This window comes from Pomacea canaliculata, linkage group LG11 (assembly GCF_003073045.1).
Source record: "Pomacea canaliculata isolate SZHN2017 linkage group LG11, ASM307304v1, whole genome shotgun sequence".
Lineage (NCBI taxonomy): Eukaryota > Metazoa > Mollusca > Gastropoda > Architaenioglossa > Ampullariidae > Pomacea > Pomacea canaliculata.
This window is the reverse complement of record NC_037600.1, coordinates 18417203-18539098: the sequence shown is the minus strand read 5'-3', so window position 1 is coordinate 18539098 and position 121896 is coordinate 18417203. Positions and strand designations below refer to the sequence as shown.

Genomic DNA, 121896 nt, shown 5'->3' with positions numbered 1-121896 from the left:
ATTTCTTTAGGGGATACTAGCTTTTCAGCTTATCAAGCTATGTATGTTACCTCTGCCACTCAGCTGACATGACAGTAAATGTTAAATATTAGCGGCAAGAACACCGAAAACAAACGATACTAGAACCTAAAGTCCAAGGGAAATAACCTGATATCTGTTAGCAAATGCCAGAACATTTCTTTCTGGAGTAGCTTCCCTTGATATGTCTCCAGTACTTGTTTGCATATGTGTGTTTTGTTGTTCTTTAGATTATTTTATTTTCATCACAAAAGCAGAAATTTTGTTCCGAGATCTGTAAGCGAATAAGTGATTGAAACTAAATTTAAAGATGATATGCTAAAGTATATTTCTCCTTTAGTAAGTTACAGAACTATACACGTACACTTGTCTATGAATGCCACTGTGTTCAATGTTTTCCCGAGAGACTCTGGGGTCAATAGACTAATTACTGTTTGCTGGGTAACGACCAGGCAGGACAACAGCCGCTGCCTTATATCAATGTCTCATACATAGTGAAATGTGTTTACATGACCATGCGATCAACCACAGGCTCGAACGAGCTTCTCCGAGCAAACAAACATTTTGACACGACCCCCTAACTGTGGCGGTGTGACGTCACTGGTAGCCCCGTAGTCCGGCGCTAACGCTAACAGCGCCGTGACGAAATGGTCGATATGGCAAATCCCTGTTGTTGCTAGGGTATACAGTGAGGACACAATGGTTGGCTCACAGGATAAAACGAGAAATGCAGGTAAGCGATCCAATGTTGACACGATAGCACCAGACCTACCCGGGGTATTCATCCAATGTTGAGTCTGTTAGTCATTTCTCGCTGCTAGTTTCTGCCAGCCGACAGGGTTGTCGGACATGTCTGGAAGCAACAGGGTCTCGCCTGAACCGCGCGACTTCGAGGCTGAGGCTGTGGATAATAATGACACATCGCCGACACAGCGAGCTGACACATCCCCGAGACACGTAACGGGGGGTCTGCACGAGGCGCCTGCAGCAGCACACTCCCCACAACATTCTGCCCATCACAAGATGGAGCCGCAGTACTCTGCCGTGGGACAAGATTCCGGAGACCAGCAACAGCGTCGAGCATCTGGGCAGTCGAGGATGAAGGAGCACGAGGTGGTGTTCGGAGGTAGGTCAAGCTTTCTTCCTCCCGAGCTCTGACGTGTGGCTGCAGCGCTAGGTGTGTCAGTCGGGTAGCTCTATACAGTTCATGCTTCATGTGTCAGTCGGGTAGCGCTATGCAGTCTATGCTAGATGTATCAGGGATGTAGTACTTCATATAAGATAATTGTGTGGTAGATGTGGTAGAGAGGTAGTAGTGTGCTTACAGCACCACGAATCGGTCAAATCCAGTTGCCTGTTATGGGTATTTGGCGCCCGCAACAATTCTGCTGTTGCAGAAGCTGTTGCTGTAGAAGTTGTTTCTGTAGGAGATAAACCCAATGATAAACCAAAATTTAACACTAGAGCATGCATGCTTTGCCTCTAAACTGGGGTGGCCAGCATACACCCGCTCAATTTCCTTCTCGCATGTTGTGTAACGGTTTCTTGTCTTCACGCTCGCTTGCTTTTCTTTTCTTCAGCGCTGCTCATAGTCGGAGCCAAATTTTTGTCATAACTTTGCCTAGGACATGATGTCCGGGGTACAGTTAACATTGTAACAGTATTAACCCTAACATTAACACATGCAACTCCATGTACAGACTTTCCCATGTGCACGCGAGCTCCATGCGCTGTGACTAACAGACTACAAATGGCTGACAGGCAGACAGGAAGAAAGACAAGAAAATAGAGGAAAGAGTACAAACAAAAATTTTTGCTATATTCACTAGTCATGGTTCATGTTATAACCTGGTTTACATCACTTGCCATGGACACCAGTGGCCAGCTATTATCTCGACCAGTAGTCACCAGCTGACCAATCATGTTGCATGTCACAAGCTGGTTTAAACCACTTCCTGTAATCCCCAGTTGTCCAATCATATTACATGTTACAAGCTTGCTGTAGTCAGGGCCGCCGAGGGCCACGGGGGCAGACGACCTCTCCACCCCTTGTAATTGTAATCGTAAATTATTTTCCCAGTCTATAATAACATTACAACAATTCAATCGTCAGTATTTAGTTCAGTTATTAGAGTAATACAGTCTGCAAACATCAGGACAAGTGCACCAGGGTGGAAGGATATGATGTAATTAGTCTATGCACGCAGGTCACCCCGCACACAGGTAGAGTACAGGACGATGTTAAGTCCAGTAAATCTGTGGATGCGACCTGTTGTCACGGGAGGGGTGGACGAGCACCTAGTCTCATCTTAGAGTCCAAGCGTGGCGACAGTGACAGCACGTGCTGGATTCCACCATTGTTCCCAGTCACGTCACCATCACGTCACAGACACGCTCCTCGGTCGCCCTGCTGTACGTCACTAATCCTCTTGCTCTCACCTGGGACATCAAATACGTCACTGGACACAAAGCGATCGCGTGATCAAATAGCCAGGTATGCTCCCCGCCAGGCTGCCGACGATAAAACAATTTTCTGTTTGTCTTGGTTGGCACAGAGAGAAGCCAAACAGTGAGCTGTTATCATCGTCACATCGACATCGCACGTGAGGAACTTTTTGTTCGGACAACGGGACTGCTGATGGCTTCATTACCTGGTTGTTTGCACAGCTCCCGGTCACTGATTGGTGACGGTCAGGTGAAGCTGAGCTGGTCTTAACTCAGAGTTTCGCAACTGCACCAGTGTCATGTGTCAAGTGTAGCAGTTGTAATAACGGTTGCGAAATAACGGTTATTCTTAGTGCCACACAGTCCCAAGCAACCTGGACTTTCCGTTTTATTAAACATGGTTGAACGGTCGACATCACTGACACAGGTGACAGGTCGGACACTCCAGACTCTTACAGAAACCGCTCTGACCAACACATCACTAACATGTCTAAGTCCATCTTCATTTAATTTTTTCCTCACTCTTTTCCCACTTCGCAGTTTTTCTCTCTCACACTCTGTGAGCACTTGCAAGTAGTGCGTGCGTATTTTTTGTAGTTACACAGACGTGCAGGGGGAATGTATATATATATATGTGTGTCTGTGCGTGTGTATGGGTAGGGGGCACTGTCTGCACAAGCTTGTGTGTGTGTGTAATTTCGGATATTTATGTTAATGTGATTTCCGGGGTTTGGCATCTTCCACTTCGACATCTTCCTCTGGTCAGCACCAACGTCTGCTCATTCTACAAAATAATGTCGAAACATTGTTCGACTAATGTTCGCTTCGATGTAGGGGTTTTATTTCCTTAGTCTTTATCCTTTATCCAAGATGACCTACATAAGTGAAAACGAGGCTGTGCTTAGGTGCACCTGGATGTCACCAGTTGACATCCTCTGTGCCTGTGTTTATCGTTGACTGAGCTTTAGTTCCAATTGTGTCTTGTGTCTGTGTCTGTCTATATCAAGACGGAGAAGGTCTCTGTAAATAATAACAATAATAATAATATTACATATTTGTTTATTTACTAGTTTAGATAAACGAGCATTATTTAAGTAAATTATAGATCAGATCGAATGGCGTAAAAATTCTCGGTTTTAGAACAAGTCAAAAGGTCATCTGTCTCTTGTTGCACCACAACCGTCAGACTGCATCACGTGACCTTCTCCACCAGACTCTGTCTCTCAAGACAGCCAGCCGATAGAATGCATTATCTATCATCGATCCACCACCACCATCGACACAAACCTCCACCCGTACCCTGGTCCCACGATGGCGATTGGCGCCACACGATGTAGTTTGGTGCTCGGTGTCATCAGTCACCAAGTGCAGTCTCGGGCTGTGTTGTTGATTGTTTGTTCCATGGCACTGGACAGGTAGCGCCAACCCCCTGCAGAATGAAACCTCCATCTACATAATCTTTTGTGACGAGGGGTAGATTTTTAGTAAAGTAGTAAGAGAACAAAAGCACGTGAAAAACACGTTGAGTCTGCACTGACCGTGTAATGATTGCTGTCAAAGGGTTAAATATGTAGACTTGTCCCTCCGTTTCCCCTTACCTGTACCTCCTTTCTGCTTCACGTGCACTTCTATTTCCCTTGTTGTGGGAGGGAATAGGGTAGCCGAGCGCGCCGCATCGCTGCCCCTGTGCACCGGGACCTTCCCAAACCGACACAGGTGTGGAGGTACCTGTCTGAAATGGCAGGTAACGCAGTGAGGGAAGAGATGGAGTCTGTCTCTCACATCTCACTCCCAACTAATCTCTTCACCCACACTCCACCCTGTTTACACAGTGTTGTCCATAGGAATGGGAATCCCATGGGAAACGTCCCATGGGACGGGATGGGATGGGACAGCACACATTTGTATTTCCCATGGTAGTCGATACTTGATATTGCAAAATAAATTTACTTTTATTTCATTCATCAAGGATTTAAATCTTTCCTCTGAATCATCTATTGTATGTGAAGTAGCAGGAATTATAGAACAAAAGCCAAAAAGTGGTTTTCAGTGTTGTCCATAGGATTGTTAATACCATGGGAATCCCATGGGAAACATCCCGTGGGATGGGACGGGATGGGACAGGCATAAATTGCCATGGGATGGGATGGGACGGGATAGAAAAATATGTCCCATGGACAACCCTGTGTTTACATCTGTCTACGTCAGCTTTGTATTTGATTCAAAATTTAAGTTGCTGGCCATTACTCGGAGACTGTTCACACTCCACCTCTCATGGACGACATCCATGTCATTGTTGTCAAGACTGGAGGCAAATCCTCTCAATCTTGTACACAATTCATGTAATCGTGCACACCAAACAAAAGTAATGAGCAGATGTTTCTACTAGTTTTTATGATTTCAACAATCTGCAAGAGGTATCACCAAAGAAACCTCTGATAATCTGACAGATTGTGTTGGTGTCCGATAGCAAATCGTTAGCACGTGGAAAGTGTTGAGGGGAGGGTGTCAAATGGAGAGATTCAAATGACTTCCAATTCCGATTTTCGGAAGTATAAAACCATGGAGGGTAGAGGCTACGTGCAGGGAAGTAATGATGTCGCACGAATGTTGAGCCAAGCCCGGCATCCTCCAGAGCGGCGTTCACTCCAATAATCGATCATGTGAACACTCACCGTTGGCGTGCGCCCCTAGTGGCTGCAGCGCATCTCCAGGTTTCCACAGGAAATGCCAGAGCCACGGACCGCTCTCAAAGATGCCCGATATAAGAACATCAGCCATTGGTCCGGCAGCCACCGCTAACACGTGACGTCACCGACGAAGAAGCCCTCGTATGCGAGGCTCGAATCATTTGGTGAAAGAAGAGAGCAGGCGTGACGACTAAAAGCAGGTTGTAGCCGGCAGACCTCAGCCTCAGAGAGGAGCAGCGATGCAGACAAGCTCCAAACTGAACAGCGGCCTTGACCAGCAGTTTACCCGACACCCCGAAACGAGGCAGTCGGTGTCTCAAGGTGGGTACTCCTCTAATTAAGCTTTGGTCGGGACTAATGACTGTGGTTCTGCTAATTGTGTTAGTCCTTCAGGACACGCAGACCAGTCAACACTTTCATCACAATAATAAACAGACTGTTGTTTGGTCGGGGTGTGTAAATGCCAGACGGGGTAGTACCCTCGAGAGGTATCCTCCCCAGACTTGTCCTATGGCATTCATCGGGGATCACGGCGCATGCGTGTTGCCGAGTTCATCGTCCCGAGCCTCATCTGACTGAGATGGAACATTAGTTCATGCCTGTGGTCCGGCAATAACATGGTCATAAATCTTCAGAATATAGCCATTATCCTAAAGAGCACAGTGAATAATGTACTCATTTTAATGAATATTTAATTCGTGTGGAAATCATCAGCACTTTCTGACTTTGACAGCACGTGCTTAAAGCCCTCGAGGGCTGCATTATTTGTACTAAGTGGTTCACGCTGGGTGCTACATAATATTTTCCCCCCAAATGTAGGTGAATAACCCCACCCACGAACCTCCTCTTTCGTTCTTCAGATACCCGCGTACAATAACACAGAAAGAGATAACAGCACAGGCATTGTACTTGGACTCAACAAATGAGAGAGCTGTGACCAATTTTTAAAAAGGAATATGTGTACAAGCGTGTCTGTTTGAACTTTTTGTGTACATGGTAATGTTTCCAGGGGTATATCTCGATAACAAAAGGAGGGCATTCACCCTGATTTTTGGAAAGTATTTTGTACCGAGCCTTACCCAATCCTTACAAAATAAATTGCCTCACTAGGCCTTTAATATTTGTTCTCGTCCTCAGTATCTGTATTTTGTGCAGGAATCATTCAATTCGATACCAATAAAAACAACAATAATAATAGATTTTGATACCAGAGAAAAAAATGACAAATCTCAAAGGTTTGAACGGGCCGTTGTTTATGATTCTAGTCTTGCACCAGTCCGTGCGTGTGCGTGCTCACAGAGTGTCTGCAGTTGGCTGCACGTGTAAGTGAGAGCGAAGGACATGAAAGTGGAATTAATGTCACAGACGAGTGTACACAGATAGCAACTTCAATTATCAGACAATCTGACAATATATATTCTTATTTTTTATAAAGCCCGGACACGTGTTAACGTTAAATTGCAGCAACAGGTGCAACAGGTAGACAGGTGAGCACCGCTCAGCCTCATGCTTAGAGCAACTTGTAACGACAATATGATGTCCAGCAGCTGACAGGCGTGACAAGCTTGGTTACAGATATGATAATAGTATACAGGGTATCTTTATACTTAGTATACAGAGTATCTTTATAATAGTATACAAAGTATCTTTATTAATCTTTCTCAGGAAATTTTGTTTCCAAAGGTAACATGAAAACATCACTTTACATAAATCACAGGCTACCAACAAAGTCATAAATGACTATACTCTGTTCATTTACTCTGGAACTTTCTCGTAACTATTAATTAAAAAATCTGTACACATCCATATTACCGATCAGAGTAGGAGATGTGCGAGATGAGTGTGACATCAGTTGGAACATAGACACACAGCTGGACACTCGGCAAAGGAGGCAAGCAGCCTGAGCATTTGAATTCATGTGTCTGTGTCCTATTCATGTCAATGCATTGTGTGGATTGCAGTCTGAGTAATTGAGTGAGATAATGTGTAGCTGCTCTAGGAACTGTAACCCTACTATACCTGTCTATGCGTTGGAGGTCAAAGTTCACTCGGGGCGCGTGCGAGTCGTTCGCTGGTCAGAAGCTTGTCATACATCGTCTTTGTCACTGCACCTCCTCCCAAGCTCCCTTTATACCTGTCTTGCCTTGTCGTGGGTAGTGTGCCATATCAAGTGACAGGCTGTCGTGGGTAGTGTGACTGTGAGGAGCAGAGGTTGCTGGGGACCGATCAGGGCGATGTGGATGACCAACATCAATGAGAGGACAGGCTACCAGATGCAAAGGCGCAGGACACACCTCACACCTGACATGCCGGCGTTGCTGTGTCACATCATGTCCACTCAACAACTGGTCACAGTTAAGAGAGAATGATTGATCAATTGAGAGAAAGAGACAGACACATTAACGAATATTAACGGACTGCACTACAGGTAGGTGAGAACGACACACACCCAGTGTTGTCAGGACAGCCGACAAGTGCACTGATCTCCATGCCACCCACTAGTCGCTTTCATACAAATAATAAATAGGTGTGAGTGTTAACACTAGGACTCATCTTCCACCATACCTAGTGATTTGCTCACATTATTGCAATCATTTTATAAATAATTATGTGCACCAAGCAAATAAAGCCGATTTAGTGAACAAACGAAGTTAGTCCTTCCGACTGAACATCAGTTTATTATTTTCTGTTTACGACAAACGTTTCATCAAATATTCATTTGATTGCTAGATTACATATAAACAAAATATCATATTATATTATATTACCAATATAACTTTGTTCTGTGTCAAATCCCTCAGCATCCTCCTCTGTGTATTTATCTTATCCGTACCTCCAGCTGTTACATTTACATTTGTTTCTCTACAGTTAGATGAGCCTGGTTCCAGTCTCCCAGCTGTTACAATAATCTCGCTCTTACATCGTGTATCTTCGTGTGTGTGTGTGTGTGTGTGTGTTCGATGCCCAGACGGGGTAGAAGCAGGCGAAGTTAGTTTACATTCAGGCGCGGGGTGAGATGGGGGTAGTGGGGTAGGATAGGGCGGGTGCCAGACGGAGTGATGTCTTGTCCTGGTCTCTAGTTTCTACATCATCGATCTGCTGCTCTCTGACCCCGGCAGAAAATCCTCATGGGTAGGGTCGGCACCAGGGGTAGCTGCTGTCTTCTCAAATTGTTCAGTCAGAATTGATTGGTAGGGAGTGATTGGCAATGCCAGTGCAGGCTTGTCCACCATTCCCATAATGCTCCCCGCTTTTCTGCTCCGATAGATTCAGGGCTTGGACAAGATGGTAAACACAGACATCTCCTGGAATAGTGGATGGCAAACACGGAGCTGTCATCTCTGGGTACAGTGGTCGTGTCAATAAAGATCCGAACGTTCGAGGTTCTTAAAAGAAGAACTGAAGCCACCCGGACTATGGTACCCACTCTTAGTTGCACACTTTGTGTTACACACTTTGTTACACACTGTGTTACACACTGTCATCAATGATCGTGCTTTTCCGTGTTTTGATTCACGATTTGCGGTGTGTACTAAAGGATGTCAACGCACGGATTGAAATCTTCTGCAGAAATTTGTCTGTTTTTTCCACAAACTGTGAAGCTGGTAACATTCGGCGTGTGACAAATCTTGACAGGTGAGACATCAGGTATGTTTGATGTCTAAGGTCACAGCTAATGAGACCAGGTGTTAATGAGGTGTGTCCGTCTACAAATGTGACCACGAGTTTGTTGTCACCAGCTCATTGTCATGTTTATAGTGTTTTATGATGAAGATAATGGGGTCTTCACACCCCGTTTGCTCCAGTGATGGAGTGGCTAACATCAGCCACTGTCAGTCAATCATAAATTCAGCCAGTCAGCCTATACCTAGCATAGTTCACTGTAACTCCACTCCAGTCATTAGAATTCCACTCAACAGCAGACTTGGCTTTACTCCAAACATGGCATCGGTTTCTGTCTGGTTTTTCTGCCATTTTGCCCTGCCCCCGAGATGCCCTCCCTACTTGTTACCGGCCTCGCCATCAGCTCTCCTCCCTTCTAGCAGAGAGCGACACCCAGTGGTGAGTGGAGAAGTTTGTTCCTGAGAGCGGCGATCTGAATACATCCCATAATACGCTATGTCTGACTATTAGCGTGTAGCCGACAATAGGCTAAGTCTGACTATACTACACTTTCAACAAATAACAGACAAAGCATAATGAGTGGACATTTATTCCCACAAGAAGTGTTGTCGGCGGAGATGTTCCAGGTCTCGATCTGCCCTGTCGCGGGTTAAGTGAACATGAAATACATCAAAGCAACAGCTTTTTAATTTTATCTTTAAAAGCTTTTTAATTGATTACATGCCAGTGTGTGGGCTACTGTTTCATTTTCTCATGCTCACATGCACGTGCAATCACTTAGGGGCACATTGTAAGCACGCGCACGCACGTGTTTCTTTTGCAGTGACAATCGCACGACTATCAGACTCCCTGAAGTCGTTAGTGTGTCACGTGATGTTCAGTGTATGTTGTACACGATGTTGTGTATGACCATCAAATGTGACCATCAAATGTGCTTAGTGTGATGTTCATTGTACAGTATTTGTTCACATGTCTGATCACAGTGTGATGTTCATTGTGCAGCCAGTGACAGTGAGGAGGGGGCGGGTATCTGCTCCTCGCTGCTGACGGCGGGCTCCTATCTTATGGTCATCCTCTTCTTTCCCTTCTCTCTCTTCATCTGCATCAAGGTCAGTTTCCTCTACACATTCTTTAGTTAATTCAGTGACGAAAGACTAGAGTCAGTATTTATATCTGGTTTACGGTGTTTTTTTTTATTTGTTTCCCAGTGTGTGTCTGTGTTCCTCCTCTAATGCTCCATCTCCTAATCATATGACAGCCAAGTGACACTGTTCACATGGAGCTGTATATATTAGGAGCTGTTCACATGGAGCTGTTCAATACTATGCGCCATCAGAGGACGTTTGGCAGTGAATGGAGACCATGTTTAAACTGTAGCGGTTTACAAACTGGACAAAGTTAATCCACTAGCATTTGTAGCCATTATATTTAGGAACCAACTCCATCTGAGTGTCGAAGAGAACATTCAACTCCATTCAATCATGGTCTGTGTACTTTAACCGAGGATTGCATTTTTCCTCTTCCAATTCAGCTCATGCAGACGACGCTATTTTTAGAAATACTTCCTGTTTTCTCGACAAATCCAGGTGTGCTTAAAAAAATTAATTGAACATTCTTCGTGCCTCTTCATCATAAGATGCCACCGGAATATGTTTTAAGCTCTGTTTCCAGTGATTTTCGCTGAGCACTCGTGGTCACCTTTACGAAGCAAGCAGCACTATGAAATGCCGCGAAAAATATTTTTTGCAAATTTAATTATACTTTGATTTGGTTTCATTTCATTTGTTTTTCTTCTATGTGAATTTAGTTCACGCCTTGCTGATTTTATAGTTCAATAATTAATCTTACAGCAGAACAAAATTCAATTTTGTTTATGTTGTAGGTTGTTCAGGAATATGAAAGAGCAGTCATCTTCCGGTTGGGGCGATTACTCTCAGGTGGCGCTAAAGGACCAGGTGAGTAATCGGTCTTGTTTACCTTTGTCACAGGTATGTTGCAACGTGTACGTGAGTGAAATAGACACACCAAAGATATTTACAACTGTATATGACTCTGAACAAGAACGAAGTTGTTGACACAGAAAACTGTAAAGACCGTCTTTAAGCAATCATATTTTATTTGTGACAGGAATTTTCTTCGTCCTGCCCTGTATCGAAGACTATACCAAAGTAGACCTGCGCACCGTGACCTTTGACATCCCACCTCAAGAGGTGAGTTCACTATTTGACTTTTACTGGTGCATCGTGCACATATTATTAGTGGTTGGGTACACAAACAATAAAGACTCAGTTGAAATTTGCGACCTTCTCTTATTTATTTATTGCTGTTGGTCGAATTTAAACAGACGCTACTACGTGAAGCTAAAGGTTAAGCTAGAAATCGAGGAATGAGAGGATTTCTGTAGAAGTGAGATTGCATGACTTTTCTCTTCTATTTAAAAGCCAGTATAGTGATTAACCCAGAAGCATCAAGTAGAGATGTCCAGGCCGATGTATTTGTTTAGTTCATATTAAGATCTTTAAAAATATTGTCGATTTTTGCCGAATGCTGGTTACCCTTTGATGGAGTCGTGGGTGAACCTAGAAGTGTGTCCCGCAGGTTCTGACCAGGGACAGTGTCACGGTGTCCGTGGATGCTGTGGTCTACTACCGCATCAACAATCCTTGCGTGTCTGTAGCCAACGTCGCCAACGCCGCCCACTCTACACAGCTGCTGGCACAGACGACACTGAGAAACACCCTGGGTACCAAGCACCTGCACGAGATCCTGTCCGACAGGGACCAGATCAGCGAGTCCATGCAGGTACCCGCTCACAAGTATCTTACTTGAGCAACTGAAAACATTTGGTCAATCCATGCCGGCTTGAATAAGCCGTGACATAGTGTGCATTATGTTCACCCTCGGCTGGCTTTGACGTCAAGCCTATAAATAGTCATTATACCCGGCTGGCTTTGACGTCAAGCCTATAAATAGTCATTATACCTGGCTGGCGTTGACGTCAAGCCTATAAATAGTCATTATACCTGGCTGGCTTTGACGTCAAGCCTATAAATAGTCATTATACCTGGCTGGCGTTGACGTCAAGCCTATAAATAGTCATTATACCCGGCTGGCTTTGACGTCAAGCCTATAAATAGTCATTATGCCCGGCTGGCATTGACGTCAACACCAGCCCAGGGTGAACACTGTTGGTATGTGAAGCTGGATCTTAATCAGAAAGACTACAGTATAGTATAACAGAGCTAGAGCATACTGAAATAGGACCACAGTATAGTATAATAGTAAAATAGGACCACACTATACAATAATAGGACTACAGTATAGTATAATAGTAAAATAGGACCACACTATACAATAATAGGACTACAGTATAGTATAATAGTAAAATGGGACCACACTATACAATAATAGGACTACAGTATAGTATAATAGTAAAATAGGACCACACTATACAATAATAGGACTACAGTATAGTATAATAGTAAAATAGGACCACACTATACAATAATAGGACTACAGCGAACTAGAGAACCAGAGAATATTATAATATGACTACAGTATACTAAAATAGGATCACAGTGTAGAATAATAGGACTACAGTATAATATAATAGACCTATAGTATACTAAACTAGGACTACAGTATAGTATAATAGGACCCCAGTATAATATAATAGACCTATAGTATACTGAAATAGGACTATATTATAGTATAATAGAACTGTAGTATAATAGGACCACCGTATGGTAAAGTAGCACTATAGCATAGTTTAATATAACCACAGTATAGTATACTAAGACTATACAACATACCTCTTGCTCCCTTACACAAAGGCGCTGGTGTCTTGCTATACAAGTCTTTTCATTGTTCCGAAGTTTGGAGGTCAGGTGTCATTTTCATCAGAGATGATGTTAAAGCTCATATGACAAACAGTCACGCCCCGGTGCGGACGATCGACGATTTCTGTTGCTTGTAAAACTCGGTTGACTGCGCATGCCCAGTAGTCGCGGGCATAGGTTATGGCTGAAATACATGCAGGTGTCTTTGTGTGGCACGACTAGCAGACATCACATGAAATGAAGATACCTGAGGTGCACAACACTTGCACGACCTTGTGCGAGACCTCATCAGGGTCTACATAGAGGAAAAAGATCCAGTTTCTTTTTTTTAGATGACTGATACTGATAATTTATACTCCATACCAATACCTTAATGGCGGCTTCTGGATGGACAATTCATGACGATTTTTCTTCTTCTTAGATAAAGTTATATTCGAATGTATCACAGTATTTTTTTTGTAAGAAGGTTGCTTTGTCTCCATCATAAAAGGTTTTCTACCAAATTCTTTGTGGTCAGTCGTCCGTGCGTTGTCATGCGTAGGTGTCACCAATAAATATTAAATTTTGAGTTGACTGCATACAAAGTATGGTCGCTTTGAAACCTGTGTACCTGTGTGTTGATTCCTGTCTCTTGCTCTCCAACAAGTCCCGACATTGTTGCACAATTTTATTTGCCAAGTGGGTGATGTGCTCAACTTCCATTATATCCTATGTCAAACCGTAGATATTTTCGTCCAACACTAATTTTTGTTGATAAAAGAAATGTATATCTGTTTCTAAACCTCTAGCAGTGTTTGACAAATGTATGCGTAGAAAAAAGTAAAGCGTTAAAACGAATTATTTTGAAGAAAGGTTTGGCTCAACAAAGAAAATATGATGGTTAGTGCAGAATTCCAAGTATCGTCGATCAGTTTCTCGATGTGTTCGAGAGTTCGTTTCACGGATTGAGTTACTAAGCATGTCAGACAACATGCTCTACAATTCTCATTATCCCATTATAATTATCAGCCACAAAGGACCAGAACTCTGTTCTGATTATTGTTGATGGTGATCGTTGCTGGCTGTGTTTTATTTACAGTCCATACTTGACGATGCCACGGAAAGATGGGGAATCAAGGTTGAGCGGGTTGAAATGTAAGTATTTAAAGCTTACTTTTCTTTGTCTTAACATTCACACGACAAACGGTAGTCTTGATTATTTCCTTGCAATAAGTTTAAATATCTATCAGTGAAAACATTTCCTTTAAAGAACAATTGTAAATGTCGCACTTAGAAGTATAAGTATACATGGAAAATAAGAGTGTAAAGGGTTGTGTGTCGCATCTGCCGATATAGAAAAGAGATCCGTTGTAAAAAACAATGTTGTCTACTGTCAGTCTCTTTCTTTCTCTCCCTCTCTCTCTCACACGCAAACGTAAAAAAACACAATGTTGTCCATTTTGATTATGAAATCAGTAATAGTACTCTACACAAATGACCATCATTATGTCCTGATTGTAGCAGACCAATCTCTGGGGTTTGCTTGTTTACTTGTTTCTTTGTGCCTTCTTTGCCTGTGCATAGCATTCTGCTTTGTTGTCTTATGTATATTTTATGTGCAAGCATCTGAGTGTTTGTGTTTGTGTCTATGGTGTGTGTGTGCGCGCGCGCGCGTGCCATGATATCATTATTTATGAAATCGTCATGAACTTTCCAGAAAGGACGTACGGCTGCCCATCCAGCTGCAGAGAGCCATGGCTGCTGAGGCAGAGGCTGCCAGAGAGGCCCGTGCCAAGGTAATGTTCCTCCTGACATCTTAGTCTCTAGAACATTCTTCTGACATCTTAGTCTCTGGAACCTTCTCTGACATCTTAGTCTCTGGAACCTTCTCTGACATCCTACAGTCTCTGGAACCTTCTCCTCAAATCTTACAGTCTCTAGAACCTTCTCCTGACATCTTAGTCTCTAGAACCTTCTCCTAATCCTTACCAAGGACTTCAGGTTGTTTGACAGGCGGCTGATGTCAAGACACGAGAACTGATTGTTGCCAGCCTCTCTGTCACTAGGTGATAGCAGCAGAAGGTGAGCAGAAGGCCTCCCTGGCGCTGAAGGAGGCTTCGTTGATCATCAGCGAGTCGCCCGCTGCCCTGCAGCTCCGCTACCTGCAGACACTCAGCACCATCTCCGCCGAGAAGAACTCCACCATCATCTTCCCACTGCCCATTGAAATGCTACAGACCTTCGTCAGGAAATGAGGTCTGGAAAATTCACCGAGAACAGGACAGCAGATGTTGTCAGTAGAACAGTCCATTCATTAGTATCTCATCTTTCGTGTGCTTGTGGTGTGTGAGTGTGTGTGTGCGTGTGTGTGCACCTGCATGCATCTCAAATGCTTTCGTTCTGATCTTGTTTTCTATCCATTATAGTGAATCTTTCTATTTTATTACTTTTTCAATGCCTCTTTTGTTCGGGGATAATTTGTGTGTGCGAGTGTGTGTGAGAATTTCTTTTTGTTACACTCGTGTACAGTACTTCAAATTATAGAACTTCAAAATATTGGCATACTGTATATTTTCACGTGACTGGTAGATGTAGTGCATGTAGATATATGTTTTATCTATATATATATCAGTAGGAGATCAATGACTTTTGTTATGCCGCCAAAGTCATTTTCTTATTAAGTTATTTTCGACAGTTTGAAACTGAGTCTTTCTTAATAATTGTGTAAGATATTTAAGTTAAAATAACATTTGTTAAAAAGTAAATGTAAATAATTGGACTTTTAAAGAAATAAATAACATTTTGTGTGATCAATATGTTCTTTTATAATTATGTTGGGCTCTAAATAATAATAATGCCGTGAATGCATAATATGATCTCAAGTTCTCCTTTGTCTGACTATATGATACCTTGGTGGCTTGCCAGGTGGAACTGCTTTAGTCAGAACATTTGTCTTTAGTATTTTTTGTCCTAGTGAAGCACCTGTTGTAACAACTCTGTAAATAACTCTTACAAACTGTGCACTTAAAAAAGACATTTTTAAACGGTGGTGGCCGGGGGTGCTTTTAAGTACACACCAAAACTCATTTACAAAATAAAGGGAGTTAAAGTGTTTTTTGTTGCTCATCACATCATACTGTAGGTGTTATATATATATATATGTGTGTGTTGTTACTAAGCATAATACTATAGGTATATATTGTGTTGGTCGTCAGTACATAATACTGTAGGTATTATGTTGATGTATTGCAACTCAGGTTTTCTGTGGTAGAGCAGAGTTATGGAACCTCATGTACAAAAAGTGTTTACTTACTTTTCAGAATGGACTACAAAATCAAACTGTTTTTCAATTAAAGAGTTAATTATGTGCGTTGCCTCTTTGTAAGCAGTTGTTTTCCCATTTCGGGGGTGCTGTTGATTTGTTATATTTCGTATATCCCATTACTTTTGATTTTTTTATGAACATATCAGTTTATACTCTCTGGCTAGTTGCAGAAGTAACTGAACATCTCTGTAGTTAAAGTTCTTAAAATTTCTTCAAACGATTGCAGCACACTAATTGGCAGCTTGAACTGCTAACAACTTGTTAGCAACTCGTGTTTGTTGCCAAGTCCTGTTTGTTTGTCCATTTCTTCTCCCTGTAGTTAGTATGATTCTCTTTCTTTGATGTTGCGGTTAATGTTTTTATTCTAGAAATAGAACTGTTTTGATCGTTGTGACACATTTATTGCCAAGATTTTTCTCATAAATTTTTTAACTTAAATATTTTTTCTGTTTGGTATCTCTGCAAAACGTTTCCCCTATAAGCAAACATCAGTCAGCAGGAGAAATTTCCCGACTGAGCTGCTTTTGAGGGTTTAAAAGACTAATGGTATATATCAACTCACACTGCCTGTCGTTTGTTGTGTTTAGTTTTAATACTTGGTCTAATAAAAGATAATAAACAACCGCCTGTGTCGAGGTCATAGATATTTGTCTAAACTAAAAGTAACAAATATTACATTTTCGTCTGATGATTTTTTTTATTGGAAGTAAAATTATTTTGAAGGCTGAGAAATTTTTTTTGAGCACCACCTCAGTGCAGCGACATGCTGGAGTAGTTCTTTCTGTCAATGACAAGACGATGCTGCACAATGTTGATGTAAGGGTGAGTTGCAATCAGGATTTTCTACTCCGGTCACTTGAAGCAACAAAGATGAATGTCTGATATGACATGTAACACAGTGCAAACTCCTTGGCACACGTGAACACCGGACTGTCATGTGGTGCTTGACAGGTTCAGGATGTCTACCTACTGCTTGGGAGGAGTTGACAAGAGATGACTGTTCGTCTGTTGTGACCTTACCTGCTACCCGGAGTTCATTGCCACCCCCTGGGTATCTGCGGGCCAGACGAGAGGCAAGGCTCGCTCAGTAGACAGCGGTTGCACCTCCTGTACCTGTCTCCACAGTAACCATCTGACTATAGCTACCTCCAGTGTAACCAGTCCATAGCTACCTGTAGTGTACCAGTCTAGAATTTCTGGCTACACCCTAGGGTTAGGACTATACGAGCGCTTTTTTCTTGCACTAACACAGCAGAGCCAATGCAATGCTCATAAGTTTGACCTACATGAACCTTAATGTACGTAAAAAAATACGAACTCTTGCTAGAAAAACATGCTAACCCAACTGAGGATTGTACAACTATCTATTAACCACTCTTTATAACTGTTGAAAATGATTATTTTTTTATTATTATGTGTTATATGGATCAGAGACTAACGTTCATCTCTCCTTTTAACGACCTAAAACTCAAACAGCCAACCAACCGTCATCCCTCTTTTTCGAACGAGTTCAACAAATGTTAGTTCAATAACTGAACAGCTTGGTCAGAAAGGTGACAGACGCTCCAAAGGGAATCAAGTTGTCATCAAACCATGATTATAAATCACATTTGTTGCCTGTCTAGTCATTTCTATGAGCAGGACTGTCAGACCGTGACTCACTGACGATCACACTGCTCAATCGATGAATGAGGAGGGTGAATAGGTGCATTGACGACAACAAGCCCAACCACAACAAAGGGGGAATAAGCAGGGAGATAATTCTTTGTGAAGACACGAAATGATTTACCGATGTTTGCAATCCTGCCCCTGTTGCACTCCTGCAATAGAGTGGGAGTGGTACACAAGTGACTCTTAAAATCCCCCTTTAACCAGCGACAAGAGCATGTGTAAAAATACCCACTGGAATGACAAATGAAAGTGTACACAGCTCTCTCATCGCCATGTAGGTCTTTGATGAATAACAGAGGGTTGAAATCAGGCAGAAATATGAAAGCGTTCATTCCTCTGCTGTTCCTTATTTTAATGTCCGGTTGTCCAAGCTAAGTTGTTTTTGTTTTAATGTCCATTCGTAGGTTAGATGGCATTTTTTAGTGTGTGAGCGAGAGAGGCTGTTGACACTACTGTCACTAATGTTATGCACTGTGGTGTCACTACTGCCGACTACCTTAATGTCTCGCCGCCGGGTGCACAAACCTGTAGAGCATGCCCACCCTACCCAGGGTGCTCACTGCTGTATGTGATGCGTAGCCAGTGACCGATATTTCTCAATCACTTGCCTGCTAGCCTGCAAGACGGAAGTTACATATTCAAGTATTTATAAGGCCCGCCATGTCTTGGGGGTGTGCTGCATAGCAAAGGTGAGACCCGGACACACCAGCCTATATAGTTGGAGCTGTTAGTCGACTTGTGACAGTCAAGGCGCACGTTTGCACACCTGCTACACATACCTCTGTAGGTGCCACAGGTGACAAACACATTCGGAAAGCAAGTCAAGCGTGTCCGCTGCCTCCATCTGCAGTCCTGATGTCGAGGGAAATGAACAACGCGCCGAACAGAAAATCCAGCAGGGACGGTAAGTGGTGCTACACTCTTTCCACAACTCGCCATTCACCTGGCTTTGAGCAGGTCAACTACCTGTATAGACATCTGTAGAGCTGTAGAGAGATATTATATCCGTCAAGAGATTTGTTTATATCGAGCTGTAAAGAGATTTTGCCAGAGCTGTGTTGAGGTAAGGAAGGTAGGTGTGGAAGCAGACGAGGAAAGCCCAAAGTAATCTCAACACAGGTTTGTGTTATGGTGGAATGTAAAAGTATTATAATTAATGATTAATGCAAGGGACTCGGAAAGATCGTTTGTCCCGGGGGCCCAAACTGGCTTTCGGCGGCCCTGTCCCACCCACACATATTTTGCTCCCTCCTTCACTTACTTCAACCTTCTTGTTGCTGCATGTCCCGACCTCAGTACATGTATGGGGCATGATTAAAAACTTCAGTGACGAAGAAAGAAATGTAACATAATAAGGAATCTGTGGGTGGGAAATGGAGAGGTAGAGAAACGACATATCTAGTGCTGGGACACAAGACATTCTATTTATATAGTTGCTATGTACGCCAGTTGGATTTCTCTCTCTCTCACACACAAACCATTGTCGCCGCCTTGTTGCGCAAGTTAATCCGGAAAGAAAGCGTTAGCTCGGCTTTATATATATATCTCCCCCTCTCCTCACTCCTTTCCTGCACTCTTGACCTCTCCCGTCTGTCAAATCACTTTCGTCTCTCGCCCTTACTCTCATACAACAGTCCTTCACCTCGTTATATTGAGAAATTCTCTCCAAAACAGTGTAGTAATCTTCCCTTAAAGCACTATTGTTCTTAATTATGCTACTAATTCCAGATTATACTGCTTAGACCTGTAATTACAGAAAATCATTATCCCGTGAAAGGAATGTTGCCAGCGACTCTCGCTCCCTCATTCTCTCTCTCTCTTGCTTTTGCTGTCATTGGATTTTCTCTTAATTTACTACATTGTCAAACTTTGCTCTTCAAAGCATGGATGAAATACTCATTTGAAGTAAACATGATCGGAAGCAACATACACAAACCAAACACTAGGCAACCTTTCCTTAGAGATGAATACGAAAAGAATATTCCTGCTACATTTTGTGAGGATTGATTAAACGATGGAATTTCGCATAATTCTTAACTAGAAATATATATTCCACACACCCACCCCACACATACATCGTCGCACACTGCTGTATTTATATTTTACCCTGCCGAAACAACACGCACGCAACTCTGTATACCTAAAACCTTAATCTTAAAATCAGCATAAACTTATGTCTGGTCATCTGTATTTAATTAGGTCTTTTCTTCAATATACTTGACAAATCAAATTTCACGAATTTGGGGAAATTGAATCTGATACAACAGTACTGACCCTTTTGAAAGACTGATTAATTACCCATATAGCATTCAAACATTTTATAAACGTTTGGTAGAGAAACCTTTGTAACCGTTTATAAGATGTTTAAATGCTATCAGGGTACAAACTGTAAATTTCTTAAATACCTTAAATGCCGTGCACCTTTATGAGAATGCCCACATCATCATGTAACACTGCATTCTACACATTCCAGTGTAGTCTATTTGTGTCCTGTAGGTGTCTTGGCTTTGTAATGTTTCATGAAATACAGTGGCTGCACCTACGACCTAATTCGAATTACCTGCTGATTATGGATTTTTCACCAATGAATGGTTGTGATCAGATTTGTCTGTATACACGTCTGTAAGTCTATAATACTAAACTGGATTATAAGTCTATAAGTAGACACTTTTACAGGAGGCCTGGGGGTTGTGTACCCTTGTGTGTCGATCCTTGTTAACCTTACCTGTGGCCCGGGTATGTTTCAACACCCTACAGATGTCTACCTGTGTGTGTGTGTCGATCCTTGTTAACCCTACCTGTGGGTAGATTTCAACACCCTGCAGATGTCTACCTGTGTGTGTGTGTCGATCCTTGTTAACCCTACCTACCTGTGGGTAGATTTCAACACCCTGCAGACGTCTTTCTCCTTCTACCACAAAGAACGTGCGCGTGAAGACAAATATAGTGCATGACCGAGAGAAAGAGAGCCATCGACGTGGCCGCCTCTCCCTTCTCGCAACAACACCGACAATCTTTTGAAATGGTCCCCGGCAGCATTGCTCAACTGGCACAGAAACAGCGAGCGATCAGGCCCGGCATGTAAACACAGCCAGCAGTCAGCCATATCCCTGCGCGCGACCTATCGCCTGGCAACCGCAGACGACAGTCAATCGTTTGCGAGCATCGTCAGTTTTCAGTTAATTTTTCATCTCCCAAGTTGCATATCGAGATATATAGATAAGATATGAGTGCTAAAGATACGTCTGGGGATCAAGGTAAGGAAAATATTTGATGTTTCGACAAATTTCGCGAGATGCGTAGCCTTGACCTTTGGCGCGCAAGGCCGAGCAGTGTGTGATGTGTGTGTGGATGCTGTGAACTGTAACAGCTAATTCTTTCTCCAGCAAAGTTTTGTACTTTAATTTCACTGAAAATTGCTAGGCTTGGAATTGGGATTTGGTGTAGACATTGGAGTATGCTCACTGTTGGAGTATTGCTAGGATGACGCTTGTTGACTGGCATGTGTGTGTTACACGTTGCATTACACTGTAATTATTGTATTACAACAGTTGATGTTTGGTGCTCGTGTCGTGTTATTGAAGCTTAAGGCGCTTAAGGCTTGCATGCTCCCTAATAAATAGTGTCAGACTTTTATAGTTTGCGCATGAAAACATTCACAGAAACTGTGATATGGATTGGAACATCTGTAGCCTGCATTACAGTTTTTCAAGTGAAGTGAGCGTGCTGGGAGCAACTGCTGGCTTCATACATATCTTTCATCATATCTTACATATCTCATTTGGCACTCTATTGACAACGCCTTAAGCTTGCTGTATGTGTGTTGGAAAGTGCCATGAGGTTACCCATATGGCTGTGATATGGCACTGTGTAAGTTAACTTTATTTATATCTGTTCTAATTCATGGATTGTTTCCTCAGTACTGCTTACAGTTCATTCAGGAACCCAACCCTTTAGATATTACTGACACTTTGTACTGTCTGGGTACCTCCTTGTATTACTGACACTTGAGACAGTAAGAATCCTTCTGATATTTGAGGTATTACCAGGGCTTCTGCTTAGGCTAAATTCTTTGGGGTCCCAGGGACCCCTTCATCAGATTTTTAAGGGGTCCCTGTTCTTCACCCAAATTTGAAGGGGAACCCATTGACGAAAATTGAAGGGGTCCTCCGAACTTTTAATGCGTACTGTACGCAATTTTTTGCGTAAGCAGAAGCCCTGGTATTACTATACGTGGGTATACCTGGCTTGAAGTATTACTGACAGGTGCGTACATCTGGTTTGAAGGTGGGGATTGATTGGTGTAGAGCAGAGATCCCATGTTCAAGGGTCAGCTTCAAGCAGAAGCCACCACCATGCCTCCTGTTCCCCTGTCAGCATACAAGATGCTTCAGCAAGTTATTCTCACATCCTTCCAAATGAGGGCGATGTGGTAGCACAGTTCTAAAGTCATGGTAGTGTGCACTGTAAGGTCTGGTAGCTAAAGTCATTTTGGTGTGCATTGTAAAGTCTGGTAGCTGAAGTCACTGTAGTGTGGACTGTAAGGTCCCTAGTTCAGATTAGGCACATTCAACATTAGGCACCCATCTTGACATGTGATATATGGCATATGACACCTGTTCCGAAAGGTTAATTTTACCCCCATTTCACCAATCCCTCTTCATTCCAGTAATATAAATTACTACAAAGAGGAAACATTTTCCAATCTACTAAAACCAGTTAACCAACCAGCCCTTCTACTGAATGGCTCAGCCATTATATTAACTGTTGTGAGTGTTGTCTGACATTTCCGCTTTTTTTGGTTTTGGTTTTTTTTGCATGGACCTATGCATCAACAACATGCGCAGAGATTCAATAAAAAGTTTCTAACCTTAGAACAGTTGAATGAATGAATGAATGAATGAAGGAGTTTTGTAACGCGCAAAATGCGAATCCTTGAGAAACGCTCAATGCGCCGAAAATTTTTCACACAGTGAAGTTGCACACAGTATCAAACGATCCGACGGCTAAGAAAAAAACAGTTTCCCCTTTCCTTAACTTTAACATTGTGTGAGGTTTGAAGAGAGGATGGCGGGGACATTTACTATCTTGAAACAGCGCCACCATCTGGTAAAATCCACACATGCACGCATACCTGACACTTGGACTGGCACAGGATCTGAACACTGTGCAATTCGAGCTAAGTGTTGGGGGACTGGCGAGAGATTTTTCATGATCTCTCTCATGTTCCAGTGCAAAACTGTTAAATACAACCACACAGTCAGCACTCCAGAATAACTCTCTCTCTGAGACTCCCAGTGAGTATACACGGGAATCATGTTAAATATTCCCTTTCAACACTGAATTAAAGTTGTTCTAGGGTGGGTTGCGAAAAAAGAATGAGAAATTACACAATTTTAGTCCATGATGGTTGTGTAATGCTGAATGACACCTCAAAACTAGCTTTAAAAAGAGCCTTTATTTGTGTCACAAAATCATATAAGGTAGCATATTCAGAAATTTATCTGTCCCAATGGGCACTTATTAGAAATGATCCTTGTGTATCGAGGTTCCATGAAACAAACATTGCGTAAGAGTGGTCTCTAGGGGTGGGCTCGTGGGGTAGCCTTAACTACCACACATGTGATAGGAGGGGATATTGTGGGCAGCCTATGAAATGAATATCTTATGGTGTCAGTGTGTGGGCGCAAATCCCTTTCAGTGGCGTAGGAAGATGTTCGGCGTTGGGGGGGGCAAACTCCCTGCTGACAGTGAACGGCGTTCGCACTCGCACATTACGTAAAAAAGGATGGGGGGGGGGTACTGCACGCACGCACGTACACAGTGGTAGCATCACAACACGCTGCTTTATTGTTAAAAGGCAAAGCAGCATTAAATAAGAAAAAACAAATTAAAGAATGACTCCCCGGCCAACGCATTCACAAAAAATGTGATAAACGTTATAATCATATAAATCATATTAATCAAGGTTGGCAAGTCAGTGTGCCAAAAAAACTGCGTCTTCTGTGATTTCTATTAATGAACTCCATTGCAGATCAACCCTCTCTTTAAATACATGCATAATGAGACAGTTATTCAAGCGCGTTTGTGTCATGGAACTTCTCAGGTATGTTTTTGTTTGTTTTAAGGCAGAAAAACTGCGTGGAAAAACAAAGGTAAAGATTAATTAAGCCTACTCACCCAACGGCTCGTGACACGCTTTGTTCTATCTCACAACAAACGCGGGGAAAATACGCTGGTTGCTGGAACCCTCTTCTAGACACCACGCCAGTTCCAGCGACAGTACACACAGCACGTGGCAAACCCCCGACTACTCCCAGAGACGGGCACAGGTCTCTCCACCACCGCAAAAACTCCGCCGTCCTCCCAGTCCTGTGTGGCAGGTTTCTATAGGCTTCGAGAAACCTCCAGAACCTTTCCCTACCCACAGGGACCAGCGTCCGCGAGATAATCCACGTTACAAAGAGACACAGCCCTATACCTGAACTTGGTGTCCGCACACCCTGGGAAAATAGCCTCATCCACCCCAAAGAGAATCAAAGAGACCAGAGAGGAAGGGACGCAAGGCTACCCTATAATTAAGGGCCATAAACTGGCCAGACCACCGTGGCCAGGGGACGAAACTAGGGTGGGAATGGCCGCAGGACCAGCCCCTTCCTCGCTCCGCTACCCGACGGTGCTGAGCCAGCGATGCGACACGTTCTATGGCCATCTACCAAAACACGGACACATATATACAAACCAAACAGTATAACACAGATAACTTATGTTGAGTACCAGCCACAGTCGTTGATGATAAAAGAGTGCCCTTGTGTAGTTTTAGAAATGTTACTTATGCACTTCCCCCTGAGTCGTAGATAGCAATAATACCAGTCTCTCTGTCTCTAAAGAAAACTACCAATATAGGGACTCAGAGTCTTTGCCTTACTTAGGTGAAGTCAAAGCCGTCAATTCGCACTAAACCGTTGGTGTCTAGTAAGATGGCAGTCCTCGTGTTTCGCTAGCTTTTCACAAAGTGTGAGGGTTCCTGTCTGATTGGCAAGACTGGGGTATTGGTATGCAACAATTCGTTACTGGCTTTCTGTGTTCCCCATGGCCAGTGCGGCCCCTTTTGGTTGTAAGCGATAGCAGATAATTCTAGGGCGACAGCGAGTCGGTGGGGGATGTTTGATGTTGGTCAAAGGAAAACCGCCAAAGAAAAGGCGTCGCATTATGGGGGAGGGGGGAGGGAGACCACACTCGATGTACCGATGTACTGTCCGCCTGCTTTCTTCGCTCAGGCTTCAACACAGCCTGCAATTAGCATGGCAAACAATACCAACGGACTGTCCCCGATCTGATCGTCAGAGGTGTTAGAGCCTCCACTTGCCTCAGGGCCCGCTTTTGTGACGGTGATGACCGTCTCCTCTCTACGTTCCCCTACCTTTCTTCAGTTCTTTGCTCTTTGTGAGAATTACGTCTCAAATATTGGGGGGGGCAAAAGGATATTCCTGCCCCCCCTGTATTTTCCTTGGGGGGGCGGCTGCCCCCGCTGCCCCCCTGGTTCCTACGCCACTGCCTTTACTGGGCTGTAGACTTGCACAATGCTGTAAGTTAATACGATGCTCACCCGTTGAACTGTCCAAACCTGCTCAGACACCCATTCAACTACCCACCATGTTGCTCAAGCACTATCACAGCACTTTATTGTAAATTGCGCATGAAAGAAATGCATGTAGTGGTTGAATGGGAGTGTATGTGTGGGGTGGTGGTGGTGAACATAGCATGTGGCATTGTTTTAGAAACAGAACTTCATAGAAGGGGGAAACAAACTATTACTGAAAGATACCTGCAAGCAAACAGTAAGAATCCGATATAAAACCGTAAGCTGTACAAAACACTAATGAACAGCATTAAATCGTGTTTCATATAGGACACCAGTGAACAGCATCATGGTTCAACGCAGTAACTGAACCAAGTTTAAGATGTTTATAACGGAATAAAATGACAGATAGATAATATATATGTGTATGTGTGTGTTACAGTGCATACACAATCCATGACTAGTGTGATAACCAGGTAGTTCACTTCCATCCTTTCAAAATTAATCTCCCACACACCTGGTTCAACTGATTAAGGGAAGTGGCTGACGCTAATTATCGTGGACCAACCAAGTGAAAATAAAATAGATAAGATATGGTTGGGCATTGCTAGACGACGGTGTATTTTGAAATTGCCTGTCTTATTAAGACACATCAAGTGTGATCCTGTGACCTACTAGGTGTGCAGCTACACTAGTTTCCACACACCAGTGTCATGTGGAGACGATTGAGGCCAGCAACAGGCTATTTATACACTGTAAGGAATTCCTGTGACTAGTTGTTTACTACAACCACAACTTTTAGAGGCAAGACATCTCAGATAAGACAGTATTGCAACACTGTGGTCCCGTGAGACACTTGTCATCGGTGGGCGGGGCAGTCCTGTGACTATTTATTAACATATAGTCTTTGTGGTGTGGTAATGAGTGACAGCTGTATATCCTTGTAGTATTGGGATATTTAAAGCCTAAAGTGTGCGCCATATGGCATCAAACTACGTGAAAATGGAGACACAACCAGTCAGGCGTGAAGATCAGGCGGCTAAGGCTACATCGTCAGGATATTACTCCGGGCAAGGTAGGGAAATGACAGTTGGGCACACAACTCTGTTGTTGCATGCAGTCTAATGTTATAGTACTCCGGTCAAGGTAGGACAAACAACACTGTTGCTGTGTACAGTCTGATGCTATACTACTCCAGTCAATATGCATTCTGATGTTGTGTACTCCAGTCAGGTTATGACAAATGGCTGTTTTTATAAACATTTTCACTGTTCACTGGCCACCTGTAGTTTCGCTAAAGGTTGATGTCAAGATGTCCAACTTCTCAGTTTGTTTTAATGACTTGATTGACTTGGAGCCTGTGTGTCCACGTGATGGGTTGAGTATTTTGCAAACGCAGTCTTCAGAGAGAGAGAAAGAAAGATTCTGTCTGCGCGCGCATGCGGTTGGACAGGTGTCTCTTTTTCTCAGCATACTCAAGTCATGGTCGGCTTGGAATTTTTCAAAGCATACTGCGTTTTAAATATGCCATTCATTATCACTGATTGACTCCTGAAACTCAAAGTCGCAAAATGTTAAACGGTTTTCGAGAAATTTAATAAATAACCCCCTTCAGAAGCTACTGCGGCTACAGTATAGGGACTGAGGTCAGCTTGGTGAGCAGCCAATTGTCAACACTTTATGATATATAAGTCCACACACTCAGTGTTTATGTACAAATCCATATCGTTTGTTCAACGATCGGTCCGTTGGTGCACCGGTTAGCGCCTGTCACCAACACAGTGAGGATTGACTGTCCTGGATTCAACTCTCGTCTGTACTTTCTTGTAGCATCTGTTTACAGGGCTGACTGCCTTACCATGATATAATCTTAGTTGCTGGTTCGGCATAAAATACACCCCACTGCCCCACCCCGTTTAATCCGACACAAATGTTTGCAGCTCACTTTTGTTTACAGTAAGTTCACAGATATGTTCGGATGTTGGTTTTACAAAGCTGTTATAGAGATTAATCCACACAAAAATAGTTCTTAATTCATTATTCAGTGTTGTCACATACACTGTAGTGTTTCGAGCCCAAAAGACATCTTCAGTTGGTAAATTATTCATGAGAAATCAGATCCGCAATGCCGGCGAATTAAAGCACCACATTCATCACTAATACTGCTTTTTTCGAGGATGAGATCGCGACTAACAGGAATAAATCGTCACTGTTTGCTAGCTTATGTGCTTGGTAATATAAATTATGGTATATTATTCTGTGCCAACAATTCCAGTTAGGAGAATTTATTCTTTGTTGGATTCCCATGTGTCTATCCGTGCGTGCGCGCGAGCGTGTGTATAGAATTACTGTCAATGGCTGATGTTGACATATTGACATTTTCCGTGAGGGTGCTTTGTAATGGTTCAAGGTTTTCCTACAGCCATACATCACTGACTAGACGTATCTTGAGTTTGAAGGAAGCCAATATTCACCTGATCTGGTCTCAGGTTTCTTTTGGCTATTTTCAGCTATCATGACAGGTGTATACTGTTCCCACAGGCTTACTGTCCTGTGCACAGACTCCATGGAGATCATAGAAGTCGATGGCCGTGTGGCTTTTGCAAAGAAAGCGGAAGTTGCTTCAGTCTTCTCTGTGCCGTGTGGCACGTGAGGCGACAACAAGAGACCTCCTTCTGGTTCTGTCTGTTGTTGCTCTGGGGGCTGTCTGGAGTGATAGGTCTCTGCTCTTGAGGTCCTTCTCGACGGTCCTCCTCCCTCTGTTCCTCCTTCTCTGTGGTGTCCATCGCAGGGCTGCTCTGGAGTTGAGTTTGGAGGCATGCGGCACACATCGCCAGCGCACCTGTTGGATTGTTTCTGTTAAGGTGCAGGTCCCTGCCCTGTCTCCCTGCTCTTCATTCGAGATGGTGTTAGGCCAGATGGTGTTAGGCCAGAAGATCTTTATCATGCGCCGTAAACACTTCACTTGGAACACTTCTAGCTCTCTCTTGATGGAGGCTTTTAACAAAGTCCTGTAAAAAAGAAATAGAATGAAAGGCTATTCTCTTCATAACCTGTTCGGATGTTACAAACAAGGCCCATGAAAAATCGTTTCTAGATAATAATTATCAACTAAGGGACGCCATTGATGCAGGTTCTTTGTTACTACCGATTATCTTATAACTTTTTTAATCAATCGCTATTAATTCTGTTAAAGCATCATTTCCAAACCTTGGCTTTATATCACATTATTTCAAAGAATTCTCGATGCGCTATGACCTAGGATCCAAATATATTGCACTTGTGTGAACTGGCATAAATGACACTTTATGACTTTTTTAATTAAAGCTGTATTAAATTTTTTAAAGCTGGCTATGATGTTGCTGCTGGGTATGTAGGTTCTCCCCATCATCTGACCAGTGTAGGTGTTTAGAAACTTTAGGACTTTTTAGTTAAAATAAATTACTTTTGTTGGTGGCCACACGAGCAGACAATAGTCAAACAGGAAGCAAGGGAAGTTTGTGCAATGACTTACCAAATGGTTGTTTTCTGAATACTCAGCTTACTTTCTTGCTCACAGTTGAACCGGCGAGCAGAAGCCATTCGTCGGACGCCATGCATTTCGATGTGGTGGTGAAGTCTAAGGATGGTAACAGTGTTTTTTTTTTTTTTAATACAAATATTGTAGCCAGAAATTCATATTTATAACATATTAATCCAACTTGCTGGTGTGCCATTTCATCTTCTTTGATTTGCTTTTTCCTCCTGACAATAACTTATTCTAATTTTCTTTGATGCTATGCATTTGATTATTTCTTATTAGGGTTTGGGTTAGTCCTGTAGTTCGTTAGTCACACTCATAGCACAGTTTACATATGATCTACAAGAACAAACAGTAAATTTAACGATTCTTGAAAGAATTCGATTATTTGAGATCATGTGACAACATGTGAATTACTGTCTTCATCTCATTAAAATAATTACTGTAAGGTTTATACATACAATTCCATAAAATAATACCAGTTTTAATATTCCAACAATAAACGAGTAAATACTTGTTGAGAATAGAAACCCAATTTCCAGCAGATTGCAGTTGTAAAACTCTCATACAAGCGTTAGAAGAGCTGTGTCCACAGACTGGTCCGTTGCCATGGTTACTCAGGACATCATATGGTCGGGCAATATCTTGTAGCCGCCACGCGCTCTTCTCGCAGACAGAGATGTCAGTGATATGGAGAATGGTGTCAAACAAAGAACAGCAAACACAAAATATTGAATGAAATATTTTTTTCAAATATAGAAGCGAAACATTTATTCCTACTGTTTTCAGTCGTTTTGTTGGCTTGTAGCTGAGGAAGTCTTTAGAGAAAAAGTTTATTTTATTTTCCTTGCTCAGATGGCAAGTCTGCGGAATGTTAACAAATTCCCTGACACTCGCTTCTGTTGACTTTCTTATTGATCTTATAAACATCTTAATAAATACTTCAATGAATATCTTGCTATCTTAATTTTATAGAAATACTTGATCCTGTCAGTCCTTAGTGATTGTGGTTTGAAGCTCAGAAACCTCGCGGACTAACACAGCTGACAGACATGTAACTCGCGATTCTCAAGAATACTGATATACACTAACACACAATCTTTTTGGCAGTTTGTTTGTTCGTGCTGTTTATGGAGAAAATGTAAACTACTAAACACAGTGTACACAGTGACTGATCTGTAAGAGGTTTTGAGCTGATACTTCAGTTGGGTGGTGTATGTTCTCGCCTGCCCCTTCTCTGGTTCCGTTTGTTACCAGAAGCCATTAAAAACTGGCTTGGTTCAAATCTTTCGGCATCAGGCGGAAAGTTGTTCTTCGGAAGTTTATCTTGGGCTGGCCACTCGATCCAGCAGGGTAGATAGGCGGATGCAATATCCACAGACGACAAGAAAAGTTTTACATACAAGGCCAGTGATTAATATCGCAAAAGCTTCCTGTCAATTTTTTTCTTTTTAGTAAGAGAATGATTTCAGACTCAAGCGACATTTCAAGTCAGGTACGATGATTCCTACGGGTCATCTGCGCAGCACTTGCATGTCTTGCAAACTGAGCACAGCAGTCAATGGGGAGTGGAATCACGTGACCACAGCCCGCCCTCCGCAGCATGGCGGCTGCTGGTCGCTGAGCACGCTGATACCCTGGTTACTGCCGCACTATCTCCGCAGCCTCGTCAGCGGCTGGCTTGCTGTCTGGCGCCCAACCAGGCCGGAGAGAGAGAGAAGGGCGCGCCCAGAGATAGAGAGAGGCAGTGTGGAGATATCTGGACCATTGGTGTGTCCCTCACTTGATGTACCGCCACTACCTCTCACTTCAGTGGCTCGTCCATGTTGCATCAAGTCGGTCCGTGTTCTCTCCTCGTCCAGCTGTGAGGGCGACGTGCAGTGGTTGCTGTAGCTAACGGGTGTTGGCAGCGCGCTGCATCTTGTGCACGAGACTGGCCGTCGCTGCCTCGGCATTGATACGAGTGTGAGGAAGGATGGAGGCTTCCAACCACCACAAGGGCGAGAGTAGTCAGGGACCTGGTAGAGACGGTAAGTGGGGTCAGTGCATAACAGTACGTGGGGTCAGTGTATAGATGGGTAGATAACAGTAGGTGGGGTCAGTGTATAGATAGGTAGATAAAAGTATGTCGGGGTCAGTATATAAATAGGTAGACAACAGTACGTGGGGTCAATGTATAAATAGGTAGATAACAGTCCGTTGGGGTCAGTATATAAATGGGTAGATAACAGTACGTGGTGTCAGTATATAAATAGGTAGATAACAGTATATGGGGGTCAGTGTATAAATAGGTAGATAACAGACCGTGGGGTCGGTATATAAATAGGTAGATAACAGTACGCGGGGTCAGTGTTACGAACTGCCGATTTCTAACGACGTTGAACTTGATAAATTTCATTCAAATTAAACTAGGCTAAATTTTTAAAAAATGAAAACAAGTGCTTTTCACATTCTGGCAGATGGGCCGTCCTTGGCCCTCCCCTGGTCTAAGCGGATCTCGAACGAAAAACTTTCGGTAAACAAAGTGTCAAGGATGTCGACAACATGACCAGTCTTGCCTGCTGCGCGCAACTGCTATTGTTGTATTGTGAGAGAGAAAAAAAAATCGAACGAATGAATGAAAATGATTCATTGAGACCCACTTGTTTACAGCTTGTCGTGAGAGTCGGACAGAGGTCGAGAGGTCACTCCATAACGGTCTTCTACTTCCTTCCTGTGTGCAGCTGCAGTGTGAGGAATTCAGAGTCAGAATCTCTCAGTGACCTCTGACCTTCTTTCTCACCCTCTCGGTTTGTGGAAAACGGAAGCTTTGTAGCAACAATTTAAGTTGAATGCTAAACCTTGTAAAGTTTGCGTCCTAAAAAAGATTCACAATATCTGTCGAAAGTGTCCTGCAAACAGTTATGAAAGGGATTTGAACGCGCAGCTGATGTAGTCAAGTGTATATCTGTGTGTGTGTGCTTTCACGATCGCTCTTAAGACTTCTTTCTTTTGGGGGACATCTTAAATCGCTGGTCTCGAGTTCCTGTCATTTCTGTCTCTCTTTCTGTGGTTGAAACCTGCAGCCGTGTTGCTGTTTCTTTCCCACGCTGCTCATTTTGTCAAGCATTGCCCTCCGTCCACCTCTGTATAAGTGCCTTATTATTCTTACAAAGCAAGTTTAACTGAAGAGTGACTAGAGGATTACCAGGAATACTGGGACACCAAGACTAAGCAGAAACGGAGTCATGAGGTGAGGGGAAGGTGTTTTACACCCTCAGCAACTAAAAATGTATCATGGCAAAGCAGCCAGGCCCATAAAAAGATGCCACATGCAGACAAACAACAGCTTGCCCGAGACGAGATTTGAACCCAGGACAGCCAATCTTCTGACAGTCGATAACCATTGCACCACTGGACCGCCCGCCTCACCGACATGTGTTGTCTGTAGTGCGGGAATGTGTAAAATACATTTACTGTATCACTTTCTGATTAATTCATTTCTGTTTGAGAGGACTCTGAAAATATCCGTGTCTGTGTTTTTATTTTATCTCCAGGAATAGATTATATTAGCTGGAACAGGAAAAGCCAGGAAGGAGAGCGTTCTCACATGCTTTTGCCTGTTAATTAGTTCTTACCGAGAGTAGCACCTTGCCAGAAAGTGTCAGGTCTGACTGTCTAAGCTAGTGCTTTGATTGCCACTTGTGTTGACTGTAATAGTAAGTTCTGACAGCTGGTAATGGTGAGAGGCGAGAAATGTTTTCAATGGCTGACAGTTCTTAGTGATGACCTGAAACGCACTGCAGTGCAAATAAATATTCTTTCGAATTCCTTTTTCTTTTTTGAAGAAGTATCAGCTGTACCAGTTGCCACGAGTTTTATTTGAATTTATAATGTTAGAAATGTACCACAAATCGCAGATCAGTAAAAGAATCAACAATTATTGTCGAAACAGTTTACAATATGGAATGACCCATCCTCAGTCAAATGTTAGCCGTGTGTAGTTGTGTTGGTAGTTGTGTTAGTTGTTGTGTTAGTTGTTGTGTTAGTTGTTGTGTTAGTTGTTGTGTTAGTTGTTGTGTTAGTTGTTGTGTTAGTTGTGTTACAAGGGTTCCGCGATAAGCCTGCTGTAGTTGAGGTTTGATGAGAGGCGGACCTGAGTGCTTTAGACTATTGCAGCGCTTAACTCGAGATAAATATTTTATTTCACTCTGTCTCGGGTGACAGATGATATTGATCAGTGTCAGCTTTACAAGTGCATGAGCAGTCAATCGATCATGTAATAATAATATCAAAAGAGGGTCTCATAGTCGCATTTTACCATGGAGGATGCATCTCTCTCCTCCTTTCGTCCCATTTTTCTTTTTGTTTTATCTGTATGTATCTCTCTCAGTTCAGATATCCACCATCATGTTTGTACATATCATTATTTCTCTCATTGTTTTTATTGCCTTCTTTTGAATGAATGTAGTATTTCTGTCCGAGGGCTGTAAAAAGCATAACTTTTGCTTATTCGGTTACCCTCTTAAACAAAGATTTTTCATTTATCTCTGTATGTCTGTTTTGATGACAAACGATCGAGTTATCTTCCCTGCTTTATGTGGCTGGCAACTGGGAAAATATGGATTTCTGTTGGATCATTATCACGGTCAAGACGAACACACCCCAGATGTGGCCTTTAAGCTATAAAGCACATAACATTTAGTTGAATATATATATATTTGACTTTTAATATGACATTATTCGGTAAGCGTCAAGTAACAAAGTTTGTTATGAAAGTAAAAAAGTATTTCAGAAAAGTAACAAGGTAGCCTGTTAACAAAGAAAACAAGACAAGATAGTCTCTTGCAACTAAAAGGATGTCTGAGTATTCGTGAGGCTCATCCTGTGCAGCTGGTGACATAATCTCTGTCCAGTAAGAACCTGAGTCCAATGCTCCCCTGATGCCCTTAGTCCTTAGGGTTAATCCTGTAAGTTGGTAAGTACATGCTTTTCATGTGAAGCTGTGAGTAGAGCTCAATAAAAACTGCTTTCCGTAACCAAGATTGAAAAGGAGGAAAACTAAACACATCTTTCTAATTTCGTGATATGTGTGTGTGGGGCTGGGGTGGGGGATGAGTTCAGCTGTTGCTGCTTGTTACACCTGTAATCTCTGACCCAGTGAGTGGTTTTCATGCGGCTTCAGCACTTACCAGGGGCATCTGCACTCAGTCGTGGCCAAAGTGCCGGCGTGGGGCAGATAACCGTGTCTGTAAATAATCGCACTTGGCCGGGAGTCAAAGCTGGTGTCATAAATCACTCCTCTGCCATCGCATTTAATGGACAAACGTGTCCCGAGTAAACAAGAGCCTACCGAGGTGGCGATAATAATGACAAAGCATGACTTTTGTAAACATCGCCCCGCTTTCATGGCGATGGGGGATAATTTGGCTGAGGAGGGGGAGAGAACTATTACAGTACGATTGTGATTGTGATGTGTTTTAGCTGGGGAAGGGGAGAAAACTATTGCCACGTTTTACACTTAGGAATATATATGTCCGTGTGTGTGAATGAGAGAACTGATGAGGGTAACTTGAAGCGTTCCAGTCGACTGACTTTCAGGGCCTGTAGTTAGGGAGCAGGTGTCTGAGGATGGCGATGTAGGCTCATCACTGGGTGGTCAGTTAACCTGTTGAGAGATGAGTGCACAATAAGAGTTTAGAACTTGCGAGTCCGCTTTATTTGTGAGACATGGTCGATTAATCCCACTTGAAACCAGTGAGGCAATTAATTGTCTTTTAAAATGTTGGTGAAGACTCAGGGGAGACAGCAGCGGTAGACTATTTCTTGCTAACCACCAGGCACGTGACCACTAAAACAGTTTATGAACTGTCACACCATGTCGCCATAGTCGACAATGCTGGCAATAACATCATATCAGGGTTGTAGAATTTTAATTTCGCCTTCTGTTGACATATTTTGTGGCGAGGCCAGCGTTGATTGGACGCTTCACGCAATACCTCCGGGTGTTCAGACTTAATGATACCCGAAGGACTGGTGATCATGTTGACAGACGAGTCACTAAATTTTTAATTCTATCTAAATGTTATGTTGGGCAGCGAGGTAGCAAATTCTACAGGGGTGCCTCCCCCGGCTCCTGACATTTTCGAATAAAGCGATTTTCATTTGGGGTGGAAACATTTTTATTTGCAGCGGCACCTGTTTGATGTCATGCTTTCAGAGAAAAGGCTATTGCGATTGTCACATATAAATATTTGTCTGTTGTCAATTTTAATTGATTTTTAATGGACTTTGAAATCGGTTATTATTTTATATTCATATAAGATTTGAAGTACAACAAACTAAATGTATTTCATTATCCTCTGATGCACGCTGTGTAGTTTGTCGCAATGAACAGCCGCACGGACACGTCAACCTCAGGTCCACGGGGATTGTGTGTCATGTGGTCATGCTGCAGGATGTCGTGAAGCTGCTTCCACCCAATGCTTATGGTGGTCGGCAGAGGTGGCTGAGTCACAGTAAGAGTCGAACACTGCAAGTAGTGAAGGAGGCTTCGTGACTGGACGACCCGTGCAATGACGTAGACAGGACACAACGACCGTTTGTCAGCAGTTCTTTGGCTGCATGCTGACTACATTGACTGCATGCTGACTACACTGACTGACTACACTGGCTGCATGCTGACTAAATTGGCTGCATTGGCTGCATACTGGATACATTGGCTGCATACTGACTACACTTGCTGCATACTGACTACACTGGCTGCATACTGGATACATTGGCTGCATACTGACTACATTGGCTGCATGCTGGCTTACTCACGAAGATCCCGTTGGCTGGGTAGAAGAGATCAGGCGTGAGATATGTCGCTCATTAAGGACTCGCGCTGATAGGTGTCGCTAGTGGAAGATCGAGCATGTTTTATGTTTGCTAAAGGCAGACAACTTTACCACTACATCATCTCCCTAAATGACTTCCGGTTTGATTGTAAGTGCGGCAGCGGTTCGGGAGAGAAAAGCACTTGTTGCGGGACATTTGGGCAACCGCCGCAGTCTTCTTCCAGTGGGTCTTATGTTTGAGTGGCCGGGATGCGAAAGAGATGTTTGTTCCTCGTTCACGTGTACGTGTGAAGGTAGTTTCACGTGTATGTGTGAATATAGTTTCACATTCCATGAAGTATTATTATTGCATTCATGTGTCAATGTAGCTATGTCAACTTTCCATGAGATAATGCTACTTGTTGTTTTTCTCTTGTTGAGAATTTGTTTCTTCATGGTATAGTAATTTTTGTGGAGACAGACGGGATAGTTTTCTTTTGTTTGTAAGACAAATCAGAAGGAATCCAGGCGATTGGAGGTGAATTGTGATGGTCCTGCGATCGTCTTAATGCCATTAGTCTTGACATCCATGTCTGAGCCATGCCTCTTCTGCTGACCTGAAGATGCCAGTTTAGGTACTAGACTACCCGATATCTTGTGGTTGCCATAGCTTGCCACGAATGAGCTTGCTTTAGCCCCGACAAAGGGTGTGTCTCAACATGGTCAGCTTGTCACTAAACACACTGTCCTCTGCTCTTAACAGTTGTCTTCATATAACCGCCTCGATTCACAACATACTCCCCTACCTTGCAGGTGGGCAATCTAGAAGAGAGAACATCCATTACTCTGGCAGCCATGATGTCGTGCTGGGAAAAAAGTCCCTGAGTGGCGCGTGGTTAGTAAAATATGCACGTGCATGCTTCCGCCTGCTGCCGTGCATGCAGGTCGCCCTCTGTCTGAAATGTCTCCGTGCAGAAATGAGATGGTATCACCGCAATACATGTTCTGACCTCATCGCCCAATTTGTGTATGCAGACCATTGTAACCTGACGAGCATTGCTGACTGGGAAACTGCCTACATTAGTGTAATCTCTGTTTTATTGCTCCCTGATGTGGGATGTTGTGAGACGAGTGCTTGTAGAGTATGGAGATGATGTCAGCTCACGCCAACCTTGAATGTGAGACAAACCTGCTGGCGCTCCCGTCCCACTCTGGTCCCGGTGTCTGGCATCACCCGCTCCTGCACATTTGTCACACTCCTTTTATTAGGCAGGCCATGTTCGTCTAGTTCGTGAACATCTTCAGTAGCTGGTAGCTAACTTTTTTCCCTTCTGTCATTCCTTCCTGTTCTTGACAGGCTTTGTTTTTGTTCCTTGCAAGCTGTTTATCGTTCTGTCTTTTTCTGCGAGCACAAGGACCTCGCTGCCAAGCGAAGAAATATTTAGGGCTTCTTTGTTCGTCTTCTCTATCTTGAGTGGACATTTGTATTGCTTCGTTTGTTGCTGATCGTGGTCTTGTTTCGTGCAAGTGACGAGCTACAAGTCATAGTGGTTGGACGAGAATGAGTTGGTTGTTTGTATGTTTTAAATGTTGTTAATACAATATTTTCTTAGAATGTTTGTGAGCATTTCGTCTTATTCTGGGAAAGGTTCATCCAGGTGTAGTGGATGACAGAAGATACTGGATGAAGCTACAGACGACAAGGAGCCTGCTAGTCCCAGGCTGGTGTAGCTACATTGATCCTTCATTTCACTGCGATCGTTAATTTACAAACAAACTTCAAAGTGCCGGCGTGGAATGCACTGCGCTTGAAGTGTCTTCACCTACTTTTCCACATGAAGACGGCTTCAGCTCTCCACTACAAGCAATGTGTTGCATCATGGAAGTACTTAGCAGCGCCCTCTGGTGAAGGCTGCCGTCGGATGTTGCAATGATAAGCGTATTTCGCAATGCATGCTGGTCACGGCTCAGTCATGGCGACGAGGGGTAGCGGGTGTGGTGTTTGGGGGGGTTGCCAGGCAGGAACCCGAGGGACGGCGGGAGCTTGTAGGTGTGATTGGTTTCGGCGAGATCGATAATCTCTTTGTGAGGGTCCAGAGGATCGAACATTCAATTCTGAGGTATTCAGCTCACACACTGGTTGCCCACTCCTTCACGTGGTCAGGGAGACGAGGACCGTGCAAAACACCACCAGCAACACTAGTGACACCACACGGCGCCTACTCTACGTCGCTACGTCCTGTGCACGTACAGAACAGATCGCATGGTGCGGCTTGATGTGCCCCACAGGCAACAAAGGTACACGACTGGCAGAACCTAACCGCACACTGGCTGCACACAAAAGCTGTTGACTGGTGTTGAATCACGGGCCGTGTACAAGTAGGACATTAGTAGGTGGTTAACTTCAGAGATAGACGGCCGCAGATTGCATCTGTGACGGATACCCGACTGATACAGGTAACATCTTGTGGAGCAAGGTGGGGGCAGTGAACTCACTTTGCCTGAGCTACATACTGTAGTGAGTGAGAGAGAAAGAGAGAGAGAGAGAAACGAGCAGAAAACAAAAGATAAAGGAGACTGAAGACAACACACATCACGTGGTATAAATGCCGTGGAGATAAGCCCACAGCCCGTGACCCGATCAAGGCTAGCCACAGGATATTGCTTGGGAAGGAAACTGTTGCTGGGAAACACGCGCTGAGTCGGAGGCTGCGAACTGAGCTCACCTCTGGTAGTCGTCGGTGTAAAGCACTACGACTTGTGTGTTGCAGTGTTTAGTGTTTGGCTGTGATGTCGGTAGCTGAGGGTTGAAAGGTTATCAGTCAGAGGTCAGTAGGAAGACAACCATCACCTCCTCTTGCGACAACAACATGTCCTCCACTTCTGTCAACAACAGAGTCAAGCCGGAAGATGGTGAGTTCAGCAACTTCCTGAGACTCCAGTTACAGTTGTAGTGACTACAGGGTAGTTTCGTGCTCGGACCACAGCTTACTACTGTTTATCTTTAACCATGTTGTGACGTTACATGTTTATCCTGCTTCACATCGTGACGTGTACTATTTACTCTTGACCAAATTATGGCATGTAACCACATCCTTGACCACATCGTGGTACAGATATTTGTCCTGGAGAACATCATAAAATGTCATTTTTATACTTGACTGCATCGCGACATGTAACGTTTATCCCTGACCACATAATCGTACGTGGAACGTACACAAACAACAACAACAGACATGTAAAGCTGGTAAATAAGGGCAGTGTTGGGAAAGTCTTGAAAAGTAGAATGTACAATCAGTCCTATTCATCCCTGTCGTAGGGAGGCGGATAGCCGAGTGGTTAGAGCGCTGCTTCAAGTCCAAGTTAGTGCAGCAAACTTCTCCCAGTCGCCAAAATATTGGGAATGGGTACCTGACTCCATAGAGGGGTGGGGAAGGTCAGGTAGCGAGGGAGAGGACAAGGGCGCCGCCCTCGTGTAAAGCTGGACCTGATGAGGCCCTGAAAAAGTTAGGGGATGGCCTTTACACACCTGTGCTGTACTGTCAGTCCTACACACCTGTGTTGTACAGTCAGTCCTATACACCTGTGTTGTAGTCAGTCCTATACACCTGTGTTGTAGTCAGTCCTACACACCTGTGTTGTACAGTCAGTCCTGTACACCTGTGTTGTAGTCAGTCCTACACACCTGTGTTGTACAGTCAGTCCTGTACACCTGTGTTGTACAGTCAGTCCTGTACACCTGTGTTGTAGTCAGTCCTATACACCTGTGTTGTAGTCAGTCCTATACACCTGTGTTGTACAGTCAGTCCTGTACACCTGTGTTGTACAGTCAGTCCTATACACCTGTGTTGCACGCTATCCGATGTTGCAGTCTGCCATGGACACCCATGTTGCAAGTCTTGGGTTTCACAAAATCCACCCATGATCGGTGCACCCTGCGACCTCGCAAGAGTTTTGGCGTCTCGTGAAAACGTTCACCAGAGTTTTTTCGGCAAGTTTCCTGGTAAAGACATCTTTGCATCCAGAGAAATGGGGGTGTCCTCCCCTCCCACTCACCTCACATCGACTGCCACTCTAGGTTTTCTGTGGGGAAGGAGAAGCCAGTGCTGTTTCATTCCGCTAAATCAGTGTCGACCACACTAAAAAGATTAGGTGAGCCAGCAACTCAGAGCCAGCAACATGGCTTCCAGTGGCTGTCCACCGTGTACCCGGGGCGTCATCGTGATGAGACTTCATGTATTGCGGTTCACGTTCAATCGCTTCGTAATGAAATGTCAGTGAGCATTTGTGTCCTTTCCTTTTTGTGAAAATTGTCCAAATTTGATAATGGGAATGTTTGCCCCTAACCCCACTCTCTAACTGTTTCTCTCGCTGGGAAAGGGTGGATGGATGTTGGGGGAATGAGAGACGATGAGAGACTGCCTGCTGTTGGCCATTGTTGTAGTGCCGTGGATGTAAGAAGTGTCGCCGCACTCACAGAGAGGGCTGATAGTCACGTGATTCAGGCACCATTCTGACCATTATTTCCACATTGCGACACATGCCTGGTCCCTGCATGTAGGGTGCGCCACATCACATGACTGGTAGCCAGGAGCTACGGTCCTGAGTTTTCTCTAGCGTCGCCACAGGCTACCCACTAGAGTTAAAAAAAAAAAAAAAAAACTTGTTGGAAACCTTGGCAACCAGCAGGAAGACAAATCCCTTACGAAACTTGAAAGTCTTTTAAAGTTAGTCCAGCTCTTCTGGCGGCCTTCAGAATTTACGGGTGAACAAATTTCATTTCAAGAAGGCGGTCTCAAGCGTAACTTTAAAAGGGGGGCACACAAAGAAAAGTTGGCGGGTACTTTATCTCCCCTGTAACACGTAACACTCCTTCACCTTCACGTTTCTGAATGTTCTCTTTACATGCGCAGAAGTGCAAAAGACCCGGATGTAAACAAGCTTTGAATACTGTGGTTTGTACTGAATGTCTGACAAGATCATCCGAGTCGATCATTTTGTCATTCTCATAAAGACTGTTGCAAGCTGACATCTGCTATGGTTGACTGCTAGTGTGGACAACAAACAAACATCTTCTGTTCACCATTAACTGATATGCCACGTTGACGGTTGACAGTTGACTGCTATGTCATTATGTCTCACTCAGTGTCACTGTCGACTTGTGGTCAACATCACCCCATGATGGCTGTGACATGTCCTGATGTGTTCATTGTTTGTCCACAGATGCCATGCGTAGAGATGATGGCGGCGACATCGGGTGCTGTGGCTACGTGCTGTACGCTCTCTCCATCTTCATGATCGTCATCACCTTCCCCTTCTCCTTGTGCCTGTGCATGAAGGTCAGTTCCTCAAGTTTGGGTTAAAAAGACTACACTCAATGATTTATAAACACGAGGAAGAGAATAGCCGGGTGGTTTGCAGGGTCGGTCGTCGGAAGTATTCTCCCTGTACTCGGTTTCTTCCCCCTTCCTTTTCTCTCATAGTGCGAAATCACCTGTAGGTAGAAGCACTTTCTCGCCAGAACAATAAACGAACCACTAGCCAAGTGGGTAGGGCATCTGGGGTGTGCCTGTTTGATACCCGTCTGGGTAATACCCAGTTGCGAAATACCCTTAGTCGACCAGCTGCTGAATAAGTATATGACTCCTTAAATATCTTGAGAAGGTAAAGAAGAGAGAGAGATGAGCTGCACGCTGATAAACAGTTGCATCAAGCTGCAGAAAAAACATTTTATAAAAATGGCAAGAAGCCAGCATCATCGGAGAGATTGCCTTAGAAAAATCAGGATACAGAGGCCTGGCTTTTATAAGGTGCAGCTTTATCAGACAAGCCAGGAAAGGGTTGATGGTCAGAAGAAGAGGAGACAAACGCACACACACACATCCACAGACGCTAGACACACCTGCCGATATATATATATAATCAAATATAAATAGGATGAATGCTCATTTTGACAGTAAAGGCGTGAGTAAGCGTTTCTCTTATTAACACCCTTGTCTTTGATGTTCTACAGGTGGTTCAGGAGTATGAGCGGGCGGTGATCTTTAGACTGGGGCGTCTGGTGGCCGGCGGAGCCAAGGGACCAGGTAATCACATTCTCACCATCCCCTTATTCACCTTTCTCACCTGAGCTACCCAAGTGATTCTCGGTGGGGTGGGGTGTATTTTGACTGGTGTCAGTGGCAGTATACTTTGTCACAGTTTTATTGCTACTCACGACCTTAACTGCAGACCCAGTCATGGATTGACAGGCCTGTGCACCAGGTGCTGATTATATGATGCTACACATCTACACCAGGTGTTGGTCATGTGATGTTATGCAGCTACAGTCCATTAAATACATGTATTCATAAATTAATAATAAAAAACAACAAAGGAAGGCCGCACATGTGTCAGGAGTCATACACAGCCCCTCACAGCAGCCGCAAGATGACTGGTCATTCTCCCTGGTATTTCTGTAGGTCATCAGGACAGGCCTTGAACCAGCCCTACATATCTCCATGTCTTCTCTCACTACTGCTGTGATATATGTAGTCTGTACTCAACTCAAAATGATTTGTAGTAGAATAAAAAAATGTCACGGGTGTAACAAAGTGCATGAGTGTATGAGCGGAGTAGTTAGGTCACCGACATGATTGAGTCTTGCCACATCCCATGTTTTGTACAGCAAATAATATTTACTGTCTGTCCTCAGGTTTGTTCTTTATCATTCCTTGCATGGACTCCTACACTAAGGTGGACTTGAGAACAGTGTCCTTCGATGTTCCTCCGCAAGAGGTGAGCTCGCTATTTCTCTCTCTCTCACAAATACCTTCCACTGCAGGCAGACTGGTCTCTCTCCTTTTCCTCTTTCTTCTCCTTATTATTGTGGGTTTTGTATTGATGAGCTTCTTCAGATATTCAAATTATTGACTTCTGCAATACGTTTACCTGAACTTCGCTTGGCTAATACATCCTTAGGTACAGACGAGTTTATTATTGCTATTGTTGTTATTATTATGTTGAGTCTGAAGACTTGAAGCTGTATTTGTCCTGACCAGCCATAAGTCACATGCTACTTGCGTACCTGTTGTAGAACAACGATAGCTGGTGCTTGTGGACTCAGTGTAGAGCAGTTTATCAGCTGCTAATGACACCCAGCACTGTCATGACAGTGTACGTGGTGTCACGACAGAGACGAGTGTCATGACACTGATGCTAGTTGACTGTTGTTTGCGTGTCTGTCGATGCGTGTCTGCTGTCTGATTGCCAGGATGTGAAATGTTGGGCTACCTGTTCCTTCAGCCCATCTCTGGAGGCTGGAGCTGAGTGGCTACAACTTCTCCTCCATCATTAGATGAGAGAGAGACAAAGCTGAAAACACAAGTCTTGACATTTAACACTTGATTTTTAAAACGATTTTGAACACTGAGGACAACTTGTAGGATCAGTCCGCCGGTATTTTGGCGACTTCGCTCCCGTCCTGGTGCACTCACCGTGTACTCACTCTTACTCACACAAGCTGTCGGCATCCACAATGCGTACATACACATAGAGGGAGATAGAGACTGTTTACACCATTGTTTGTGGGCCTGGATGGAATTCTGTCAGCTTTTCCCCTGCGTGCATTTTTATCTTGACAAGAGATCTTTGCCATGACTGCTGTGGTGTGTGATTGGGATCGAGCTTTAACCTTTTCGACAACTGCCTATAACAGTTTCCCATCCCTCGATCCTTTTATAGCAAAGAATTATTGCGAGCACGAACACACACACAGATACACACGCACCCCCATACACAGCTACGCACACACAGCCACACACACACAGGCCCACACACAGCTACAGACACAACCACACACAGATACACAGAGCGCTGTCGTTGATGGGCTGAGATGTCGTTGCGTCTAACGGCTAATTGTGCCCCGCTGTGTAGCAGACACCGCCGAGAGAACCCTGGCCTGTTGCCATGCATCGTTATCATCGTTCAAGGAAAACTCTGTTGTCATGATGAGGTTGCAGGAGCAGCATCACCTATATACCTATGTATACTTACCCTCTGTCAGTGCCGCCCTGTTACCCACAGACACTGGTGCTGCTGTACTCACCACAAACACAGGGTAGTGAGGTGCGATAGTCACCATTGATAGGAAGTTGCTTTTGTTTACAGGATTTTTTTTCCTCAGTATCCGTTTTTAACCCCTAACCCTGGGTGGGGTGAGAATCCTTGGCCTGTACATCGGAATTAACGGGTCATGTCGCCGATATCCCGAGTAGGGTGGCCCTGTGGTGCAACACCAATACAGTAAAGATTGGCTGTCCTGGGTTCAGATCTCATCTAGGGCATGCGGTTCTTTCTCTGCATATGGCACCTTTTTCCAGGGCCGGCTGCTTGGCCATGATAGAGTTGTATCTGCTGACAGCATAAAGCACCAATGCATCCTAAACCCCTACAGCCTCTGCTGATAGTCCGAGCAAAGCTGGGCAGGCAGCAAAAGTTGTTATCGCCATGGAAATGAGTTGTGCAGCTTCTTTAATGCAAAGAATGTGCTGTCGAGAGACTCCTTCAGTAATGCTAGTTCTTCCTATTTACTAGCTTTGACATCGGAAACAGCACCCACCACCATCACTACCACCACCACTTCCTAAAAAAGGCACAGAATCGATTTGATAGTGGTAAATCGTAGGTTTTTGCTTGATTTTTAGTTAATTAGTCGACATTGGTATTGGTGGGCACTCTGGTCTCGTCTTCAAAAACTTTAGGAACGCGATCTTGGCAGTAATAAAGAAAACTTACTTTTCAAGTTTATAGCACTTTTTGAAAGTTAAATGCGCTCCCCCTTTTTCTTGCATATTGTACTTTTTCATCTGAGACTAGAGGTTGACCTCATGCTCCTAGAAACTGAGGGTGCTTGACTTGGTTCTGATACATCTGAGAGCTGAGAACAGTGTCACTGGCCTGTGCTGGACCAATGTGTATTTGTTTTTAGCCCTGGACGTGTCATCATTTGTTTAGATATGCGTGTTGCAGACTGGATGATGTACCTTGCATTTCATGTCCCCAGGTCCTGACCCGAGACTCGGTCACTGTCGCTGTGGATGCTGTGGTGTACTACCGAGTTCAGAATGCCACCATGTCCATTACAAATGTGGAAGATTCCAACCGTTCAACGCGTCTGCTGGCAGCCACAACTCTCCGTAATGTGCTGGGCACAAAGAATTTGGCGGAGATCCTGTCAGAACGCGAGACAATTAGCCACCTGATGCAGGTATGTTCTCACACGTGATGTAGGTTTTCTTTTTTTACTTGTATTAGTAGATTCTTTTCACCTGGTGAAAATTTTTACCATCTTATTGTCTTGAAACAAAAACTTTTAGCCTCCCATTGCCTTCTGTTAGTTTTACTTCAGCAAACAACAGATGTTCTGAATATCTGAGAGCTCTGATAAACAATTTCACATGGCTTCTCATTCTCGCTCTCTCACATACACACACACTAATGCAAGTAGGCACACACACATACACACATGCACAATTCACACATTAAAACTACTTACTTTAACATCATCTTTGGAAGTGCTCTGTAGCATGTGGACTCCATGATTCACACACTTATTCCACTGTTTTCATTGCTAGAGCTCCCTTGATGAGGCTACAGACCCATGGGGAGTGAAGGTGGAGCGTGTTGAAGTGTGAGTATGTGCTTCCAGATGTTGTCATAATCTCGACATGGTTAAGTATTTGCTTGCAGGTGTTGTCATAATCTCCACATAGTTAAGTAGAGCATTTGGCATTTTATGTCTGTAATGTAACTATACACATGTTAGTCTGGTCGGTGACTGTTATATTAGAAGATTTACTATACACATGTTAGTCTGGTCGGTGACTGTTATATTAGAAGATTTGTATATCTGGTTTTCTCAGTGGTAATTGAGGTCATAAAGATTGTGATATTTATATTGATATTGATAGTCTGTATAAGTTAAGAACACCTAATAAGCTATGAGGAATCGGTGCATGTACAATACTGCAGACAGCAGTTGCTGGAGGAATCAATTTGCTTCTAATTCCAGCAAGGACGTGCGCCTGCCAGTCCAGCTCCAGAGAGCTATGGCTGCTGAAGCTGAGGCCACTCGTGAAGCCCGTGCTAAGGTTTGTGTAGCTTTAGTCACCATTTCGTTTACTAATATGTCCATTATAGAATATCACAAGACTTATACATGCAGCAATGACAACTGATAACAAGTGCAGCAAGAATACATACCAACTGTTACATGTATAGCAAAATGTCATAACCAGCATGTATAAAACCTGTTGCATACCCACTTAGTCATTCTACAAGAAGAGTGCTTTATACAGGGTGTGCACAAAGTCCATATACCCCTATCTTTGGGAGGATTTTGAAAGCTAAAGGTTACCTCTTAGTTTAGTCCTTGTTACTCCTCGAGGAGCATAGCGGCGCAACAACAAAGGCTTGTATGGGTCCTCTGCATAACCGAATGTGCCGCCAGGTTCTCGATCCTGCTCATATTCTGCAACATTTGTGAGGAAACTTTCTGGAATGCTGCACAAACCACATGTTTCCTCCCAAAGATAGGGATATGCGAACTTTGTGTGCACCCTGTACAACCAAAAACCACAGATTGTAAGCATTGTCATCACACTATTTTCTAAGACTGCATGAGCACTTTATCCCCAAGTACTCACACACACACACTATTGTTAATATACATCGTTAACGTTGTTAGCAATTATAAAATATAAATATAATTCAATTATAATACAATTATAAAATATAATTCCCTACTTCCCAGCTCACTAGGTTTGACAACAAATATATTCAGCTTCTGAGCTTTTCCTAGATGGAATAAAATAATAAAGATTGATGATGAAGCCAGTTTGTAAAATTATACTGATCTGTTTTGAAGAAGAGTAAGAACCAACACAAAGTTGTAGGAATGAACATTTTGGTTCTAACTGCTTTTTTAACTTGTTATTACTTGCTAGTCTTTGTGTGTGAATGATGAAGAAGCTGAGATTGTGAGGTTTCTCCAGGACAATGGGTGACATGTCAATGTCAAGTGATACAATGTTGTGCAGGTGATTGCTGCAGAAGGAGAGCAAAAGGCTTCTCGTGCTCTGAAAGAGGCTGCAGATGTCATCTCAGAATCGCCTGCTGCATTGCAGCTGAGGTACTTGCAGACCCTCAACACCATATCTGCAGAAAAGAACTCGACCATCATCTTTCCCTTGCCCATTGACTTACTGCACAGCTTCCTTAAGAAGTAGAGTACAAAAAATGTTGATCAAAGCAGCTGCACATTTTGTTTTACTCTCTTGTTATTTTTAACATGTTGCCCTCTCTTTCTGCCTGAGTAGGCAACCATCCAGTGTCCACAGCTCTTGAGAAAGTGTTCCGCTCTTAGGCCTCTTCTCATTTCAGTTTCAATTGCTCTAGCTTTGAGCTGGTAAAAATTGTGACAGAACTGGAAGTCTCTCTGCAAAAACAGGCAATTTGTGTTGTACATGAGTTTGAGTGGCCTTTAACCTTCTATTTACTGGTGCCATCAGTGAAGTAAAAATTTAAAAGGAAAAAAACAACAGACCAAAAAAACAAAAAACCAGAGCATGGTAAACTTAATAGTGATGTATAGCTTATAAAGTACAATCAAGTTGATTTAAACCTTGTCTGAAATGTTGTTAAAGTTTTATATTATAAGATTTTATGTTGATCCTTATGTTTCATTCAGACATATTAGTAACTTAGCAACACCTGTAAGAGATTAATTCAGTGCATAATCTATCCTTTCTTTTTTAAATTCCTTAATGATTACCTTGATCCGTCTTATGTTTAGAGAGACAGCTGTGATTATTCTTTGCACCAATTTAAAATGCTTCTTATGCCTTTTGTAAGATCAGTATATCCAAGTCTGGACACAAGATATGTATAGAGTGTATATTTTACAAACCAAATGTTCAGAAAATCTTTCAGCCAGTTTAACCATCAGCCCCTCTTGGTGCCTTTGCCAAGTCACAACAATTTCCCTATATGTGTGTTGCAAGTTAGCTGGCAGTTGGTTTGGCAGTTTAGATTCTTAATGATGGCATACAGTAAATTTACCATCGGGATGTACTGGTTCTCCAACATTGCTGAAGTGAGGAAAGTATATTGATGAAGGAAAATTATAAAGAATTTCTGCTTAAAGCAGATTTTATTGTCTCCTTCTGACGTGAGAGCTCTACTTCCAGATAAGTTTTGCTGTGCAGTTTAAAGGAATTCAGTGGTATTCAAAATATATGATACTTTGTGCTAGTCATAGAGATGGTTGCTTCTGGGAGTCAGGCACTGTAGTTAGTAGTCTTGGGAACTGGTCACAGCAATTGCTAATAATTGCTTGTTACTGTTAACAACAAATGCCAGGATTAAAACTTTCCCACCGCTACTCGTGTCTTTGATTATAAGCTCTGTCTATGCCAGTTCAAGTTTAGGTTCCTAGATGGTTGGAGCTGTTTTGTGGCTACTTTCAAAACTAGCTTCCCTAAAGAGTTCTGAGACCTAAATATGCTTGTGTGCCTTTGGTAGTCAAGCTGGTCCACTGGACATTTCTGAAACAAAGCTGAAGCCAGCAGCAGCCTGTAACATCCTTGGCCAGTGGCAGACCTTGTTTTATTACAATGAATGCTGTACCATACAGCAAAGAGACAGATGAAATCCTTTAGGCCAAGTGTGAAATTGCTGCAGGAGCAAATAATCAGAATGTCAGACACAGTGTGACAGTGGCACTGTGTCATATGAACAGAGGTCCATCACAATATGTATAAAACACCCTGATACATGTATCTGATTTATTTTTAGAATCATTTCTCGTCTGTACATGTAGATTTATACCATTTAAAAGATTTTGTCCATCTTGTGGATGTTTTTGTTTTCATTATGTTACCTGCAGTAGATCCTGTAGCTATGTCAAGATAAAGTAGAATTTTTTTTTAAATTATAGTTTTATTAGTGAGAGTAGTTGATTATTGCCGTTATACACCTTTTGGCCTTGGTGCGTTCACCTGTAATTTCTGAGGCAGCACACATTTCACAAAGTCTGACAAATGTCGTGAAGGCATTGTTTACTGTTTAAATATTCAAAATGAATTTTTTTTAAATGCTTGCTTTCTTTTATGTTACCAAAATCTATGAACATGTTGTTTATAATGTCATTTTTCTCAAGAAGCATTGCTTTTTAAAAAGTTTTCTCATGCAAGGTATGAACTCAGCTTCTGCTCAACAATCAATGGTCATTAATTAGATCAGAAATTTGTGAGGTTTTTTAAAATACATAGTAGCAGTCCGACTACAGACTGCTGACGCCTGCGCCTCTACTTAATGATAAATGAACATTAACATCTTTCACATTTGATGTACATCTTTAGAAAAGAAATCTGAAGGTAAAAAGTTTTGATTGGAACTTCTGTAATTTTGTATTTAGTTTTTCTACATTCATGGGATCAATGAAACAAATTACCAGTTCTTTGTAAGTTTTAATTTAATTTATTAGCTGGCAGTTGGTTTGGCAGGTTAGATTCTTAATGATGGCATACAGTAAATTTACCACCTGGATAGTGTCCACTGATTGAATAAAATAAAGTAAAATATGGGTAAAAGATGCTTTTGATTATGCAGAATAATGAAGATTTGATAAAGTTTATTACCATTGTATCATGTAATGCCTATTGTTTAATATAACAAACTTCCAATTTGTACCCACAATGCTATTGGTTGATGGTATAGCAGCCTGTGCCATATATTTTGTAAAGTTATCTATATTTTTAAAGCATCTAGAAAGGGAAAGTTAGACTTTCAAAGTTTGAGCTGTTTTTTAAACTATATCTTTGACTGTCAGCATCCACGGAGTTGCTGATCTGATGCCCTATGCTATTGTGTCACTATATCATAGTGTCTTGGTGGGGTAGATTTTGGCATACGAGAGCAGGGAGTTGTCAATTCAAACTGGTGATAGTTAGAGAGCTGAAACTATTGGAAGCCTCAGATCAGACAGAGCTATGGTTCTTGTTTTTAGAAATTTTAATTAGTATAATCTAGTATTGAAAGAAATTGCACATATTTCAAAACAAAATGTTGCTAGCAGCCAAACTTCAATTTAAAATGGAGCTAGTCAGACTTAAAATAAAAACGATTTGTAAAAAAATTCAGTGTATAGACAAGTGCAGAAAACAAGTCAACCCAAAATAGTTGTTCTGTTTTCTTATAATGTGGGTGAAAAATGTGCATTCTCTAAATTTATGCTGGGAATTTTTTGAAAGAGAACAACCACATTGTGTCTTACCTTCAACCAGTTTGTACATAAATGTGTATAATATACAGCTGTCCTTTTTTTTTTAGATTTATGTTGTAAAGGTCTGCTGTAAATTTACTACTTCCTACTACATGTATAAGGATGTTGAATGTTCAGTCAAGGATTTTGCAGGAAGGAGACTGCTACCCTGTCTGCAGCAAGCGACTGTTTTTATGTGGGTTTTGTGTTTAATTACCAAAGCTTAACATCCTTCAGGGAGAGGGGTGGAAGAGTATGTGTTGTTACAGCTTCTGCAACTTTACACATTTTGTATGAATTCATTCGCTGATGAACATCTAGTAAGAATTGTACTTGATTGTAGATAAGTACACTATTTGTTGAATAGTTAACAGAAAGCATTTACGTAAATTCGCAAGAGGCTAAGTGTTGGTCTCTGCAGACAGACATACAGTCCACTTATACACGTCTGTGGGTTAGTACACTGCATCCAAACCCAGAGGTGCGCTGGTTCGATACCCATGTGACACAGCAACCCTTCTCAATCAACCCAGTTGTTGGGAATGGGCATCTGATTCCACAGAGTGTTGGAGAAGGTAAAGTAGCAAGATGGAGAGGAGAATGGCACTGCTCTCACAAAAACAAAGCAACTAGCCCCAAGAAGAATGGTTTTTCACCTTGCTTCCCAACAACTTGCAAAAGCTCAGGTGATGACCTTTACCTTAGAGTTTTGCTGGAAGCTCCTTCATGACTCTTACCTTTAATATTTTCTCAGTATTTACTTTAACCTTGCTTTACATTTGTCTCTGTAAAGCATGGTGAGTCTAGTTTTGGTCAGGGTACAGTGCTCAATACGTCTCCTGATTATCATTGTTATTGTCATGTATGTGCGTGTGTATATATACATGTGTGTGTGTCGGTCTGATTTTGTTTGCTAAGGTATATTTGGTAATTACTGACAACACCTGGTCTTGTGCATCAATAAACTGTACCACCTAGTATTGCAAGTGTGTAACTGTGTGAATGTTCCACTGACTATACAGATCTGCTGACAGACTGCGAGATGACTGACCAGTGTGTGGATCGAACTGCCAGTGTATAGAATAGACTACTGACCGTTCGTAGATCAGTCTAACAGTGTATGGAATAGATGACTGACCATATGTAGGCGAATCTAACAGTATATAGAATAGACAATTGATATTACGTGGAGTGCACCAGACTGTGAGTTGGCTTAGTGACCATCAATATGCATGTGGAATCCACAGGATGAATACTGAACGAGTGGCTGCTTCATCACTGTTTATTACAATGCTCCCGACATGGTCTGTACACAAATCATCATATGACAAAGCTTCCAAAAAAGAAACCCACAACTTGTTTGTACATAATAAATTGGCTTCCTGCCCACACACTTCTTGTCAACATTTCTCATTTCCATACATCAGACTCTGTTTTTAATGCTGCACTTTTCACAAGGGATAATGGTAATGTCAGTACCTTAAATTCTTGTGAAATTTTAGCCAGCAAGGAATGTGCAATTTGAACATAGCACATTATCTTCTAGGCTAGTAGGTTTACACATGAAGGACTATGCTGAGTGATTTATTACTGAAACACAACTAAATATTTAGAATACAAATGACAGATTTTTCTGAAAGATTTATTGGCAGTAACCCTGCAGAAAATAAAATACTGACTTTTCAAGCTGTACAAATTTTCTTTCATCTGAGCCTTAATGCAAATCAGGGGAGCATTCCCTGTGACATTCTTCCATCAAGCCATTAACCTGGGAGGGTAAAGAGGCTGGCATGTGAACTGCTCAAAAGTTGAAACATCAACAAAACCCTGTTAACTATGAAAAAAAAAAAAAAAATCACAGTCTCATCAAGATGACTGTAAGGAATGCAGCATCACAGTTACATTCAGACAACTGTATGGAATGCACTGTCAGAAAGAAAACAACTGGTGAATGCATAAATGGAGACTGCATAACAGCCAGTCACATGATGCAAGCATAATGTGGAATAATCTGCCTGCCACTGGAAAAAAAATGTTTGGGAGTTACGGTGTGTCTGATGTGTTTACTCAGAATATTACACCTTTCCCATACATTTAAGCTCAGCATAAACAAGACCACAGAGTGTGACCGTCGAAATGTGTGAACTGCATGAAGAGTTAAGTTCATTTTTCATTCATTTTGTAGATGATGCTATGACTGATAACCAAAGGTACCAATAAGTACAAAGACTACTCTATCAATATAGAGTATACACCAAAGAAAAAGCTTAATTTTCACCTTGACCACCAAGTGCAACCATTGTTTCAGACTAGATGGTGAGCTCCAATTCGTGAACTAAGAATAATCTAAGTCTCAACGTCCTTGCCAAAATTTGTCAGACAATTGCTACCTTCCTCTCATTGTCAGTTGCATTTCAAGAGTTCCATAAAAGTCAAAATCTGAAAAGTCTTTAAATATAACACTTCACATATAAAGTCTTTCATGAAAGTGCATAAGATTTTAAAAGTCTTAAGTTTTTGGCTGTTGTGTTCTATCTTTAATACAAGATTGAGATAAAACTATATGTAACTAAATGGACACTTTGATATATTATGCCATTATGTCTTCTAGTTCTGTAAATGTTCTTGCAAGCTGATATGTATGAATATGAAACTCATTAGCAGTATTCTTATACTGATGTCTGATCTGACGCTATGGCTATAAACTGATGTTTATGTGTCCAAATTCTTTAATTCATGCTGCTTTTCCCTTTATAAATATTCAAAACATGAAAACATTTAAATCAAACTTACAAAACATAAACTGCTGCTACAATTCAGCACGTCACAATCAGAGCTTTATGGTCTATAAAAGAACAGTTAAAAGCAAACTCAATATTTTACCAGTCCAGTATGGAAAAATTACTGAATCTTGTTTTGACAGCTGAACACAAATCATACATGAACAAAATCATCCAAGATTGAACTCTGACCAAAGTTATTGTGCTAGTTCAGGATAACAAACTTAACAGCCCACGAGGCAGAGATCGGAGTATTAAAACAGAATTGGAAGATAATCCAGAAGGTCAAAAAACAGAAGGCTTAGAGGACCTTTGGGGTGCACAGTTGTTTATAATGTTTGTGTAAAGCGTAGTACAATATACTACTTCCCCAAATCTGGGCGAACACCCTCTTTTGTTCTTGAGATAAATGAATACAAAAGTCAAGATCTGTCATGCACAGGTCAAGGTCAACAATGCAGAGGTCAGTACAGTGCATGAACATGTTAACATTGCGAAGGCCTCAGCCAATGGGAGAGCTGGAACAAGCTCGTAACTATGAAAAAAAAAGCCTCATCTTGGCAAACTGGTTAAGTGGCAAAACTTTGGTGTAGCTAATGTTGTTTGAACCCAATATTGAAGCAGAATGTGTGCTTCTACTAAAATCTTGGCAAATTTATATGCCTGAACTTTCCCCAGTCTTAAATGACTATAAATTTTTCTAAATTCTTTTACATATATACTTACATATACCCATGCACAAACACACACATATACTCTTGCATATACAAGCATGCACCAAGGAGTCCCTCTCAAGAGATTTGAATCTCGAGCTCTTATAATGTTAAAAACATTATTTACTTCTACATACTTTAATAATACTGTACAGCAGGAAAAGCGCCGATCTTTACAAATCACTGATAGGTATTTGATCCTAAATGCTAATCTGTTCAGGCACTTCTAGTTCTACACATTCACGCTACTGTTGTACTTGGGAGGCATCACTGGTCTGCTGATGGCGGTTAGCCTACCCTTGATGTTAGCATGTCACAACTACACACATACAAACAGCCTTGTAATAGGTGGCCTGGCCACAACCTATCTACTCTGAATAATCCATGGTCTTGATGAACTCCACTGCAGAACTAAACTGCAGCCACCAATACTGCTCCTCACCCTGAAGACGGTTGACATAGAAACTTTCTACATACTGAATGGTGGAGAGAAGACAAGGAGGGTTTGCTTTGATAAGAACAAAGATCAAGACTGGCATGAAGTCGTCAGCTGCTGGGACTGTCTTCTCGTTGGCCATGCTCAGCAGGTTCATGATGGTTTGGGAACACCGCAACACACATTTCAGCTTGTCCTTGGGAGTCTGAAGAGAAATCAGCAACAAAACTGATCGTGAATGAAATGTACCTCCAGGAAAGACAATATACTGGCTTTCAACTTTAACTCATTTGATATGGGTATATTGATGCAGCTGAGCTATAGCTAAGCTCGTATGAAGACATTGGCATCTGCAGATGCAAACTGTACAGGAAGAGTTAAAATATAGATAACATGGGACCAACATGACACAAAAAATATTAACTGGCTTGACAACAATATTTTTCTTCTAAAATGCTAACAGCATAACATGAAATGCAGAGTGCACAGTGTGTAATGATGACAGCAGAACAGAGAACTGACTTTCACTGATGGTACTGTGTAGCACTAACCTTGTAGGCATTGATCATGACAATGTCTCGCTGAGCAGCAGGCCAGGGGCACTCAAAGTGGTAAACACGTGGAATGCGCAGATCCCTGTGGGTGGGTGTGATGATTGCGCTCAGCTTTTTAATATGCTGTTGGATCAACCTGCAAACATATTCACAAATCTGCACCAAGCGCTCACTCTAAGGTAGAAACACAGAACCAGGCAAACCTCATGTCAAGCAGAAGAACACTAGTTTTCAAATGTAAACAAGCAGCCATGGAGTCAACAAAGTATGGATGAGAACAACATTGTCAACATACTGGTCACGTAGGATGTCTCCATCTCCATTAGGAAACATGGCGTGGGTATAAATACGACTCATCAGTGACCGCTCAATGGCTTGTTTTCCATCTTCTGACTGGCTTTCTGAAGCAGCTGCAATACAAGGGAATAACCAGATCTCTAATCTCATTTAGAATTATCTAATCACACCACACAGTCGTAAATCTGGTTGCAAAGTGTTCCTTCAAATTCTTATTATCTACAGTTTTTTAACGTGTATAAATCAAAGAAGTCTTCATTAAAGGGGCTGTAAACATTGTAATGCAGTCTAAAAGTTGTGCAAAATTGTTGGAAAATGGGTCATAAACATGATTTAAGATGACTTCGGCAGTATGTACTACTCACCTGATAACCCACTCACTTTATTAGCTCACTATATCTAACATCAAAAGACTTCCTTCAAACTAATCAGTGTTCAATCTCCATCATCATTTGCAAGACTGGCCATGCAAGCAAACATGAGCTAAAGCCTGCAGACAAACTTGTGTCTGATGACATTTGTATAGGTAGGAAGTTAAATCACGTTTTGAACACAATGGCATCCCAATGTTTGTCTTCTAGTCAATGTTTCAAAAGATTTGATGAAATGGTTTGGCAGTTCCAAAGCTTTATTTATTCAGTACTGTCAGCTTAGTTTCAGATTGATGTTTCTGTAAGTTGAATAATGAGCTATGGCAAGAGATTTATGATTCACTGCTGCATCATTTTGCTTTGAGAAAAAAACAGAAAGGTGTTGTAACATTTCCTAAGACAGGCTTGAACGCTTCACTACTTTCATGCATTTTTAACTGCCACATATTTCTTTTTTATGACTGCAATGAATACTTGTAAACTCTAAAATGATTTCACTGGAGCATTGGGAACAGTTTAAACTTTAACTGATAGGTTCCTTTAAAAGCCTCAAAACAAATTTTAATCTAATTTGCAATCATTTTGTTTGCAAAACAAGTATTTTCAGTTTCGTTGTCCAACAAGATAATGCTTTATTTTTATCTTCAATCTATGTTTATCAGAAACTTTTTTTTTTCCATTTTAAAGATTATAGAAATTTTCCATGGACAAAAAATAGTAAAAGCACAATCAACCCAAGTTTCTGCTGAACGCTTACACTGAACAGTAACATAACAGATACCTTTCCACAAATGGTCCTGGGACATCTCTTGGTACATATACTGAAGAAATTCTTCCACCAGATCTGTCTACAGTAAGCAAACAATGTATATCATTTGAGTTTTAAGTCTCAGACAAACAGTTACTGCACTTCTTGTATTTCAGAGCTCACAAAATAATAAAGATACACATTAATACATGGTTACTTCAGAACTGTCCTTCTATAAGGCCTCAATTATTCAAACCAAATAAATTCAATCTATCCTTATTTATCAAGTTGAAATGGGTTTTCATTTTGGTATAGAGCACAACAGAAATAAAATAAATATAATCGATTACAATTTGTTAGTAATAAGCAATTTTCTTAGGTTTTGAGTGGGGGAGGTGAATAAAGAAACCTATTAAGCATTTTCGTTCTCTGTGACACTGCCAAACCCAGGTCAGTATAACCTGTTTATGAATAGTCAGTACATGTAACACTAATTTTGTCATCAATATTTGCACTCCAAACCTTGCATCATGTTTACCTTTTCATCTGACATTGCCAGACTTTGGAATTTTGAAATGAACTTGAGGACCTGCTGCTCATGTTGGTCAATGAAGAGACGAACACAAACGCTGATCAGGTGCTTCCTGCAGATCTCCCTCTCCCTGTAAACAGACAATGAAACCATCCAGGTGACATCCAAACAGTAACTGTATTTTAGAATAGGGGGCAGGGATTGGGCAGTGATTTTTTTTCCCCGACAGTAAAGACTTTACATAGTGAAGGTCTTTCCTTTTTTTTTTTTTGTTTGTTTAAATCTTCCAGACTAGCATGCCCTTTTTTCCTCTATTGTCATTTGATGATTTTATTTCACCCTAATATTAGCCTTCTTCATGTTCCATTCATACTGAATAGCTTAACTGGACTTTAAAGGGGAATAGTTGGACAGTGCTGCAAGTCAATCAAGATTAGTGTGTGGACTGAGTGACTGACTGCTGTCTCAGACAGAAGAGATGCTGGTGCTCTGAGGTGATCACCCTATGAGCTGTGAGAGTTAACCGCTTCTGTATCATTACTGAGGTCAAGGGTGATAACTCTATGGACTAGGTGCAAGTCGAGAGCCTTTACTATAAAAATGCTCAAACATTTATCTCCATGCATTTATATTTCATCTGAACTGAATGTAACTGAGGATTCAAGAGGTACTGAAATAAAGCTGTGCAAAAATATTGTAAGCTGTCTGGCCCAGCCTGGCCTCTAAGGCCTCACCTCTCCACACGGTTCAGCATCTTCTGCAGGTGAGCCAGAGCTGCCAGAAGTCCTTGTCGACAGCGAACCAAGTAGGAGATGTAGGCTGCACGGTTCCTGTATTCCTCACGTAGAGACTTTAGCAGCTTCTTGCTCCTGCACAAACAGCAAACCAAGATGAGAATGAACATATTAAGCAGTTAAAACTATTTTGATTTATTTTTAAGAGCTTGTAACTTATTACAGCCCAACAGCATATGTATCTGGTATTATATGTCTGGTGGAATATTAAGTAAACACAGGAAAGAGAAGAAATAGCTAATACTGATGATATTTGGGGGGAGTGGGCTAATTAGTGTTTCATACTGAGCCAGCAACGAAGGTTATATCACGGCAAGGCAGACAGCTAATGACACAAAGGTGTCAAGAGAAAGAAATGGGAAAAGAATTCAGCTCTTGACTTTGATGTTCATAAAATATTTGCTTGCAATAAATCATCATCTGTGTGTTTGAATATATCCTGTCTACGCAACCATTCTAATTCTTTTAAATCTCTCATATACTGACGCATAGGCACAATTTTTTTAAGAAAGAGTTTTAAATATACTACAATTTGTTTAAAACACTCTAGGCTTTATAGACATTCAATGACAGATAAAAGCTGATCTATTCATCTGCATACCCATCAGCATCAAAGAGTTTGACACAACGGATGGCTTCGTGCAGACGAGTGACCAAGTCCTTGTTCTGCAGGTTAATTGCCTCCGCCAGTTGCCATCGTAACAAGTACACCAGATCCTGCTCCCGTGCTATGCCACTCCCCTGCCTTGGGCTGTGAGACTGCATCTAGCAAAAAATCATAACATGTTTAGGCCACACTTTTTTCTGCATCTTGAATCCATTTCAGCATTTAACATGCACCAACAAATCAAGTAATAATAATAGTAATAATGTTCACTCACAGAGCCCAATATACGGGCTGTGGAACCTATCAAGTTAGCAGGTATGAACCAAAGCCTGTTCATTGTAACTCTGTACCAAGATGGTGATGACATTTTATTTTTCATGCGAAAAGGAACTCACCTGAATAAAGGCTGGCTGAATCTCGCACATACTGAGAACCAGGCGTAACTTGCGCTTGGCATCTTGAAAAGCAAAACATGTCTCCAAATTACTGGGATCTAGAAAAGGGGTGTTCTCTTCCACCTGTGCTGATGTAAGCTTCTCCTCTTCGCCATTTTGTGACAGGGTAGATTCCCTAGCCTGGTCCATGTTTTCTAAGGGGATTTTGGACACTGCTCCTTTTTTGGGTGTCCTGTACTTGGCCAGGATGTCATCAGAGGTGTCTGGCATCAACAAAATCCAGGAATATGTTTAGAAGCACATTTTTGCAAAGAATCGTTTTACTTAAAAATATGTTAAGATTGTTTTAGAATATTTCACAAAAGTCTTTGCTCAATTACACATTAATAAAATTGTTAGTGTGCATAAATATAATTACGAATTTTAAAAAAAGGTAAAGGTTATCATGACAAAGGTTAACACCAACATCTAATGATAAATTTAATGAATGGCATCAAGAAAATTTACACAGGCCTAAAATCCTATTTTGGTATCTTGCAGTGCACTGCATACCTCACCAAAGAAGATTATTTGTGACATTCTGTGAGAGTCTAAAGAAGGATGTATGGTCAATGGTTTGTGACACTGTCACTGTTAATGTCACATACATTATGACAAGAGATTTGTGCTCATTCACTGTTATGAACATCACAGACATCATGACTAGAGTTTCATGCTCACCAACTTTGCCACCACTGCTCTCAGTGCCATCTAATCCATCCCCAACGTTGCGAGCTCCCTTGCTGGCATCAGCATCTTGTCCATCAACACCTAGGATTACAGTAACATTACATTAACTTGTTTTGTAGACTGATATTTTATCATTCCTCTTTTGAAACCTTTCAGCACCTCTTTAAACTCTCCTCCAACTTGTTTTGGTGGAAACAGAACTTGAACTCTAATGAGCAGGCCAAATCCCATCTCAAGGGGAAATGGGGGTAAAGTAACAAAGGCTGTATCCTGATAAACAGTTCAAGCAAAGCTAGGAAACATTGTTACAGTCCTGCATGTAACAACTCCTTGCTTTTCCCAATATCAAATCAATATAAAGTAATCATTACATTATTTAAGCAGATTAATTTATTATTCTGTGAAGGTTCAACAGCCTATTTGGTGCCAAATTTATAAGATAATTTTGGGAATCTTTAGTAATTTTAAGTGACTAACCAACATATTTGAGGTACATTTTAATACTGAGCAGATACCCCCCGCATTCACCATAAACCATTGGATTTGAAGTTTCAGAGCAAGTAGAGACATAAGAAACATTCAAACGGAAGCAAACGAGTAGTTCAGTAGTTTATTCTTTGTTACTCCTCAAGGAGCAAAGGGCCACAACAACACCTCACCAGCGAACCCGGTTTTGGGCAGAACCCTTAAGTTGGGCACATGTGATTCCTTTGCCTTGCTCTCTACTGTTTATTTCCAAGTCTGCTTTGGTCTCCCAACTCTCCTCTTCACCTGAGGGTTCCAGTCAAGTGCCTGCTTGGCAATGGTGTCAGCTGGTTTGTGCAGGGTGTGTCCTATCCAGTCTCATTTTCCCTTTTTGATGTCTTGGTTAATGGTTGGTTCTTTACCACAGGCTGTTGTTTGAGATCTTTTCAGGCCATCTTATTTACAGAATATGGCGTAGGTATCGGTTGGTAAAGGTCTGCAGCTTGTTGTTGGTGGTGTTTGTCACTCTCCAGGTTTCAAAACCATCCAGTGGGACAGCTTTCACATTGGTGTTGAAGATGCGGGTCTTACAGTGGAAGGATAATGCTAGGGAGTTCCAGAAGGGCCGTAGGCTGTTAAAAGCATGCCTGACCTTGTTGATGCGGCTTTTGATGTCATCATCCACTCTAATGTCTTTGTTGACAATGCTTCCCAGATGCACAATGCGATCTGTTTCTAGGATGTTCTCTCCTTGAAGTTGGATTGTCAGTTCCTGCTTGTTGTTGATTCTCATCACTTCGGTCTTTCTTTTGACCTTTAAGCCAGTCTTCTCTGATTCCTCTGACAGCTTACTCAGTTTGGTTTGTGCATGTTGCTGCTGATGAGATAGGAGACTACTGTCATCTGCAAACTCCAGGTCCTCTAGCTGTTTGGTGAAGGTCCACTGGATACCGGTGTTGTTGTTTTGGGTTGTCACAATGGTAAATAAATTGCTCTGAGGGAGCAAATATACACAAGCACGTAGTGTTTAGGAGCAGCTTATACTGTACCACTCCATGCACACTTTTTATTGTGTTAAGAGAATGTGAGAATGTGTATTTATGTGAGTTTATGAAAAAAAGTAGGTATTTTAAGTTCTTTTTAAAAATCATGATATCAGATGAGATCAAACAGCACTTACCTGAAAATTCTTTGTCAGACTTTGTCTTTCTTTTAATGCCTGTAAGAACAAAAAGGTCAATTAGTAGTGGGTGCATCAAATCCTGCATCAGCTCTCTTGGATTTCTTGGAATTACTCAGGTTTTAAAAGATACGGGTCTAGATATAAATTATACTAAGAAACATCAGGATCTTTCTGAGAGCGATACGTAGTAAAATACTGCTGTCCACTAATAGCTGGGTTTTCATGTCGGTGTTTGTTACATGTGATTAAAAATGGATAAAAAAGAAAACAAATATCCCAGAAATAAGCAAAATACTTTTTGAAAGTGCTCACCTTTGTGAAGCTTATCTCGGAAAAATGTGCGGAAGAAGCCACGTGTCTTGCTAGAGCGATCTCCATCTTCTCCTTCTTGAAAATCCTATCATCAAACACATGACACTGAGCTTCATCAGACACATTCATCATTGCATGTACCCCACCATAATCAGTGCTGTAAGTGTGAAAATGATTGTTTGCTTGAAGGTCACTTAAAATGGGGAGCAGTCTGAAATGATTCAAATAAGTACCTTTTCATCAGATCGGATAGAGATGTTGTCAGGTGCATGATGCTGTGAAGACAATGAACCAGTGTTGCTGGTGCTCCTCTCTGCCACTGTGTCTTTGTCAGATGGAGCATCTGCTTCTGAAGGCTCTTCTTTTGCTTTTGGTGCCACAGAATCCTTAAAAGCTGAATCATCCTCACAGAGCAGTCCTATAGCACTGTCCACTGAATGCGAAGACACAGTGCCCAAATTATCTCCCGCACCAGAAGACACACCAAACACACTTGTACTCTGGCTGGTGCTACAGTTAGCGTTGATGTCATTGTTTAAGGACCCATCTGCCTCACCTTCTGAGGCAAAGGGATCAAACATGCTAAGGGCAGCTGACAGACGATTTTCATCGATGCATGTATTTTGCTGCTCAGCAATAGTTAAAGGCTCAGCGTGCTCCAAATCTATCAAAAGGTCTGCTGATTCAGAAGGTGAATCAAAAGACCTAACATCCTCAGTTATTTCTATAAGTGGGTTGCCACTATCTTGAGACATTCTGTCTTTGTTATAACTTTCTCGTTGACGAGCCTGTGACTGGCTGGATGAACTTTCAACTGACAAAGGACGTGGAGGTACTGGAGGAGGAGTATTAAAGTTTGGTACAGGACCAGAAGATGGAATTCCAGAAGCAGCCAGTGAACTAGCCTGTTGTTGTTTGTCAACCACAGCCCCTCTGCCACTGACCTGCCCATTAGTACTGACCCAGACGTTGATGGAAGGGTTAATGGAGTGGTGTGGCGCAGAATTCCTGGGTAGCAATGCTATCACATCACTGTTTCCATTTCCTCCAGTTTGTTGGTTGCTGGAATTTGGATATTGCTGATGATGGTGATGCCTCTCTACTGGGTCTGAATGTCTTTCTTTCCATGCTCTTCGTACCATGTGCTGTGGTTCTAGACCTGCCTGCCTCCCCTCATGTTTGCTCCCATGACCCAAACGGTGAAACTGAGGAGGGTGCAAGGACTGAGAAGAGAGTGGCATTCCTTGAATTGAGTGAGGTGAGGAAAACTGAAGGTTACCCTTCCTTGCTGGCTCACCTGTGTCATCTCTGGTTTGTTTTGGACTCTCTGGTGAGCCTTGCAACATGTCACCAAAATCAGAAAGTTCCTCAGACCTCAAAGCAGCACCACCCACAGCACCAAGTGCATCAAGGTTGACTTCATCTGCAAAATAATATAATTGTCATACCCCACACTCACGACACAAAAGTTTAAGTTTTACAGACTGACACAGTAAAAGATGGGGAATCTTTATCCTCACTTAAACAATCCCAAGATGAATTCAATAATTCTTATCAACTCTGTTTTAATAATAATAAATTTAATTAATTCAGGCTACACAGGCTATTCTCTGGTTGCTCTGACCAAAATATTCAGTGTACAATCCTACTTGCAGTAAAAATTCTCATCGGGCGATGCAAGACTATTGCCAATATTTTCATCAAGTTCTTTGAATGTACAACCATACAGTGAAACATCTGGATTTTATAAAAGATAACAAAGGGTATTTACTCACCTGCTCCAATATCCTCCTGACCCACAGAACTGTCAGCTTCATCTCTGTCAACAATACTGCTCACCTCATCCTGCAAAGATGGTAGAGAGATAGTTATATATCGATATATGTGTAAATATGAGTATGTGTGAATAGATCTAATGATTTAACTATTCAAATTTTTTCTATTTTAAATGAAATAAACAAACTTCTCCATGTGTTCTTATACATACTCAGCTCCCGCAATAGAAGACCAAATGCAATCTAGAATTAATAAATTCTGTTTATACCAGGCACAGTGTATACAATGTACACATTTGAAACAGGTCTGCACACGTCTCCTTGTATAACTGCACCACATAATTTTCCAAAGTACAAATATTGCCTAAAGTTACAAATAAAAAGAAAACAAAATGTGCCCACTTGGTCATCAAGCTCTTTCAGAAGTTCAGAGTTCTTCTCATCAGTATCACTAGCGAGGACATCCGTGCTCCAAGCATCACTGGCTGTCTCCGATATCTCCGACACAGGCTGAAAAAGGGATACAATAGTAAAGCACAAGACCTTAGAACTAGAAAATATAGAACCATGAGAGAGAAATCATTCCACTAGTCTCTATTTACAACATACCATTCTTGGCAGTAAAATTTCTATCTTCCAGTACTTGCCAGATCTCATAACTATGTGAAGTTCTTCCTACAAGCCAGCCCACTCCTGAGTGGTCAAACAGACCAATCAACAGGAAGCACACAAACTCAACCAGCTCAACCACCATAAAATGGTATTTTTTTCTTTGTACTGTACCCAGATGTCATGACTATGTGGAAAATAAATAGCAGGTGAAGAGTGTGAGTGACTGTCAAATGGAACCAGAAAGACTTCAGACATTCCTCAATTTCAGCAAGGCTGCAGGTCAGGAGGCCACTTCATGCCAAATTCTGATATCCATTATTGCTAACTTGAGAATCTATAATTGAGATAACTAACCTCCTGGTCTCTGGCTGCCAAAATAAATGGGCGACTCATCTCCTCAGCCACCTCCTCCAATCTCTCCAACTGATTCTGGTCCGGAGGCTCTGAGTCACTTGCCAGGACATCGGTGCTCCATGTATCACTTACTGTTGACTTTATCTCATCCCCAGCTGCACAAAAAAATATGATCTGCATATGGGAGGTTGATTTCCTTGCTCTTTTCAACATAATAAAGAGGGTAGTGAGAGATAATTCATTTCTTGGGGTTCTTTCCCCAGCCTTCTCTGCACAACAATGACTACACAAAAACAGTGAAATTCTATAAATATTTGAGGACTGTTTAGGGCCTTCTTAACCAAACAAATGTGGACACAAATTTAACAAAGTCTGGCAAAGCTTTTATATAGCCATCATTAAAGTGTTGCCAAACTTGGACCAATATTTATCCATATTTGTCTTGTTAAGAGGGGACATTTGATCTCTATACAAATGTTTTCTCAGATTAACTGGTCTTTTGTTCTAATATCAATGTACATGATACATTTACCAAAATAAGACGTAACTTACGCTCCAAATCAAACTTTCCAAAACGATCAGTCACATCAACCCTGTTCTGCTTCTGCACCGTCTCAGGCACAGGTACAGGCAGTTCTGCAGCACCTCGAGGATTTTCCTCTACACTACCTGCCTGGGACAAAGGTGTGTCACGGCCGCTGATGCTGGGAGAGCCTCGTCCACTTACATTAGCAGACATCATGTCAGAGAAATTGTCCAACTCATTCTCATCAACAGAGTGACTTGAGGCAGCCTCTGAAATAGCTTCTTGGCAGTCACTAGTGTTACCTGCAACGCAAAGGAAACTAGAATAATTTTATTTTAAATCACAAACAGCCATCACATTGTCTTAATCCATTTACAAAATCATCTATAAATAATGAATTATTGTATGAGTAATTATTGTATTTTGATAGCTGTGTGCATGTGTGTGCACATGAACAAGCAAGACAGTGACTGAGAAAACAGGTCAACTGGGCTGACACAAATGATATTAGGACTTCACAAAAATTACCAAAAAAAAATCTTTATGTTTCTTACCAATGGATTCTTGGTCATGTGATAATGAGAAACGTGTTCTTTTTTCCTGGATTTCTGTTCCTGGTACAGCAATACTTTCAGACAAAGCTGAAGGATATTTCACTTTTCGACGCCTATTTTCATACTCCCACGCCAACACCTATTGACAAAAGCAATAAAAGAGCAATCAGTTATCCACAACTTAATAAGAAATGATAGAAGATGGGAAAAGTGAACTAAGAGATAGGATCAGCCTATGTTCATCATCCAGAACAGCCTAATATTTCTCTTATCAGATGCAAGGTTTATCTGATGTCATCTGTCAGCCAGGGACAGATGGACAATCACCTGCTGAGTGGCACAGGAAGTGGGCTGATAAAGGACTTACCATAGTCCATCATCATACAGACACACGACATTCTGCATCCTTAACATGCTGGTAGAACACAGTATGTACCTGACATCTGCTTGACAGCAAGAATGATGACCTTTGGATTCCTTAATGTCATGAGACGCATAGAAAATAGAAGCTTGGAAAGTTTCAGACTACAGACAATAATGAAATAATCAGATGGCCATGTAATCCTTCCCTATCACTACAATAAAAAAGATTGTTCTCACTGTAGGCCATGACCCAGTGCAGGATATGGCTCCAATGATTTGTAGGAAGCATCAGAATCTGAGATAAACCAGTCACTCAGAAAGATTTGCTTGTGGGTCATTACCATCATAAAAGCGAAAATTAAAATCTCATAAAAAAAGACATTAGAAGAAACGTCAGCCCACCCTGATAAAAGAGAAGAGTTACTGTGGTCAAAAATACTGGAACATCTTTGTCTCATGGTAATGGACAACAGGTACCTGTACAAAACTTGTACACCTGCTTATCATGAAAGTTCCACTTTGCATTATGACACCCTTCAGTATCAGCTGGGAATAGCGTTCTTATTACAGCAATCTACTCTTTTCGTGAACATATTATTACACATTCTGTTTTTGCACCAACCTTTTTTTCTGCAATCATTCCTGGGCAGTCTGCAGGAGGAACAACTGTAATTACAAGAACATCTTCAAGTCCTGATATTTTCTCCCTGTCTCCTGCATCATTGCCTGTTTCCTCCCCCAGTTGATAAAGATTAGTAATGGATTGTTTCTTCTTCACACCTGGGGAAAGAAAATGCTTGTGCAAATATGAGTGCAGGCAAGGTTTCTTTCACTCACACACTGCAGTTTTATTAGCATAGCAGTGCCTTATCTACTTTGGCTTTTCTGGTTTTTATTGATCATACAAAGTTATTTTACTCACTTCCCAATGTCCCCCGAAAAAGCAAAAAATAAAGACAAGACACAAACTTTTGTTTTTGAAGAGTTTTCTTTGTGAACCTGGTGTATCTGGTGTGCTAAGCCCAGCAGGTGCTGGTGCTGCTGCCACAGAGTCTAGTATGACAGATGATGAGGTATTAGGAAGACAAGAATCACTCTGTAAGGCAGCAACCTCTAGTGGCAGGGAGGACAAAACATGCTCAAGCTGCTTTTTGCCTGGCAGCTTATCGTCAAGGTTGGTACTTGTCTGTCGCAGGAATGCCACCTGTAACACACATCACTCTTTTTTAAATGTTTTCTTTTTTCTTTTGGTTAATAGTACCAGTAAATTTCTTTATCTTTTCACCTTTTCACATCTGTGTATTTTAAAAAGCAGTTGCTCTCTCGCTCATCAAGCGTAATAATTGCTGAAGATTCCCTGTTGTCTGGCTGCTGAACAAAAATGTCCACTAAAGACACTCATGTGATTCTTTCATCTTGAAAACAATGGATTTCAGTTACTTTTGATAAAAAAGTTTCAAGAGACTCACCATTCCTTTGACTTCCGATGGGGTCATAAGGACTGCTGATCTCATTAGTAGGTTGGCTGGTGTGGATCCTGGGGTCAACAACACATCATCCCAAGGACCCTCTAGAAAACAGTCAAGCACAGATGACATACAGCCCTGCAACAAAAAGGTGATTAATGTTAATTTTCAGATGAACAGTTTATTCATAAACTGTATGTTCACATACATCTGAAACTGAAACAATGGTGATGAAGTAATAACACAAGACAATAAACCCAATGCTATTATAGATTTAGAACATTAGACATACTTACAGAATAAACTGGTAGGGTAAAGTATCTTATTACGGAAAGCAACTAAGCAAAATTATAACACATAATTTTCAAACCCACAGATAAAAATGACTGAAAGATTTATTCTCTTAAATAATACCATTTATGTTCTAAAATTTTTGTCTTTTATTTCATGAAGTGTAACGATTGTTCACCTTTTCAAAGCGGCCATACAAATCTCTGACTTTTGGGTCAATCTCATCCCAGCGAGAGATAGCAAGAACCTGCACAATCTGAGCTATTTGCATGAGGTTGTGGCGTGCAATATGGCTGATGGGGATATCAGAAGTAATGCCATAAGGTTCTGGATCACAAATGGCTGGACAAATAAACAATGCAAATACCAAGTCTGCACAAGCAGCTCGCACCTGGAAAATAAAGCAGAAATCATAGTTAACAAATGACACATACATTCAGACTAATATGAAATTCCTAAAGTGGGCTAAAGTTGTTCTCCATCATGTTTTTTTTTAATATATATACTGATATAGCAAAGAATAATTTTGATACCTGAACAAAGCAGTACAATGTAGAAAAAATATATGTAAATACCCAGAAATGTAAGCCTGTAATTTTTCAATAAGACTAAGTATGGGAATATGCACTGAAAAAAGCTGGCTATATTTCATGTTGTGATCTTGACCTCAGCTGTATCCACATGGCCCGCTTGTGTAAGTGAGGTAAAAACATGGCTGGTGAGCCAGGCTATGGCTGGAGGAAAGCAGTGCAGGTTGGCCTTTATAGATGTAATAAAACGTTGGGCCAACATCACCAATTTGTCCACAATAAACTTGCGGTAGTTCTGTTGTTTTGTGCGATATTCATCGGTTCCAGGATCGCCAAAACGCTTTTGACGTTCTTTGGGTGGAAACCGAACCATAGCCTGTTAAAGTGTAAAAAAAGAGGCAAAATTCTCAACGGACCTGTAAACAGACTTAAATCAAGTTTATTCTTTCTTTACATCAGGTTACTATACTTGCGTAAATAAAATAAGCCACAAGACTATAACACTTGATGTTACCAATGAAAAGCTTCTCCTTCTTAATAAAACTATGTTTTAAGCCTCAAACACACTGTACATTATTCATTGAGCTTTGTAATTTCAGAAAATGTGATATTAACAGGCCATTTAAAAAAAAACAACTTGGAAACAATACTGAAAAGAACATGCCTTTGAAGGGTCAATATCATAAAACCATTCATCTTCCATTAGCAAACGCATTATGGGATCATGAAGAGTTGCTGTTAGGAACTGGCGGGCTGAGAACAGGCAGTCACATAGCTGTTTGTACAGCAAGAAAAATGCACAGCTGCCACGTCTTAATAAACGTCTAGGGTTGTCATCATTAGCAAGCTGCAAAGATACTTTTTTTGATAAAATAACTGTGATTACAGTATGTGAAAGAACATATCAGAACTTTACCTCATTTTAATTCAGAAAAAATGTGGTCACTTTTAAAGTATTCAAAAATGATTTGCATCCATATTGAAACTTTAGTCTATCTGTATTATCTGCTGAATCCCTATATCTTATGGTCCAGTTCTGGATATCAGAAGCAAGAATATAGCAGAGTGTGAGATAAAGAAACGGTCTGAAAGTTAAACATAATAGTGGAACAAAAATTGATATATCTGGAAAAATAACTCCAAAGAAAGCCACAAATGAAATTCTGCACATAAAGTACATTTATCAATGCACTGCTGCAGCTTCTCTGTATTGAGCATATGATATCATGGTAACTTTTAGAAAAGAACCACATAGATGTTATCAAGTATAAAGCCCCTCAGAAACTTGTAAAATGTTCTGCTTTGTCTTCCTCCACCCCTACCTCCCCTGTGTCCTCATGCTTTGTACATAACAACACAGCAGTCTAATACTAGGTGCATTACCTGCATCTCTGTCAACAGTTTAAGAATCTGGAGCATGGCTGTCTCATCCTCTCTGAACATGCAGCCTCCAAAGATTGAGGCTGTCACAGTTGTAACGATGCGCTCCAGGTTGAAACTTCCCGTTTTTTCACCTTCATAGATACACTGTCCTACTAAAACTGGATTATCCCATAGAAATTTTAGAAGGTCACCAAATTTGCTGTCGTGATGACTGAAATGCTTGTAGGAGTCAACAAAGTTGGTGTTCTCTAATTCATTACTTTGTCCACATGCCTGGTAACATAAAAAAAAGAACACAGCATTATAATTAAAAACACTGCAATACCAGTTTCTGATACACAGTTTATCATAAAACAACAAAACCTTAGAAAACATTTTGAGAAAGAAATAAAAAATGTAAAAAATAATGTCTGCTTAACTCTTACATTGATCCCCTTGACATCATGGCCATGTGCCATGCAGGTGTTGAGAATTGATTTCTGATGTCGGGCAATCCATGCCACGTGCAATAGTTTTTCTGATGTCTGACGCACATTGTCATACAGCTGCTGCAGCTGTTCTCTTTCTGTAGAAACAAAGAGGCGCTCTTGCTGCAGATGCCTGCTAAGCTCTACCAGGTCTGACATAAGGCTCATGGCAAAGGGTAGTTCTGTCCTGGCAATACATAAATCTATATTAGCACAACAGCTTTCAAACTAGTCCTGCAGAAACAATACAAATCATATGAAAGTCATCTATGAAGATTAATCAATAAAAAGCAACCTCTACCAGTCCATCCAAATGAAGATAGTGAGGTGTGACATGGTGTATATGCATGTGTGAGATAATTTTTTCAGCCAGAATGTTAACCAGACATACTGTCAGATATATGATCATGTTTAACAAACCTTTGATTTAACAGTCACATCATTTATGTGTTTACTAATATGTACCAAATTAAGAAGGCCCTTCAACCATATTCCTTCACTTATCAGTTTACATTATTCAAACATTTGTACAGATCACAGTTTAGAAAAAAAATGTTACTGCTCAATAAAGTCTACATTTTTATACAGCATTAAAATCAATTAATCATACTTTAAAATAGCAAAAATGAAAAGTTGTTTGTTTCCTTTTTTACAAAGGTCAAACCTGAAAATTTTTGACTTCTCAGGCATCGTTGTATAACTATTAAAAAAAAAAGACATAAAACTGTACATTGGTAGCACATGAGCTACTTTCCAACTCTCCGGTGTTTTCTTTAATTCTTCTGCTCCATTTTTAAATTTATGCAATATCACTAAGCCTTGCAAATAGTTATATCAAATAATATATCATTTGCCAGCATAACAGAAGCAAGATTAAAACAATTATAAAGCAGAAACTGATAATTCTCCTAAATGAAAATGTTAACTGCATTATAAAAACTCTTTTTCAAATTTTGAAATGGACATACACAAATTTTGCTTCATGATTCTTACAATAAAATAGTACATAGAATGTCTTTACAATAAATGCTTACATAAATGATCCACCTACAGCTCAGTCTGCTTAAAATATAACTTATGGTAAGAAGTATAGCCAAGCAGACAGGCAAAAGTAGGTGAAATATATTCAAATATTCATTACAAGTATATACACAAATTATATTAAGTCTTAGTCTTAAATATATTAAAGGAGGGGAGAGTATAATTGTTTTATGCCGAGCCAGCAACTAAAAGGCTATATCATGGAAAAGCAGCTGGCCTTGTATTGTTTTAAATGAACGCTCACATGTGATTGACAGAAGAATATAAACCCCAGGAAAGAGCAGAAGACGGGCGGTTGTTTTAAAATCACGTGGTTTATCTTACATGAATGAAATGTAATCTTATTCAAGTTACCAAACAATTATCACGAATACATCTTTCATTATGTGTGCGCACCAATCTATGGTAATGTATAATTTGAACATGAATGAGGACAGAAATAAACCTCCGTGTAAATCCACAGTTGATGCAACTTTGATCCGAATAATAATCAATAATAATTATATTCGACCAATATATGGTGCAAAGAAACATAAATATATATACTCAATCAGTATGCACTTCCATCGTGATCTTGATGCTGGGGGAGGGGTCGAACGTACAGGAAATTATCGACATTAGCTACTTCTTGTGCGACTTTCAATAACGATGAGAAAATAAATTAATAAAATAAATGAAACTTATTACTTTTATTTCTTGACCATTTAGATCCTTGTAACATGAATCATAGCTTGAGCACCATGGACAAAACACTCAGTCCGACAAGAAAAACATTGAGGTCGGCTTGTTCCAAGGCGCATGCGTGTGGACTGGGAGAATACATTTACGTATACCTTTATTCGTAACGAAGTGTAAGATAAGCAATTTAAACGTTAGTTAAAGAAACTAAAAATACTATTTTACAACTATTACAGTATAATTCTTCAGTGAATATTACAGAAAAAAATGTTGTGTCTTTCGGTTATGGCAAGAACTGCTCCCTATTTCAGGGAGACAATTTTCTGGCAAGGGGGAGTTGCTTTTGATGTCTGCGCTGATCAAACATCTGAGTGTATGCAACGCTGTTACTGCAACTTTGTGTATTGCCTGGTTGTTTTCAAGGACAAAAGTTATAATCTTTTTATACGAAGAACTGTCTCAGACATTTTTATGATGAACTGAAAACAAGCGGAAAATATGCGATGTCATTCAAATCGCTGTGACAAGCAACGCAGTCCCAAGAGTTTAATATTTCAGACTGTCGATCATTGCTACAAATAACAGTTTTTCTATTGCTAGCACGATGATCTTCTTTCTTGTGCTCTTGCTTTTGTTATTGATGTTTTCAAGAGACCTACCGCCTATGTATCTGCCCCTTTTGTTGGTCGTTATGATGATGTCATCTTGTCAAGTGGTTGTGGGCGTCGTGCTTCTACAAATGCTTATGTTTTCAAATATAATGCCACTTCCTCTTCTGCTGTTCCTGGTGGCTATTTTCTTGATTCTGTCAAAATGGTCAGCTTACTACAATTCTGATGATACTGCTCAGAGTAATGCTGCTTTCACTTGAATCAGATGTAAAAATCTAGCACTAATGCTTCTTGTTTTTCTTACTAGACAGTTGCTTTCGTGGCGTTTTCAATGTGATTTTGGCTTATTTCTTTTCATAATCATAAAAGCAGTTCATATCTTATCCTCTAACCCATAGTGGATATTGTGGACATAGAGCTGGAATGTGTTCAGAACTCTTGAGAAAGAGGGTGTGTGTTTGCATTCACGTACAAATACTTGTTTATACCTGTGCGTTCATCAAAGAACCCAGCACATCATATTTACATGAATAGAGGTCAGTTTGAGGTGAACAGCTTTAAGTACTTGGGAGCCACCCTTTCCAAAGATGACAGCTCTACAGAAGACATTAGGGCCAGGATCACAACGGTGACTGCAGCAACAGTCAGATTTGGAAAAGATTGACACAGCAATACAATCAGGTTTACCACCAAAGATAGACTACACGTCCCTCATAGTTCCAATCCACTATCCCCTCCCTAGATCCTGCTGGCAGGGAGCATGGTCATTGTTGATCTGGGCATCAAGCTGTCTGGCATGATGTTTGTTTAGGAGCAAATATCCTTGAACCAGTCTCTGGGCTTTCAAACTTGGTAGCACCAAAGTTTTCTCTTTAAGTGAACCACAGTTGTTGAGTCAACCTGATTGCAAACACGTACGCACTGGCCCTGGCCTGTACTTTTGTTATGGAAAGTCTTTGACCGCTGATGCGGTGTTAGCATCACGATTTTCTGCAGAGATTTACTTCCATAGCCTTCATCTTTCCCGAGATTTCCCACAAGACAGCAAGGCCATTTTCCCTTGGCCAGGGTTGTGGCAGAAAACATGATGTGTGAAACCCTCCACAAAATTCCATCAGTGGAAGGCCAATTTGCAACCTATGCTTTACAGGCAACATAGATCTGTTAGCAGGCACCAACAAAGAACTGCAATATCTTACCAACAGACTGACATTTTAAACACATATGCAATGGAGACCAGAACTGATGAATGCAGAATCATGGTCATCGACAACAGCAAAGCAGAGATATACATAAACAGGTCATGGCTCAAAAATGGTGAACAGCTGCAAGTACTGGGAGCTACCCTCTCTTAGGACAGCAGCTCCTTAACAGATATCTGCTTCAGGATCACAACAGCAACAGCAGTAATGGCTTGGTGGGAACAGTAATAACCTCACGTTTACTATTATCTGTCCCTCATAATATTGATCCTTCTTTACGGATGTGAAATGTGGACTCTGCTTGCCAATATGGGGAGTATAATCCAAGTATTCAAGAACAAGTGCCTGAGATAGCTGCTTCAGATTGTGTACAGTGAAAACAAAACCAATGACTTTGTACAAAGTACATTTGCTACACTTGTAGGACACCAGAAACTTCTACTTGCAGCAGTCATGGTTTGGCTGTGTGACCCAGCATGACACCTTGTTGAAGACTGTCCTTCAAGATACCTTGGAGGTTGGCCAAAGCCTTGATGGACAGAGGAAAAACTGAAAAATGAAAAATGAACATGAAAGACTGAACTCGTTATCCTGTGCAGGACCTGCTCACTATTACCCAAAACAGGCGAGAGTGGCAGGCCTTGTCAGCTGCTGCATCTATCCATGTGCTCTCCCAAATGACAGATACCAGTCAACAGACAAATGACCAACTGTCCCAGTCATGCTATAAGGGTGTGAAACATGAACTGATAACAGAGAGAGGCCAAGCTCCTTCATGAGCAGGATTATGTGCTACATAAATCACACATTTAGTGCGTCGTAGCCGTCTCATCAAAAAAAGAAAAATTACAGAATCTATTTTATGGGAGACATGTCTTGCTACTTCTTGCTGCTCTCAGGCTTACCATGCCATGGTGCAACTACAAAGAATATGAAACCTTTTTTTTAATTTAATGAGAAAAAATACAATACAAAATTCCAACTTTCATAAGTGAAACCAAGATGCATTTTGCTGTTATAACAAAGGTTTAAGTAAACCACAGTCTGTCCACAGAGAACACAATAGGGAAAACAGCATAAAAAATAGTACAGGGACATGTAAGAATTAATGCCTAACCCCCTATCCTCCTCATGGATATGTCCATCAAGGTATGATGAATATTTAGGACAAAGATACAATGATCCTCTTTGACTTGGCGGGTGACCAAAATCTTGTCCAAACAGTATTCTAGCTAACAGCAGATCTACACAAAAAGTATTTTTGCATTTATATATTGTGGCTATATCTTCAACTACGCTAGTGATCAACAGACCAAACATAATTTAGAAGATCACCTGTATTTCTGCATAATGTTCCTGCCAGTCTTTTAAATATTTAATACTAATAGTTGTGTTTAGGTAGCAAAATCTAGTGTATCATCATCAGAGTCATCTTTAAAATGCAATGGTTTCTTTCTTCTTCTCTTGGGCTGTTCTTTCTGACCTGTTGAAAGAAGAAAAACCAGTTATACATTGGCATGCTAGAAATACTCTGACATCTATAAGAACTACCCAAAGGGTTTGTGAAAAAGAAATATTTGTCAAATTACTTTATGCCTTATAAACCATAATGGATAAATGTATGTCAAATTAACCATAAAATTAAGGTTATGATTTACCAAAAGCAATCTGTTTCTTAAAAGGTATTCATAAATGTGACTTTGAGAAACTCTTTAAGTTTCTATATGGGCTCCCATGATTATTTGCTGAAACATGTTGAAACTTACCATGGAAAAAGTCAAAATTTTTGTGACTCACTGCTCAATTTGAAATGCCCAATGTTTTCTTTCACAATATTCTCAAATACTAGCAAATAAAATGCAACTTGCAACAATTATGGCAAGGTTATAACTATAAAAGTAAAAACTACTAGTAAACAGAAAGAAGAAGTATGTGTGTACAAACGCCTTACTTTTAGAAGTAACAAGTTGTTTCGGCACAGGCTGCATTTCCTCCACATATTTGTTGATTGCCTCACGACAGAACTGAGTAAAATTGGGTCCTCCCCAACCATTTTTTTCATCACAAATTGTCTCCTGCACACAAAATGATTAAAAAATATCAGATAAAAGAGTGAAAAGATCTATAAGCTTTTTCCTATCAAATGAAAACAGGCTTTTATTTTAGCCCTGGTCATGCTGGCTACAACATTTGAGATTGAAGCTATCACATTATATACCTGTATCATAATCCCAGTAATGAATAGCTTTACAGGCATCACAAACTTGTATTACTGGACTGCTGTCAGATGATTTTTTCCAAGTTAACTACAAAAACCAGGCATGCTACTAAAAAGCTTCCAGTTTATTCACATTCTTTGTTTAGGCTCGTCGAGACTAACAGCGGAGAACATCGAAAGAGGCTAAGTGTTGGTCTTGGCAGACAGACAGCAATCCCCATATACCCACCCATGCAGGTATCTTATTTTCTGCACAAAAGAACAACTTTACACCCTGCAATAATGAAAGGAAGTAAACCGGTCCTATGCTTTGTACATGTTTAGAAACTTTCTGGCCATCTGGAAGATGCAAACAAAAGTGTAACATGCACAATTTAAAAGTTATTAGGACTTGCAGGAACAGAATCCTGTAAGGACTAGCACATAAAACTGTTGAATATGACCAAAAGTGGGATAATGATGCCCAACGGTTAAATGCCTAACATTTAGTAAAGCTCAGAGATTAATACAAAATTGAGGGGTGAGAAAATTGCTAGTTTTCTCAACTCGGTCAAAAAGGCTAATGGATGAATTTCAACACGGTAATCAAAGAGTTTAAAAAAAAGCTTCTACTTCTGATGAAAACAAAGGGAAAGGACAGAGGTAGTGTTGAAACAATGGGACAAGACATTAATTTATTCTATTAATTTCTGTGACTGCACAACTGTAACAGTAACAGTGTCACACCACTTCAGTAAATCCTTAAACAGCAAAGGCAGCTTGTGTACCTCAGCTTTGTTTCCAGTAAGACGTTCTGAAATCTCAGGCACATCAATATCACAAAGCTGGTAGTACATCTGGCGCTGTGGAGGCAAAACTCCAATGTGAAACTCAAAGTCTTGCACTTGTGGCTGAAACACAATTAGTAACAACAATTTCAACATATATAATCAGTGACAATATTGTTTCTTTCACACCTCTGTAATCTGACACCATTCTTTCTTTCACATATCAACATAAAAGTTAAGTTATGACAAGTTAGTGTCAGTTTCAAGATGTATACTTTATAATAATGTGCATAAGGTTCTACATTACATAGGTAATGCACCATAGGAATTCATTTATTTAATACATCTCCTGGGATAAGCAACACAATACTGTAAGACAGGGGTGCCCAACCTAAGTCTTGCACGCCACATCCGGCCCGTGAAGGTGCTTCATCCAGCCCGCTCATTTTAACCAGACACAACAAAAGTTTCATTTTTAATGCCATTATTCTGGCAAAACCGCCGTGTTCTGGCCCGTGAGATTTTATATCATGTCCAGTGCGGCACTCAGGTGAGAAAAGTTTGGGCACCACTGCTGTAAGAAAAGAAGATACCTGTCTTCACACTTTTTTGGCTTTTTTCTGTTGGATACTCTAGTAGAGGCACAACATCCTGTCCCCAGTTTGCACTGGCATTAAGTACAAGATTGCTGTATTGTAAAACTATTCTCTACATCATTTGGCACTACCAAAATCACTGACAGCATACATACCGAGCACCAGCCTATCCTTAAAGCTAATTACCTTATTGTACTGTACATCAAAACTGAGCTGTGTGCAATTGCAACTTCCATGGCAGGAGACAGGTGCATTTCAGTAATGATAATAATGATGTGATCTTTATCATTGACATTACCCTCTTATTAGACAAAGTAACCAATATAACCAAAAAAACCCTGATTTAGCATTTTCTGTACCTTGTGCATATATATAAGAAAAATTATGGCATCAAACCATCAAAGTCTAGTCATGTCAAGTGTTAAAACTAACAATGAAGGTTGTTGTTTTTTCTTCTTTCCTAAACAGAAAAGCAAGCAAGAAATGGTTATAAACTTCCATTGATTTCATTTAAAGTGCACAAAGCTCTCAAACATATTTTACATAGAAAATTACCTGTTTATCTGGATCTGGCTCATCATCTTTCTGTAGCAGTTCTATATTGAGCTCATAACTGTCCTCAACATTAAGGGGCTGTTTTGGTCTCACAAATCTGCTGTTTCTTGCAAGCAACTTCCTGGCTTGAACTTCTTCATTAGCAGGACCTAATTTAATTTTACAATTTGCATACCTTATCATTGGGTCATTTTAAAAACTATTTTAGAATAATATATCTACATCAGAACATACTATATAGTTCAGTAACAAGAACTTCAGTTAACATCTGAAAGTTGGGTACAACCTAAACACCTAGTGAATCTTTCGTTAGTTAAAGCAAGGTAAAAACTGTATAAGTACTAGTAATTATTAATTTCCATCAAAGAAAGCACATCAGGGTTCATCACGAGAGCTGAGATCTCCCAATCACTTCTACAAAGATTAAGATTAAGCGATGACTGAACTGTTACAGCAGAAGTACAAAAGGTGCAATTGGTTTTATTTCAGCTGATCTCTAGCCAAACACCCAGAGGAGCCAGAAGTCACCCAACTATGACAGGAATAATTTCTTCCATAAAAGGGAAATAATGTCTACAGACTAACAAGAGAAACCTGCCTTTTCTATTTCATCCTGCTTTCTAATATGACCAACTTACAGAATTTCTTTTAAGTGCACCTAAACCAACAAGGTTGGAAATCAAAAGAAACAAAATGGAGGGAAAAATACGTTTAATATTATATATAATTGTATATTTTCATGGAAGGTGATAAAGAAATTTTAAACAGACTCACCATGTCGCAAACGGAAATCCACAGTCTGATATTTGAATGCTGAAGGATCTTTGCGAGGATCGTATCCATATTTGACCCAAAGCACCCGCCATGGCCCATTCAAAAAAAAGTAGGCCACTAAAGGCAGAACAAACTTTAAATGCTTCTCTGCTGAAGGGTTATGTCTCAATCTGTATCGCAGTCCAGCTTTCCCCCAGATTGGTCTTTCCTCAAACAACTAAGAAAAATAGAGACATCAAATGTTTTCTTTTATTTTTATAATATAGCTGGTTAATCAACAACACATAAAATAATCAATATCTGTTTGGACATTTGAAACTTTGTTGGTCTTTTCAAAGACATAATTGTCTCTATGCATATATTTAATTCTAGGAGCTTCAAGGTCTAAACCAGGGATGGGGAATGTCCATATTTTACAGTTATTTTGATATGCTTTTCAAAGCAGCAGATTTTTCACACATGTAATTATGAAAAGGCAAATTGTGGTGACTCAGGACTGTAGACATTGCAAGAGTGTTAATATACTGTAGCAAAACTACAGCTTGACCAAATGGAGCAAGCCAGTTTTTACACAGATACTTTTGCATGCCCCACAAATAATATTTTAAATATCAAAATGGCCCTTAGAAGAAAAAGATTCCTCATCCCTGGTCTAAATGAAAAATGTGAACTATGCAGCTCACTACCTTCTTCAGCTCATCTAGCAGCTCTGTGTACAGAGGTTTCCTGAAATTATTAATTGCATCTGGGGAAGGTTCAGCTGGAATATCTTTGTCTTCAAAGCTTACAAACTGAGTGCTCACTTCACGGCGTTTCCTGCCTAAAACAGCAAAATTTCATATGGAAATCTTATCAATAGTGCATATTAAGTGCTAGTAGTTTTCTTCTTAATGATGTTAGTGAAAACAATTTCATATATAAAAACAGTATTGCCAATGGTCTTGAACTTTGCCACTTACGTGAATATCATACATATTTCTGCATATATTAAACCTAAATCAATATGACAAAGAAAGCTTCTAAGATGAAAGAAAGAGGTCATGCCACAGGCAACAAGTTAAATTGCTCTGTCTTATGCTATATAATTATATCAATCAAAATATGATGCTTGCTATGAATAATGTTTAAAAGAAAATTGACATAGCTATAAAATTTCGCTAAAAATGGAATACGAAACATAGCAAAGTACAACCTTTCCTCATTATGCTCTCTGGTGTACTGACACTAGAATGTTCTTCCAGACGGCGACGCATTTTGTCTGCTTCAAAGCTATACTTCTGAGGCATGTCCAGCCTGGAGAATAAGACAGGAGGCAAGAAAAGGGGAGTATCTCGAGCCAGAAACTCTGAACGAGCCATAAATGGCTTGACCACAAGCTTGTCCAAAATGCTTTCATAAGATCCATTTTCCTTACGCTGAAATGGCAAATACTGGAAGTCACACATGGCTGGAAAAAAACAAACAAACTGGGCACTTACTAACAGATAATAATCATTGTCTGCAGAAGGTATTTCTGTACTCTTTTAGCTAGTGGTACTCTTTGTAGTGTATCATTATTCATTTATTAATTATAAAATTTTTGTCTAGATGTAATGATCTGTTATCCTTACTTTCACTTTCAAGTGCAATATTACAAAACAAGCAGATGCAATTTTTCTTGAAATAAAATTGTCGGACTTATAAAATGAATATGGTTAAATATGACTAAACCTTAATAAGGATCAGCCAGCCTGAAAGGAAGAATCCTTGAGTATCATAGGTGATAATAATGAGATTGTATAGTTTATTTTCCTGTGTGGAGATGAAATCAATGCATATTGCATGAAAGACTATGGATTACACCAGCGATGCCCAACCTTTTCTCACACAAGGGCCGCACTGGACATGTAATAAAATCTCTTATGCCAGAACATGGCGGTTTTGCCAGAATTATGACCTTAAAAATGAAATTATGATGTGTCTGGTTAAAATGAATGGGACAGACGCCAGATAAGGCACCTTCGTGGGCTGGATGTGGCCAGAGAGCCGCAGGTTGTGCACACCTGGATTACATCATGACAAACAGGAACAAACCACAGCAATGAAGATAAAAAAACGGATGAGGGAAAAATATTTCTTAAAGAGATGAGTTTCGAGGTCAGACCTGAAAGGTGTTTTAGTCTTAGTCTAAAGAGAAAGGGGTAGAAATTTCAAATGGTGGGGCCAAAGAAGAAGCATCATCTGCTAAATGCCTCTCATTTGATAAACAGCTCACAAGGGAGGTCAGTAGAAAAGACCCAGTCAGAAGGTAAATATTCTCACTATACAAACTATAGTTAATTATAAACTGCCATGATGTCATCACCCCCTGTGGGACCCCGGGGTATGCTTGCCTAGCAAGCATTGCAAGAATAGGGTCCCTGCCATCCAGCCAGGCATGTCGTAAGAGGCGACTAAGGTGGACACCTCACCTAGAGGTAAAATAGGTTGTGGTAGGGCTAACAACCCCACCATGTAAAAAAAATCCTGTTACAGAAACTAAAACCAGAGAACTCGTCACAGATGGCGAAGGTAATGAAGCACACCAGGAGACTGGACTAATGACGGACGACAGCCAAACCCGAAAGGGAGCTGGCGCCCCGACAGCGGATTTACTGAAGCCGAGGCAGAAGTTGAGGGTGGGGTGCTGGAACGTCCAGACCTTGTACCAGACTGGCAGGATGCTCCAATTAGTCAAGGAGTTTGACAACTACAACTTGGACATCCTGGGAGTCAGTGAGGTCAGATGGACCGGCACGGGAAAGAGGAGACTAGCGTCAGGACATACCATCTTGTTCTCAGGAAGATCAGACGCTCAGCACTCTGAAGGAGTAGCTCTACTCCTCAACAAGAAAACGGAAAAGGCACTGCTGGAATGGAAGCCTTATGGACCCAGGCTTTTGAGAGCAAGATTCCATTCCAAGTACACCAAGCTGACAGTGCTAGCCTGCTATGCACCAACAAATGACTCTGAGGCAGAAGACAAGGATGCTTTTTACGATCAGCTCCAGGCAGCCTCAGAAAGCGTTCCAGCCCACGACATGTTGCTCATCATCGGCGATCTCAATGCCAAGGTGGGAAGTGACAACACCTGCAGGGAGCATGTCATGGGCAAACATGGAATCGGAAGCATCAATGACAACGGAGAGAGACTGGCAGACTTTTGTGAAGAAAACAACCTACTGATTGGAGGCACACTCTTCCCACACAAAGACATCCACAAGGCAACATGGACATCACCAGATGGGATCACAAAGAACCAGATAGACCATGTCATCATCAACCGAAAATGGAGGAGCTCACTTCAAGATGTTAGAGCCTACAGAGGAGCAGACATTGCCAGTGACCACACTCTTGTGATAGCCACAGTTTCTCTGAAGCTGCGTCGATCACGAGGAAAACAGGCACGTCAGCAGAGAGTGGACTCCGGCAAACTGAAAAATCCAGCCACCGAAAGGGCCTTTGCTATGGAAGTAAAGAACAGGTTCCAGGCACTAGGAGACCAACAAGAGATGACCTTAGACGACTTCAATCGAGTCTTACAGGAATCAGGAGAGAAAATACTGGGCTTCCAACGGAAAAAGAAAGAACAGTGGATTAGAGAAGAGACATGGAGGAAGATAGAAGAGAGAAAGTCAGCCAAACAAAGAATCAACAGCACCAGATCTGAACGCCTGAAGGAACAACACAGACAAAGATATGCAAAACTGAACAAAGAGGTAAAGAGGATGACAAGAACCGACAAAAGATATCACATAGAGAAACTGGCAGATGAAGCAGAAAATGCAGCAAGTAAAAAATGACCTGAAGACACTGTACAAGATAAACAAACAGCTAAACAACGGGTTTAAGAACAGTGATGTGCCAGTGAAAGACGTGAACGGTAATGTCGTCGAAGGAGAGGCAGGAAAACTACAGCGCTGGAGGGAACATTTTGAGTCGGTTCTGAACAGACCAGATCCCCCTCAGCTTGCAGACATCCAGCCAGCAGCTATAGACCTTGACATCTGCACAGACCCACCAAGCCTGGAAGTGACAGCAGCAGTCAAGACAATGAAGAGCGGCAAAGCACCAGGGGCAGATGGAATAACAGCAGAGATGTTGAAAGCAGACGTGAATGTGACAGCTCCCAAGCTGACTGAAATCTTCAGGCAAATTTGGGAATCAGGGCAGGTCCCTGTTGCGTGGAAGACAGGGCTCATCTTCAAGTTACCCAAGAAAGGAGATCTTGGAGACTGCAATAATTGGAGGGGCATAACACTTCTTTCCCTCACCAGCAAGGTCTTCAGCAAGATTGTTTTGTCAAGACTGACGGCAACTCTTGAGAAAGACCTCCGACCACAGCAAGCAGGATTTCGCCCTGGGCGATCCTGCTCCGAACACATCTTCATTCTGCGACAGATTCTGGAGCAGAGCAACGAATGGAACACACCGCTGTACATCAATTTCATCGACCTGGAGAAGGCTTTTGACAGCATCCACCGCGAGTCCTTATGGAAGATCCTGAGGCATTACGGAGTCCCTGCAAAACTTGTTCAGGTCATTGCAATGCTGTACAGCGATTTCAAATCCCAGGTTGTCTGTGACACGGAGCTCACAGACCCCTTCAACGTCAGTACCGGGGTGAAGCAGGGCTGCATTCTGTCGCCGTTCCTCTTCATCCTGGCCATGGACTGGATCATGAAGACTTCCACCGACAGCGAGAGGAGAGGGCTCAGATGGACCATGACTATGACAGCAACAACAACGCTGGAAGACTTGGACTTTGCTGATGACATTGCCCTGCTGTCACACCGCCACCAAGACATGCAGGAAAAAACAAAGGCCTTCTCAGAAACAGCTGGAAACCTTGGCTTGAAGGTCAGCACAAAAAAGACTAACAGTATGAGAGTGAACGCCAGAGTCCAAGACAGCATCAAACTAAATGGAGAAGAGATTGAGGAAGTTGACAGTTTCACCTATCTTGGGTCCAAAATGTCAAACACTGGGGATGCGGAGGTGGAGATTCGAGCCCGACTGGCGAAAGCCAGTCAGGCCTTTGCCTCACTCAGGAGCACATGGAAGGCAAAAAACATCAGCCAGAAGATCAAGCTGAGAATCTTCAAGTCAAATGTGATCAGCACCCTCCTTTACGGATCAGAATCTTGGAAGATGACCAAAACCATCAGTAACAAGCTTGACGTCTTCCAAAACAGATGCCTCAGGCGCATACTTAACATCTTTTGGCCAAACACCATCACCAACGAAGAACTCCACCGAAGAAGTGAAACCGAGTCCATCACCACGCAGGTTCAACGAAGGCGTTGGCGATGGATTGGACATGTGCTCCGCCAGCAGACAGCAGACCTTTCCAGAGTCGCCCTACGATGGACTCCAGACGGCCGAAGAAAACGAGGCCGCCCAAAGGAAACTTGGAGAAGAACAGTGGAAAGGGAGATGAAAGGAAAGGGCTGGACATGGGGTCACCTAGAGCGGGTTTCAGCCGATCGACATCGGTGGCGGACTCTGGTTGAGGCCTTATGTGCAACCTGATGCACAAAGAGGAATAGATAGATAGATAGATGATGTCATCACAGAAATGAGTGACAACCTCAACATCTGAATTAGAGCCCCTGTATATAATGCACTTTTGACAATTCTAGTCTATAATTTATGTCACAGTGAAAAATGGTTGTCTCTTTCTCCTGTATTTTTACATGATACAACAATAAAGTGAAAAATTTGAATGTAACTCAAGATTTTTAAACTCTGTATAATTGTGAATACAAGTTCTACATGAACTTCCTGTTCTGCACTTTTAGAGCTACCTTGAAACTTGTAGCTAGACGTAATGATACCAAGTATTTCCACTTTGTACTCAAAGGCGTTGCTGTCATCTCCACCATCAAGAATGTGGCTGTCAGCAGGATTAGACTTTCGCCTCCTTTTCACTTTTAGCAACAGGCTGGAAACTTTGTTCATGGTTCCATAGGCAGGCTTGCAGTATGGATCCTGGGGACGAAAGCGCAGCTCCAGCTTCCTGTTCTCAGCAAGTGCCTTTAATTTAAAGAACAATAAAAGAACTTAAAAATGAGATTATTAGTTTATTAATATTCACACTGATGATAACGAACAAACTAACATTATATTTTATAGTCAGCCTGTGAAGATATACACAGTAAGTGATATACAGCAGTTTATCCATCAATTTGCCTTTCCCCTCCACTGAAACATGTGAAGAAGCTGAAATTAAATCACTCCAAAAGTGATCTCCATTGATCCCACCAAGTCAGTTGATTGACCTCTCATGTCAAAAATAAGGCATTGTAAGATTTCCTTCACTGAATCTAGTCATGACATAGGCATTTCAACTGAAAGCAAACTTCCTATGAAGTATGATGTAAATAACATTTTTCTGCTTGCTTATTATGTACAATCAGTACAATCTGTCAATATGATACAATCTGAGTATCTAACATTTCAGGCCGCTCTTTTTACTTCTCTAGTTCTGATTTGTCTTGACTGAGGAAACTCACTTCATTCTGACATTCTGGATTATATCTTCCACAAAGTCCAGAAACTGCAGAACTGTGGTGCAAGACTCATCTTTGGTGTATCCAAAGTGAGTCTCCTCTATTGGAAACATTGCGTTTGTTTCCCATTCCCTAGTGGATAGATTACTGTTTATCTGTATCATTCCCTATGTGAATTACTGTTTATCTATATCATCAAGCACATTGCTCCATTTCATCTAAGTGATATCTACTCTATGGTTCTTTCAGGTGTTTGAGTTCCTCATCTGATTCTTAAATTTGATGATTTCTCACTGCAAAAAGAGAACTCAGGAACAGACCTTTTTCTATTTTGGCATTATAGTCTGGAACAACTTAGAAGTTTCTGTTCAACATTTAACTTATTCGTTATGGACAAATGAATGAAGATGTTTGGATCTAAGGGTGTGAACTGTATAGGAAGAGTTAAATATTGCAGACCACTTCAAATTCATAAACCCATCTTTTCCAATATGTATATTATTCCAAATGATGAATTCACACTGTTGGTGTGAATGTATGAAATGTGTTCTGGATCAGGTGGTTGGCCACTTAGAAGTGTATAGATACTACACCAGTTGCATTTCCTGCATGAATGTACAGTCACATACTCTGAGTCCACCTCAGCATTATGTGCACTGAGCACACTGGTCACTTAGTTTTTAGATGGTGAAGAAAGTGTGTCGATATCTGTCGAAAAAGCCTGTGTGTGTTAGTTATTTTGAGATGTTCTTTGCCAGTCTGTTAAGTTATGTTATTTTAAGGTATGTTAAGTTTATTTTTTCTCTTTTTCTTTTCGTTTGTATGGACCATGAACTCATTATCAAGAAGAAATAAGTCCATCATAAATACTCATTATTATCTATATTAATTACTGAGAAATTCAGCTTCAAAAATAATTTTAGCATTGTCGATATTTACTTATACTCTATACAAAGTGATGTATTTTAACATCCCTGCACATAATTTTTTTAATTATACAAAAGTTTTATCTGAGTTTAGTACAACACGAACAAGTAACCTAGACATAGGAATATAGTACACTGTCCGATGTGAAATAAATGACACTGTGGGTTAGTTTAAGAAATATTTGCAACTACAATACTGTACAACAACCTTCATCAATACTTCTATAATATTTGACTTGGAGAAGAGGGGGGTACCTTTGATATTGAACTGGCTCCTCCAAGTGTTTCCAAAGCTTTGTCGACGTTTTGAACAACTCCGGGATATTCTATGCAGGTAAACCTGTTCTTAGCATCAGCTGGCACATGAACTAAAGCTTCTGCATTTTTAAGAAACCCTGGTTTATAGTCACTATGATCAGCACTAGAGAGAGCTGTATCATCTTGATCGCCCATTGTAAGCGCACAATTTGTATATTCGCTCAGAATGTTATTATATCCTGCCTCCGTGCAGGCCGCTTCACTATTTTTGTTTATATTAATCCACGAGGACAACGCAAATGTAAGATGTAAGTTGATTGGACAGACCGTGCACGTGATAACATCAATGACGTGTATAGGTGGATTGCTGTCTGTCTGCCAAGACCAACGCCGAGGCTCTTGCGAAGTGATCCGCTGATAGTCTTGGCGAGCCATAACAAAGAATGTGACTAAACAGGAAGCTTTCTCGTCTCATGCCTCGTTTTAGCAGTCAATTGGAAACAAAAATCGTCTGCCAGCAGTCCAGGGATATTAGTTCGTGTTAAAATGATTTCCGCTGTTCGTCTGCTATTGTCTGTGGAACATTTGTTGCGTTCTGTGCATCAATTATAGTTGTTCCATTCTGTTGCACACTTTACTCTTTTACTTCAATGTGGCTTGATTGTCCTATAATTATATCATTTAATGACTAAGGATGACTTAACACAACAATTTTGCCGCTTACAACCTCCATCTGCAGGCTCCGTTGGTACGGGTGGTCCGGTGGCGCAATGGTTAGCGCCAGTCACCAAAACAGTGAGGATTATCTGTCCTGTGTTCAGATCTCGTCTCGGGCATGCTGTTCTTTTTCTGCATGTGACGGCTGCTTTGCCATGATATAGCCTTAGCTGCTGGCTCGGTGTAAAACACCAATGTGCCCATCCTCACTATCCCCGTTGGTACGCGAAAATAGAAAATGTGTGAAAACGAAAACCAGCGATAAGATAAAACTTTATTTGTCCCAGAGAGCAATTCTGGTGCAGCTCGATTAAAATTAAAATTCATACACAATTGCATGTACAAAACTATTCATAACCCATTCAAAAGTCGCAGGGCTGAAACAACAAAAGACAGCCGCAGTCTGTTCGTCCTGCATGCAGGCACACAAAATCAGCAGCCCGACGGGAGCCGGACAATTTCCAGGGTTGTCCATGGGACATATTTTTCTATCCCGTCCCATCCCATCCCATGGCAATTTATGCCTGTCCCATCCCGTCCCATCCCACGGGATGTTTCCCATGGGATTCCCATGGTATTAACAATCCTATGGACAACACTGAAAACCACTTTTCGGCTTTTGTTCTATAATTCCTGCTACTTCACATACAATAGATGATTCAGAGGAAAGATTTAAATCCTTGATGAATGAAATAACAGTAAATTTATTTTGCAATATCAAGTATCGACTACCATGGGAAATACAAATGTGTGCTGTCCCATCCCATCCCATCCCATGGGACGTTTCCCATGGGATTCCCATGGGATTCCCATTCCTATGGACAACACTGACAATTTCTGTCGACAGAGCATGCCTGTCATCACGAAGGATGGCAGACACCTTCAGAAGAGTCCGCCTATTATACAGAGCCTGAAGAGAACTATTATATTTATACAAGAACAGGAGTGAAGAACGTCTTTCCAGGAAACTACTATATGCTGGTAAATCGTTAGCTTTCATGATAGATGTTTCTCTTAAAAATGTACTATAGTTTACAGTTTTGTTGTAAATCATAATTGTTCATAATACGTTTCTTTCCACAATTTGATATGCTTTACAGTTTCGCTTGCTCCCACAGTTGAAATGTATTATTGCAGTTAGTGACTATGCTTATACATCTTTATTAATCTTGTTCAGAAACTTTTTATAGATGCACTGTCATTCCATATACAGTGATACCCGATCGGTTCTCGAACATAATTCGTTCCGGGAGGACGGTCGAGAACCAAATTGTTCGAGAACCGAAGCAATGAAACCCATAGGATATAATGGAAACTGGATTAATTCGTTCCAAGCCCCAGAAAATGCCTATTTACTGGCCTAATTTGTATATAATATATAGAAAAACATGAGTCTCAACAAGAAATAAGAAATAAAAGTGTATTTATTAAAACAAAACCAAAAAAAAAATAAATAAAATATACTGTACTGTACAGTACAGTACAGTACAGTACAGTAAATTGTGTTTCATTTACTGTACCTGTACCAAACTTTATGGCAGGAGGGAATGAATGTGGAGGGAGGAGGGAAGGGGGATGGTTATTGTTTGGAAGGGGAGTCCTCTTCAATAAAAGCAGAGGGTAACTGCTCTTCGGGTGTTTCTGTTCTCTGTATCTTTTGCTGAGGAGAATCAGAATCTTGCTCTGCAGTTGCTTGTCTGATTTCTTTACGGAAGAATTTGTCAATTGTTTGCTGTTTTTTTCTCCTTTGCAAAATTTTGCGGAAAGTGGACATAACATTGTCATTAAAAATGTTAACTGCTCTAATTTGCTACCACTTTATCAGGGTGATGTTGTTCAACAAAATTTGCGATTTCTGCCCATTTTGCACACATTTCATGACTCTCTCCACAAAAACGTGACTCACTCTCTCTCTGCACTCACACTGATGACGCAAGCAAGGCGCGCTGGGCCGGAATGAACGCCATTCGGCTCAACTCGGCTCATCTCGGACGTTCGGATGTTCGAGTTCCAAATATTTGTTCGGATTCCAAGACAAAATTTTCTCGAATTTCCTGGTCGAATACCGATTTGGTCGAAAGTCAAGGCGTTCGAGAACCGAGGTATCACTGTATCTGTTTTTCTTTTCAGAATGGAAATGACTCAACCTTGCAGCAGCCTCTCTGAAAGACATGCATGACACTAGTGTAACTGTCTGTTCTGCGTGCATGCAGTTTATTTTGTGCAGTCTGTGACGGTAAGGGAGTAGAGGGTGAGCGACGGTGGCGTGGCCAGCCCTGTGTTGTCCCTCTGCCATGTAAAAATCGTGGGCCACGTGTATTTTGGACCCCACGTGAGTTTTGGACCTCACGTGCGAGGCATGAAGTGCTCACCCCGTGTGGAGTGTGACAGGGGGAGTATATATAGAGGACGGTTAAAAGCCGAGGGGAGCGGTTTTTGGATTAACACAGACGACGGTGTAAAAGTGAAGACGCTGTTTGGAAGTTGCTAGCTGGAGCGAGGTGTGACACCACTATTGTCTGTCGTGTTCTACTGAGGGGAGACTCTGCACGGCCTTCAAGAAACGAGTGGGACCGGAGACGCTGTACAGTCCAGTCTCCAAGAAACTCTGCGATTGTCTGCGGAGACCGAACTCTACTGCAGTGAGCGGGGTGTGAGGCGCCGGGCTCCAGACGGCATGGTTTGACAGCCGGAGTCGGCGCGACGACAACGACGACGACACCAGCACGACTGGAGCAGCGCAACTAGAAGGATGGTGGTCGAGTAGAGGAACCTCCCCATCATCATCCCAAACAGCCAGAGAGGTCGTTACGACGACTGGAGCGCCGGGAGTAAAGGCCTGTCTTCAGAAACTCTACTGCTGTGTGCGGGGAGCGGGGAGGACAAGAGCAGGCGTGAGAAAGTCCGGGAGAGACCTCAGTAGAGCGGAGCAGGTGCCACGTGACTGGGCACCATCGTCACCCTAGCGTGAAAAGCAACACACTAGACCTCTCTCAGTACATAGACGAGCAGCTCATGGCCAGATGTTTGTCTATTGTGTACAACAATGCGCGTGGACATGTTGTGTGTGTTGCTCTGGTGAGAGCCGCCTCCGCGACAAGATGTGACTGGAATAGCCACTCTCTCTAGCAGGGCTTCAAACTGCTCCCTGCCGTCCTCGGCACGCATCATAGATTGATGCCTCAGAACGTTTTGGTAACACCATTGTGTGGAGAAATGTGTTTCGGCCCAACGATTATACACACTGAGCAGTGTCAGGTGATCACCTTATGGACAAACGAATTTCTGGCGCGCAGTCAGCATGGACCAACTTGCCTTTGGGCAGAAGATTTCGCTATTGACAGACAGCATTGCTGCGATGGTGAGGATCTCCTGAGAACATTTGTACTTGTGCAGGACAGCAAGTGAGACAAGACTGGACACGTTATCACAAATCTCTTTAGTCATTCCAAAAATAATTTAAAAGTATTTATTAACACTTTTTTTCTTCTTCTTTCCTTCGTTTCTTTTTTCTTCTATGTCCACTATAGTGAGTGGACAACTAGAGTTAGAATATTTGTATAGAGATATTTATTTGCCGTTTTACTTATTCTGACAACACCATTCATTTTCAATTTCTTGGTGAATTTCAAATTTTCTGAATCACCTTAGAGTGGAGACAGTGCTTGCACGGGTTTCCATTTAGGACAAGGAGGTCAAACGGTCTAATCAGTTTTTGCATTATTTGTATCATCAATCTTTTTCGTGTAATTGGCGGTCTCCTGCAAGACACGTGTTTTAGCTCCCAGGAGTGCGAGTGTGTGTGGACATGTTTGTAATAAGATTAAAAAAACTGTAATAAACTGTCAAATATTGTTGCAATGTTTTATCCGTTGCTTTGTTTAAGGAACTTTGTTGTCTCAATTTATATGTGTGATACTAAAAAGTCAGTTATTTACTCATGTTAAATAAATTTTTGTGCATGTTACTCCAGTACACTTTGTGGGAGAGGGAAAAGAGGCTAAGATCCAGTTGTGACGCTGTAAGGTCGTACACACACACGCGCGCACACAAACTGACAAATACACACGCACTCTGATACACCAAAAAGAATGGAGTTAATGTTACATTGGTTTATTTAAAATGATCAAAGGTATCCATATGCAATAGAATATTTACATAATGAGCAAAAACCGAATGAATACTAGACAAATTGACATGGTTTGTGACACGTGATAGAGACTTACACATTAAAAGAAGTTTTTGCTTCAATATCTATCAAATTATTATTATTTTTAAAAAGTTATGAGCAGTAAGTGAACACTTAGTAATAAGAACGTAGACAATATTAAGATGGCCACTCTACTATCCGGTAGTGTGGTGGTTAAAACACTCACTTGTCATCACTGCAGTGAGTGGCTCACTAAATAGCTAAAAACTCAAAAAGTGAACCAAACACTGTTTCATTAAATTCATCATAAAAAAGAAATGTATATATTACCAGTAAAAGCAACATTGACATAATGAGTGATGATCACAGCTCAAATCATGCAGGCAAAACAAGTTTAAGCACAGGTGAAATGAAAAGGGAACATACGAACTGCCAAGTAACTATTACTGTACACCTTATTTTTCATGCACTCACAGGCGACAAAACAATAGCATTTACACAGTGTCCTCTCGTATTATAATCTACGTAAATCACATAGCCTTCAAGGAAGAAAAAAAAAATGAAAAAAGGTAAAAAAAAAAAAAATCTGAGACTGATTTCTAACATAAAAACAATAAAAAAAACTAAATGTTAAAAAAAAACCACATAAAAATCATAATCTGTTTATACAGTACAAACAAGTTCTTTCGAGGGTTTAAAACTTTAAAGAAAAAATGTTGTATTCGGCTTGTCCTTTACAATTACTTTAAAAAAAAGACATACACTTGCATATTTCAACCGACTAGTATAAGAAAAAAAGACATAATATACACATTGCTTGACTCTTGGGAGTTCTCTGGGCTTGACTCCTGGGAGCTCTCTCTTCCTGAGTGTTTGCTCGCCAAGATTTCTTTGAATTGGAGCTTGCTGAAAATAATAATAAAGAGACTCAGTTAATGAGTCTTTCGGGAAGTGTTACCATTATTCTTCGGATTGCATCGAAGAAGGAGTCATAAGCGTTTGTTGCTGAGGCTGACTGCTGGGAGTTCTCTGGGCTTGACTCCTGGGAGCTCTCTGGGCTTGACTCCTAGGAGTTCTCTGGGCTTGACTCTTGGGAGTTCTCTTGGCTTGACTCCTAGGAGTTCTCTGGGCTTGACTCCTAGGAGTTCTCTGGGCTTGACTCCTAGGCGCTCTCTGGGCTTGACTCCTAGGAGCTCTCTGGGCTTGACTCCTAGGAGTTCTCTGGGCTTGACTCTTGGGAGCTCTCTCTTCCTGAGTGTTTGCTCGCCAAGATTTCTTTGAATTGGAGCTTGCTGAAAATAATAATAAAGAGACTCTGTTAATGAGTCTTTCGGGAAGTGTTACCATTATTCTTCGGATTGCATCGAAAAAGGAGTCATAAGAGTTTGTTGCCGAGGCTGACTGCTGGGAGTTCTCTGGGCTTGACTCCTGGGAGATCTCTGGGCTGGACTCCTAGGAGCTCTCTGGGCTTGACTCCTAGGAGTTCTCTGGGCTTGACTCCTAGGAGTTCTCTGGGCTTGACTCCTAGGAGTTCTCTGGGCTTGACTCTTGGGAGTTCTCTTGGCTTGACTCCTAGGAGTTCTCTGGGCTTGACTCATAGGAGTTCTCTGGGCTTGACTCCTAGGAGCTCTCTGGGCTTGACTCCTAGGAGCTCTCTGGGCTTGACTCCTAGGAGTTCTCTGGGCTTGACTCTTGGAAGCTCTCTCTTCCTGAGTGTTTGCTCGCCAAGATTTCTTTGAATTGGAGCTTGCTGAAAATAATAATAAAGAGACTCTGTTAATGAGTCTTTCGGGAAGTGTTACCATTATTCTTCGGATTGCATCGAAAAAGGAGTCATAAGAGTTTGTTGCCGAGGCTGACTGCTGGGAGTTCTCTGGGCTTGACTCCTGGGAGTTCTCTGGGCTTGACTCCTAGGAGTTCTCTGGGCTTGACTCCTAGGAGCTCTCTGGGCTTGACTCCTAGGAGCTCTCTGGGCTTGACTCTTGGGAGCTCTCTGGGCTTGACTCTAAGGAGTTCTCTCTTCCTGAGTGTTCGCTCGCCAAGATTTCTGGCCTTGGAGCCTGCCGCTAATAATAATAATAAAAAGACTCAGTTAATGAGTCTTTCGGGAAGTGTTACCATTATTCTTCGGATTGCATCGAAGAAGGAGTCATAAGCGTTTGTTGCTGAGGCTGACTGCTAGGAGTTCTCTGGGCTTGACTCCTGGGAGCTCTCTGGGCTTGACTCCTAGGAGCTCTCTGGGCTTGACTCCTGGGATCTCTCTCTTCCTGAGTGTTTGCTCGCCAAGATTTCTGGCCTTGGAACCTGCCGGTAATAATAATAAAAAGACTCAGTTAATGAGTCTTTCGGGAAGTGTTAGAAGGAGTCATAAGCGTTTGTTGCTGAGGCTGACTGCTGGGAGTTCTTTGGGCTTGACTCCTGGGAGCTCTCTGGGCTTGACTCCTGGGAGGTATCTCTGCCTGAGTGTATGCTGCAAATAATAATAAAAAGATTCAATTAATGTGTCTAGGCATGCATACGTATGTGGGGGCACATTGGAAACGACCAGAGTAAATTTTCTGATGGCTTGTTAATTTGAGCATTTTCATAGTACTCCCCTTTCTCGTCTTTTGCTGATGCATGTTGATCTCACTTTTGCGTGTGTGTATGTGTGCGCGAGAGGGACAATCCAAATGAACATAATTCAGAGTTTTCTACAAGTAAACAATAACATTGTCACACTTTCAGCACTCTTTGCTTTTCTCTTTTTTAAAAAAGGGAGGGCTTGCTACAAACAGTATGGCTGGGGCATACTGATTACTTTGCTATTGTGTAAAGCATCGTCCCTACACACTTTGTCCCTACACATAAGCCTTGCGAACAGCTAGGTGTCATTTCAAAATCAATTAAGAACACCCATATAACACACCAATGATTTATGGAAGAGAAGCAAAGTAGAAAATAAGACTAAAAAAATAACTGTCACAAAGAAAGCAAAAGAAACATGAGGAACGTACCTGCTGTCTCGCCTCCCATCTTCTTTTCTGATTTTGTGGAATACGCCTCCTCTTCGTTTTGAAAAGTTCCTCTCAAGAAACAAGTCATTTCAATATAAAACATTAGATCGGAAACATGGAAGAAAATGGTCCCACGCCACTGTCAGCCTCGCTACTTATTTTCCCTACCGTCGAACATTCTAGAATCTTGATGCAAATCTGAAGCATCATCCAACACGCGGCAAAGACATTCTACGTTGTCGCAAAAAACACATTCTACATTGTACATTACTACAGTGATGAACATTCTAGAATCTAGAAGCAAATCTGCAACAAACACATTCTACTTTGTCGCAACAAACACATTCTACATTGTCGCAACAAAGACATTCTACATTGTCGCAACAAAGACATTCTACTTTGTGGCAACAAAGACATTCTACATTGTACATTACTACAGTGCTGAACATTCTAGAATCCAGATGCAAATCTGCGACAAACAAATTCTGCTTTGTACACTACAAGAGTGCTATAATTTTGAAAGAAAAAGGTTGGCGTTAGCTTCTTACAGCAAAAGAAGAGGTTAAGATATAAAGTTGGCTGGACAAACTATAAACTTCAATGGTGGGGAGCCTTTCTTCCCTCCACGGTCATTTTGAAATCTAAACTGTCATTCACAGGCCATCATTGGTTAAGCTTCAGTTTCGCCAATGTGTCAACACTTTTGGCACAGCTTCTCTTTTAAATTAAAGATTTGGTTATTTTATTTTGAACTTGTATTTTGACCCTTTTTTTCTTGTTTTTGCTACTTATTATTACATGGAGAGACATCGCTGATTGGGTAGTCATTTTGCTTAAAGCACATCACACCTTGTCCTCGTCAGCTAGTTTAAATTGTCATTTACTGTGTGTAACATTAATTATTTTATCATGGTTTTGTTCTCTCCTCATCAGTAGGAGAATGGTCCTGAAATAAATCATTCATACTTTCTTTTCCTCCGATATCAAGTTTTTGATTTTTGAAAATGTGGGTTATGTCTGTCTAAGCAACAGTTCTTGTTAAAATGATTTGTTTCAAATAAATTGGACAGTTGAATATTCCATTCAAGAAATAAGGATCAAATGTTATTGGCATGAAACAATGGTTGACTATACTAAACCATAGAAGAATCACAGGAATTATACTCCTTGCAAAAATGCAGTCCACCACCAGCTGGCGCAACTTACCTGGTAGTGGTGTCGTGGCTTGTCGATCCACAGAGCAATGTCGACAGGAGCCTTGGTGATGTCATATCCATGGTGGCCATCTTGATGAGGTCACATATCCGTGGTGGCCATTTTGTCATACCCCTCATCTTGTCATACCCCGAGTGATTGTTGCTGAGACTCCCACCCTGTATTTGGGGAAAATGTCTGCATTGAAAGAGCCCATTTCGCCAAAGCTTAGAAAAGTATAAACTTTAATAAACTTAGTCCACCAGTCGCCACGAGGAGGCAGGGCTTTTGTTTGACTGGCAAAAAATGTGTTTGACGCATAAAGAACAAGAAAAACTTTTATCACAGTTTTGAAGATATCACAGTCTAAACGGGAGCAGCAGTCTCAAATGTCTAACGGCACGGTAGTCACCCCATCGGCAAGGACCTTTCGCTTGATGTATATTGTAAAACGTGTTTGAAATTGCTGTGGTCAAGTTGATTTTGGTGTTTGTTTAGACCCTTGGTGCTGAGTTTTTGCGTGTCACCGAAACAAATGTAAGTTTTGCTGCAGAGAGCCACGATGCCATCGTCTGTGTACTGTGTTTTAAACAAGCCGACAGGCAGGACAGGCAGAGGGGTCCCAGGGTTTGTGGTTGGTTTTGCTGTGCACAAAGTCTTGGTGATGTTTGTCGCATGCTTGTCCCGGGAAAGAAAGAAAGAAAGAAAGAAAGAAAGAAAGAAAGAAAGAAAGAAAGAAAGAAAGAAAGAAAGAAAGAAAGAAAGAAAGAAAGAAAGAAAGAAAGAAAGAAAGAAAGAAAGAAAGAAAGAAAGAAAGAAAGAAAGAAAGAAAGAAAGAAAGAAAGAAAGAAAGAAACAAAGAAAGAGACAAAGAAACAAAGAAAGAAAGAAACAAAGAAACAAAGAAAGAAACAAAGAAAGAAACAAAGAAACAAAGAAAGAAACAAAGAAAGAAAGATTAAAATATCGGCTGTTATCATGTATAATGTCAACACTCTGAACCTTTCTTTCTTGATTTGACCCCCTGTGTGATTGAGTTTGACACCCTGCCTTAAGGAGTGGACAGGAAATAGTGGGTGGGAGGGCTTGACCCTGACGTCACCTGTCGCTCACCTGACGGATTAGTGCCAACACCTCGCTAATTACGAGCGAGGGTGCTCACTGACTTGTCTTTCCTTTTGTTCTTTGATGTTTTCAGAAGTGGGCTTGAGAACAATGGTGTGGCACCTCCACCCTGCCTCCTCCTTGACCACGTGACGACGGACCGTACCCAAAGTGTCCCGCGGCGATTCGACAGGTTTCTCCATGTCACCAGGTGGACCGTCTACATCAGCTAATGCGATTGGTTCAAATTTGTTTTGTCATCTGGAAGGAAGGTTAGTCAACAGTCGTACAACTTCATAGCAGCTGACCACGTTGTCATATTCGCCATTTCTCTCACGACAGTATCAGTACCTGGCTTCCACACCAACAACTTGTTTGGAGTATTTTAAGTTTACTTCTCATACACGGTAAGCTTCTGTTTTCTTCTTACTTCGGTATGCACTTAGACAGCTTTGTTTGTTTGTGTTTGTGTGTGCGAACGCGTAGACACGCGCCTGCATGTGTAAGGTTTTAGTGTCAGTTGATGCCATGTCACGTGACAGCTGAACAATAGTTTCGAGACAACTTGGCCAGCGTGAGGTACCCGGCGAGCCGTGAGTAGCTTATTCAATTAATCCTCAGCGTTAAGATCCTGCTGCCATCGCTGACTTGTTTGTTTGGGTGTTCCGTGTGTTTCGATTGTGACTTCAGTACCCGAATTTTTGTCTTCACTTTTATTTCTTTCTTTGCAGCAGAGGACTTTGAACATGGAAGCATCAGCGTCAACTGACTGCCCCATTTGTTTGGACATCTTGACGGAGCCCACGATTATCCCTTGTGGCCACGTGATCTGTCGCACGTGTCTTGTAGCGTGGCTACAGGCGCGACAAACGGCCACCAAATGCCCTTTGTGCCGTTACCCCATCCTGGGAGAAGACGAGACACCAGACGACTTTCAGATGAGACTGCTTGCTGTCACAGTGGCCAACGACTTGCCCACTCACCTGGTCGTCAAGGCAATCGCGCGCGGCAGGCATGACGTCACACCGGATACCTGCTCAGGGTGCGAGGGTCTCCTCTGCGAGTCGCACTACACCCGACACTTGCTCTGCCCAGGACCGCAAGATCCTCAGCAAACTTCCAACCGGCAGTTTCAAGCTCGAACCACCTTTCAAGTGCTGTCGGAAAAGTTGCAAAAGATGCGTGAACAGATGGCGGTGGTACGAGAGTCCTTCAAGACCATAAAGGAGAAACTTATTGGTCAGGTGCCCGAAAACGAGGCCACCGAGAATGAGGCTTTGTCCGTGGTGTGGGCCGGCGATTTAGAGAAGGAGGCTGGGCAACTCTGTACAATCCTCACAACACACCAGCATCTAATGGAGGGCCTGCAAGAAAGTCATCATGCTTTAGCGACCATCCTTATGAAGGATGCAATGGATCTGAGGGTGAAGATGCTGACGAGAAAAGTGGAAAAATATCTTCATGCAAGTCGTCTCTGGAGTTTATTGTAGCAACCCTAGAGTTGAGCCGCCTGGATAGCTTGATGGAGGCAATGGATTTTAGGGTGGGGATGCTGAACAGAAAATGGGAAAAATGTGTTAAACAATGTTATCGATGGAGAGATGTGTAGCAACCCTACTGTTGAGCCCCTCCGACAGTTTGGGATTGTCTGACCACAGGCCAACTCTATCACGTGTCACAAACCATGTCAATTTGTCTAGCATTCATTCGGTTTTTGCTCATTATGTAAATATTCTCATTGCGTATTGATACACTTTTGTTCATTGTAAATAAACAGAAAAAAGCGAATGTAACATTAACTCCATTTTTTTTAGTGTCAATGTGTGTCAGTGTGTGTGTATGTGTGTTTGTCAACATGTGTGCATGTGTGTACGACCTTACAGTGTCACAACTGGATCTTAGCCTCTTTACTGTAGTAACATGCACAATAGTTTATTTAACATGAGTAAATAACTCTGACTTTTTAGTATCACACATATAAATTGTGACAGCAACTAAGTTCCTTAAACAGAGCAACGGATAAAAGATTGCAACAATATTCGACAGTTTATTGCAAAACAAACATACCCTGCACGCACACTCGCACTCCTGGGAGCTAATAAAAAAAAAGCACGTGTCTTGCTGGAGACCTGCAATTACACGAAAAAGATTGATGATACAAATAATGCAAACACTGATTAGACCTTTGCTAGACTTCCTTCCCGTGCAAGCGGTCATTTTATTGCAGTCGTCAATGTGCTATCCTAGTATTGCTAGGCAAGACTTTAGCTAAACCCATGCACTAGTCAAGAAAAGGAGCCTAATCATCCCAGTTCTCATTGCTAGCACACTCTCCTACAGTGTTAAGAAAGCAACACACCTCATTAACGCAAAAGCACTGTCTCCACTCTGTTTTCAAGGTAATTCAGAACATTCGAAATTCACCAAGAAATTGAAAATGAATGGTGTTGTCAGAATAAGTAAAACGGCAAATAAATATCTCTATCCAAATATTCTAACTCTAGTTGTCCAGTATAGTGGACATAATGAAAGTTCACTACCCACTAAGGCCTTTTATTTCGCATTTACCCAGGGTGAAGTAAACTGACAATGCCTCATCATCTTTTGTGCCCTCCGTAGTCCAGCTACCCAATCACAGATGAACTGTCAGCGGTGTGTGAGTGTGTGTGTAGGTGTGCATGTTGTTGCTGTTGGTGTTGGTTTTTTCATATATACAGTATATATATATATATTTTGGAAACAGAGCACACCTCCCATTTTAATTGCCCGTTGGGACTAATAAAGTTGGTTGTTATTGTTATCTTCTATTTAAAGTATTGTTTTTGTAACAATGCATGAATATTTAACTCCATGCTGTTTAAATCCCAGTCCTTTCTTTCATTTTCAAGTGCAATTTCTGTCATCATGTCCTCGTGCACTTTATCACAATGACTGATTCATATCATGCTACCATACATCCAACATTGGGCTTAATAATTTTAAATGACACTCTACCCTCACAAATAAAAAGTACTGGGAAGAGAAAGGAATTCAGCAAACACGCAATATTCTCACAAAAAACTTGTGTTAGATACTAGTTTTGTTTGTTTCAAAAAAGCCGTGCCAGCAACGTAGGCTATATTACGGCAACAAAAAGTAATCTCAACTTTAAAATTTATTTGTTTGCGAGTAATGCCGTTCCAGCAACTAGGGCTATATCATGGAAATAAAAGTAATCTTAACTTTAAAAGTTTAGGGACAAAACCTCCCAAGTGATATAACTTTCACATTCTTTAAAAAGTCAACACAAGAGGTCAACAAAATGTAAAAGTGGGTCAAGTGTACAAAGGAGTGGTGAAGCCCAGAAAGGCCACCAAGAAACCAAAAACCAAGAGAAAACATTTACCAGGATATAAAATTTCTTAAATTTGATGGTAAAGTCCTATCCTCCTTAAAATTAAAAATGTAAAAAGTGCTGCCAATGGGACGGGAGCAGGAAGTTGGGTCAAAAGACCCTCAAGGTCCTGTCGAGATATCCGAGCAGAAGGAGGAAGATAGACACAGAAAATAGTGATAGTCTTGTCCAGGGTAACTCGGGCAGCAACAGCTTGAAGAGGAGTGGAAAGTGGTATCTGGCTAAACAAAAAGTGGGAGCAAATGAGAAGAGCAGCCCCACCTGAAGGGACGTCAGTCTGTGAGTCCTGACGTAAAACTCGATGGCCTTTGAAGGAAAAAGAGGGGGAAGGTAGGAGAAGAGTCTCCTGCAGTGCTATAATATCAGGAGAGAAACGAAATGCTAGGCATCGGAGTCCTTTAAAGTTGGCTTGGATCCCTCGACAGTTTCAATGAAGGATTGTAGACATAATTTATCTGTGAAGAAAAAGACGCAGTAACAGAAGAAAGAAAGAAGCACAGAATTATGCTGCCATCTTGTCTGCCTGAGCAGTGTTCACCCCCACGAGGTAAAAATCTTATCCAAAATCTTGTAACGAGTACCATCAAGATGTTTGATTAAAATTGAAAAAGCAGACATGATTCATCAACGTGTGTGCAAGCGACCTTCGATTTTTTTCTTTAGAGTTTTCACTTGAAAACACAAAGCAAACGTTGACAATATCGGCTGTGATCATGTTTAATGTCGACACTCTGAACCTTTCTTTCTCGATTGGACCCCCTTGGTGATTGAGTTTGACACCCCTGGACAGGAAATAGTGGGTGGGAGGGCTTGACCCTGACGTCACCTGTCGCTCACCTGACGGATTAGTGCCAACATCTCGCTAATTACGAGCGAGGGTGCTCACTGACTTGTCTTTCCTTTTGTTCTTTGATGTTTTCCGAAGTGGGCTTGAGGACAATGGTGTGGCACCTCCACCCTGCCTCCTCCTTGACCACGTGACGACGGACCGTACCCAAAGTGTCCTGCGGCGATTTGACAGGTTTCTCCATGTCACCAGGTACAGCTAATGCGATTGGTTCAAATTTGTTTTGTCATCTGGAAGGAAGGTTAGTCAACAGTCGTACAACTTCATAGCAGCTGACCACGTTGTCATATTCGCCATTTCTCTCACGACAGTGTCAGTACCTGGCTTCCGCACCAACAACTTGTTTGGAGTATTTCAAGTTTACTTCTCATACACGGTAAGCTTCTGTTTTCTTCTTATTTCTGTATGCACTTAGACAGCTTTGTTTGTTTGTGTTTGTGTGTGCGAACGCGTAGACACGCGCCTGCATGTGTAAGGTTTTAGTGTCAGTTGATGCCATGTCACGTGACAGCTGAACAATAGTTTCGAGACAACTTGGCCAGCGTGAGGTACCCGGCGAGCCGTGAGTAGCTTATTCAATTAATCCTCAGCGTTAAGATCCTGCTGCCGTCGCTGACTTGTTTGTTTGTGTGTTCCGTGTGTTTCGATTGTGACTTAAGTACCCGAATTTTTGTCTTCACTTTTATTTCTTTCTTTGCAGCAGAGGACTTTGAACATGGAAGCATCAGTGTCAACTGACTGCCCCATCTGTTTGGACATCTTGACGGAGCCCACGATTATCCCTTGTGGCCACGTGATCTGTCGCACGTGTCTTGTAGCGTGGCTACAGGCGCGACAAACGGTCACCAAATGCCCTTTGTGCCGTTACCCCATCCTGGGAGAAGACGAGACACCAGACGACTTTCAGATGAGACTGCTTGCTGTCACAGTGGCCAACGACTTGCCCACTCACCTGGTCGTCAAGGCAATCGCGCGCGGCAGGCATGACGTCACACCGGATACCTGCTCAGGGTGCGAGGGTCTCCTCTGCGAGTCGCACGACACCCGACACTTGCTCTGCCCAGGACCGCAAGATCCTCAGCAAATTTCTAACCGGCAGTTTCAAGCTCGAACCACCTTTCAAGTGCTGTTGGAGAAGTTGCAAAAGATGCGTGAACAGATGGCGGTGGTACGAGAGTCCTTCAAGACCATAAAGGAGAAACTTATTGGTCAGGTGCCCGAAAACGAGGCCACCGAGAATGAGGCTTTGTCCGTGGTGTGGGCCGGCGATTTAGAGAAGGAGGCTGGGCAACTGTGTACAATCCTCACAACACACCAGCATCTAATGGAGGGCCTGCAAGAAAGTCATCATGCTTTAGCGACCATCCTTATGAAGGATGCAATGGATCTGAGGGTGAAGGTGCTGACAAGAAAAGCGGAAAAATATCTTCATGCAAGTCGTCTCTGGAGTTTATTGTAGCAACCCTAGAGTTGAGCCGCCTGGATAGCTTGATGGAGGCAATGGATTTTAGGGTGGGGTGAACAGAAAATGGGAAAAATGTGTTAATGTTATCAATGGAGAGATGTGTAGCAACCCTACTGTTGAGCCCCTCCGACAGTTTGATGGAGGCAGTTTGGGATTGTCTGACCACAGGCCAACTCTATCACGTGTCACAAACCATGTCAATTTGTCTAGCATTCATTCGGTTTTTGCTCATTATGTAAATATTCTCATTGCGTATTGATATACTTTTGTTCATTGTAAATAAACAGAAAAAAGCGAATGTAACATTAACTCCATTTTTTTTAGTGTCAATGTGTGTCAGTGTGTGTGTATGTGTGTTTGTCAACATGTGTGCATGTGTGTACGACCTTACTGCGTCACAACTGGATCTTAGCCTCTTTACTGGAGTAACATGCACAAAAGTTTATTTAACATGAGTAAATAACTTTTTAGTATCACACATATAAATTGTGACAGCAACTAAACTATCATCTCCAAACATCTTAACTTCACTTCTTGTCCACGATGTTTGTTTCTTTCTTTACAATTCAATATTGTCATCTTCAAAATATGATCCTTGTGAACACACAGCGCTCCTAATACCTGGACTATTGTTGGTGGCAGTGTCGGAAATCGTCAACTGTCAGGTGTTCAGAGGTTCGGTCGCGATGTCGTTTATCTTGGCGAAGTGGAGGCCCTTTAAAAAGAGTTTCATCTTGGGGAAGAAGAAATTACGCGGGGCAAAGTTGGGCTATTTCAAAGATGTGAAAGAAATTAAATGTTTCATTTTCAGAAAAAAATTCTCACGGTCAGGGAAGTACGTGTGGCTCGATCGGTGCGTAGTCATACATTACCGTTGCTCCAGACAATCATGAATTGGTCCAGCTGACAAGCCACATCAGCAGGGTTTTATTTTTTTAAAACAAAATCCCGTGGAATACTTGAATGTAAGTGAAACGGATCGTACTGTTTATCTTACTTAGATCCCACTACACTGACCTTACATCCTCTATATAAAACCCCACAAAGCACGGAAATTTTATTCTAATATTCGTAAAGACCTATATATATAAACAAAATTGTTCACGCACACATTATGTTTTGAACGGTCGTCGTAGACTCTTGTGGTGATACAGACTGGCTCTCATCTTGGACAGCGACAGACAACCTCTGTCTCCGCCGCTAAAGAACGCTTGAGAGAGTTACATCCCTTACATCAGCTCGCTCTGGGAGTTCATTTTATGTTTAAATTGTCTAGCATTGTCAGTTTGTTCCAATTCTTTCTAATCAGCTGTTAGCAGCTAATGACATGGAAATGCAATGTTTCTTCTCAAAACGATTTGTCTCCAGGTACTCAGTGTACTTTCCACAGGCCGCTGCCACAGGTGGAGCAGGTGAGGCCAGACCTTGCGAGCGTGGACCAAGGTGTACTGGTTGCTGGGATCCAGTGAGAACATGTGATACCCAAGGATGAGGGACTGGCTAAACCGAGCACATATCACAAGTGGCAGAATGTCTACTTCTGCTTTCGTCAGCTGAACCTAAGTCAACAACAAAAACAACAAAAATCGAATACAGCCGATTTACGTTTTGTGAATTATAATTGCTATGTAAACATTAATGATAATTAGCAAACAAAGGCAGGCATCATTAAACAACGGAGATGCAAAACCCATAGATCTTAAGAGTAGCGTACCTGGGAAAGGTAACCTGCCAACACGTGACCAGCCATTTCATCGCAGTTGCATCCTTCAGGAGTTTTGAGTATCATGTAAGCCATTGCTATGGCAACCTCAAAGACATACAAAGATTTTGTTGAGTCGCCAAAATCCAGCAGGCCGCACACGTGGGTTTCTGATGGCAATTCTCGTGTTGTGCGGACTAGTATGTTGTAGTCATTGAAATCGCTGTGAATTATCCCTGTAGGACCAAGAATGCAACTCGTACAGACAGTTGTTACCAAAGTTCATACGCTCGCAGTGTTATACAAAAGTCACTTAGATATTTGAAAAAAAAAAAAAAAATAGAAATCGAGATTTACTAGCAAATGGCAGACCCCCACCCTTGAATTCCAGAGGAACTTTCACTCTTGGGGTCGTAGTTATGAAGCGGATGTGCTGCTTAGTTTATTCTGCCTCCTCACAAGGCACAGTAAGCGGGATGTAGCTTCCAGTGCAGTTCGTGCATTATGAGTATGTTTTACCCCACCTAAGGCAAAAAATGAAAAATGATCAACTGGTCTGATTCAGACAGATGATGATAGTTGTCTGATGTCTGGGATGATCTGAGCGAAGCCTTAATGATGGTCTTCATCTGGGTTGGGAGACCTTGTTCTCATCCTGCCTGACTTCAGCCCCAAGTTTTTCTGTCAACCTGCTCATTACTTTCCGTACAACAGTGGTAGGGAATATCCACTGAACTATCGTTTTTAGACATTTGACAATGATATTTCTCCGTGTTGTGAACGGCAACACTTGTCATTGCTTCAACATTAACCTTGTTAGACATGGTAATCTTTAATGGTAGAGTTCTAGTCACATTGCAAGGTGTACTTTTTCACACAAACACCCACACACGCATAATACAAATCTCCACTTTCTTTTTTTCATCTTTTCGTTATAAGGAAAAGTGACTGACCAGACTGAAACCTTGCTTCTTGTTGCAAGACTTGCACATTAAAGGCACTGATAACTTCTGATAAAATGTCCATCTTATCCGTGTCCTTCACAAATTGTGTCATGTGCAGTAGGTGGGGCACATTCGCAAGGTTCCACTTCACCAGCAGTTCTGGAATGGTTCTTGTGTCAAAATCCTGCAATTAAAGACAACGGTTACAAGCCATATTAATTTTATTAAATGCTTCAAGCGAAATTTCAAAAAAAAAAAACAACCCAAATCATTGCGAACTCTGTTTCTGAACATGCGCTGACCACACTTTAAAAGCAGATAATAATAGCCTTTAGCTCACCTTCAAAGCTTTGTCAAGCAGCCCTGCATATTGACCAACTTCAAAGCAGAGATCAGCTGTCAATGTTTGCGAAGCCAGAGTTTCTCCGGGAAGATAATCAAACAACCGCACTAAGTATGTGTCCACTTCTCTCGTCGTATCTAAAACAGTCATCACAACCACAGTCATGTCAGTTGTATGTTTTATTTATTATGCTTAGGCTTAAAAGTCCATGCTTTTTATCCATGCCATTTCATTTTTCTAATTATTATTTAATTTCTTCAAATAATTTGAGCTTTTAATATATAGTTAGGTTACATTTGGCCACGCGTCCCCTCTATCGTCAAAATTCAGTAGCTGAATGACTGATTGGCTGGAACCAGAGGAACACAAATAACCTTGTGTAATAGTCAGAGAGTGGCATATTGTTTAATAGTCAGATAGCTTATGGCACCTTGTATAATAGTCAGGTAGTGGCATATTGTTTAATAGTCAGATATAATAGTCAGATGGTGGTATCTTGTATAATAGTCAAATAGCTTGTGGCACCTTGTATAATAGTCAGATAGCTAGAAGCATCTTGTGTTATAGTCACAAAGTGGCATCTTGTATAAAAGTCAGATAGTTAGTGGCATCTTGTGTAATAGTGAGGTAGATAGTGGCACCTTGTGTAATAGATATGAATTAATAACCTGAGGCTTTCAGAGATTGTCCTTCTCTTTCTAAAACTTCCAGACTGTAGAGTTGTCCTTTGGTGGTTGGCACTGGACGTGGTGTAGGAAATCCTCGCTGACATGCGTGAAGAATGACATCAGTTTTTACTTCTGCCACGAAGAGAAACAGGTCTTATTGAAACATCCTCTGAATTATTAATGTATTTTTCATAATTAGAATACACACATGTTGAGAGATAACTGTGACTTATAAAAGCGTATCTCCCAGGTTAACAAAGACAAGTTATACTTAGTTTGGAGTGTTTAGCCAGTAATGAGCAATTCTTCATTCAATGTCTCTTTTTTTACATTTATGGGGAAAGACTCCCAGGTGTTACCAGTCAAACAGTATTGTGACAGAAGTAAAGAAAAACTGTCAGATATCAATCATCAGTTGTCATCAGTTCTTTACTTTGTCATCATACAAGTAAAATATTACAAACTTGTCAACTCTGGTTTTCTGGAGTCCAGTGAGTTTAAAACTTTCAGGACGTAGCCATGAGGACAGAGTTGGTCAAGATGTTTGTTGTCGTAGTCGCTGTCCACAGTGATGTGAAAGTTGCGGTCGTCGTAGCTGTCCAGCTCATCGCAGCTGATGACGTGGAGGCCGTAGACCTGCTGCACGAGCTGACAGACGGACTGTGGCGACAGGTCGGGACGGAAAAGTGTCCCTCGACAACTGTCATCACTGAACATGGCTTTGACTTCAGAAGACTTTTCTGAAAATAGAGAGAAGTTAAGAGAAGTTAAGCATTTAAATTAAATAAAATAAGTATTACGGGAAATTTGTTTAGTAGGATCTGATACTAGAGTATTTTTTTTATAAATATGTTCTAGTACATCTGCACACTCACCTGTCTATCAAATTAAGTAGTGAATTGCAGATGATGCTGACAATGAGGAGGAGGATGGTAATGATGAAGATGTTATGTTGGGTAATGTTCCATTGATAACATGGACTATTTGTGTATTATAGAAGCTTGCAGACTTGAAGCATTCTCGTCTACATCTTGTTGTCTGTTGCCCGTAAACATGCAATGCTTCTTCATCCAATATGGCGCATTATCTAGCATCATCCAACAGAGCGTAGCTTACGAGCAACATTGTCAGATATTACCATTTGAACACAGTACTGAGTGTTGTCAGTAAATATATCTGTGGTTTACAGTGTCAACACTGTTGTTATGCGACTGGCGGCGAATTTAACGTTTCTGACACAACAGAACGCCATTGATTTTTTTATTATTATTATTATTATTTTTTTTAATTTACAAGAAACCTTCTTCAGTCTCTTGAGATCAAAGATGTGGTCACTGAAATGGTTTCGGCAGTCAGATTGCTTGCTAGCGCCTGGATATGATGTGGCGGGGTAGGGGATGCCACCACCTTCGTCATTATGAGATGTCAGAAGCGCCTTTCTTTCTCAGACCTCCGCGCAAATTGCAGGCGTCTTGTCATATCAATGCACTTGTCTCTCGCAGAACTGGAAACCACTATTTGATTACTGCTGCTGTGGCACAGCCAGGGATGATGCGAAATCACCATTTGATTACAGCAAGGTATGGAGGAGAGGGGGACACAATGAAAAACTAGCTGCAGCATGTTTTCAATATGGCCGTCAAGATTACAGGTTGCGAGTTCACTTGGGTAGCTCCTCTTCACGCTCTGCTTGTTCATAAGAAGGCTTCACAGATTCTCTGTGACATATCTCATCCAGCTGATTCCACTCGAAGCCTCTTTCCTGTGGAAATCACTGGTGGGTGTTGAAAACTAGAAAATGTCCCTAAAATTCTACTGTCTCTAGTCTTCATCCTCCCCGCTACAGTAGCTGTCTGTTAGTAATGTTGACTTTGTTTAACCTGGCAAAAATAAACTCGCGTGCTGACTGTTTCATAAATCCTCCTCCTCCTCCTCCTCCTCATCATCATCATCATCATCATCATCATCATCATGACGGCGACAATGTAAACATACCACACAGGGTGTTGTCTGCCATCTCTTACATTACTCATAACTCTGACCACATTAGAAATAAATTATATTGAGTACTTACATTATTTTATGGTCGGTTCCGGGGATTTGATTTTGCGGTCCGTTTGCTGTATAAGTATAACTCAAGTCTCTGACACAATCTACATGCTACCTGTAGGCCCATCAAGCCTTCTACACGAGTTACTACAATGGCCAAGCCTCGAGATTAATTAACCTTTTAAACTCCACTGTAACGACTGTGGGTGTAGCCTCGTGGAGCTGCTACAACCCTCGACAGTTCATAGACTTGCACCTAAGACATTGGCATCACGATTTACCTGTGGATACGTAGTCAGGCCCGACCCCTTACCTCGCAAACACTGTCCTGTGGGTGTAGGACACGTGCAGTTCAGGTCAACGACACTAAACGATCACGTGACAGCTTTCTCGCACTCGAGATAACAAATTCTGTCAGTTTTGTGCGGCGGACATAACATTATGACCGTTCATGAAACAAAAGTCAAAAAGATATGAATTTAAAAAAATAGCCTTTGTGCCCCTCAAATTAACCTTTAGAGGACACCACGTGACCGGAGCGAGAAGTTAAAAGCAACGATTTACGTATTAGCACATCCATTACACATCTATACTTCTCGTGAAGGGACATAACATCACAGAGAGAAGGAGAGGGGAAGAAAAGGAAGAGAATGTTGGTGGACCCACTCACTACCCACACAGTGCAGCCAACAGGTTAACCGGAGTCATGTTTATAAGCTCAGATAAGCAGTAGTAGATACAATACTGTCCTGAGGGCGAACACAATGTGCTCCAACACTGCAGCTGGCCTTCCTTCGCTTGCTGCTGTTATCAGTATCTGGTTTTGTTGTTCTTCTTCTTTCCTTCTTTCTTTCTTTCTTTCTGTCTGTCTATCTATCTTCCTTCCTTCCTTCCTTCCTTCCTTCCTTCCTTCCTTCCTTCCTTCCTTCCTTCTTTTCTTCTTTACCAAGTCTTCGGCTTGGTGTCATGTTGGAGGACATGACGGGACCACAATTTAGCTTCTGTCTATTGACAGTAGCAAGCACAGACTCCATCGGACCCACTAAGCAGATGACTAGGCAGCGGACGAACTCGTTCGTCTTCTGCTCCCTGTAGGAGGTCCGATTTCGTGAGCAAGGTCCACCTATCACAGAAGTACAAACTCAACAAGACACTTGTAAACCTTAAAGTTGGAGCATAAGCTGTCACTTCTATTCTCCACGGTAGCAGAATTATTTGCAACCAAATAACTATTTAAAATAATCACCACTTAAAATATTTAACCACTTGAAGAATGATATTCTGGACGAAAGGCTGTTTACCTTGAAGAGGGCCTTATTTACGGGGGCAAAGGTCATAGATGAGTCCACAACTCAGCGTGGGTTCAAAAGTCTAGAACCTGTGGGTCGTTGTTGAATAAACCAGGCTCTCATCTCTTCTGGAAAGCTGCTGGAAGGCCAGGATGAGTTGTCAACCATCAGACCTCGGAGTAATAACTTTCTGCTTTTAAGCTGGGTGCGTGTAAGGAACCTCAGCTTTAATGTTAATGAAATGCACGGACACACACACACACACACACACACACACACACACACACACACACACACACACACACACACACACACACACACACACACACAAATGCACACATGCACTAAAATATCGAAGCTGCAAAAACCCATTTTTGAGGAATATTGAATAATTGACTTTGAGTTTTATATCAAAATGGCCCTGTTTCCTTTATTTACATTTATAGCCTTTTAATATATAAAAACACAGACAATATATGAAACAAAAATGCATGTGCCAAAAGCTCCTGGAAGAAAAGTGGCTTTGTGTGGCATGCCGAGTCTCAGAAGCTAAAAAGATCACAAAAAACTGGGGACTGAAAGGTGTACACGCAAAAGCTGTTTTACTACATCCGTGCTATTTTTTTCTGATGATTGTGGAGCTAGGGAGACGGAGGGACCCCAACAGTGAACTAAAAACCTCCAGTAAAAGGATTAGAAAGGTCAGGCAGTCTCTGGAATAAAAGTTGAGCAAAAAATAAAAATAAAACACAAATCAAAGCAATAGGGAATTGATAAGACTGCGCGAGTGGTGGTCGAGTGCAACACCAGGTCGCGCTATCAAGACGAAGACACGAAGAATCACTCGACACTCCAACAGAAATGCGACCTTTTAAAGACCAGAGGAGTGGGTGTGTGACAACCAACTTCAATCTCACATCGAACTTGTCGCAAAAGCTCGAGCTGAAAACATTTGGGGTTTGGTGTGTGATGATGGGTGGACTTGTGCATTGATGATCTCCGTGTGTGTGTGTGTGTTTTAGAGAGTGTGAACGCGTATACTGTGTGTATGCATGTGTGTAATTACATTTCAGCTTCCATTTCGTTAAAGCTGTGGACTCTAAATTATTTTTAAGAGCTTGTCAGAAACTTGCAATATTTGCCTGATATACATAAAACATTTTCTATGGCCGTTCACAATTTCTCATAAAACACAAATCTGAACTAATTTTGTCCATAATTACCCCAAAAGCGATATATATATATATGTCATTATTCCTAAACAATATTCATATTTTGTGTAAATTGTTACATTTTAAGATCCGTTTTCACGAAAACTCAAATTTCTGTTCTAGAGTACTGAAATGGAATCCCAAAACAAAATAAAGGTGAATGAAAGAAATCTAGCACGGAATACTATATGCCATTTTAATTTCATTTATTTCTTCGCTACAGGCCCTGTGGGTGCTTTCTTGCAAAAACAAAAACAACAACAAAAAACAAACACAAAAACCCGTAAATAAATTCACTACTTAAACACAGACATGAAGCAGAGACGCAGAGATGCAATGGGCGAGCAAGCCGGGAAAGGGACTGGGGTGGGGTGGAAATTCCCCCGGTCCCCCCCAACATCTACCCCTCCTCCTCTTCTGCTCGCCACTTCGGTGCTCACACGTCTTGGCGAGGCTTTTTACCTTCTATTACCTCACTTTACTGGCCTCCCCCCCACTCCAGCTGTGTCCTCCCACCCTTTTAGGTTTTATCCCAGTGCGGTCAGGAGGGCGCTGTGGCAGGCCTGGGGCGTCCCCACACGCAATCGTCTTGGTCGCAGCCGGCCAACTGTTTCCGGGGCACAAAATATTTTTGTAGGACCACATTTCCTTGCCCGCGGATCTCGGCGACTAGAAAAGCAGCGCTGAGACCAGCTTCCGGTGCCAGATTCCAGCAGAAAGCTCCAGAGGAGACTGCGGCGGCTGTTGGATTTCGTCAGGCAAGTTGAAAAATGGAAATGGAAACTCTGTGTGTGTGCGGGTGTGTGTGCGGGTGTGTGTGTGAGCTGTTGCGTGCGCGCGCGCGTGTGTGTGTGTGTGCTAGAGAGAGACCACAACCCCTATCAGCTCGCGGAATCTTTCTGCGACCTTAAAGCTAACAAGGCAAGAAGCATGCATACATAAATTCTTCGTAAATCAGTTGTCTTGGAATAATATTGCCTGTTATGCTTGGCTGTTGCCCTTTGCAGAGTAGTGCGCAGGCGGCGTGGCGTAACCTGACTGGTCGTCACAGGGTGTCATGTGACATTCAAAGTCGTTCCCATGAACGTGCGCGCGTGTTCGTGCGCGTGTTTTTTTTTTTTTTTGTTTTTTTTTCTTTTTCACTCATTCTATTGAACGCTATTCAATTAATCTCAGACACGCAGCAGTGAAAGATTTATGATTGGCGATCCATTTCTCACGCATCATCTCTCACATCATGTCACCGTCTTTCTCTCGCTAAATGATTGAGGGATTCGGCTTTGGCTGCGAACACGACGAAGCTTGTAAGCCAGCGCCATGTTGGCAGTATGCTGATGATGGTGATGATGATCATGATGCACACAAGCTCGCAGAAAATAGAGGAAAGCTCAAAGGGCAGAGTTCAGCGCGGATAAGTGAGGGCATGAGGGGACTAGTTCTTGTTCTGTTTGTTTGTTTGTTTTGTTTATTTTGTTTTGCTTATTTTTTGTAATGCTCTTGCCATTTCATCGTGTTTGGTGTCTGCTGGCTGCTGTTGATCCGTTATTTAAGCTGCGTTCGTTTCCAATGTTCTGGACTGTCTTCCTGTATCTGTGCCCCATTGTTGTCTTCTTTATCGTCTAACGGTTTCAAACGCCGTATCGTCGCCATCTCAATTCCAGTTTGATGTTTGCTGGATTAATTCTCCACTCTTTTGCAGTTGTTCAACACTCTTTGATCTTGGATCCATTTTCCTCGCAACATTTTCCCTGTTGCTTTAGATTGTGGAACTACGTGAGTCCACAAGCATGGACTTGCCCTCTGACCTCTTGTCTACAACCCTGCCTCTTTCTTTATTTATTTTCTTCATTGTCACCGTGTTGATGTGACAGTCACGTGTGTGCCCTAAACGGACAACCATGTGTTGTTAATGTTACCACCATCCTTGCTATTACCACGGATACTACTACAACTACAAACCACAGCTGCAAGTCAACAGACTGTCAAAGAAAGAGAAAGCTAGAAACGAATAGTTTGTTAGTGGAGCTGCATCTATCTGATGGTGCTCGCCTTCTTCTTCACATCAAAGCACTACCACCTCCTTGTTTGTATATCATTTATTACAATATTAATAGTAGGGGCTGGCTGTCATTGGACTAGACCTCACGGCCTGATTAATTAACTTAAAATCACTAGAATATTGTCTGGGTCTGAGTTTTAAGCAGATTGCAATAAATTTTCTTAACCACCGAAACTGTAAACACTTCAACAAATTTGGGACTGTTATCTAAAATGTTTCTGAAGCTGTTCACATTTGGTTTGTATTTAAAGTTAGTCGGCAGTGAGCTCCACATTATGTCTATGTGTTTGTTAGCGCGTTTTGCAAAGCTCTTTGAGCTAGTCTTTGGGTGTAGAGTAAATAAAGTGCTATATAAATTCACATTATTATTCATACTAGCTTAGGGTGTAGGGTATGTAAGTAATAATATATAAAATAGCAGTGTTCTATAGCAGCAGGATGACTGTGGACATTCCGTATCAGGACATCCTGTGGACATCCTGTGGACATCCTATATGTGTCAGTCAGTGTCTGTGGATGTCTGTGGATGAGTGTGAACATAATTTGCGTTGTCAGTGACAAGTGACTGTCAGCCACAGTCGTGTGCCTGCGGAAATCATGCGGAAATTCTAATCTTGCAGGATTTGAAAACAAATCGAGCAACTGACCTTACTCTTCCCATTGAAGTCAATCAGGTTTCTATAGTGTCTATTCCTCCCTCTACCATCATGCAATCAGCAATTGAAGGACTGATTAAATTTCATATTCTTCACCTACAATATTCTATACTCAAGGGACTGCTGCTGCTGATGATAGTGATGATAAAAGAAGAGAAGGAAAGAAGAGACAGACGGAGAAAGAGACCCTTTTCTACCCCCTTTTGCACTCATTTCCCTTTCTTCTGTCTTTTGACTTGAGAGAGTAATACTGTTCGCCTATCTATTTGCGAGAAATGCTGTTTGTCTATCAAAGGCTGGGCGCCTTGTCTCCAGGGGACGAGGTCCTGAAGGCCTTCTGCCACTCGCACGCCAGCCCCAGCTTTACTTGTCCATCGCGGCTACTCCCCCCGTCTGCCACTCACCACTCACCATGTGGCTGCTGCTGAAGAAACTTCTAGACGGGGGTACAGCTCCTGCAAGAGGACTGATGGAGGGCGACGATGCTGGAAACTCACATCTCATTATGTTCATGTAACTCTGACCCTTGAGTCAGATGAATGTTATGTTCATTTAGTCCCTGGAGTCAGATGAACATTTTGTAATTTGTTTATAATTATTTTCATCGCCGCCCCTGTTACTTTTAAAGTCACTGTTGACCTGATGTCGTGTCACGTGGTACTCGCATCCTCGCTTGCTTCTTTCAAGCAGTGTTGACAATCTTCGTTGTTTCGTGTGACTTGATCATTTCTTTGAAAACCTCAGAGCGATTTACAATATCGTATGAAGTCCGAACAAATGGACGATTAAGATCTTCGTGGATGTTTACATTAATCTGTTTTAGTTAATACTTGTTTACTACACGACAGTTCCTGCTGACATCGCGAATCCCTGCTTTTCTCTCTTCTTTCCTAGTCCACCAGCCTCCTAGCTGTCATAGTCATGGCTAGTCTCTCTTCCCCTGCACACAGAAAGCTCACAGGTAATTAGCTTCGTCCCTCTGAGGACATATTCGTCATTCACAGTCTCTTTGACATGGGAAGAGAATTCTCCCACACAATCTACTCTCTGTGGTGAGGTTTGCCTGCTGCAGCATCGCCGACCTGAGTGCAACCTCCACTCACCGAGATGGCTGTTGGTGCTGCTGTTGGTGCTGCTGTGGCTGGTGTCTGTAATAAATGAGAGAGTAGCATGTTTGTAGTTTCCGCTCCTACCTTGAGCACGTGATTGATGGCCATCTCCAGTTCCAGTCATAAACATCTAGAAGGATTGTGTTCCAGACAGATTTGTCATTAAACCTTGGTGGCCTGTCATTTCAGGAAATCTGAAGCTTTATCACCAGGAGTGGGTATGGGTGACTTGATCTTCAGGACTCAACAGCCGTTAGTGTAAAATGTTATCGGCCTGCCAGACAGCCGGCCGTCAAACTTACTCCGAGGACAGCTTCTAGTGGATTTGGGGAGAATCACAGGTCTCATCCATGAGCAGGGTCGGCACAGGCAGGTGTTCAGTCGACCTAGCTGAAGTCTGTAACGGGTAGACCTCAGCTAAAGACCCGCCATGATCCCAGAAGTCACGTGATCATCTGCCAGTGGTCAAAGATGTTCCAAGGGCTATCAGCCCTAGGGGCAAGTGGAGCGAAGGGGATCGTCTTTCCCACCGAACCCACCTTCACCTTCAAATATTTTTTACCAACCTCAATTAAAATACTTGCTCATTTCTCAGAAACTAAATGAAATAGGATTGAGCGAGCGCTCGTTATCAATTTTAAAATAAGTTCACATTGAGTAGGAAGAAAAGAAAAGGAAAACTGCAAATACTTGAACATAATGAAATGCGAAATCTGTTATACAAACATCTTATATCGAAGAAATGGCAAAATCCTTCGGTACACCAGTGATGTGATGGCTAAATGATGGTCTGCCAGTCTCCATCTCTCTCTCTCGCTGCCTTCCCCAACATTCTATGGAATCAGGTAGTATTGCCGCCTGCTGGGTCAACTGGGGAAAGTTTGCTGCTCTATGTCATGAAAACACACACAAACACAAACATACAAATATATTCATGTGAACACAAATATACACATATGCATATAACGTAAACACACACATTCACACAAACCTGCATGTCTAAACATAAATACACATAAACATACATTTAAATAATGAATTCACAAGAGTGAGTACACAAATACACATAAGTACACACAGGCATATTAACACACACATAAATCATGCATACATACAAGTGAATATTAACATCCACCACAACTTTGAAGCACAGACCACACCCATACACAAACCACAAACAACCAAACACATAAACATACAGACACAACAACAACACACACACACACACAAACCACAGACTTACATGCATAAACACAAACTATAAACATACACATAAACACAAACCACTATTTTCCACATACACATATATATCACATAGATATAACTCACAGAGTTACATGCATACATAAACACAAACCACTAATCTATATAAATACATAAATACATACACAAACTACAAACATGTCTACATATATAAACACAAACATACATATACACATTTATGCAACACAATAACACAAACAAAAGCAAGCATGCATGCATGCATTCACAAGACCAGAAAACTAGCACAATTATGTATACACTAACATCAATGTACACGCAAATATATTGACATATATACATATATATTGACACAAAGTCTCACATATAAACACAATCATAAATGCTCACAATACAAGACTACATATTTGCATACATATACATACACACTCAAATGCAAACATTTACACATAGTCATACATACATGCACAGGCACACATACAAACACATAAATTACACAAAACATTAACCTACACAAATACACAAACATAAACAAACACTCATATACAAAGATCCACACACTCATGCACATATTAAACACAAGCGAAAACTCACAGCACAGTAGAATCTGTAAATTAAAAAAAAAATTGTTTGATTAGTTTGATTACAAGCCGCATACTTTCGGGGAGTAACACTTGTCAGGTAACTTGCTAATGGAATTTCATTTCGAAAGTGCATGGCTGATTTTTCGGTTTTCATGATCGCGGCCTGAACAACATGGAGTATGAGGCGTGGATGGCATGAAGGACAGCCTGCAAGCAGCATTCGCATGATCACACAAGCATCAAAACCTCACTAACTTCCTTCAGTGCAAACCTCCTGCACTCCTGTCCAGACAGCTGCCTCAGCACCGCACTTTGCAACTAAAACACGGGATGTGACAAGATGGAGGAGAAACTGGAGAGCGGGTGGAGATAGGATTTAGTGGCGAGCCGCCACAAACATTAGTTTCTCGTTTGGAAGTTGACCCATATTGAACACCCTGTCTGCCCATCGAATGGGGTCCTTCACATGGCTTCTCTATGTCGTCTGCTTCATTAGCGAAATATTGGATTGGAGAAAGGTCGTGAGCACTATACTACACAGTTCTTCTGCTTTGTCATGATTTTTTTTTTCAAGTCTGAGGTTGCACATGCTGTTTAAATGTCACAGTTCCCTGTAAAAGTTTAGAGACTATTTTCTAAGCTTGATCTGATGTGATCTTTCCCTTCTGCGTGCAGGCTGCTCAAATAAACCGAGCTCAGGAGTGGTGCCAGTCGATACACCAGGATGCTCCCAAGTCCTCTCGTTTGTCCATGGACTTGCACGGAGGTGTAACACTATCTCCACACCCTGGCCTTTCATACTGCACTCATTTGTGTGGCAAAGGACTGCTCCAGAAGTAACTAGCATGCACTCTAGCCACACTAGAGATGATTCCACAACTATCAGGTTCTCTCATGGGTTGCAGATGACTTCTAACTGTCGACAGTCACGGCATGAGCCCTCGTCACCAACGGACATTCAGCCACAGGGAGGACAAGTCTGCGACAAATGCAAAGCTCGCCTACCAAGTTCAAAATTCAGATGCAGATAAGTGTGTGTGTTTTGCGCACATGTGTGTATATGTGTGTGTGAGAGAGTGAATGAGAGAGAAGGAGAATTCAAGGAGATATAAAAAGCTACGGTGACCGCACACGAGTGAGATAATCATGCATACAGAGATGTCCTGCAGTTCTTTGCATTCTGTGTCATTTATTTGCGTTTAATATTTTATGCTTGGACACGTGTGTGCCAGCATTTCAATGCCTTAATTTAATTCACTGGATCAAATTTTTAATGGAAACATTTTGTCTTTCCAGGTTTTTCCCCCCACGGTATTCGTGCATCAAGAACCCCATCCAACACTTTCTCGCTGTTTCCGTCTTGCACACCCTCGCTATATTGCTTTCTTTATCATACAAAAAATTGACACAAGCAGTCAAGTTGCCTGGCGCCATCTTGGTTTAGAAACTTAATTTCAAAAAGTTGAACAAACCTGCAAAGAGCATTCACATTAGCAACCAACATCACAGACATTCAGCAAAAGTTTTGTGTTCGTGTTAAAATTTAGGAATGAAGATTCTCTAGAACTCTGTACATCCACTTGAGTTGTATCAGATGCTGCTCCTGGACTGGAACTCCGGCCACAAGTCGTACAGCATCTCATCTGGTCTCAGTCTTATTCTTGCATCGACTCTCAGAGAGGCATTATCTGCGTGTGAAAGGGGAGCGGAGATGATTACTGCACTCAGATGACAGATGTGATTTCATGAACAAGTTCCTGTCCGTCTTCTGTACACAATTTGTGCTAACTGTACTTTATTGTGCTGCTGGCCATGTGCGTAAACAAGTTTAGTCCCCTGTCGAGCCTTCAGGCGGGTAAGCAGGGAGAGAACTCTAGAAGAATAAATTATATAATTGTAAGCTGTAACAGAAATGATTAACTTTGTCTATCCACATTTATTGCGGGAGTGTGAAATGCAAGGCTGTACATCAGGATGTTCGCAGAACGCCATGCTGAGAAGAGAGCAAAGGGGGACAACTATAAAGTTGTGGTAGTTGTAGGGAGGCCGTGCAAGGCTGCCGGTGATGTTACGCGAGAGTGCTCAATTGGATTTATGTCGGCGATTGCGACTGAAAATGTCGAAATGTGATGAAAGAATTGAGGAGCCGGGGGTTGCCAGCCTTGCACGAAAATTCTATAATCAAGCACGCAAGCGGAACATCAAATATGCCTACATGTGTCAGGTCCGATAACCCAGTGCTCTTTATTGCATTCAGAGTAAGTTCCAGAGTTATCTCCGCAAAGTACATTTTTCCCGGTACTGCGTTCTTGAAGAACATGGTGGCCATGCTATATACAGACATTAGGCTTTTTCACCTTCACACCACTGTACCTCTCTGTGATAACGTCCGACGGTTGAGAAGCCCGGATGACGACAGCAACACAGAGGAAGTGATGTAAGAGATACCACGTGACGTGGCGAAGTGTGTATGAGGCTCGAGTGCAGTCTACCTACCCGTTCTGAGTGTCTTGTTGTCGAGAAAAGCTAAGAATGTTCGGTGTGTGTGTTTTCTGTAAACGTTTCTACGTTCAACTTACGTCCACGGGGATAAAAGCCGTAAACACGATTACGTTGCAAGCTCTCGACATCACTAGTGTGGCCGACACAGCTGATGGCAGACCTGCAGCTCGTCCTCCTCCTGTCTTCAGCATTAGCGCAGTGCAAACATCAATATTTCAGACAATGTTTCGGATCAGTGTCGAGATATTTCAGCAGCTCTTGCTTCACATCCACTCATTCCTCTCCTACTTTCTTCCTTTATTATTTCTTTCAGCAGACAATCCATTGTATTTCTTCAGACCGTTTCAGCAGACAACCTATTTAAAGCCAACAGTTCCTTTCATCGCTGCTCTACTTTCTTCTATTTTTTTTTATTCTTTCAGTTATTGAAGCGGTTGTCGGCACTATCGGCATATTGACGTCACTTCGTTTGAACTGTAAAAAATTTAAACGGTCTTTTCAGATGGGCTTAGATATGTCTTGAAATCATTTTATTTCTTCAAAAGGTCAAAAGACTGTTTGAACCCTTTCGGGTATTTTCCTGAGGTTGTTGACCAAGCGTTACTGACTGCCAATCGATTGATGAATGTCTTGAAATGTTAGCAGCTATCGTTTTTTTCCTCTAGATGTGAGGCCATACCGCATGTGTGCTTTCATGTGACTTCAACATCTGCATTCTAAACATAGATTTCTCTGGCAAAACCTTTAGACGACGAAAAGCGATCCGACTGAATTGGATTCTGTTTCTTGCTGGGGGGAAGGTCGTCCTGAAACTTCTTGGTGCCGACACACGGGGGACAATCAATGACACGTGACACTGGATGTCAGAAAGCAGCAGAGAGGGTGAGGCAACCAGCACTGGAATCATTCTGGTTTTACATTCATCATTGTATGGAGGTGTCAGCATGTTGCAAAAGCGTTTGTGAGGGAGTTGTTTATGGTACAGCGCCAGTCAAAAGGAGATGGAGCATAGGGAGGAGGAAGAAAGCTCTCAAGACTGCCAAGCACTTGAAGTGTTTCGAGAAAAGCTGCATGGATTTGTCTCCTTCTCTGAACCTAAGATTAAAGAAAGGACAGAATCTCTGCAGGACACTCATGACATCCCCTACATTCATAAAACAGAGAGCAGGGTTTGTTAAATGTTAGCAACGACAACGGCAGTCATATGAATCCAAATTCCACGTGCACACAATTTCGTAACATTACTGATTACAGAAGAGATATTGAACATCTTTTTATCCAGAGAATGTCTAAGAATATGACTTTCATGCTTGAACTCACTGCACCCTTCCAATTTTATGCGATCTGCTTTGTTATAGACACGAAGGGCATGAAAGTAGTCTCTGTGTGTGTGTGTTTGTTTGTTTGTTTGTTTGTTTGTTTGTTTGTTTGTTTGTTTGTTTGTTTGTTGAAGGGTGAACAAGGAAGTAATAAGTTAGAAGAGCGAGATGTTTCCAGAATTATTAGAAGCTCGTACATAGATTGAAGGCTTTGTCAAGGTTTTCTTTAATTTGCATGTTGCTTACTCACTGCCACGTGCCACAAACTTCTCGAGAAGACACTCGATAAATTTATTTCTAGCAAATAATGGAATTAACGGAAACCAGTCTTAATATTAAGAAATTAATGTACGTAAGAAATGGTTTCAGACTCTTCTGCCTGGTACAGTAAATGATATAAATATATTGAGAATTTACAACTGTTTTCTTCGTTGGAATCAGTTGAAACGTTGGTTGACGGAAGACTAATTAAAACTTGGTAAATAAAGCAGTCAACAGCCGATACTTCATAAGCACCCGTTAAGACGAAGGTGGCCACAACATAGTCAATGGCGGAAACATGATAGATGATAGATGATAGATGTAGCTTTTTCTTCAAGTTTTTTAGAAAAAGGTTTTTCTTCCCCCACGTTCCTTCCCCCGTCTCCTCCGTCTGCTCCACTTTCCTCCCTTCAACGTTGATTACTTCAGCCCCCAGAAATATTTTTTCCTTTGGTGTTGAGCATTTCAGCAGACGTGTTTCCGCTGTTGCCGAGAAGACTGTTCCATGCGGTGTGTACATCATGCCGATACAATCAATCCCAATGATGTTGAATTAAAACTCTCTCACTCCACACATTACCCAGACTCGGTGTAGAAGTTATTAATCGAAGGAGGGTGACCGAGAGCGGAGAAATGGAATTTGACAAAAAAGACATCTCGATCCTGAAGACCGTTTCAAACACTGCGAGAAATAGGTCTTAGCATACAAATTGTGTTTCTTCAGACAGAGATACTTTGAGATTTCTGTTAGGGCATCATTTAGCAGTTTAACATTTAAACAATAATCAGCACCTGGACAACATTTAGCAAATTTTAGCACTTAACAGTATTTAGCAAATTCTAATCAGTGAATGTGGTGGTGTCACAATATGTTATCCACAGAACAGTTTGTTATACACGAAGCATTCTGTTGTGTTAATCTTTTCGATGCAACATCTTTGGCCAGAAGCAAAATGTTTTAGTTGCGTGGCCACTAAGAACTAAATAACCTTAACGAGAACAGACAAGCCACGCGATTGGATAAAGTTTTCGAATATAAACGAGCACAGAAAGCACAGCAGACTGAACGACTGCTGTTGATCCTATGGCGAAAACAAGAGAAGAAAGAAAGAGAAAGATTTGAAGAAAAAAGAAAGTGGTTGAACGAAAGGAAACATTATGGTTTTAATTCCCAGATGCGTGTTTCTCCGAGCCATCAGTCTCCTAGGAGACTCACGCCGGCAATGCTGGAAGTGAAGGTGAATGTCAGTGCTGGCTACTTGAAAGACATCAGTAATTACACAACAAAAATACAATCTTCCTAGCGTGACAAGGAGGACACGAGGCCGAGTGAGTGGTCAAACGTGCCTACCGACCGCAAGGTTCCGAGTGCGGAACACAGAGACACCTAGGTGAGGTGACAAAAGATTGCAGCATCTGTCAAAGTAATACCCGACAATGACATACAAACTAAATGTAAACAGTGGAATATTCTAGATGGAATATTGATGAAAACGAATAACATTTGTTTTGTGGCCGGGCGGCGGTTAATGCAGCGCTGGCTGAGAGCGCGCGCCATCAACAAAGAGGGCGACAGGCAGGACATGAATTATGGAGAGATGTGACAAAAGACTGACACGTGTGTGAAAGCTGTGAACGGGCAGTGTGCAGTGAACGGAGACCTGCACGTGCACTTGAATGAACCGGCCACAGACCTCGAACTCTCATGCACTTGCTGTTAAGTACCCGTTTCACTTAAACGGGTAGGAGTTTTACTAGCACATTCCTGACACTGAAGAAGCTAAGGCGACAGCAGTCAATGGTCCACAAGGCTAGAACAACTAAAACTGTCAGCTAAGAAGGCACACAAAAAACAGTCAAAAATCTCAAACGATATGGAAGAACATGAGACAGAAGCCATTAGGTGTAGTGGAGGACAGTGTTTGTAATGAGTGGGTAAAGCTGGAAGTACACACTATTTCTTAATCCTGGGTAAATGCCCCATTTCCATACACACATGCAAACCGCATTCTCATGTACCCGCTTCCCACACCAAATATTACTACAATAAATTTTTCATACAAAAGAAATTCACAGCCATATCAATAGCACCAACGAAATCATCTCTCAGGCCATGCCAGCAGCAGGATGCATAACTCTTTGTCATGATGCTCTCTCTATTTTAGCTTGCTTTATTGCTTTTTTTTTATTTCAGCTTGTTTTGATTATCTCCACATTATATTCACCTTATTTTGAGTCGTATAAATTCGAGGAGGGATCAGGCGCTTATATGGAGCGGTATAGCGACCTCCCGGTGAGTGGCTTGGCGGAACTTATTGGCTCGGTGTTGGGCTTGTAAAAAGAGCGATACGTCCTCCGTTATTGGCAGCAACATTCACCTCCACTTCTTGGAAGTGGTTATTAGACCATTACTTCTAGCAGCCTGACACACTTCCAACTATAAGCCATGACGCACGAGCTCATATTTCCAGCAATTCTTTCTTCCTTCCCAGATCGCAGATGTCAGCGGCTCGGCCACCATCACAAATAGTTCCCCTAAATGTCATTTGACCGTTAGTATATAAACTACTTCAGTTGCATCTCTCAATGTGTTTCAGTCTAGCACACGACTGTAGCCTTATCATTGGCCTCTCTGCTCTCGACAGCCTTATCAGGTCAATGCACTTTTCTTTCGATCAACCACAACACATTTTTCTCTTTTTTGCTGAACCTGAAGTTTGAACCTGATTACAAATGACATCCTTTTCTAAATCACATGTGTCACGGCAAGTGTCATGGTATTTTCACAAGCAATACCACGGAGAATATAGAGTGTAGTGTCATGTGAAAGATATCCAAGATGGTGGTCGACTTTCTAGAAACCTGTGTTCTCTACAATATTCCTGCTTGTTTCATCTGCAGTCTTACATGATATTCTGATCCTGGAA

At 41.6% G+C, this 121896-nt stretch overlaps 6 protein-coding genes across 14 annotated transcripts; 2 read left to right on the top strand and 4 right to left on the bottom strand.

Moving 5' to 3' along the window:
• The first annotated feature begins 616 nt into the window (after positions 1–616).
• On the top strand, positions 617–15964 carry LOC112576048 (band 7 protein AGAP004871-like). 2 transcript variants are annotated; one of them, XM_025258270.1, is made up of 8 exons: positions 617–1144; positions 9780–9886; positions 10660–10732; positions 10905–10987; positions 11376–11579; positions 13695–13750; positions 14313–14391; positions 14662–15964. In XM_025258270.1, the coding sequence occupies exons 1-8, from the start codon at positions 868–870 to the stop codon at positions 14848–14850; spliced, it is 1068 nt and encodes a 355-aa protein (XP_025114055.1). In that variant the 5' UTR covers positions 617–867; the 3' UTR covers positions 14851–15964. The 2 variants fall into 2 exon arrangements, with proteins under 2 accessions (XP_025114055.1, XP_025114056.1); XM_025258271.1 differs by lacking the exon at positions 617–1144 and adding an exon at positions 5290–5474.
• A 2180-nt stretch (positions 15965–18144) lies between these two features.
• LOC112576142 (band 7 protein AAEL010189-like) lies at positions 18145–50772 on the top strand. Of its 8 annotated transcripts, none has more exons than XM_025258411.1 (9): positions 18145–18495; positions 28733–28801; positions 40714–40829; positions 41504–41576; positions 42185–42267; positions 44534–44737; positions 45105–45160; positions 45542–45620; positions 46569–50772. In XM_025258411.1, exons 1-9 carry the CDS (start codon positions 18447–18449, stop codon positions 46755–46757), a joined length of 918 nt encoding a protein of 305 aa, XP_025114196.1. In that variant the 5' UTR covers positions 18145–18446; the 3' UTR covers positions 46758–50772. The 8 variants fall into 8 exon arrangements, with proteins under 8 accessions (XP_025114196.1, XP_025114200.1, XP_025114197.1 ...); XM_025258412.1 differs by lacking the exon at positions 18145–18495 and adding an exon at positions 20673–20848; XM_025258410.1 differs by lacking the exon at positions 18145–18495 and adding an exon at positions 25970–26248.
• On the bottom strand, positions 26722–28784 carry LOC112576144. Its single transcript, XM_025258419.1, has 2 exons — positions 28688–28784; positions 26722–28184 (listed from the first exon to the last, which is right to left on the bottom strand). The coding sequence occupies exons 1-2, from the start codon at positions 28771–28773 to the stop codon at positions 27797–27799; spliced, it is 474 nt and encodes a 157-aa protein (XP_025114204.1). The 5' UTR covers positions 28774–28784; the 3' UTR covers positions 26722–27796.
• Positions 50773–51058: 286 nt separating the features above from the next.
• Positions 51059–70934, bottom strand: LOC112576140 (GTPase-activating protein and VPS9 domain-containing protein 1-like). The gene is made up of 26 exons (XM_025258408.1): positions 70758–70934; positions 68988–69216; positions 68563–68835; positions 67844–68026; positions 67316–67555; positions 66828–67040; positions 66362–66496; positions 65862–66096; positions 65515–65672; positions 64530–64668; positions 64002–64277; positions 63450–63604; positions 62886–62993; positions 62484–62553; positions 60942–62131; positions 60709–60793; positions 60394–60432; positions 58740–58829; positions 58020–58282; positions 57619–57782; positions 56958–57092; positions 56230–56353; positions 55725–55791; positions 54571–54685; positions 54273–54411; positions 51059–53926 (listed from the first exon to the last, which is right to left on the bottom strand). The coding sequence occupies exons 2-26, from the start codon at positions 69195–69197 to the stop codon at positions 53654–53656; spliced, it is 5079 nt and encodes a 1692-aa protein (XP_025114193.1). The 5' UTR covers positions 69198–69216; positions 70758–70934; the 3' UTR covers positions 51059–53653.
• A 2559-nt stretch (positions 70935–73493) lies between these two features.
• On the bottom strand, positions 73494–85476 carry LOC112576141 (general transcription factor 3C polypeptide 5-like). The gene is made up of 9 exons (XM_025258409.1): positions 85183–85476; positions 83297–83525; positions 78664–78918; positions 78158–78291; positions 77472–77688; positions 76698–76846; positions 75547–75669; positions 74513–74636; positions 73494–74044 (listed from the first exon to the last, which is right to left on the bottom strand). Exons 1-9 carry the CDS (start codon positions 85378–85380, stop codon positions 73956–73958), a joined length of 1518 nt encoding a protein of 505 aa, XP_025114194.1. The 5' UTR covers positions 85381–85476; the 3' UTR covers positions 73494–73955.
• Positions 85477–102097: 16621 nt separating this feature from the next.
• Positions 102098–107093, bottom strand: LOC112576306 (hydroxylysine kinase-like). Its single transcript, XM_025258662.1, has 7 exons — positions 106784–107093; positions 105174–105449; positions 104710–104841; positions 104039–104178; positions 103708–103882; positions 102767–102990; positions 102098–102611 (listed from the first exon to the last, which is right to left on the bottom strand). Exons 2-7 carry the CDS (start codon positions 105424–105426, stop codon positions 102372–102374), a joined length of 1164 nt encoding a protein of 387 aa, XP_025114447.1. The 5' UTR covers positions 105427–105449; positions 106784–107093; the 3' UTR covers positions 102098–102371.
• Positions 107094–121896: the final 14803 nt, after the last annotated feature.

Coding starts and splice junctions, on each gene's coding strand:
- LOC112576048 (XM_025258270.1), top strand. CDS start 868: ATGTCTGGAAGCAACAGGGTCTCGCCTGAACCGCGCGACTTCGAGGCT. Junction 13,751..14,312: donor AAGGTTGAGCGGGTTGAAAT/GTAAGTATTTAA, acceptor TGAACTTTCCAG/AAAGGACGTACGGCTGCCCA. Junction 14,392..14,661: donor CCAGAGAGGCCCGTGCCAAG/GTAATGTTCCTC, acceptor CTCTGTCACTAG/GTGATAGCAGCAGAAGGTGA.
- LOC112576142 (XM_025258410.1), top strand. CDS start 26,155: ATGGCATCAAACTACGTGAAAATGGAGACACAACCAGTCAGGCGTGAA. Junction 28,802..40,713: donor GGTGGTGAAGTCTAAGGATG/GTAACAGTGTTT, acceptor GTTTGTCCACAG/ATGCCATGCGTAGAGATGAT. Junction 42,268..44,533: donor TCGATGTTCCTCCGCAAGAG/GTGAGCTCGCTA, acceptor TCATGTCCCCAG/GTCCTGACCCGAGACTCGGT.
- LOC112576144 (XM_025258419.1), bottom strand. CDS start 28,773: ATGCATGGCGTCCGACGAATGGCTTCTGCTCGCCGGTTCAACTGTGAG. Junction 28,185..28,687: donor ATTCAGAAAACAACCATTTG/GTAAGTCATTGC, acceptor TCTTTTTTACAG/GACTTTGTTAAAAGCCTCCA.
- LOC112576140 (XM_025258408.1), bottom strand. CDS start 69,197: ATGAGCCTTATGTCAGACCTGGTAGAGCTTAGCAGGCATCTGCAGCAA. Junction 67,556..67,843: donor ATGATATTGACCCTTCAAAG/GCATGTTCTTTT, acceptor ACACTTTAACAG/GCTATGGTTCGGTTTCCACC. Junction 67,041..67,315: donor GCCATGTGGATACAGCTGAG/GTCAAGATCACA, acceptor TTTATTTTCCAG/GTGCGAGCTGCTTGTGCAGA.
- LOC112576141 (XM_025258409.1), bottom strand. CDS start 85,380: ATGGGCGATCAAGATGATACAGCTCTCTCTAGTGCTGATCATAGTGAC. Junction 76,847..77,471: donor GGATTTCCGTTTGCGACATG/GTGAGTCTGTTT, acceptor AAATTAAATTAG/GTCCTGCTAATGAAGAAGTT. Junction 74,045..74,512: donor ACAACTTGTTACTTCTAAAA/GTAAGGCGTTTG, acceptor TTCTTTCAACAG/GTCAGAAAGAACAGCCCAAG.
- LOC112576306 (XM_025258662.1), bottom strand. CDS start 105,426: ATGTTCAGTGATGACAGTTGTCGAGGGACACTTTTCCGTCCCGACCTG. Junction 104,842..105,173: donor CAGAAAACCAGAGTTGACAA/GTTTGTAATATT, acceptor TCTTCGTGGCAG/AAGTAAAAACTGATGTCATT. Junction 102,612..102,766: donor TGGCAGGTTACCTTTCCCAG/GTACGCTACTCT, acceptor TTGTTGACTTAG/GTTCAGCTGACGAAAGCAGA.